Source organism: Emydura macquarii, unplaced genomic scaffold (assembly GCF_026122565.2).
Source record: "Emydura macquarii macquarii isolate MOO-44397 ecotype Brisbane River unplaced genomic scaffold, CSIRO-AGI_Emac_v2 contig_2680, whole genome shotgun sequence".
Lineage (NCBI taxonomy): Eukaryota > Metazoa > Chordata > Testudines > Chelidae > Emydura > Emydura macquarii.
The window spans coordinates 1,016,542-1,160,720 of NW_027132817.1; the positions used below are offsets into that span (position 1 = coordinate 1,016,542).

General features: G+C 39.4%; 1 protein-coding gene across 1 annotated transcript; it reads left to right on the forward strand.

The window, feature by feature from the left end:
• The first annotated feature begins 12,986 nt into the window (after positions 1-12,986).
• FAM83B (family with sequence similarity 83 member B) lies at positions 12,987-73,093 on the forward strand. The gene is made up of 6 exons (XM_067565532.1): positions 12,987-13,022; positions 23,692-24,195; positions 60,715-60,879; positions 67,648-67,772; positions 70,573-72,414; positions 72,454-73,093. Exons 2-6 carry the CDS (start codon positions 23,752-23,754, stop codon positions 72,935-72,937), a joined length of 3,060 nt encoding a protein of 1,019 aa, XP_067421633.1. The 5' UTR covers positions 12,987-13,022; positions 23,692-23,751; the 3' UTR covers positions 72,938-73,093.
• Positions 73,094-144,179: the final 71,086 nt, after the last annotated feature.

Below are 144,179 nucleotides of genomic sequence, written 5' to 3' on the forward strand. Positions count from 1 at the left end.
GAATCATAAAATGTTTGGAATTTAGAAACATGTCTGAGCCAGGAAGAAGAATGGTGCAAGGTAGTTAGGAGTGATCCAACCAACAGGTAATGCAACAGTTTTAAAATGATTCAGAGTTGTTGGATTTTTTTTTGTCAGTGCAGGCACTAGTCAGAACAGAACAAACTTGCAACCGAAATAGGCAGGATCTGAAAGTTGACTGTCCTGGAAGTTCCTGAAATGAAGTGAGAAGATTAAAGCTGCTATGCAGTCACCAGCCTGTATCAATTTTTGTACTCATATAACAATCAGAGTTCTAAACCTAATAATTTTGAATCCTAAATGAGTGCTTCATAATTCCACATTCTAAGCATGTCTGCAGTGCTGTTTGAGACTGCACAAGGGTATTGCCATGGATCCTACTCCCAGTTGGTATGACAGGGAGGATTCCATGAGATAGGATATGTTCCCAAATTCTTAATCCCAGTTGGTTGGGTGACAAACCACCATTCTTAATTAATCTATAATCCATTGGTGGGGAAGGGCTGATCTCACACATGCTGCCCAGACCAAGCCTTCAATTTTATTTGCATTTACCACCCTATTAGACCCCTATTAAGTTTTTAGGCCCATTAGTATGACAGTTTGGCCACTGGGATAAATATCTCAACTCAATTTAATCATATTTCATCTGGAGAGTTAATGTTCCATAACCAGGTCTTTGCCACCAAGATGTAATATCTTTGTAACCTGTACTGTTATGAGTCTGTGTGACTTAGCATAGAATGAACAATCCTCTTTAACAGCCAACATTAAAAACTATGGATGGCAGCAGCCTCCTTAATTGTATAACTGTATAAAAACAATATAATAAAAAAGAATTTGTTGCTCCAAGTAGTGTCTTTTTGCTTCAGTCCATTTAAATCCCAAATCTTTACAAATATGAATAGTAAATACAATATTCATGGATAATGGAAAAGAGCTAATCTGATTTCATGTTCTAAAACCCATGCCAGGTTAGCTAGATTCTGTCCGATGACAAGCCAAACTGGAAACCCTCGTGTCTGCCAGAAGCTCTCTTTCTATGTTGTAATTGATTTTACAAACTTTGTTCATTTACCAATCAATTAAATGATTTAAATTTCACATGTGGAATAAACTTGCTCCAGTATAAGTTAACAATACCCAAACATTATTTCAATTCTTTGCAAAACCTTTTTACCAAAAATAGAAATACCATTTTGTTATAATCACATTAAAAATGGAGAGGTTTTAGACAGCTCCTTTAGCACAGCATTGTATCCTGATGTGTCATGCTTTCATCTTCACTGTTCTTTTGTGATTTACTATATATGCACAATATATGACATCTGAGATTATATTAAGGTGACCATGAACTGTCCTTTTATCATGGTGCTTTTATCATCCCTTACAAAAACGTTTCAAGATCCTAAAAATCATCTGACTGCCTTTGTACCACGGTAGCAAGGTGCTGTGGCCTTCTTCAAAGCCTGGGCCCAAGGAAAAGCTGCAGCCCCCCTCCTGGGCAGATTGAAGCCCTACAAACCAAATACTGGGGTGGAGCCAGGACAGGAAGAGGAGGTATAAAAGGCCAGCCTAGCAGCTCAGTCAAGGGGAGAAAAGCTGTACCTGTGAAGAGCAACACAAGCATTGACTAGAGAATGCAACTGCTATGGAACTTCCAAAGGCTTCAATTGGATGCAAGAGATTCCTTGAATACCTGAAATTTGGGTAGCAATTCTACTCAGTAATGCTTCTACCGAATGACTAATCCATAGCCACTGAACTGAATTATCTCCATAGACCACACAATCCACCCACTAATATTGTATTAACATAATTCATGCTACAATCTCAACTTCACCCTAAACTGTTGCATTTTAATATAGGATATATTTAATTTTTGGTGTCCTGTGTCTTTTATCCAGGGTTTCTATGACAGAGTCAAGAACAGCCAGTGTGAGCTGCTATAGGCTTGTTAAGGAGTTACAACATTGTGGGATGATTCTTGCTCATGCTGGGATTTAGGAAGTACTTGGCCTGACTGCTGCTCCTTGAGACATGCTTCTCTCAGGTGATCCTCCCTTTTGAGCATCCACCATTTATTTTTCATCCCAGCAGTAGACAGCTTAACTTTCATTCCTATTGTATGGGTCCCCCTTTATAGGTGGCTGTTAGAAGCCATCCCAGTACAGCCAGGAGTGCAACATCAGTTTGAGAACAGCTGGGAAGCATCTAGTGACCTGCTTTTGATGCTCTGTACTGTGGCCAGTACTTCAGCATGTGTCTCACCATCTGTTACTGTCAGGGGTGTCTCAACATGACCATAGTTCCAGGAGCTACACATGGTACAATCCACAGCTCAATTCTGGCTGCAGTTATTTTGTACTTATCTTTGGAACCTGTGACTGCTTTTTAGCCAAATAAACTCCTTAATTTCAGGCATTCGTTCTGAAAATTGAGGGACCAAGAATTCCCCAGATGATTTTGGCCCCTGTGCAAGTTTGCACTTTGAAAATTTAGCCATAATGTCACTTTCAGTCTTTTTCTTTTTCTTTTAAATCAATTTCATGAGACTGAAATTCCAAGGAAAGAGTTCCAAAACTCTTTGTTGTTATATTTCTAAAGACAGAAGTGAAGAACCAGAAACCTGGAGGAAATGTTGAGTCTTTATTTAATAACACTTCTGCCAAATCACTTGTCAGGCCCCAATCACTTTCTCCTAATTTTACTGATTATTATGATTTCTGAAACTGATTTGTAAAACTTGAATGAAAATGTAAGGGTGCTATGACAAGTTAATTACCTTTACAGCTATCAAAGGACAAAGATAGTTGCAATATCTTTCTGCGATGAAGACAAAATGGAGAATGTTTGGGGGGAACTGTGAAACACAACTTCCTGCAAGTAGAAGTTAATTTGCTTTTCCCTGCTAAACTAGCAAAGATTTTTTGATTGGGTACGTAAACCCACACTGGCCAGGAAAGGATTAATGAGCTGCTGTGGGCTTAGTTAGCCCCACCCTGCTACACCTAAAGTAGGTGTCGGGCTTAGAGGGAGGGGTTAAGAAGGGAGAGCACAGCTCATTTGGGAGCTGGCTGAGAGGGAGACCAGACCTTCAGCTCTCACTCAGTGAGAGAATCCTAGCTGGGGCTAGGAACTGTTCAAGAGACTGCTGCCTACCACAGCCTCCCTGAGGGACGGTAGGTCTGACCTGGGATAACTGGGGTGACTTGTTACCAGTACCTTGTGTGTTGTTGCTGGGTGAAATTACTGCAAGTGATTTTCTGTCTTAAGGAAGTGACAGCCAAAGAAAGTCCTTTTTGTCTTGTGCACCCAACTGATACCCAAGCAGTGGCTGACTGTGAGCCCAGGAACAAGTCTGTCACAGGTTTCTATTAAAACTAAATTGTACATGCTAAATTGATAGTTGTTCGTAATAATCATGTCTCTACTGACGTGAATGCTACAACTTGGATGAGATTTTAAATTAAGACAGTAGATTGAAATCCTGGCTCCGTTGAAGTCAATGACATAACTCCTACTGACTTCCTTTTCCTCCTGAAATCTTGACCCCATTGAAGAATTGGCTAAGAAACTAAAACTGAAAACAATTCTTGCCTGCTGAATATTTTTATACTAATTGTTTTGTGGTAGTGCATAAGGTTCCAGTCAATGCCCTATTGTTCTAGGCACTGTACACTTATATAACAAAAAACTGTCTCCTTTCTCTTTTGTATTGACTATTGGGAAAAAATATTAAAGAAAAGCTGTCTCAAGGTTCATTTCATTTTCCACCAATTGTTAAAGTGATAGTGCCCAATCCTGAGAAGTACTGAGAACCCCATAAGTCCAACTAACTTCACTGGGAATTACAAGTGTTCAGTACTCCTCTCTCATAATGGACCCTATATGACTGTTGAGATTATTTGCATAAATAAGGCAAGCAGGATTTGGCTCTGTAGTTTGTAGAATAAGCTAATGTAGGGCCTGATCCATCACCCACTGAGGTCCATGGGAGTCTTCCACTGACTTCAGTGGAAGGTGGCTCAGGCCCCTAACAACTACAACATCTGGTCCACTAAAATAAAGTAAAAGAGGATAACTATAAAGTGTGTACAAATTTGGCTCCCAACTGCATGGAAGACTACTGCTCTATCGGGTTACTTAGTGTTCATTACTGTGCCATCTTGATCAGGTAGAACCAATACTGAAAACCCGTATGCTTGAGAATTACCCTTATTCATGAGAATTTCAGGTGAAGTTCATGAGGCTGCTACTCAGATTAAAATTTTGCAGTTTGGGACTTTGAAGTATGTAACACTGAATTTATTTCATTGCAGGAATAACTGAGTGGATAAGACTGTTCTGGTGTAAATCTACCTATCTATTTTAGGATTTAAATTAGCACCTGCCACTCAAGTAGCTGATCATCTCATATTGTAAAGTTATCAAGAATAAAATTTAAAATAAATGTAGAACAACATTTGTTATCCATTTGAAGCTTTTCAGAATAGCACCTCTGCTGGCTTAGCTTTACAGCAGCTATTGCTGAAAACAAAATGGCAAAGGCCCTTCTAACCTGAACAATGTCATATAGGACCCAGTCCTCTGGGAGGTAAGAAATGTTTATCATGAAATAAAAAAAAAAAAATTCAATTCAATAGCTTTATATTTGGTTGGGAATGGGTAGTAAACATGTAGAGCAACAAAGCTGGTCTGCTACCAAAAAAATCCTGAACCATCTAGGTTTTTGAGCCTCTGAGCAAAACAAGCCACACACATACTAAGGCAGTGATACCCAACCTTATTATACAGAAGGGCCACATAAATCTAAGCACAAACTTGTGTGGGCCAGATTCTACATATTTTAATAAGATTTAAAGTCACATGTATTGATTTATATTTTAAGTTCAGCTGGTTTCATATGTATTTGGTTGTTTCTTTGTAAGTATTGTCTATTTACACACTTGCGTAAACTAAAATGATGTAAACATGACAACAAAATGCTAATGAATTGTCCATTAGTGTATTGTGTTGAAACAGGCCACAGGCCTTATGAAATGATCTGGTGGGCTGTACAATAGTATAATCAGCAGAGGACCATTGTTGTCTTGGCCCAAAACCACCTCCTTCCTCCACCCAACTGAGAAGATCACTCTGGTTCACAAACAAACTCTGGCAGATGAAGCAAATGGGCAGAAAATGAGAACATCCATGGCATAAAACATTCCGGATTCATCCACAAGCAGCATAAACAACTTTTAGATGACTACACCACTGCGGTAAAAGAGGCAAAACAAGCCTGCTACTCCTACACAAGCAATCCTGCAGAATGACGACCAACAGAGCTAGGTCACATAGTAAACCAGATAATCAACCTACACTGCATTGCCCAGACACAAGCACTGAGCACTATAGAGAGCTGACAGTGTACTTTATTAAGATCAACCAAATATGTATGGCACTAACTAGGAAAGAAAACTACACCTCCCCCCCGATTGGGTTTGGCCCTGTCACACATGGTGAAACTCAAGAAACCCAGAGAAATATTAGTCACAGCCTGTGAAATGGATCCATGTTCCTGCTGGCTACAGAGAGACTATGTCCACTACTAATGGAAATAATCAATACCTCCTTCAAAAAAGTATACCTTTTGAAGAATAAAACAGTTCAACAATTCTCCAGAAGCCAACATTCAACCCTGAAGATCTCTTCAGCTACTGTCTTATCTCAACCTCCCATTCACCGGCAAAATAGTTTAGAAAGTAGTGACACCAAGTTCCACATGATATCAGCTAACATCCTGGATGCCTCACGATCGGCCCAGCTCTAGCATTGCTAAATGAGACCTTATGGGTATGGACACAAGCAAGATCTCTAAGCTCATACCTGGATGTGCATACAGTGTAGTCACAGACAAAACATTCCTCAGACTGCAGACCTTATTAATTTTCCTGAGACAAACACCATCATCAGAGGGCAGTCATTCAACAGGCAAGATCCTTCATGCATTTTCAACATGCCACAAGCAATAACTCAACTTCTGGTATGATGTTTCCTCTTCATGTACCCACTATGCAGTCTCGGATAGGCAGTAAGACAGGGCTGAAATGGAGTCACTAGGAAAAATCTTCAGCTGCTGTAAATCAGCAGAGACATTAGACAGCAACACAGGCCTGAGTATCAGCATACTGATGATATGACTGCTTCCTTATCAGTTCTAAGAGTGGCTTCACCTACACACAAAACAGCAGCAATGGTAAAAGCAATCCCTAAAGGACTCCATATAGGAGGACTCTGAAAGCTGATTACTCATAACTACCAAAGGTTATATTAATGACTCATTATAGTGATAGAGATAGAAGAAGGAATACCGGTACTGTGTTTGTGGATAAAGATTATCACAGCTTCCTTAAATTGCTCCAAATTCATGCTAAGGGGCTGCCCCATCTCTAATTCCACTATGAAGCATAGAGGAGACCTAAAGGGAGTGGGGGAAAGGTGGAGAAGAGGCTTCCTCCCATGTGCCGATCAGAGCCAGCTAACCATCCAAGAACAAATAAGCTGTATCTCAGGAGGCAGAATTACTCCTGCCGCTCTCCCTGAGGTGGTGTGCTTCTGTACTACCCCTTAGGGTTGGGAGTTACTTACAACACACAGCCTTGCCTATAGCACTTTGAGTATGGAGCAAGGAAGGGAGCATTACTCTTGCTTTTAGTAGGAGCACAGGTGTCATGGCTGCAAGAATAAAGGGAAAGGAAGTTCTGGAAACAGGAATCTTTGTTTTATTACATTAGAAATCTGGACCATAGTGAATTTGTAGAAGGTGAGAGTACAGACATTAAATCTTTACAAAGCAAATTTTGCACAAGCAACCTTAATTCTGGCTTTTCCTAACTTTTGAGTAATTGACTTTAACATCTTTAATGTATCTTTTTACTTATAATTTTAAAAATAATGAGACAGATCCTGCTCTCACCAACCTCAGTGTAAATCAAGAATAATTCCGTTGAAGTCAATGGTAGTTTAGTTTCTGAGCGCTTTTGAAAATTTGGCCACTTAGTTAGGTCCTGAAATATTGTATCTAATTATTGGCACCCATTTTTAAAAATCTTGGCCTATATCTAGGGTTAGTAAAATTTGCTTTCAGTTACAGAAGAGAGGCTCTTGTAAAGGTCAGTGGAAATTTTGTATATGCACCTTAGTGCAGAAACTGGTCCAATAAGTTTCTACACTTTTGGACCAAAAGAAAGCTCTACATTACTTAATTACATTAACAAGAGTATATGACCTTCAAATTGTGAATTCCTGGATGTAGGTAACAATGCATGTGAGAGTTTGAAAGTTCTGTTTTTGGGAAATGTGTTACTAAAATAATTTTTCAAAATTTTTCTTTTTAATCATATTCCTTTGACTTGAGTCTTTAGCCTGAAACTGATAAGAAGATCCATTAATTTCATTAGTTTACTGAAATGTTATTTAATCAGATAAGTTAAGAGTTGATTAAACTATTTTATGCATGGTGCTGGTAGAAATATTAAGAGTAAAGGAAAAAATAAACTCTCTTCCATCTTTAGAAGAGTATAGCAGACACACGGCAGTTTTGCACTGAAATAATTTCAAGCCAGTAAGAACCAATTTATGCAAATAGAGTTCTTAGTTATTCAAATTAGTAGCCCTGTGCTTTGTGTACAAATAATAGTACCAACCTCTCTATCATGAAGGTAAAGCTTGTTTGCAGGATATAGAATTTTCTCAAGAGGACTGGGCCATAGCTGTGAAATGAAATCTCACAGTGACTATGGAACGTCACAAATCTAACCACCATCTGTTCCAAGAGCAAGATTTACTGGACAAGGCTTGGTTGAAGAAGTACAATACATAGCAATGTGTACATTTAAAAAATATCCCAGCCCCCTGCAACACACACACATGCACACATAACAAACAAAACAAAAAACATCCTACTAAAACAAACCACTAAACACACAAATCTCCAGCTGGCGAGAGAATAAACTTCCTGTGAGAGAGAGTCAGTTAATGCACATATAGAAGGCAGCAGATCCGTCAGTGATGGGGGAGAGGAGATTATAAGAATCTTTATAAAATAGAACAGAATGTTTTTTATTTAATTTACAACTGATATGAACTATATGATACAATAAATTACTAGATTTGTAACAGATATAGGTTCAGATTCTTAAATCCCTACAACCCATTGACCTGACTCTTCAAAGTGTCCCATGACTTCAAATGGGACCATCTAGGAAGTAATGTGCTACCCAGTGTGAATAAGGGTATCAAAATATTTCATTACTGCCTTTGGTGGAAAATAATTCTCAAATCCTAATATTAATTTGAAAGAAATCATTTTCAAAAAACATTCTTAGATATTTTATCAGAGGTGGTAATCTAGCCTGTAGCAAGGGGCAGTGTATTATTGCATTACTTTGTAGCAGCCCTGGAAAGCAACTGTGATGGGCAATTTGCAATCTCCCCATTGCTCTGGAGAGGGATTAAACCATGACAGAACTATACCTGTCACCAAAGAGGGGAACATACTGACTCCGCAAAGTCTGCTTTCCCCAAGTACAGAAAATGTGGTACAGATTTACCCACTTGGGAACATTGATTGGTAAGAAAAGACCGAGGTGGGTTGGACATGTCAAGCGAATGCCGAATTACAGGATCTCGATGAGTGTTCTGTACTCTGAAGCTCATGAATGATCTAGAAAGAGAGGCAGACTGCTGAGCAGGTTTTGGGATGCTTGCCAAGACGATTTAGTATCCTTTGGAATCTCTCTCTGTGGATGATTGGGAAAGAGGTGCGGAATGCTGTTCTGGTTGGCGGAGACAGCTTGTATATGGAGCGAGGCGTTGTGAGACGGACTGGTTCAAGCTTCGTGATGTCCAGCGTCAGAGGAGAAAAGAATCTGCTGGTCAGATTGAGAGCATTGGCAGTGAATGGGTGTGCCCTTACTGTGGAGGGGATTGTCACTCACACATCAGCCCCAGCATCCATCAAATAACTCATTGGCGCATGCACCATGCTCTGTAAAGAGTGACAGTGCCATTAGATTAGATACTCTCCTACCAGTGCTGGTACACTACTACACAGATTATCCATATACACTAAAATCATTGTCGCTATTTATTTAAATTAAGCTACTACAGAATGTCCACATTTGAGTGCAACAGAATCCAGGGAATTTACTGCAAAATGAATGTATGGCTTGCCACCAAGTACACAGAGTTGCCTATACCTAGCATTCTCAATCCACTTTGTTCATCTATTGTACAGGTAGGGTTGTGGATTTACATGGCACAGAACTGTGAGATGCAACAACATTGTCCACATTTTCTACCCCATGATGTCTTATTTGTATCCACCTTTATTTTGTAGTTAACACAGAAACCTCATTTTGGAATTTTCAAAAGCTTGTACAGGTGCAGGTAGCCTCTTGCTTGTTCCAGTTAGGGCTTGGCATATGTGGATGTTGAGGGGATTTTCAGAGGAGCTTGTCAGTCATTCCAAAGTCACCTGAGTCCTTACTGAGTGGCTGGCCACTCAATGGGGATTTTCAAAGTATTTCAGAGAACTTCACATGATGAAGCTGCACGCTTTTCAAAGATAGGTCATCTCAAGGGCACGACTGTGCCAGCAAACAGATTAAGTGACTCACTGGTTCCTCTCTAAACTGCACATACAGGATCTCCACTTCAGATTGATTATAAAACCCCAATCGTACAGGAAGGAGTAGATAGAGCTCAAATTTAAACTCAGATGCCTGCATTGTAACACACTGTGCTGCCAGCAGGCCCAGAGACCATTCCTGCTTACAGATCATTTGTATGACTTGGACAACAATTGTAGCCTAGAGTTTTAACAACTCTTTGGGACTGTAATAGTCAATAACACTTTTTTCCACCTTGTACTTATAGTCTGGGATATAACTGCCTTGGCTGTGCATGAAAAATCTGTACATAAAACTATCAGCCTGTTGTTTCTTGCAACTGCATTCAGGTCAAGAACACTGTTGATATCATTGGGGATTAAAACATTTTTTCATGCTGCAGGTCTGTGTCTAAGATTTGATCATTTGAGATAGGTTTCTTCTTTATCTCGTAGATTTCAAAAAGGGTTCTTTACCCTTTTACTACTGCCAGTTAGCTTCAGCAGCCAGAGCAGCTCAAAAGCCTTTAGTTCAGTCCCAAATTTAAATGACAAAAATGAAGAATTTACATATACTATCCACAAAATAGGGTTTGTATCATTTGTATAATAAATTAGGGCAGTCTCCAAGTCCCCCTAACCAGTGCTGGGAGCAAAGTTCCCTCAGCCCTGAATCCTAATCACAACATTGAAGCAGATTTCATCCTTCTCCATGCATAGCCACTTTTCTAGAGTTTATGGGGATGCAAGGTGAGGGAGAGGTGAAATTTACCCAAAAAAGACAAGATAGTTTAGTTTTGTTGCAGGTGGGAGGATAACAACAAAACATAACAGGTAATGCCAATGACGAGAAACCTTGTCATAAATTAATCCTGCTGCAAGATCACTGAGGCATGTATATTTCCTAAGTAGGGCTCATAATCATATGTTAACATTCAATTATAATTACTTTATTTCTATTATACCAAACAGTAGATATACTGTAGCGGTAGTCATTTTGTCTGATGGATGATGGTAAAACAGTGACTTTGTTACATGACAATTAATTCTTTGGCAATGACTGTCATCCATTTTTAGACATTATTGGTAGATAGATATTAACAATCCAGGAATCAGTTTGCTTGTACTTACTTGACCAAATGCTCTGGTACAATTGGGCCACTTAGGCAGAAAATCATTGATTTGTTTTTATTTATTTATGTATATTTTTATAGGAACTGTTGAAAATTAGGCCACTCAATTAGGTGTCTAAATACTGGTTAGGAGCCACCCAGTTTTGAAAATCTTGATCTTAATTCTTTGTTTTAAGTAGCAGTGATTTGTTTTTATGGCAGTCCTACCAAAAGTATCAACAGGTTAATTGTAACTGATGTCATTGTTTGTATGTTTGCTTCCAAAGTGCTTCCATTTTAGGTGTCCACTACCAAATCTGTTTGAAATCCTTCTCTGACGTTATCCCTGGCCAAAAATACATTTTTAACCTGATTGGTGTTCAGTAAGGTACCCCAGATAGGGTAAACTATAACGATTTTGTTTTGTAAGAGTACGAACTGAAAATAGGACACTTGTTTTCCATACTGAGTTTTAATCTTCTGCATCAATTTTTCTTCCTACCTCTTCATAAAAGGTGGGTATCTTGTATCAATACTATTCAAAGCTTTACATAAATGAGATATGGCCCCTTTAAGATTAATATCTGTAACAACATAGTTTTCTCTTTAAAGATAGCTGGCTAAAGCCTCTTTACTCTTGACACATTCTTTGATTTGTAAATATTGTGAATTTGACAAATCTTGGGAATTGTATGGTTTTTTTTCATCTGTTCAAAATCTAATAACGTTCAGATCATGAATGTCATGAGCAGTACAAATACCTCATCTTTCTTGATCTTCAAAATTCACTTTTACTAATCTGTGATTGAAATCTTCATTTTCACACATGAGGCAGTGGAGATGGAAGTTGATTTAGTTTTATTATTATTTTATGTATTGCTGTAGTACGTTAGAACTCCAGTATTGGATCAGCATCCCATTTTGCTAGGAACTGTAAAAACATATAAGAAAAAGATACTTTTAACTAAGCATGGAAGAATTTAATTTTTATATTTTCTTATAATTTTGACAAATGTTTGTATATTTTTAACCTTTTTTATTTTTATTGATTTAAATTTTCAGTTGAGAAATTATGGAGCAGACAATAATTATTTACTGACAGTAGACATTGAAATCAAAATGTAAAGGTTTATAACCATTAAAACACAAATTATCAACATCACATCAAAGTATATAAAATAAATATTTTAAAATCAAGCTCCATTTCTGAAGCAGCACTTTTCTTTCTTTTATTACTCTCCCTATCTGTACATTTGGATTATTATCGATGGAAGTAAGTTTTTTGTAGATTTGTATGTGTAAAGTGAAATCAACATTTGCTGATAATTACTTACAAAGATCTAATCCTTTCAAACCTACTCTTAACTGATGCTTTAGTAATAGGCCAGTGGCATAAGAAACCTGGCCTTTTATTTTTCTTATCCAAATCCCTTCATCCAGAGAAGTTAATGGCCACACAGAATTGCTTCTTGTTAGGCTATGCCTGAACTCAATGATTAACATCTCTTAAGTGAAGTCTTAGTAATATTTACAAGTATAATGAAAGGGAAGTCCAACCAATTTAGTTGGTGTAGAAAGAGTGTTAATACTCTTCTTTTCCCCTTACTATATAAACTTGGAAAATATAGCTGGTGTTTCAAAAATTTGATTGGCACTATATTTCTATTGAAAGATTGTCCATAGAAAAGCATTCTCCTTCCTGACCACAAATTATCATAGGATAAAACTGCTGTGTAAGGACTAAATATTAAATAACTTCAATTGTTATCAAGAATGTATGGAACATTCACTCAGGTGTAACTGACAGCACAATTTGGTCCAAGTGGTCCTATGGCTATAGTAATAGTCCAAGACCTGAAAAAGAGCTCTGTGTAAACTCAAAATCTTGTCTCTCACCAACAGAAGTTGATCCATAAAATATATTATCTCACCCACCTTGTCTTTCTAATATCCTGGGACCAACACAGCTAAGCAACTCTGCATACTTAGCAAAATATATTGACGGTTAGCCACTTCTTTGGGACCCTGTCTTGGATGTTATTTGGATAAAAATTAAATTAATATCTTTATCACTTTTACCTCATTATCTTTTGTCTTTAGACATTGCCATCCAAGAAATGAATCAGTTGAACCTTGCTTTGCTGAGAAGATGTGGCAGCCTCACAGCTCATCATGATATGTCCTGTAGTCAATACTGGGTGTTACAAACTTGGAGGGAAACTTTGCACTTCAAGGTAGGCATGATGAAATACTGCCAATAAAATGTTCGTGTCAAAGTGACAAAATGTCAGTCAGCTTTATAGCCAAGGAATGGCCTGCTTGTAAATTGTCTACAAAGTATAATGAGGACAAAGGCTTATAATTACATTAAACTAAAAAAAAAAGAAAGTTGGTGTTCATAAACATGCATGCATGTAATTCACTAATGCTTAGGGATGTTTCTCTCAGACACGCATGCTGAGAATGAAGTAATATTTATTTTTGAAAAAGCATTTAAAACAAGGATCTCAAAATACATTAGAAACAATAATTAGCCTTGTAACCCATCCACCCCCAGCTGTGTAGGTATTGTGCATACACAGCTTATAGCTAGGGAAACACAAAGGGTGAGATTCACAAAGGGACTTAAACATTGCAATGCTGAGCATCACAGCACTTAACTTCTAGGTGCCTAGAAAAATCACAAGAATGGCATTGTGGATCACAGTGGTGTTTGAGTCAGGTGCCTATGCTGCCTATACAATGAATGTGGACAGATACAGACCTTAGATTGCAAAAGCAAGCATGCAAAGCAGAGAGCTGCCAAAGGCAACAGTCTACATTAGCTAATGGAATATGCAAATGAAAAGGGAGTGGGCTAAGCCCTGCCCCTCTTTCAGAGATAGATGCTTAGCAATCCCCAAATGAGAACCAGCTGCATATAGTATGTCTACAGAGCAACTAGACACCATCGGCTGGCCTGTGCCAGCTGACTCGTGCTCGCTGGGCTCAAGCTGTGGGGCTGTTTGTTTGCTGTGTAGACTTCTGGGCTCAGGCTGGAGCCTGAACTCTGAGATGGTTCCAGAGCTCGGGCTCCAGCCCCAGACGAGAAGCAGGGTGGATTGATTTAAATCAAGGCGATTTAAATCATGATTTAAATCACCAAGAAAATCATTGATTTAAATCAAGTTTCCCACTGATACTTCACATATTTCTTAAATAATGGTGAAATCTGATCACTAAAACTTGTTAATTTACAACTCGGTACAGCATTTTACAACATCTAGGAGGGTATACTTTATGTAATTTTTTAGATAACTTGATTTTTATTAATTTAGGAAATAGTACATAATACTCATTACCTGTGTCAAGATACAGATGCAGCAGCAGTACATTAGGAATGGTAAGAACTAAATCACAAACACAATAGCACTTATACTTATTAAACTAAATCTTAAATGTTACATAAACGTTTCACATTTGCAATTGCAGCAGTCTCCTGAGTTGCCGACTGACGGTTATCCTTAAACTCTTTTTTTTTTAATTTTCAAATTTTATTAACTCTAACAGACAAGTCATCACAACACTAAAAATACGCTGTCCTTAAAACTTCTACAGCTAGCTGTCATCTTCCCCATTCCCACTGTCATTTTTACTCATAGACTGAAACAGAAATACGAGATTTCCTGCTTTATCAACTCCCAGTCGATTTCTTAGCTTTGAGTGAATAATACCAAACAATGAAAATATTCTTTCTGTGCCTGCAGAGGAAGCTACTGCTGTGAAAAGTTGGCTTAGCAACTGAGGGAAATTTCAAGATGCCTGACTAATGATTTACACCAATTCAGGGGAGTGACTTTGTTCAAAACTTCATCAGTAAATATGTACTGTTTAAATGGTTCCACTCCGGCTCTGAAATTTATTATGACTGACATAACTGAGGAGTGATTTTGAGATGCCCATGCCATGGCAGCATCATCTTCTTCAGAAGTTAGGCATCTACCTTTCTATCTGGAGTTGAGAATGTTCGCAAGAAAATGAGGTGGAGTTAGTGCTTGATCCATTTGCTTCTTTATTGCCTGTTTAACTTGCCTGCAGTTTAACTTTCTGGTGAGGTATTTCTTTCTTCAATGTCTCTTGAAGTGCCTTCCAAATTTCGACAGCATCACCAATGCAGCAACAATTTCTCTGAAGTTTGTTTAAGGCTATGGATATAGGCTTCAATATACTGAGCATATCTTCTACATTCCTGTTTAATCCAATGTTAGATACTTTGGATAAGATACTTCCATTATCATGGTTTTCTTCACAAAGTTTTATGAGAATAGGCCAGTCCTTAATAAATTGTTCAAAACAATCTACCACAGAATTCCACTGAACATCTTGAATTAGTTTGGATCCTCCTGCTCTCTTCAGGGACCCTGAAGCAAAATGGTTGTTATGGAAGTATTTTACAACTTCATCATTTTCTTTTATTCCTGGAGAAGACGTACTTCAGTCTTTGGCTAAAAGATGCATTAAATGGCACTGCAGCCATATGTTATTAAGGAGCATCCTTCCATTTTTTCTTCTAAGTATCTTCTCATCTTTGCCACTTTTGCAGCATTGAGTGAATAATACCAAACGATTAAAATATTCTCTCTGTGCCTTTAAGACAGTATCTTAAATAACTCCACTGCTTTGCTTGGCCCAGCTACTCCACCACATAAGCACAGAACAACAACAATCCTATCCAGCCTGTGTCTTTCTTTGCACATGTGACTTTAGTCTACTGAGAAACTGAAACTGAAAGCCCAGAACTTTCAAGAAGCAAGAGCTCGTAGTTAGGCTGTACAGACTATAGGCATTAATTCATTTTTATGAGACTGTAAGTGTTGGTTTAGCATGTTTGTGATGAGATTTAATTGTAACTGTTATTTTTTAAATGAGAGATAAATTTAGTATTTTATTGATTTAAAAAAAAAATCCGATTTAAATCTGAATTTTTTTAATTAAAAAAAAAAATCATTGATTTTTATCCATCCTGCAGAGAAGTCTACACAGCAATGATGATACAACCCTGCACGCCGGAGTCAGCTGGCAGGAACCTGCCATGGGTTTTTCTTTGCTGTATAGACAAACCTTTAGATACAGCTGGCTTAGGTGTCTCTTGCAGGAATTAATTAGGTACCTACCTGCCTAGCTTCCCACAAAAGAGCTGATGATAGTTGCAGCAACACCCACCTTATAACTTTTAGCCAAGGGTTAGAGCACTCACCTGGAATGGGGGAGACCAAAGTTCAATTCCCCCCTTTGATAGCAGGGCAGAAAGGATTTGAATAAAGTCTTCCCACATCCCAGGTGAGTGCTCTAAACTACTAGCTCCCTTTCACTAAATCTTTCAGGAGACTGCTCTAACTACAGAGCTATGGGATATTCTGATGTGGGACTCCCTCAGTCTTTCCTGATGAAGCTGTTCCAGTGTGGATAAAGAATGAAAAGTGATTGGAGCAGGAGTGGAGCTGGGGTCTCCCACCTCCCAGATGGGTGCCCTAACCACTGGACCTCAGAGTCATTCCCACGCGTGCTCTCTCTCTCTCTCTCTCTCTCTCTCTCTCTTTCTGGCCCAATGATTGTTCCACTAAGGATAAATACTTAACTTAGTTATTGAGCCAGAGCCAGTGAGAATGACTCTATGAATTGGGAATTAGGTGCCTAAATACCATTTGAAGATCTGGCTCCAGATGACTTACTGGAGCATCAGTGGCACAGCTAGGAATAGAGGAGGACTACAGCTGACTACACTACAATAAAAGACTGGTGACATGGCAGCTGACCTGGGTCAGCTAACTGAGGATGGGGGACTAAAAATACCAGTGTAGATATCTGGACTGGGGCTGGAACCTGAGCTCTTGAAACCCTGCAAGGGTGGAGGGTCACAGAGCCCAGGATCCAGTCCCAGCCCAAGAGATCTACACTGCTATGTTTAACCCTCCAGCCCCAGCCTCCTGGCCCCCAATCAATGAACCTGGCCTCTGAGATGTAGTACTGCACATTTTTATGGCAGTGTAAATGAAGTCCATGTGTCCTGATTCCTATTCTCTTTCTCCAAACCATTAGCCAACACTGCCTCTTTCCCTCCCCTCCCCCCCCCCCAAAAAAGGAGCACGCTAGCATCAAAATTAACTTCAATGAAGCTGTATAAACAGTGTGATTTCGATGCAACTCTCCATCTAGGAATCAGTCTCCTACTGAAAGGCAGCATTTCATTTCGTCTTCTCGGAAACAGCTTAAAAACCTCTTCATCCAGAAACTGACTCGTTCTTTCGAAAGTCTGCAGCAAACGGCTAATGCTGGAAAAGTTTATTCGATTCCTTTTACCTTTGAGGGCGTGTTTTGTTTTTTCACCCCCGTGCACCTTTTCAGTTTCCTTATTGCAGGCGCCAGCTAAGGACTGCAATGTTACGTTTTCCACTTCTCTGCGTCCCTGCTATTAAAACAGGGCGGCGTGGGGGTGGGTTCCCTCGTGGGGGTCCCCGTCCCCGCGTTCCCCTAACTCACACCCGGGGTGGGTCCCCCTAACTCACACCCGCCTTGCAGGCAGTACGGCCCGGCAAGGTACCACCGCAGGGCGGCCCCCGTCCGGCCAGGAGCAGCCTTTCCATCCTCCGCGGAGCCGCTCTCGGGGCCCAGCCTTGTACTTTGCCCAGGGCAGGACAGGGCTCGGCAGTTCCCACAGGTGTGTGGCTGGGCTTGGGTGCGACACCCTCCCGGCATGTCCCAACGCGGTTCCCCGCCCAGCTCGCTCCGCGCCGGGGAACACCTGCCGGCAGCTGGCGGGCTGGGCTGGGCTGGGCTGGGCTCCGCTCCGACGTGAGTCTGACTCCGGCTCGGCGGGGCAGAGGAGGAGACGCTCCGGCTCAAGCTGGGGCCAGAGCTCCCCGGCAGCGGTTGATTGAGGCGCTTTCCTCTCGGGGCGGGGGCCGGCACCGTAAGTGGGGGGCTCGGCTCGCTTCTGCCCCTGCCGGCGGAGCGCTGGCTGCTGCTTGTCACTGCCCCTGCCCTTGCCGGACTCGGTCCGCTCCGGCGCTCGGCGCTGCGGAGGGGAGGCGGGGACCCTTCCCCACGGCTCGGCCCGCTCCGCTCCGCCCCCGGCCCCAACGCCCGCTCGCTCCTCGCTCGGGTTGGATGGAAAGCGGAGTCCGAGGCGTGGGTGTGGCTGAGCCCCGGGGACCAAAGGATCGGGGGGGGGAATGCGTCGCGAGCCCCGAGAGAGCCCCGGGTGGGTTGGCAGCGCCCGTGGAGAGAGGCTATGGCGGGGGGCGAGTTGCTGGATGGTCAGCGGGGTTGGGGTAGGAGAGTGGGAAATGGGCCATTAGGGGATGTGAAGGGGACAACTTTGGGAGTATAGCCGCGAGGGCTGGGGGCAGAGGCCAGGGATTTGCAGGGGGCTCTTTCCCCAGGGGAGGTTCCTCCTTCACTCTGGGCTGCCTGCAGGCTTGTTGGGATAAACGTGCCCAGGAGCTGGGCTTTGTTTCAGCAGAAGCAGGCAGGCCTGGTGGGATCCCGGGTGTGGTCTGGGCCCCTGGGGAGCAGGTTTGCGTGCCATAGGGGTCACAGCCCACTCTGGCCTGCTCTGAGCCTGTCCTCTCGGCGTCCACTTGCACTCAAGTGACCTGGCTGAATAGCTACTAAAAGGCTGGGTCAGGTGGGGTGGAGCCAGCTAGCCTGGCACACCACTGCGAACACCGCCCTGGTTTTGGTTATTTTCTCAATTTCATCACATCTGCTGCCAGGGAGTGTACTTAGCAGGTAACATGCCTGCAGCTGGCTCAGCCCACTGAAGGCAATGTTTGGAAGAGCTCCATGGTCACAATTGCTCTGCTGACCAGGGTAGGTGCCGTTGGGTCCTTTCCCCCAGTCTGACTGTGGAGGCCTGAAGCTTCATGGAAACTAATTGAAAGCAGAACTCACTGCAGCTTTTACCACTCATTTGCTTTGCACCTGAAGTGAATAGTGGCTTGTTCTGCACTTCTTTGCACTTAATGAGCACCTCTGCAAGTGCTGTTGATTGGGTCTTTCTCCTATTTGTTTTATAGAAACTTTTCCAGCTCTGACCCCAGCTGCTACAAGTTTAGTCTCCTAAAGGTCAATCAGCATTTGGTAGTTCTCATACTTTTGCCAACAAAGTTTAATTTTCTGCCCCTACAGAAGAAAAAGTAATGTACAACTGTTCCCTTTCTATGTTCTACTTTTCCTCTGACTTAATAGAGCATTTTGGATCCTTTGGTAGGAAAGGCACTACATATATAGGGAATGCTTTGTCATAAAACGTTTGTTTATTCTGTTAGCAACTGGTTGGGCAAGGCTCTTGTGTACTGCCAATAGTTCTGATAATAGGAATCATTGGTTAAAATGCAATGCTCCAATAATAGCCATAAAATCCACATACATCATATGTGATGGAGGTGAGGGGTACAGAAAGATGTTTGTGTGTGTTGTCTCATTGATATATACTTACAGGTGGGTCATTGCCTAGAGTAGTGTACAACGTATAGGGGCCTGAATATGGAGCAGGACTCATTGTTTATTTTATGTTTTCTGTGTCTGATTGTCATCCACCTGTCATCTTTGTGGAGGCTAAGATGTTGTGTAAATCCATCTTCACGAAGACACACATTTCCAATTCCCATCCAAAATACAAGCTTTTTCTTGCTGTGCCCATGGTAGCAACATTGGAGAGGGCAGGGTATGTTCTTAATGTAAGCAAAAATGAGCAAGCCTGTGCAGGATACATGCAGAGTTTACTTACTGTACCAACTGATTCAACTGGAGCACATGCTCTGCAATGCAAATTCCCTGTTCATTCAATGAAGCACATTTCAACTCTTTGTAGGAAAATTCTCCCTTGACCCACATTAAATATCTAATCCCTATGTCCACATATGGAAGATGGCTGATACAGTGGATGTCAGGTGCACTCAATTCAACATAGGGAAAGCACAGGAGTTGACAGTTGAGGGTACTTCTCATAAGGTGACTGACAACTTTCTCACAGCCAGTCAGTCTTAGAAGCATATATACAGATTCTGATTAATCAAAGTGCATTTGACATATACAAAGAGAGGAAGGTGGCTTTAGGCAGATTATTGAAACCTCAGACTGTGGGCCTGATCCTGCAAATCCTTAGCCAAGTTAGTAACATGGTTGTTGACATAAGGATTAATCCTGAGAATAGATCTTTAAAGACAAACCCAATGTACAGAAACAATATACATAGTGGAGGGGGCTTAACAAAATCCTTAAGAAGTCAGGACATTTTGTTTCTTATTTTAATTTCTGTGCTGATTGATATTATAAAGCTCAAGAAAACATAAACATATACTTTTTTTTTTAAAATATAGTGACACTTGAAGTAGCTGACACACCATAAGCAATGATATGAAGAGTTTAGTTTGCTTGACAGGCCAATTGTCTAAATCTCTCTTGTATAGTTTACCTTCCAAAAATTCTTAACCTTCCATCAATAACTGCACACTAACTATTACTTTCTGGGGAGGAAAAGACAATTTCAAGAGTTAGAGATGGTATTATGTCTACAGTCACTTCAGTTTGAGATTCTTCTTTTGTCTGTATTTATCCACGTACCAGACACTGATGGCCTTAATTCCAATACGTTCCATGTGTCTCACCTGCCTTGCCTTCCATTTTCTTGATGATAAACAGGCAATTTATTTAATTTCTTAAGAGGATGCTACTTTTGACACTTTTATAAACAACATTTGTTTTCTGAGACACATAATTATTCTTATGTGAGACAAAATTAATTAATGTAGAAGTCTGCAACTTTTTTGAGATAGAGAGCCATATTGTATTTATATCCTGCTGGCATATGTCTTAGCGCAGGTAATTGCATTTGACCTCTATGTCATATTTAATTAATACATTTTCTTCAGTAAAAAACACCAAGCAAAAACCAAAGAACCCTCTATCCTTATTAAAAAACAAACAAAGGAAAAATAGGAAAAATATCAATGTTGGGCCAGGTCCTTGGCTGGAATAAATCTGTATAGCTCCATTAACTTAAATTGAACACCTATATACACCAGCTGAGTTTCTAGCCATATAAGAATAAGAAAACCAAATCTCCTTTCCTTTAGTCATCACTGTGGAGACTTGCAGAGACTAGTTAGCAGGAAGGGAGAGTGGAACAAATGAAGCTTTGCCTCATTCAGTCCCCACGCCCAATATTTAAAATATATTAATTAGGGGTGGAGGTGCACTCAGCATAAACTGAATAGCAATGGGTAGTGAAGAGAATAAAGCAAGACAGTATCACGACAAAGGGTAGAGATAGAGGGAAAATACATACAGAAAGTAAAAATCCCAGTCTAACCACATTGTATAATACCACAATTGAAGATTACACATTGCAGTGAGAACTATATAATTTAAAATATAGTGTTTTTTCCCATTTGTTCTCAAAATGTCAATGTTTTATATTTGCATGATTCTGTTCCAATTATTGAAATCAATGGGAATTCTTATTCCCAACAGCACTGAGTTACCACAGTGTTAACTACCTTTAGAAATACATTGGTGAGAGTGACTTCAGTGGAATCAGGATCAGGCCCTTAATATCAAACTAATGATGCATTTCTTGTACTGTTTAGAGTGATATTAGCCCAGGGAAAGTCTTACAAAAGTGTTCTAGCTGTTCAGTTTAGTAGACTGCATTAGTGAATTGTATCCCCATGAATACTCAGTTGAATATTTTGTATTCAGTAATTTTTCAATCTTGGTCTTAAATAGCTTTAAAAAATCGTCATGTTATTCGCATTCATGAAACATTGATTTTAGAGTTATACTATCACAACTTCATGAGAGACCTAATTTTGTCTTTTTTTAAAGTTTTTTTGCTCCTTTATGCCTCACAGACTGATTCTCCACAGCCTTGCACGGTGTGTAATCATTTGCATCTGTGCAAAGTGTAAATATGCTACGATTCTTATTTTATACCCACTTTGCACCCACTGTGCAAGGCAGTAGATAATCAGCCAGTGCATATCTCCCACTTGTAAGTCATTATGATTCTCTGTCAGTGGACATGAACCAAGCCTCCTTTAGCTAGCTCCTTTACCAAGCTAACCACTGAAATCCGCGACTATAGTAGCAGCAAAAAACACTGCGTTCTCCTAGGCTCAAGAGCATAATATTTTGGGTAATCTCTCCTGCTGCCCCAGAGACAGGACTCAAATTGAATCCTTCATGTGCCTGGCTGATGCCAGCTTCAGATTGGCCTTTTCCCATTTCTTTTAATCTTCAGATTTAGCAATCATCTCATCAGTTGTCTTGGTTTAATTTTCACCCCCTATTTCATCCTTATTTATCCTTAAACTGATCTTTCCTCCTTTAGAAGGAATTCAGTTGTAAAACCAACAAATCTGCAGATACAAGTATTACTTTGATTACTGTCCAGAATTAAAAATAAAATAATATTTGAACACTGAATTGGATTTTACAGTTAAATTAGTACAAGGTGTTATAGGGAGCTTTTAAATTTTATTTCATTAGGCTTAATTTAAGTGGTAGTTGGAAGCCACTTTCAGTTGCATTTTCATATTATTTAGGCTGTTTTCAACAGATTGGTAAAGAAAATGCACATTGCACTGCTTGCAAAAACATTAGGAATATCTTTGTGCTCTGTAAATGAGTTTAGCATAATATGTACATGCATCATTTACATAAATAATACATTTCCTCAAAATACCATTAAAAAGGCTTCCAACAAGGGTTTTCATGTTAATTTTCTAGCAACATGTTGGGTATCTGTGTCCTAAGTTACTCTTCACTCTATTGCTGTTCTTCCAAGTCCCTCCACCCTCCTTGGTTATCTTTCTGTCAGTCATATTATGTTGTCACCATGCGGGTGTGGAAGGTTCTGCCATGTACCAGCTTTCTGTTCTACCTGGCCACTTGCATGCAGTTTTCATGGGTTTCCAAGTTATTGCTTACCTCCCTAGGCCATAGATTGTAGGTACATTGTGGAAGTTCAGTGGACTAAATGTGTCTAAATTAGAGGAAAACTTGGCCCTCTATTCTTCTTTACATACTTACTAACTATGAATCTTCATCTACGGCAGCAGCAGCAAACCCCCTTCCAATTTAATTGAAAAAGACCATATCTGTGAGCAACAAAAAAACTTCAGATTTATTATTATTATTTTAAATAAATAGTAAGATAAAAGCAGCTGCTCCAGAGGGTGAGCAGGTGGAACTGGAAATCAGATTGCTGATTCATAGTCTGATCCAAGATGTGGGAGGAGAAAACTCTGTTTAGAGTAGAGCTTCTCATAACTCATGAAAGTGGCTGTCGGCAGCAAGAGGATTAGACAACATGGGGAATAAAAAGGTAGATAAAGCTAAGGACATCCAAGGTTGTGGTTTCAGAGAAGCCTGAGAGAAGGTATGTGTACAAGGGAGAACTGGGAGAGACTAGAGCATAAAGAAGCAGGAGACATGTCTAGGCTTATGAAAAATGTTTCTTTTCAGTGTTTTCACAGTGGTCCAACAAGCATAGAGTATTGAAACATAATTGACTGGAGAAAATTTACATATTCATTTTCCATGCACAGAGTATGTGCTGTTTATACTACAGGACTAGGAATCAGGAAATCTGGGATGTATTGCCAGCCCTGCCGCAGACTTTACATATGAACCTCAGCAAATCATTTAAATCACATGTGCCTCAGTTTTCCCATCTGTAAAAGGAAAGGAGAGGATAATACCCACTTGGCTTGGGTTTGTGAAACTTAATGAATTATTCAAAGCATTTTGAACTCCTTAAATCGTGGAAGGGAAATTTAAAGTATTATCATTAAACTAATACATTGTTACATTTTAGTTTGCCAAAACATTAACTGTTTTCTTTCAATTTCCTCTCAGATACATTTCATCAGTGCATGAATGGAAATTTAAAAGGTTTGTCACTAAATATCAGTGAAAATGGAAACCTCATCTATGCTTTCATCTTTACATGATGAATGCAAATCAGACAACTACATTGAACCTCATTACAAGGAATGGTATCGTGTAGCTATTGATGTTTTAATTGAAGGAGGTTTAGAAGCCTACAAAGAATTTCTTTCCAAAGAGAGATGTTCAGAGTTCCTAGCAGAAGAAGAAATTAATTATATTTTGAACTCTGTTCAGAAACTTCCTCAAAACACAGTTTATTCCTCTGACAATGCTGTTGATGATACCTCTTCCTCGGGAACTTATTGGCCTATTGAATCTGATGTGGAAGCTCCAAACCTTGACTTGGGATGGCCGTATCTAATGCCTGGAATGTCTGGGTGCACAAATATTGATCTACTTTTTCATCCACCAAGAGTACAGCCTTACACAATAAAGGAGACTATTAGGAAGATGATAAGAGAAGCAAGAAAGGTAACCATTTAAATAATATTTATATTAAAAGAATATGGCAATAATGATCTGATATTTTATTGAGTCTTTTTGTTCATACTATCAATGGGAAAAATAATCTGTCTGAAAGAAAAATAAGAAAAGTGGATGCAAAGGAGACAGTAAAGAATTATTGGATTGAGGCCTTTGATAGGCACATAGGAAATGCATAGAGTATTGACAGACCTGTTTTGACCTAAGCTTTCCTTATGTTGAATATACACTGAATCTTCATGTTAATGCTATAAGAACAAACTTGTACGTTGGACTAAATCCTCAGCTGGTGTCATTCAGCCTAGCCCTAGCTCTAGAGTCAATCCAATTTGTTTTTTTTCTGTGGGTAGGTGTTTCTGCATGCATTTGAAGTTGTCTGTCCATGTCGTTCTTGTAAGTCAGCAAAATTTTCACATGTACAAGAGTCATGTTTTTTAGAGTACTCAGGAAGCACGATTTTTGTGACTTTGATACAGCTCCTGTTTACAGTAATAAAGCAGAAAAGCACAGAAGAGGAGTAAGGAGAATAAGTGTTATGTGAATGTAAATTTAGGACACAGAAAGATAGGATTTGAATGCCATCCCCCATACTGCACTTAACTTATTGTGGAATGTTGGACAGAGGGGAAAAAATCTTTCCTGACCCCTGCATAATGTATATCATTGCACTCATATGGCAAAACAAATAGAGGCATTATTTTAAATCTACCAGCCTTGACTTGTGATCTTTTAACTGTACCCTATTGTATTTAGCTTAGCCATTGATCACTGTGAAAACTGCAGGAAAGCCAGAGAGAAGTACTAGCACACTTTAAATTGCTTACAGTGTCAGAAAAGTCTCAATCTTAGATCAGTATTTCTTTAAAATGGAAGCAAAAACGTATTATGTTTACTAATTTAAGCTGTGATGTGTGAGGAGCCTATCAAAGCCTTTTGTAACAGAAAGCTGAATATGCAAATACATATCTGTCCATAAAAATATATGACTTAAAGCCCCATGCTTAACTAAGTTATGTGACATGGGAGGAGGAGGCACAGGAAGCGCGTAGGCTCGGATTCAGCAGTCCAGCCCTATTCAGCAAACCACTTATAAAAGAGTTGAACTTTTAAGCTCTGTTTCATGTACCATATTCTGGGTAAAAACATGAAAGGACTCTTTCTAAAATTAAATGGTCTCTTAAGAGAACTATTTACAGACATGCTGCAATTGCAGCTAGTATTCAGTCCGTGGGAACAGAGACTGGCTTTGTGGTGCCTCCTCCAAAACACTTGCCCTCCTGAAACCTATGCTTTTCCCTCCAAGTTCCATGCAAGTTTCTACAGGTCATGGCTTAGCTTATCTGTGGCCCATAAGTGCGTGCTCACCTTTAAGCTCATGATTAAGTGCTTTGCTGAACAGACACGGGTTTAATCATGTACTTAAATTATTTGGTGAATTGGGGTCATAAAGAGGAAGTGGGCTGGTAAGGGAATGGTGAGAAAAGGACTCTGTGTGGTCTTATTTTTCTACTACTGCAGTGCTGCCACCGGTCCCTCCATGCCATTTGCTTACTGGCACTGCTACATGTTCGGAAGAAAACAGTCCAGTTGCAAGCGAGGGAGGAGTTGGGAAGAGTTGCTCTTTATGACATATTCCTTTCTGAATTAGTCGGAATGTACATTAGGATTTTCTACTGAATTTATGTTAATGCCACTATTAGCAACATTAGAGTAAATTGACAGAATTAATCTCCTTTCCCCATTGGAGGGCTTTCCACTAGGGAATGCAATCAATGGCACAGTTAGCCATGCTGACAAGCCTAGCTTCCCTTGTGGAGGGGATTTGGAGTACCAACACCTCATATTGACTCCTCTCTTAAGGCCTGAGATTGTGAGTGTGGCATGTCTTTTCATAGATCTTCTGTGTTTCTTCCTAGCCTACAATCTGTGCTTCTTCCACTGGTTCTGCCGTACACAAGGGATGCTGCCACATGCATACTCAAAATTTTGGATGAATACTCCTCCTCTGTGTGTTGTAATGTGGGAAATATTGGATGTGGCCCTCATTCCTTTTTTAAGGAAGGATCAATTCATACTATTTAGCCCTCTAAATACTTGTATTTAAATGACTTCCATGTTAATTAAGAGAATGTTTTGTAATTGGTGATGTTACTGATGCATGAGCAATGATAAGACAGCACAAAGCCTTGATTGGTTGATCAGTTGCAATACCAAACAGTAAAAAATGAAATGTAATAGCAGACTTAAAACTGTTGATCCATGTGGTGATATGGATTAGGTTCTTCAAGAAGTTAACACTCAGTCTTGAAGGGGAAAATGGTGTTTGTCTGAGTCTTAAAACATTTCTTGTATCTGCAGGTATGTGATTCATGAATAATTAAGCTTAAAGAAGGGTGGACTGTAGGGGAGGTAATTGCAATCAGCTGTAATACAAATGTTTTAAGTCAGTTTGTAAACATTAGAAATCCAGAAAGGACCAAGGACCTAGCAGAAGTAAGTTATGTTGAAATCTTTTCATTAAATAGTGGGGGATTGTCAAATGAAACTGTCCTTAGGAAGGATAACTTTATTTATAGCTTGTTGATAAGATGTAAAACATTTGAGGCCTCATCTCGCCCCCGCTGAAGTCAATGGAAATTTCAGCTCATGTTAATAGGAATAAAAGCAGATCTTAAGTGTGCAAGGTAAACTAGCCTAAGACTGGTGATTATAATTGAACCAGTAGATCAGGGGTGTCAAACATACGGCCCGCGGATCCGGCCCACGTCCGGCCAGATTTTTTGAGATGTGCTGCTGCCCAAAGTGAGGGCATTGGCACTTAAAGAGATTTCTCTGCTTACGGCATTGCCGGTTTAAGAGTCCATGAAATGTCTTAAAGCGTCGATGCCGGACGCAGAGAAATCCCTTAAAGCGGCAATGTACTCAGTCTGGCAACACGGTCCCCCGTGAAATCCCGCCACAGAAAAGGGCTGATGCCACGCCGCCGAAAAGAGGAAGATGGCCCAAATTTTTCGGCAGAGAGTATTGCATGGCCCCTGTGAAGTGCAGTTTATGAGAATTTGGCCCATCACCATCAGCGAGTTTGACACCCCTGCAGTAGATAATCTAGATTTTCTTTAAATTTTGGGAGATTTACAGGAGAAAAATTATTTAAGGGTGAACTAATTTTTCTTGACTTCTTTCCTCAAGGCTGGATGCATCAACACATCATTCAGTAAAATGATTACATATGTTAATTTTGACCACTGCTTTCTTTATTGAAACATGTTTTGTAAATGTAATCACTGACTAATGATGAATCTACCCTGCCAGAGGAGGAATGTCAGATGTAAAGCCAAGCTGTGCTAGGAAATACCCAGCAAAAATGTTAGAAAAGAATTTTGCCAGTAATGTTTTCCTTAGCAACTAAGCCTATCGTGCAAGATACTAAAGATTAACACAGACATGAGAATAATATTACATTAATGTCTCAAGTGTGACTGTTGTTCAGAGATATCACAGAAGGGAGGGGAGAGGACAGAGAAGTGGGTTGTGAAGCAGGGAAGTGTACTTCCTGGCCATACCTCTTCCTCTCACTTTATGAGCTTGGTTTCTGTTTCCTCCCTAAATCACTCCTGTATTCCTACCAAGTCTAGTAGTGGACATCCAAATATTGATCAGTTCCTCATAGACTCCTAGACTCTAAAGTCAGAATGGACCAGTATGATCATCTAGTCTGACCTCCTGTACAATGCAGGCTACAGAATCTCACCCACCCACTCCTGTAATAAACCTCTAACCTATGACTGAGTTATTAAAGCCCTCAAATCATGGTTTAAAGACTTTAAGGTACAGAGAATCAACCAGCAAGTGAGCCATGCCCCATGCTACAGAAGAAGGCGAAAACTGCCTAGAGCCTTTGCCAATCTGCCCTGGGGGAAAATTCCTTCCCAACCCCAAATATGGCGATCAGTTAAACCTGGAGCATGTGGGCAAGACTCACCAGCCAGACACCCAAGAAAATGATTTTGGAGATCATTTTAGTTTCTACAAAATCATCTAGTTCAGACAACACCAAGAGGTTTGGTTTGCCCCACAAAAGGAGGATGTTTGGAAAACAACTCTCAGTGCTTCACTGCTTACTGCAGTAGTCTTAGAATTTTTGACATCATATAGTAAATAAGATACACACCAGACCTTGGAAACAATTCTTGAAAATGCCTAAGAATGTTTCTTTCTTTATTTCAAAAGATGTTTTAAAAACAAGTTACCAAAACCCTGAACATGTCCTCTTTACACCAAATTACATGTACTTATGTGAATAATCCTATAAGCCACCATTTTCAAACATGGGTTTCTAAAATCAATGGAAGTTGTGGCGCTCAGCCCTTTCAAAAGTAAGGCTATTTATTTAGGAGCCTAAAAATGAATTTAAGTGACTAAATTTATGTACCCAAATTTGAGAATTTTGGCCATCATTTTCAGTTGGACTACCAATTTGAGTAAAGATTGCAAAACTGGGACCTTAGAAAATATTTAAATTACATTGTAAAAAAGACTTTTACTAAATGTAGGGGAACTCATGATAGATAAAACCTTACTAACTGAAAAAGAAATACCAACTCTATTTGAATTTAAATTAAAAAAGATACAGTTCCACATAAAGTAACTGCTTATGCTATCTTCCAGCTCACTAGACTTAATTAACTGGATCCAGGCAACTGAATCAGTTTATGAACCTAGAAGGAGAATTGATATGCTTTTGTATGTTTTGTGTGTGTAATGAGAAACTAATTCTTCTTTGAGTGATTGCATGCGTCCATTATGGCAGGGAGGGAGAAGAGGGTGTGTCTGCATAATATTGTGCAGCAACACTGGAAAGTTTTCCCTAGCGGAACGCAGAGGAGTAGCCACACCTGTGCCTTGGTGTTCCTTGTGCTCCACGCTGAGGGTATAAAGGGCAGAACCACCATGCCCATCCAATACAGTTCCTTCTTGTTGGTGGTCAGAGCGTGCTCTTCGATAGTTCCTTTCGAGAACTTGCTGTTTTTAGTTAGTGCTACTGGTGGGCGCAAAGACAAAGGATGTCAGTGCTGGGCCACATTCCTGGGGGGTTGGGAATTGGGCCCAGGCTTTGGGCACAAATTGTCCTCCATGAGACCCCTGGCTTGGGCTAAAAAAGCCATGTACTACACAAGCAATAATCGTGCTCTGCTCACAGCAATTTCCTAGCCTTGGAGTTAGGGGAGGGATACCATGGTAATGGGGTTATAATGTCCCCCCCTTTCTGTTCCACCTCTCACCATCTGGACAAAGAAGGTGATAAGAAGTGCTTTCTCAGACAGCATTCCTGTTAGAGAAAGCTCAGGATATCTTCCCCCTTGTTCTTCCCTTGCAGTTGATTCGTTAAGGAGATTTATGGTCATTCCTGATGTCAAGATAGCCAAATTCATGGTGAAAATGCCTATGCTATGCAGGTTAAGTGGTAAATAACAAACAGGAGCGGATATAATTATATGCCTCCCCTAACCATTAATATTAATTTTATAACCATTTATATCACCAAATAGGGATTTTATGGGGCATTGTAGAAGTGTGTGTGTTTACATATTATTTTAGATAAAAAGTTGTAAAGTAGTGAGCTCGGGGCTCACTTTGTTGGTCGCGAAACAAAGGGGAACAAGCGGATTAGAAGCTGTAACCGAATAAACTCTCCTTATCACTCACCCGGCTCAATCTTTTCTCAATCAACCCTGCAACACTACTCATTTTGGGGTCCTTAGACCTGATTTTCTTTTGTTCTTTTTTTTTTTTAAAATCAATTGTCCACAATTAGTAGTCTGTGGACTCAGAGCTCTGCCTTGTACTGGAGGAACCTATGTTAAGGTCCTCCTGTCTTCAAACCATGTTCTGGGTTTCTGAGCAATGCTTGTGAGCATCCCTCACTCTCACTACCTGAAGTCCCTAAGTGAGGGTCAAGTCAGACAAGTGTCTGATTTTTCCGGGGCTTCAAGACAAGAAACACCCTAAAGTAGAGAGAAGAATGCCTGGCATCAATATCACCTCAATTGACTAGAGGGAGTTCCTCTCCATCCAGGAGTGCTCCCCTGGACTTACCTGCAGACAGAGAGAGGAGGAGATTCCCCTCACCAGAGCAGTCCTCAAAGAGGCACAAGCACTTGAAGCACTCTCACCCTCCAAAGCCAAAGAAGAGAATGGTTTCCACGTTGTCAAAGTCCTCAGTGCAGAACTCCTCAACTGCAGAAGCTGCTAGTCAGTCCAGTATTGAAGTTCCCTTTCAGCCCACCTGTCCCTGGTGCTGCACCCTGGTGGCTCGACCAAGTTACAGCTGTTGCCTCTGGTTCCCATGCCAGGTCTGATGAGGCTGGCTACTTCTTCAGTGCAGATGCTGGAGCTGTTTCCTTTGCTCAAAGAGGGGTAGTGACCCATTTTGCTACTGGCCATCCTGGAGCCTTATGCAGATATGAAGGATCTGCTGAGCTTCTCAATATCACTCTCACTGATTATTTATAGATTCGTAGGACTGGAAGTGACCTCAAGAGGTCATCTAGTTCACTCCCCTGCACTTATGGCAGAACTGAGTATTATCTAGACCATCCCTGACAGATGTTTGTCTAATCTGCTCTTAAAAATCTCCAGTGATGGAGATTCCACAACCTCCCCCTACGCAATGGAGAAGTTTTTCCTAATGTCCAACCTAAACAGCCCTTGCTGTAATTTAAGCCCATTGCTTCTTGCCCTATCCTCAGAGATTGAGAACAATTTTTCTCCCTCCTCCTTTTAGCACTCTTTTATATACTTGAAAACTGTTATCATATCCCCCCATTTTTCTCTTCTCCAGAATAAACAAACCTAATTTTTTCAATCTCCCCTTGTAGATCATGTTTTCTAGACCTTTAATCATTTTTGTTGCTCTCCTCTGGACTTTCTCCGATGTATCCATATCTTTCCTGAAATGTGACACCCACAACTGGACACAATACTGTAATTGAGGCCTTATCAGCATGGAGTAGAGCAGAAGAATTACTTCTCATGTCTTGCTTACAAGACTCCTGCTAATATATCCCACAGTGATGTTTGCTTTTTTTGCAACAGTATTACACTGAGTCATATTTAGCTTGTGATTCACTATGACCACCAGATCACTTTCCACAGTACTCTTTCCTAAGTCATTTCCCATTTTACATGTGTGCAACTGATTGTTCCTTCCTAAGTGGAGTACTTTGCATTTCTCTTTATTGAATTTCATTCTGTTTATTCCTTTTCTACAGTTTGTCCAGATCATTTTGAATAATTCTATATTCCAAAGCACTTCTAATGCCTCCCAGCTTGGTATCATCTGGAATCTTTATAAGTGTACTCTCTATGCCTTTATCTAAATCATTGATGAAGATATTGAACAGAACCAGGTCCAGAACTGACAGAATAATTGAATTAGTCTAAACAAAAAGGCCAAGTTGATATAATTCAAGGACTTTGTTGAAATCATGCTTATTAAAAGCAGGAAATGTGGAAATCTGAAATTAATGAGTCAAAATTGGTGTGTTGGATAATAGGCCTAGCTGGTTAACAAAATAATGACGGGATGGGCTATTCCACCCATCATTCTCTTTTTAGGTCCTTTTAAAAGAGATTTTTCCGGGAGAGTTTAAAAGAACAGACAGAGGCTGCTGGAATGAACTTCACCATCATGGCTGCCAACCCAACCGTTTTCTGGGACCCCAGGCATTCATCATTCTGATCTTGAGAGATGTCCTGACTAGAATGGGCCAGAAAGAGAGGGACCAGATGGCTTTGCCACCCATACTGTTCCAGTTTAATTTCAAACACCACCTGGGATGACAGTTATTACCAATTTTTAATACTGCCAAAGGGACCAAACAAGGGTGTTTTTCCTTCTAAAACTCTCTCCAACTAAAAGGAAAGGAAACAAAAAATGTTAAAATGAAAACCTTACTTTTTATGTTACATTTAAAATGTTTTAACTTTTTTCCTTCTGTTCTTTACCTTTAATAAAAAGATTAAAAGGACTTTTAATGGTGTGTTTGCCATGGTTCTAAGCAGGATGAGGTCTTTGTATACCAACCCTTGTTTAACACTGCTTAGACAGTGGCTGGGTTATATTAACAACTTTAGCCCATATAGTCCATCTAAATTAATACATCAAGCCCGTCACATTGGTTTCCACATCAGGATCTGCTATGGTGTCAGTAATTTCGGGTCTGGTTTGGCTTCCAGTAATCTCGATGCCATCTCCAAAACCAAAAGCAACCGCTCCACTGCAGTGTGCAGTGCCAATAACTAGGAAACTTCTGAAGTTATCACCAATACTTCAGACCCATCATAGATCACAGTACTGATCTCCTGTGATGCCAGCTGGTACTGTTCCACCCTAGCCTTGGGAGTACTCATATTCTTCCTCAGAGTCTGAAGTCTCCCACTTCATGGAATCCAGAGCTCCCTCCAGGGATCATCCCTGCTGTCATAAGAATAGTTCTGACAAGAGCAGACTGAGAGAATGGAGTGCCACAATTTGGCCTTTGGTACCATACCAACACCATTATTGGCCCTAGTGGGTAACATGCAGGATGCCTTTGGTCCTTTTCGGTAGAATGATTTATTCAAGTGTGAGGTAGAACTATGCGTAGCGAATCATCAAACCCTTTTGGCCTGTTCTGATTATTCTAGTTGCAATGAGTTGGCCAAATTCCTTTACAAGATGTTAGAGGACTCCCAAGGGTGATTTCCAGTCTCTTCTGGTGGAATGGTGGGTAGTTGCAAGGTCCACACTGCAGGCTTCCATGAATGTGACAGATTCAGCTGCCAGAGTCATGGTAACAGCAGTAACCATGCACTGATCATCCTGGCTTCAATGGTCGTGGATACCTTTGGAAGTACAACAGGTCACTTAAGATCTTTTTGAAAGTTGTGTCTTATTTTCCTCAAAGATGGATGAAGATGGATGTCTTTTAAGGCCCTACCCTGAACTTTGGTGAGGAATTGCCTCAGGTTTCTGGGGCATATGGTGTGACACTCTGTGTCTGAAAGCAACACTCCAGAACCCTATATTCACCACTATGATATAGTTATAAGTTCTGTACAAAATTTGCCGTGAGGTATCATTTTAAAAGTCTTGATCTGCTAAACGTTAAAATCCTGGTGAATTGTATGTGCTATCATTGTGTTGAAGTTATGAAATATTGTTGTATATGCTACTAGACCATGTTGTGAGGTAGAAATTCCCACAAAAAACTTTTCAGGCACAATAATAATGTGGCCAGACGGTGTTAATAGCTCATGAACACCCAGCAAGGAGAGAATCTGTTATCCCAGAGACGGTATACAATGAGTACTTCACAGAGGGAAGCACGTACGCAATGAACACTCCTTGACCAATGAGGGTGGCAACTCCAAGTCATGAGCATCTGTTGTTTCAGCAAGCTGGAACAGGCTGTAAAAGAAAGGGAGTGACATCATCACTTGGCTTCACTCCCCCACAGCTCAAAACTAAAGGAACGTCTGGAAGATAAAAGGACTTTGAAGGGGGAAAGAGAGCCCCGGGTAAGGAAGGCACTCCCCGCCTGCGTTTAAGGAACTGCTTGTACCAACTAACAAGGGCGAGACATTGCTAATTCCAGAATTTAGTCTGTGAACTTGTTTTTATTTCTTTGGTAACTACCTCTGGTCTCTTTACATTTACCACTTATAATTTCTTAAAATCTATTCTTCTGTAGTTAATAAATCTGTTTTATAATTTTACCTGAAACAGTGTGTCTTGAATTTGAAGTTTTTAGTATCTCTTAGTTCATTTAAAAAAAAAGCTGCTGTATGCCTTCCTCCACATTGAGGGGGGAGTGGACTAATTAATAAGTTTGCACTGTGCAGACATCTGGTCAGTTCAAGATGGTGTACTCCTGTAGGGTAAGGCTAGGATAAGTGGAGAGAATTGGATGATACTTATAGCCATGTTTGGTCAGGAAAGATGTTCCTGGTAACTCAGTTGGGTGTGTGGCTCCACCTTCTGTTATGTTGGGTGATAACAGGGTCCAGAGGGGCTGGCTGTTTGTCATCAGCAGAGCATGGTGGGGATCCCCCCTCCCACCACCACCATATTGGATAATTAAGAGTGCCCAGAGATTCCACAGCTTCCAGGCTGCACCCCAGGGGTTGCATTCCATGACAGTGTCATGTACTTATGTGAGTCCCATGCCAGTCTGCATCTCAGAGGGTTACAGACATGGCTCAAGTCAATATACTGCTCTCAAATTACCTGGAGACACTACTGTGTATCTCAGAGAATGGCCTATCTTCCCTGGATTGGTTGCTGAACCATAGACATAATTTAAACAGGGGTCTTCTTTTCCCCATCTCTTCCCTTTATGACTTTGGTAATGAATATTCTAGCCATGGCATCGAGAGCGCATCTGTGAGATCTGCAAGGTCAAGTCTTGTGGTCCATTCACAAAGCTGGACAACACATTTTAAAGTTATGGACAACTGCTGGCACCTGCCACTAAGTTCTGCCTCATGTACAGGGCTGGACTATTCATGTACATACTGATAACATGACAGTGGTGTTCTACATCAGCAAGTAGGAGGGAGCTTAATCAAACAGGAGACAGTCAAGCTCTGGAACTTCTGCATATGGAATTCCATGATTCTCGTAGCATCACATCTAACAGGAGTTCAGAATGGCTTAGTGGACTCATGAGCAGATTGTTCATCTTGGATCACGAATGATCTCTCAATGCAACCGTTCTAAGAGAAATATTTCAAATAGTAGGTGTAACCTGTCCATATCTAGGGTAGCTATCTGAAGATGCCAAGGTCAGGGCAGGCTGCAAAAGGAGAGCAGATTCTCTCAGCACTGATGGATGACACTGAAGTCAAACTTCCCAACCAGCCACAAACAGTGCTTCTGATTCCCCACACTGGTTATCAAGAAGCTAAAACAAAATTTACACAGCACTCTTTACTGCATTTCAGTCTCTGGCTTCCAATCAGCCACTAGATCCAGTAAAGAGATAAGTTATTTAAAACTCTATGCTCTTTACCAAAAAAGTTCTCCTGATCCCAAAGGGTCAGCCACAGTACCAGATCAATGTAAGTAAGTAAGATCAATGTATCCAAAATACAAAGCTGCCAGCCAATCCTTTAGTAACTTAAACTAAAGGTTTATTATAAAAGGAAAGAAACAAAACTATAAGAGAAATGTTAAATGATCAAAGCAATCAAATACATACAAATGATTTGAAAGTCCATATACATCAGGTTTCCAGTAGAATTGTGGCATTTGCAGGCTTGTATAGTCCCTCTGGTGTACATCCAGTATCTGGATGGATCTCAGTCCTTTGTTTCTCAGCTTCAGTTGTAGGTGAGTTGATCTAGAGGGAGGTGAAGACTAAAGACTGACTGAAGACAAAATGGATGTGGTGCAGCTGCCTTTTATGTCCCTTGGCCTTTGCCATGCTGCTTGTGAAAATTTACAGAAATAAGATGGAGTCCAGGGTCACATGAGTAAGTCCTGATGACTCATATGCAATTATTCAAAGCAATAAAAACAGTTACTCACCTTCTCATAGTATTTGTTCTTTGAGATGTGTTGCATATGTCCATTACAAAACTCAGCCTTCTTTCCCATCACATCAGAGTCTATCATATGAGTCCTGTAGGAAGGGTGGGGTGGCTATGCCCTTTATACCCTTGTCTCAGAAAAAAAGGAACATCAGGGCACAGATGTGGCTGCCCCTTTGGTTACTGCCAGGGAAACTCTCCAACACTGGTGCATATCACACACACACACCAACGTAATGGATGTATGCAACATTTCTCAAAGAGCAACAGTTACAAGTAGGTGAGTAACCACTTTTTATTCACTATTCCTTTTCGATTCAGTAACATATATAAATCCCAGAGAGGAGATGGACACCGCTGGGATAGAAGCAGTGCCCATTGAAACGTCATGGAATGATGCCCAAGTAATGGAGTCGCTCATAGGATACATCAACATAGACATAATCTGTTAGGGTATTCAAATAGTCATCTATCAGAGACTAATAAAATACTTTCTTGAATTAAACAAAATCAACTTCTGTACATCTTTATAAGAAAATAAATGTTCATGCCGAGAAAGAAATTTATCCCAGACTATGGGAGTGAGGGACTAGGTTGTGCAACCTTGTTCACCCTCTCATCAATACTCTGTGCCAACAGTTTTGAATATAATTTGACTAGAGACTGGAACAATGATAACCTGTGCTCGAGGCAGAGCTTGTCTTAGCTTATTAATTGCAGGTGAGAGAGATGTCATATTTAATGGTTCATAGAATTTAGAGAAACTTGCTCAGTTCAGTGAAGAACAATACATTGAAAAGGTCTACAAATGGTTTGAACCAGTATTTATTAGGTATTATAATCTGTACTATATTGATAGTAACAGAGACAAATTCTGCCATCCCTTACAACTGCCACTGATGACCAGTGCAATTGAAGGGGTGTAAGTGAAGGTAGAATTCAGGCCTGTTAAAATGTTTCACCAAGTATTGAGTTCTAGCAAGTGCTCTGTGGAGTCAGCTGCTTTGAAACAAGCATATTAAAAGTTGCATCCATCATTCCATTCACCTGTCCTCCTGTAAAATGATTTATGATTATTTAAAAACTGGCACAGCAGTCATGCCTGTAGCTTTCAGGCAAAATTTTGTATTGCCACCTTTTGATGAAAGGAAGGGAGGTTATGTCATAGCTCTTCTAGTCATTTAGTGTGTAATGCCCATTGTGCTGCACCATAGAACCTCTGCTCAGGTACAAGCAGTTGTGGGTCACTGGAGGTGCTGTGCTCAGATTTGCCATTGTGGAGGGAAACATTAGGGTGCTTGTCAAGAGAGGTGCTGGAATCCATGCTTAAGCAGTTGCAGTGTCAGGAAAGCCCCACTTAGGAGGTGGAGGAGTAGGCTGTACTCCAGTTGTTGTTTCATTGTTTCTTTGTGCTCCCCACCCCCCACAGCTGTGTGTTTTAGCCAGTGTTTTCTATAATCTTTCACTCTAGATTGTAAACTCTCTGGGGCAGATGTCATATTTTGGGGTTCAATCCGACCAGTGAGAGGTTGTGTCACCAGCTGCCCTTAGTGCCTTAAATGCTCCACTGCTGTGGCTTACATCCTTGACACCAACAGCCAGCGACAAGGATGCAGTTCCTTGAGTGTCTGTGTGCTGTGCAACCCTGGTTCAGCACCCTGACTCCAGGAGCCTTCCTGCAACACAACAGCCCTGCTGTGATCTCCACCAGCCTTGGTTACTATTTGCGGAGTGACCCTGGTCCAAAATTTCCCCAAAACCATCTGCCCTGAAGTGTAGAGTCCTCTCCTGAAACACTCAGAGAAATAATAAGGGTTGTTGCTCCTTTAGAGAGACAGAAGCACAGTTTATTACTATAACTGGGTTAACAATCACTTTTCTCCAAACACAGCACTGGGCTGGTTTAGATTAAAAGTACAAGAAGTTTTTTAAGTGACTTCAAGTACAAGAGATCAAGACAAAATTTACAAGCAAATAAAAGTAAAATATTAGAATATTATGCCACTAGAAAGCATAGTTAACTAGTTACAGCCTTGGTTCAAGGAAGATTTCTTATCAATCTTTTTTCTTTCCAGCCATGGCTGACTTTCTCTTGGTCAGGACCTTCCACTGAAGTAAAAGGTACTAGTCTACCCTGTCGTCTTAAGTGAAAAATCTTTGCCAAAGCAAGGTTTTTTACTTACATTCAGTTCCCAGAGACTTCAATCTCCTCTGCTGAAGGACCCATCTTTGTCACCTTGCAAGAGCTCTGGCCTGTGTACTTGTCCAGTAGTGGATGCTAAGATGGCTTCTTCTATCTCAGTATTTTCCTACACTCACTGTTTTGTCCCCAGACTATGAACCCATGCTATTTTTCCCTTCTGGTGAACTTCCCATCCCCCTGCTGATTTGTATGTAAATAGGGCTTCAATTGCTTTGCTTTTGGTCACACCTTGCTTAATTTCATTGGAGACAGGTAGATAGCTGCCTTCCCTCCTGTCTGGGAGAGCATCTGTTTCTCCCTTTGTTTGGTCACAGACTGCACAGCATAATATCAGTGAGTATTTATAATTCCGTATATTGTGTTAATACATTTTGCAATGATCTTAGTCACTAGTGTGTCATTAGTTTTCACAAAAGACCTTAATGGATACACCTTTATTATACAGTAATACAGTACAATACAGTACAATCAATTATTCAGTTATTTATCACTTGAGGTTCAGACCCCCTGTCTGTATAGTCCAGTAAACAATTTGAAATGTATTCCCAGAAGGAGAAAAGTCACTGTGTCTGAGAAGAGACATCATGCAGTCTGTGAAGATTTCGTGCTGGTTCTTCTCTGCTGGTATTAGTTGAGTCATTACCTCCTCCCCTTGTTAGCTTGACTTTGTTTACCCTTTTATGTAAATTAACTTTTATTGTCTCTGCCTGACAACCAGCCAAGCAAATACACTTTCCATTGTCTATGGCAGACTGAGCTTATTCATTGCTTACCAAACACATTTTAAGAACATAATTCTACCACAAATCCATAACTTTTTGTACACAATTCGTGCCAAATTCCTCAGGCCATATTGAGTTTTTGAGAATTCCTCTCATGGGGCATTAGCCTCTAGTTTTGTATCTGTTGTATGTTTAACCTTTTGGGGAAAGGTTTTCATTGCTACTCTGTTCCTCAGGTGTCAATTCAGTTTCATTGTACTGTGGAAAGAAAGTATTTTCAGACATTCAGTCTGCATTGATTTGTTTTGGAAATTTATATTATCTACCCACCCCACAAAAATACAAACAGCAATAATGAGAAAAATGCAGTGTATACAAAGCAAATACTGACAGAGACATTAAGTAGAATAACTACTCTTACAGATGACCATCCAAATGCTAGTAGGAATATCTGCCATTGTCTTATTTTTTAATGGCTTTTTTTCCCCAATGTGAAGTGTACGGGTTAATTGTATGGGTCATGCTCACTTGGCTGCAAATATAAGATTATCTCAAATATCAGCTGACTATCTATATTATGATTCTAAAATTATATGATCATATTGATCCAGCCAGTTTTGGGGAAACATTAATGAAGGAACCCATACTTTTAAGAGTCATATTTTTAGTTACCATGGAAAGATTGTGGTCTGGATCATCCTCATCTGCTGTGTTAGCGTCACAGGGTGGGCTGGTAATTCCTTCATTAAGGGGAGAGATTTGGGATTGCATACTGGAGAGAAACACTATGACTTTTCAGTTCCCTGCCTCCTGGGGATCTCTGGGAAAGGCCACCAGATATGCGGAGTCAAGAAGTGGCAAGATGGAAGGGACTGTTGGAATGAAGTGATTTAAATAATTAATTTACATAATTTAAATCACTTTTTTTTTTTTTTAAGTCTCTGATTTCATTCAGGTTGAGGCTTTGTAAAATCCATTTGAAATTTATGCTATAGCTACTTTAAATTAAATTTTTGAATGAACTAAATTATAAATGATGTTATTTTAACTGCCACTACTAGCAGGGTATCTTATTTAAATTTTACAAAACTATAAATAAAATATATTTGAAGGTAAGTGTAGACCAGGCCTCTGTGACATACAGTCTTTGCCATTTCAAGACAAAATTGATTCTGTGTTAACAATAAAAGTTTTATAGATTTCCAATACATTAACAAAGTTATTGTGAACATTTTTATACAAACAGGTCAAAATTATAAAAAAAATCTGATGTTAAATAAAATTTTGTTTTAATTAAAAAAAAAAAAAATCAGTGATTTAATCCATCTTGGATGCTGCCCTTGGCATCTGATCCTTGTGGTGCTCCCATTGTGGAGTTTCTTCAGGTGGGGAAAGGAGAATGATACTGCTGAAGTGTTACTTTTCTCCACTAAACATCCACCTTCTGTACTTTTTTCAAGTTTTCATCATAGTCTTCCAAAAATCTGGCCTAGAGATAGGCTTCTTCCTTCCACTCTCCCTACTGCTATAGACTTTTTTGATCTCTTGTAGCATCTGTCCAGTGAATAAAGTGATGCTTTGGGAAACTACACTTTGTATTTTAAACTCAATTGCCACTTATCGATATTTGTATACTGTTTTGATGCATTCTTTAGAAATACCTAAGATAGAATTTAAAAACAGTACTGCTCAGTATAATAGCTATGACATCGCAGTAACAATATTTGCATAACACAATACAATACATAGTACTTGGAAAATGGAGAACCACTGAAATGTAGTAAAACAGCCCTCAATTTCCCATCCTGTTTTGAAGGAGCAAAACTGATTTATTACATTTTCTCATATATAAAATTTGGCTACAGCGATGTTCTTTACTCTTAATTACTTAAAAAACAATTTGCTCAAAGCTTCATTCTTCTATGTAGAGAGCACTTCAACTACTCCAATGCAGGTGCTACATGAGTTGAAGACAAATTGTAGTTCAGGTCTTTCCTCTGTAAAAGAAAAATAGACTTTGCCATTGACTTCCAAAGGGCCAGGATTTCACCATCAGTATATTGCTGAAAATAAAATGTAATAATAATGATGAATATTAATAAGGAATGTTATTCTTAAGTAAAAACTTAAGGGCCATATATTAAAAAATACTCAGCACCTACCACTCTTAAAATCTTAACCTAAATTACTTACCTTAGAGGTGAAAGAAATGATAGCTTTCAGGTCAATCAGATATTGTAACAGGGCCTGATCCTGCAATTCTTAGTTGTGTGCCACCTTTGAACCTACATTTTATTGACAATTCTAAGTGCTGAAATTCCTTTTGAATATGAGATTTAGGCACCTAAATCAGTTAGCAAATTGCAAAGCTGGATTCAACAATGTCTAAGTACCTTCAAGACTCTGGGCCTTAGTCCTTACATAATGCTTTTCATCTTTGATCTCAAATTGCTTTACCAAAGTTGGTAAGAATTATTATCCCTTGACAGCTGTGGAAACTGAGCCACAAAGAGATTAACTGAATTCCTGTAGCTGTCTATAAGGGTGTGTCAACACTTTGAGCTCTGGGTGTGATTCCCAGTTTGAAAAATACCATTCTGGCTCCGATCAAGCTAGTATGCTAAAAATAGCATAGCTGCAGTGACATTAGCAGCTAGCTGCGCCAAGAACCTATCAATCTGAGACCTTAGCGTGTTCCTGAAGTGGCTAGCCCCTCCTGCTGCTTGCACTGCTGTGGCTACACTGTGGTTTTAAGTGCACTACCTCGATCAGAACTAGTGTGGGTATGTCTCCTCAAGCTGGAATTAACCTTCAGCTCGAAGTGTAGAATCAAAATGTAAACCAAAGGCATAGGACTAATTTTAATTACTCGGGGGGAGGTTAACAATCATAATAACAAGTACCTAAAGGCATATCTTTAGTTAATATAGCTTTTGACCCATGCAGCAAGTATTTACAGTTACAAAGCCTGAATTCTAGTGGGACATGCTTACTCCCGAAAAAGCATTTCCATTAGTACGTGACGATGACTTATGGTGCTCCCTTTTCAAAGGGTTGTAAAAACATAAAGTCCTATCATATCCCCAGATAAACAGTGCTTATCAGAGCATATCTGGAATGTTCTGGTCTTCTAAGTAAGAATGATGAGCTTAAGCGGTCAGTTGGTTTGTGTGGAATGTTTATAATAACTGCCCAAAAAGTGAAGTATGAGGGAGCCAGAGCAAAATTTTCAAAAACAGGCTCTCACCTCTGGTTCTCATAAAAAAGCTATCTAGGTACAAACCTGGCTGCATTTCAAAAACATCGTAAGCACATCTTGTGTCCTGAAGTTTTGCTAACTGCAGCCCCAGATCTCCTCAGACCATTTTCACCACTACAGGAGTAGACTATCAAGAAGAAGACTAAAGCACATTGATAGAATAACATATGACACTACTATAGATAAAATAGTATCTCTCTTGAAGATAAAAAGAGTTGGCCAGTTTGTCAGTATCAAGGATGAGTTTTTGGACACTGGATGCACAATATATTCCTTTATAGGAGCCAGTACCTGCCTTCCGTGAGATGTGGGGCTAATAATGTCTACCAGCAGTGGATCCAGTTATGTCTTGCAATACAGATTCATAGATTCCATGGCCAGAAGGGACTACAATGATCATCTAGGCTGACCTGTATAACACAGGGCATAGAACTTCACCAAAATAATTCCAAGAGCAGATTAGGTTTTTTTTCTAAATAAATAAATAAAATCTTTATTTAAAAATTGCTAATGATGGAGAATCTACCATGACCCTTGGTAAATTGTTCTAATGATTAATTACCCTCTTTGCTAAAAATGTACACATTATTTCCTGTCTGAACTTGTCTAGCTTCAATTTCCAGTCAGGAGATTGTGTTATACCTTTTCCTGCTAGATTGAAGAGCCTGTTATAAAATATTTGTTCCGCAGGTAGATACTTATAGGCTATAATCAAGTTACCTCTTAACCTTCTTTTTAAATGTATTTATTTATTTACGCTCAATTCATCTGATGATATTCAACCTGAAGAGTCAAGTGATTTGTTGAAATGATTTTTCAACTTTTTATCTAATGGAGTCAAACAGCGATTGTGCATCTATGCAAACTGAAAGAGGCTGCAGCTCAACTACATTTATGCATATCTAATAATAGCTAGTGGAAAAGTAACTAGTTAGATTAAACATAAAAATAGTAATTTTACCAAAAAAAGACATGCTGAAACAAACTAAAGCTCTATCTTCCAAAGAAGAATACATGTACTTAACTTTATGCACATGAGAAGTTCCACTGATTTCTCATGCATAAGTCTTGAGAGGATCAGGGCTGAAGGTCTAAGCATGTATCATTAGGGATCTGAGTTTAAATATCATTTAAATAATCTCTTTCTCTTAAATTATGTTCTGTACACGTGTATTGCTTGTCTGGAAAATGAGTAAGCATCTTGAGTTGATTACATCCAAGTGTGAAGGGGGGGAAAATAAGACTTTTCTTGAGACAAATTGCTCCTATTTTCTTTATCAGTTGTTTTGTCAATATCAGATGGGTAAGTTAAATCTTCAAAATTAGTCTGAATGTTTTTTTTCTGTCTCCTCCTATCAGTCTATGACTCATTACTAGGTAGAGGATTGGGACTCCCCATAGTGGCCAGGGCTCCCTGGGCAGCTCTTACTTCTGCCTGGCTCTGGCTTCTGGCCTGGCCAGGGGTGGAGCCTCAGGGGGGGGAGAGGAGGAGCAGGGGGCAGGGACTTGTGGTGAGAGGAGGGCTAAGGCCCACCTCAGCCCCCCTTGCCGGTAAGAGGCTGACCCTTCCCTGAGCCTCCGGCAGGCATGGAGCAGTGCTGCAGGAAATCCGGGACAAATGCTGTCCCAGAATCATTCAGCCCGGGACCAAGACTTGAACTCTGCATGTCGGGACTGTCCTGCCCAATTCTGGATGTTTGGTCACCCTACTCACTACCCATTTACTCACACACACACACACACACTTCTGTCATGCATAATCCAACTGTATAAATTTAAAGCACATATAAACATTGTAGAAAATATACCATTTCATTTTAGAAACCTCAACTCAACCTCAAAACTATAATTTCCCATTTTAATATCTTTGAGAAGGGGAAAGTCATACTAAAGAAATTGAACAAATATTCTGATGCCAAAAATATTGTTAAGAACATACAAACAATAACTGGCCTGAACCAAAACTGTGGATCTGGATTCCAGTCTAAGTTCACAACTTGAACAAATCAGTAGGCAACAAATCAAGGCCCATCTGTTTGCTTGGCTCAGACTCCTGTGGAGGTTGATTTGTCCAGGTAGATAGGGAGGTTTTTAGTGGAGGTCCCTGGGAGATGGTGATATATCTTAATTTTTTGTCAGGTTAGGTGTTCTTTATTGTAATAGGGTCTAGACGTTCTGCTGGAGTTACTAAACCTGATTCTTCCCTCACTTATGCTGATGTAAATCAGGCGTAACTCTATTGAAGTTAATGAGGCTACAGTGGTATGAAATTGGTATATATGCAAAAGAAATTCAGGCCATAATTTTTTTTGTATTAATTGTATTACTAAAAACTTTTTGAGCATCAGAACCTGACTAACTTTTATTTGTAGCAATTTTGTAACTTCAGTGCAGCTATGTTCAATTACACTAGGTAAGGATCTGATCTAGCACACTTAAATAAATAAATTCGGCTGTCTTGGGGTGTTTGGTGAACAGAAAAGTGGCCTTATTTTAGTAGTTCACTTTATGAATAGTAAATATTATTTTTAGGATAGCAGATTGAGTGGTTTAACAATGGTCTCTTATAACACGAGGAAATGTATAGAATTTACAAAAATATTACAAGAAGATTGGATTCTTGATGTTCCTTATGAAATGACTTTCAACCAAGTGTGGACATACAGTTTAGCAATGTGATATGGAAACTAGGAATTCTGTTCTCACAAATATCTGAACTCATTGTTTTATAATTAGGGTACAATTTGTTTTTAAAACAAAAGGGAAAAAAGTAAAAACTTAAAAAACTTTAGTACTTCTAGCAAAACTGGTCAGTTTTAGTGTTACTACAGCTTTACTGTGTAACAGGTAACTAACAAATATACAATACCAAAATATGAGTATAATATGCTGAGTGAGAATTACAGTGTTCTGTAATAAAATAGCATAAAAATAAGCTTTTTAAAAAGTAATGCTAATGACTAAAAGTGTAAGAAACAACCTGGTCTGGTTTATAGATATTTCAGCAACAACATTGTGCTTCAGTTCACGTGTTCACCCTGACTTTCACTTTGAGTTTCACATTTGAAAAACCAAACTAAAAATCAGTCAGTGTAGTGCATTTTCATGTGGTTTGTCTGAGAAGCCAGAAGAGAGGAATGGGGTTTGCTGAAAACTTGGTCTAGTTATATTCAGAATTCAGCCGGGGCTAGCTCAGAAGATCTGAAAACTTTAGCAACCTTTTTGGTAGAGCTGGTTTGCTCATGAAATCTGGCTATGGAGGGGAGACCAGGTTTCACAGAGCTGGGTAGCCGGAGAGCAGCAGCTGCTGGCCCGGAGCCTAGCTCTGAAGGCAGTATCATCTCCAGCAGCAGTGCAGAGGTGAGTGGCATGGTATGTGTGGGGGGGTCATCACTTTTGGGGGAGACAGGGTCAACCTTATGGGTGGGCAAATGGGTGACCGTCCAGGGCCCTGGGGTCGGGATGGTAAAGGTTACCCCCTCCACACATACACAGCCAGCCCAAGCCCTATAAATTCCCAAGTGCTGGGCCTGGAGCCAGGGAGAGGCAGGGCTGGGGGCGCCCCAGCCAGAGGTTCCTACTGTGCACTGGGCCCCAGCTACTAATCCTGGATGGGCTGGGGAGGGACAGGACTTCCTCTTCCCCTGAATGGGCTGCTCCTGGGGCCGGATCAGACCCACCTCCAGGAACTTCCCCCAGCTGCAGAAAGCTCACCAGCTGCTGGCTTGGAGCCCCGCTCTGAAGGCAGCGCCGCTGCCAGCAACAATGCCACAGAAGTGAGGGTGGCATGGTACGGTATTACCATCATTGCTTCTGCACTGCTGCTGGCAGAGCGCTGCCTTTAGGGCTGGGCACCCGCCAGCAGCTGCCCTCCAGCCACCCAGCTCTGAAGGCAGCAGCGCAGAAGTAAGTGTGGCAGTATCACGATCCCCCCTACAGTAGTCTTGTGACACCCCGCAACCCCAAATCCCTTTGCGCTGGGAGACCATTCCAGTTACACCACCATAAAATTTCACATTTAAATATCTAAAACCGTGAAATTTGATTTTTAAAATCCTGTGACCGTGACATTGACCAAAACGGACTGTGAATTTGGTAGGGCCTTAATGATGATCATCAGGTTTGATTTCCTACATAAGACCTTTTTTAAAGTCTTAGAAGTACTTTGTCTTCAGTGGGGTTACACCAGGAATGAATTTGTTCTCATAACATTTATATTATCACTGGTTGCAGAAGTCAAGTTTAAAAAACATGCCAGACAAACCCATCTAGTATGGTAAACTTTAGTTCAGTACTCTGAGTAGTTGGTTGCATATGCTTTGATATCCTGACACATGACAGGGTCAATATCAACTGGCACCAGGGGTTACTGATACCCTCAGCACCTCTGAGAATCAGATCTGTAATCACTCATGAATTTAGATTTTTGTGCACTGTTACTTGTATACAGAGTCTTGTGTTTAGATGTACAAATCTGATTTACATGCACAAGTCAAGCCTAAGTGGATTTTGTATTTGCACATCCTATCATTTGAAGTGATAGTGAGCAAAAAATGGCACAAGCAGGTGATTGTGAAAGCAAAAATGGAAGCTAGGTTTAGGACCTTGTTAGTACTTGGTTCTAAATTCATAACCTTTAACATTGCACGTACATGAATGGCAGTAAAATGGGTAGGGCACCAGGAAGGAAATCAGGGCACTCTTATTTTTTGCCTGATTCTGCCACTGACTTACTGTGTGACTTTGTGTGAGTCATTAGTAATCTGATTTTCAAAGGTGCTGAGTGCAGCTTCTGTTGCCTTTAATAGAAGTTGCGGGTGCTCAGCATTCTGAAAAATAAGGTCACTAATGTCTGTGCGTTTTCTGTTTCCCTGATACAAAATGGTTATAACAGTGCTTTAACTACATTTATAAAGTGGTTTGAGACCTACAGATGAAAATCTCTTTCTATACGTGTGTTATATTCTCTCTATACATGTGTAATATTATATATTACATAACTTAAATAAAGTAGGACAATCTGTACATAATTTCTTGTAGCTTTTCTGAGACTTTTATAACTGAACAGTAATGCACAAATCTAAACAGACTTTAATAGACTTTTTCTAGTTATTCTATTAATGATTTGAAAGACTATAAATAGCGTCAGTCTTTAAAATGTCGTTTCTGTGCTAATGTCTTTTAGAGGTAGCCAACCTCCTTTTTTGTGTGATTCAGATTGATGTTTTAGCTCCATACATTGATGTTAGATAGTGAACTTTTTTAAAAAAGGAAACCATTCTTTTATATTCCGTTCTTACCTCTGAATATAAAAACGAGAATGGTTCCACAGTTAGGGTGCTACCCCAGGATTTTGGAGCCTGGGATTCAAGTCACTATTCCACTACAGACTTCCTGTGTGACCTAGAGCAAGCATTCTGGGCCTAAAATCCCTATCTGTAAAATAGAGATAATGGTACTTCCATATCTCACAGGGGTGTTCTGAGGATAAATTCCTTAAAAGATTGTGAAGTGTTCAGATACTATGTTAACTGGCACCATGCAAGTACCTAATATTTGATAATAATCATTTTTATTTATAAAGCACACGCACCACCCAAAAAAGTTCTAGGGATTCCGAGCAGCAATCATAAAAACAATTTCTTATTACCTAAGGAAAAAAAATACCCCAGCCTCAACAAAATTACAAACAAGTGAGTAACAAACAAACAAAAAACAATTAGAAAACTACACAATGAAACAACAATAGTGGTAGTTATTCAAAAATACCTTTGAAAAAATGTTTGTCAGTGTTTTTTAAAAATGGGGAAAGGTTAATAAGCCGATTTCAGGTGAGAGCAAGTTCGGGGTTGCCACAGCAAAAGCTCAATTGCCTGTTGACTTCAGGCATGATGGCAGAACCCCTAAGCACAAGGTGGTCTAAGTGGAAAAAAAAACATCAGGTGGAGGCTCAAGAAGTAGGACTCAAATATAACTACTGCCAGTCCCATTCAGAGCTTTATAAATCAGTAAGGCTAATTTAAATTGAATATGCTATATCATATGCAGCCAATGTAAAGAATGTGAAGTGGGCTGAATATGGTCACGGTCGCTGAAACCCGTGAGCAATGGTGATGCGACATTCTGGACAAGCTGAATGCCGTGGCTCAGCCTCACTAATAACCCAGCAAAGAAGGAATTACGGTAATTGAGATTTGAGGTCCAAGGGCATGCACTGCTGTCTCCAGGTCATCAGGAGATAAATAAGGGCACAACCTATATAAATTGCTTAACTGAAAACCACATTTCTAAATCATATGTGACCTGTGGCTTTCCATGGATAGTGTGTAGTCAAAAATTATACCATGACTTTTAACCTAACTTACAACCTCTGAATGAGTCCCTTCAATCAGAGGAGACATGAAAGAGGAATGAGTTATCTTGTAAAAATGATCCCTGCCCAACAACTACAGTTTGTCTTCCTAGGACCGAGAATAATATTAACCTTAATCCAGAAATGAATATTGTTTTGTCCTGGACCTTTGGCCAGTATAATTTGTGGGGGGAGGGGGAGAAACCACACTGGAAGAAGGAAAGTAATATTTATCTGGCAGATTGTTTTTTTTTTTAAACACTGCTCAGGGTTTCACTGTGTGTCTGAACCTGGAGTAGAATCTAGATCTCCGGATTCCCTGTCTTCTGACTTGACCACAAAACTCTTCTTCCTTAGACTCACTTTAAAATTTGGACTCATTTATTCAATAGTCTGGGACTTGAATGGACATAAAAATTACAATTTATACATTTTATAACCTCTAAATATTACCTTTGTTTATTTTTAGATAATGTAGATTAATAGATTTTAAAGGAAGGACCATTATGAACATCTAGCCTGACCCCCTGCATAACACAGGCCAAGGAACATTATTTTGTGAGTTTGCATAATTATAGAAGCAAGTTGTAAATGATGAAACAATTCTATTCATCTTACTCCTGTGAGTAGCTGCAGGACATCAATGGCTTGGAATGAAATTCCCTGCCTAGTGCACATAAAAAATACAGCAATTGGTATAAGGATCATTGTCATGCTGTGCTGCTTCCTGTGTGTTAGACATGGGTAATCAAAATTCAGCTCATACTGAGACCAAAAGGTGCACTAAGATCAGAACACCAAAAACCTGGTAAAATCAGAAATGCATATCTAAGTTTCTTAAACTTATTTCTACTTTTTTTTTCCTTTTCTTCCTTCAACCTCCCATTCCAAACAAGACAACAATCTAGAGAAGCTGACCCTTTGGGAAGGAATGATAATCTTTCCCCACAAAATCCTTCAGGAGGCTTTAAAATTGAAAATAAGTTTTATTAAAAACTTTTATTAGATTTTATAAATAACATTATATATTGAGTTCCACAAGCTGATTGGAGCTTCAGGTGTTATATTTTAAATTTCCTTTCTCTTATTTTCAACTCTCTCATGCCTGTTTAAATTCCACTTTGAAAATGCTGCTTATTGACCTGTGAACTAGATTATGTTTAGTTTGGTGTTTAGCAACTGTAGGATCAAACTTTATTTTAGCTCCACTCTTATAGAAAAAAGATACCTTAAGAATTACAAAGAGTCTTGAATCATTTGTACATGTTATTTCAGTTATACATATGTATTTCAGACAGCATGGATTGATTTAAATCACCAATTTTAATCATGATTAAAATTAGCCAGCAGGAAATTTGTGTTATATTTGTGATTTTCCAAAAGACAGATTCATTCTCATTGGTTGGTATAACCATTAAAATAGTTGATTTGCAACTAAATATACTAATGTGTGTGTGTGTGTGTGTGTGTGTGTGTGTGTGTGTGTGTGGTACACACACACTATATATATACACACACTTTACATTATATTTGGTAATTCGTTTTGTTAACCATGAGGGTACGTTATATCTAGGCCTTGCCTCTACTAGCAGCATCGTACAGACACGTGTAGCAGCTGTATTCAGACTGTGGTGTATAGCTACACATGGCAGTGAAAGGCTCTGGTGGGGGGAAGCAGCGGAGAGCTACCGGAATCTTTTCCCGCTGCATCCTCCCTGCTGGCATCTTTCCCGTTGCCAGACTTTTTCCCTGCAGTGGGAAAGGCTCTGGCAGTTCCCCATTGCTGGAGCCTTTCATTGCTGCAGGGAAAGACTCCAGCAGCATGGAAAGACTCTGGCAGAGGGGAGGCAGTGGGGAAAGGCTCCGGTAGCTCCCCACTGCCGGAGCCTTTCCCTGCTGCCAAAGTCTTTCCCTGCTGTGGGTACACTGCCCTGCTAAAATCAGAAGTGTAGACAGAGCAAGCACTGTGTAGAGAGCCATGTAGGCTGTACATGCTAAGGTATTGGCATGTCTTTGCTTGCCTAAATAGTGCTTCCCCATCTACATTGTTATTTATACCCATTGTATGGGGTGTGCAGTGTATGTACTCTACATGCCCCCATAATGAGTGCGGTCTATTCATACCCTTATACACATTTATTTAAGTAACTATATAGCATAACATACATTTATTCATAGTTTTATTTTTACTGCTTTTATTATATTATGAAATGAATGACACATTTCTTATTAATTAGACTATTAACTTGTTCCTCATGATTTGTGTCAAACTGCATTTGCATGGAAATTGGAACTCAATTAAAATATATATAAAACCAGCATTTTAAAATTGTTTTTATTAGTTAAATGTACTGGATACATAAGAGGGGGAAATAAGTTTGTCAAAACATGTTATAAATGATTTATTAAACAAAGGGAATTAGAAATTCAAACTGATTGCTCCTGGTCACCCTATCCTTGAAGTTTTTAGAACTAGTAGATTTCATCTTTCCACACCTCATTTTTCTTCATAGAGTGGAAAAGGAAAACAAGCTTTTTTTCTATTTCGACTCCCAGTTAGTTTCTCAATTTGGAATGATCTAGTCCAAATTACGAACATATTCTCTCAACAGCTGCATCCAAAGCTGGTTTAGCACTTCAGCAAAATCTGGTTCCAGGTGCTAAGCCAGTTTGACTTTCTTTAAAACTTTGGCAATGGACATTTACTGCTTTAATGGTTTGCCTCCAGCCCCGAAATTGGTTGTGGTTGGCATGATTGACGAATGCATATTAGATATCCGTGTGCTAGCAGCATCTTTTTCTTCAGCAGCTAACATATCTTGGTATTTTGGCTTGAAAATACCATAATGAAAATGAGGCCGAGTAAGTGCTTTATCCACTCACTTCTTCACTGAGTGTAATTAAACTGTGTTGTTGGGTATTTCTTTCTGCACAGTTTATTGAAGTTCTTCCCAAATTTCAACAACATCAGCAATAGAACAGCTATCTTCTTTAAATATATCCTAAGCTATGGAAATAGATTTCATTATATTCAGCTTATGTTTTGTGTTTTCCTTAGTCTGATGTTGACTGATGCAGAATATTTTTTTATTTAAATAGTTATTTAAATAATAGTATTTAAATTATAGTAAGTTTAGACCTTAACATAGACTATTTCAAATTTAATTTTAAACAGGTTTATTTGTAAAAGAAAAATGCATTTAATTTAAATTTTAAAAAATTAATTTAAAAACTTGTATCCACCCTGATTCTAAAGGCTTGAGGGGTTTTTTTCCAGTTACTCAGAACTTCTTGCTCCATTTGATGATGTGCCTAAAGAAACTTAAATTTGAGTTTCCTTCTGAATGGCAGCATGTATTTATTTAATAACTTGATTTATCCTTTCTTATCTTTAGAATATTCTGAGGACACTTTCAGACTTGTCTGCAATTATTTTTCTTTTTCCAACTGATCTGTAATAAACGACCTGGCATTGCTGTTAATGCCTTTCATCAAAACTCAAGGTGATTTATGGACAGTAGTTAGTTAAGCTTCACAACCTGTCTTTGAGGTAGGTAAGACTATATAGAGACAGCCCATTCTGCAGTGCCACATAGCTGTTTAGCAGCATAAAGCTACACTAAGTAGCATCTTAGTAAGCATAGGGTCTGTTCCAGTAGCTATTGCAATCAGTGAGAGTTTTAGGATTGAAAAAATTGGGCTTCTTTGGTCTGGAGAACAGAAGACTGATGAAGGAGGACATGATAAGTCTTTAAATATGTAAAAGTTGTTATAAAGAAGAGGATGACAAATTGTTCTCCTTATACACTGAGGACAGGACAAGAAGTAATGGGCTTAAATTGCAGCAAGGGAAGTTTTAGGTTAGATATTGGGAAAAACTTCCTAACTGTAAGGGTAGGTAAGCACCGGAACAAATTACCTCTGGAAGTTGTGGAATCTCCATCATTGGCGGTTTTAAGAAGAGACTAGACAAACCTCAGGGACGGTCTAGCTAATACTTAGCTCTGATCAGTGCAGAGGACTGGACTAGTTAACCTATTGAGATCCCTTCCAGTCCTACATTTCTATGATTACCATGAGGAAGGTGGCCTTAATCATTCATCTAGTGTCCTGATATAAATGTGTGCAGCTCCTCTTGTGACTTGCAATTGTTCAGCACTTTTCAGGATGAGGCTCAAATTCCTTAAATCTTTTTGAGAACCTGAAACATAAAGGTCCTGATCCTGCCCCCCTCCTACACAGGTGGAGGCAAGTGAGCACAAAAGGGGGACCAACACCTCCAATGAAAGCTTCACTACGGATCTTTATTCAGTAGGTTTTTCTGCTTGAAGATATGAGATGGCCCAGAGTGCAGTATTTTACAAGATTTGTAGGTCAGTTTATTTATTGATTACTCGTTGATTTCTTAACTAAACTGAAAAACTGTAAAATGTGACTTTGAGGCTACATATGAAGCCAGTAGGAATTTTGCCCGAGTAAAGTTTGAGCAAAAAGTTAGGCAGCACCTCAGGATTATGTTTATACTGCAAAATGGTTTTAAAGTCCATTGCCTTCCCTATTTACTGATTTGTAACTGACAGAAAGTTACAATGCAATAATTTCAAACCTTGTAAATGAAAGTGCTTTTGGTCTTAAACTGATATTCTTGCTGCAAGTCAGCTCAATGGAACAGAAGTAGGTGTATCTACACGGTAGGGTGACTAGGGCCCAAGCAGAAGTTTTTCAGACTTTTTTTCAGACAAGTTACAAACTTGTAACACAGGCCCCCTCCCACACACGTACCACAATCCCTCATCCCATACATACAATCTCCTGAGCCATGAAAAAATTTTTCCTCATGATAATAGGGGTTGCAGCCTGCACTGGGCCCTCCCCGGGCCCTGGTAAAGTGTACCTTTTCCCCTCCCCCCATGTGGGGGCCCTGAAGGTGACCAGTTAGCAAGTGAAAAATCAGGACAGGAGATGGGGGGTAATAGGCGCTATATTAAAAAAGAAAAAAAATCCCTGAATATCAGGATTGTCCCTATAAAATCGGGACATCTGGTCACCCTACTACACGGGTTGAAATTAGTGACAGCACAGTTGGTAAGGCCCACAACAGTAAGTAAAAGACATGTTAGTAAGTACAAGAAGGATTGTGCCATAATGCTTCATATTAAAAATGGGCCATTTTTTAAAAGTTATAGCTTTTGTTAAGTGAAAAAGCTAGGTATTTCTAACACTAACTGTGTGGCATTCACTTAATTATGAACCTTAATGTAGGGATGGGAAAACTCATTTTCCCTGATTTTAAACCCACATAAACATCTAAGCATCATGATTTCAAAAATTTGACTTTAACTCAAATGTATTTGGATTGACACTCTGTTTAGGAGAGATTTCATGAGACAACGGAGATGGAAAGAAAAATAATCCAATGAAAAAATGATCAATAAACAGAAAGACTGAAAACCAAATACAGAGAGAGTCTGGAGGTAGAAAGGTTTGTTTGGGGGGAGGGATGGTTAACAAAATATAATAAAGATAAATACAGTATATTATAGAACGGCGCCTGACTTGTACCTAACTTTTGGGGTTGTTCTTTTATCTCTACTATAAGTACAAGCCTTTATTTAGCTAGAAGAACATTATATACAAATCTGAATCTTCCTTGAAGAAAAAACATGGATTTAAATTGGAGAAAAGAAGTTTTCAAACTCAAATAGTATTGCAAATCCTTTGAATTCTAAACTCGTTTGAGAGGTTTGACCTCTACAAGTTTCACTCATTCCTACTTTAATGTGGGAAACCATCACTGCTCTAAAGTGCTACTTATTTAAGTGCTTAAATTTTGCTGTAAAATGTGCAAAGCCAATAGATATAAAAAGAGGTAAAACAGCTAATCGTTTTAAAAGAGTTGAGTGCTTTACTGCTGCCTTCTGTACACCAAAGCACTGCAGGAAGTAAATTCTACACTTAGCTTAATTAAACAATCAAGAGTTTAGAAACTTTTAAGGACAGTTTGTGAGCCAGAGCTGCTACCGGTGTCATATTGCACTAGCATTTTTTGCAACCCAGATGGAAGGGATCAAAACTGGCCACTTAAGCACAGGACCAGCAGTGATGCAATAGAGGAAGACAAGGTAGAACTTGTAAAAGATGCAGAGGATTTGGCTTCACAAAATCAGGTTGCTCTTAGCATTAATAACTAAAATGTGTTTTTGGAATGGGAAATATGCTGTTCTTCCATCCATTCCTGTCCCCATTTTTCTCCTGAGGCTCTCAGCCACTCAGAGATTTTGAATTAGGACATTGTTGGCTTTGCAGAGGAAAAGAAAATTCTGATGTTCCCTCTCTTGGCTTTTTCTTGGAATCTTTCTCTATTTCCATAAAGTGGAGTGGAGATATGGGGGTTGTGTATATAGTAAAAACTCCAATCATGTAACAGTGGGATCTACTGCAGCTTTTTACAATTAAAAGATTTGTTTGTTTTTCTGTAAAAAGTTTTTATCACAAATAGTAACATAGTATCAGCACTGAACATGGAATATGAAACTTTTAAAATATACTGTTCACTGATAATATAAAAGTCGCATACTAGCTAGCTCCTGTATCATTTGAGATATTTTTATTTCCTGTAAACCTATTGTTATATCCTCAGAGATGACAAATATTATACAGTTTTTGCATGAGAAACCATGGGAGAAAGCAGTTTCCTGAATTTGGAAAACTGGTTCTGTGGCATCATTTCTTCCAGCAAAATCTGCTTTTGTACTAAACCAAAGGGAAGCTTGCAATTTATCATGAGTCTAATTAGCAAATACCTGCAGAGTTGACTGGTTTAATAGAGCGGTGCTTGGTCATAGTAGCTCACATCTACTAATGTTCTTTTATACTATGATTGTCTACACATCTTATTTTTCAATATGGAAATCCAGTGTGACAGGTGACAAACGCTGACCGTGTATTCAAACTGCATTCCTAAAGAAATAGAAAGGCATAACGGATAGATTCACTAAAAGCTCTGTCCAACTTCCACACTGTCGAAACCACACCAAAATCACTTTTCTTAGAAACCAAATAAAACTTGTACAGACCATTAATTCCAATTCTCTACCTTGACTCTCTGGTAAGCAGCAGGCATTTTTCTTTTAGATAAATAAATAATTGAAGAGCTTTGGCCCCACTCGCACGCACACAAAATAATCATTAGCAGAAACTTTGATGTTCATAGTTGTAGCACTTTTTATTCATTGTTTGTCAGTGGCTTTCAACCTTTCCAGACTATTGTACCCCTTTCAGGACTCTGATTTCTCTTGCATACGCCCAAATTACACCTCATTTAAAAACTACTTGCTTATAAAATCAGATATAAAAATACAAAAGTGTCACAGCACAGTATTACTCAGAATTGCTTATTTTCTCATTTTTACCATATAATTATAAAATAAATCAATTGGAATATAAATATTGCACTTACATTTCAGTATGTAGAGCAGCATAAACAAGTCATTGTCTATATGAAATTTTAGTTTGTACAGACTTCGCTAGTGCTTTTTATGTAGCCTGTTGTAAAACTAGGCAATAGCTAGATGAGTTTGATGTACCACCTGGAAGACCTCTGCATACCCCCAAGGGTACTCATACCCCTGGTTGAGAACCACTGGTTTATATTACCATGAGTTGACATAATGTTGTGGTGATGTTTTTTATATAGTTTGAAGGCTGCTGTTTCACACGCTGACTTTTCTTATACATTGCAAAGTGTATCAATGATTCAGTGTAAGGATATTGAAAAGGCGTTTAAAGCACATTAACAAAATACAGATTATTTTAAAAATTAAATTATAGGTTTTATAGGGAAAAAGTGAAATCTCTCCTCCCCCCCCCCATCAGATCTGTGTGAATCTGAGAGGATAACTTTGCATTTAGAGCCCCATTCTCCCCTACAAGGAATAAAATGACCAAATGGAGAAGTAGAAACTCCAGGAGTTTCAGCTCACTGAGTATCCTTTGAATTCTTCTGTTGGGATAAGGGCTTTGCTCCACTTGCCATTGCCCCATACTCACACACATACACGCACATGTTCTCAGATCGATCTCCTAGTGAGAATTGGTGAATTAAGGTTCTGGATATCTGCACTGCCAACCATCACCAGGCCCAGCCCCAACCAGCTCTTGAACAGCACAGCTCCAACAGGAGTTGTATTTATATTGGCTTTTATAATTACATCTACCTTTGGACCTCTCTCAACAGGAGTCCAAATTGCAGAAGGGAAAGTTATGCAAACTACTACAGAATCTGCATTAAGTTGTGCTGCTTCTTCTGTGGGTGGAGAGAATCTGGTGTAAAATATACTTACATATGATTAATATAAAACAATATTCAAGCTAGACCAGTAAAATAAGCCCTTATAAACAACTATACAAATTAAAATGAGGAACATTCTTTCAAAATAAATTATAATAAATGAAAATTCAAATATAAGCCCCTTTACTGCTCTTATCAGAAAATCATAGATATGTAGTGGTGGAAGAGACCTCAAAAGGTCATGAAGTCCGGCCCTCTGTGCTGAGGCAGGACCATGTAAATCTAGACCACAGGAGTTTGTCCAACTTGTTCTTAAAAAAACTCTAGTAATGAGGATTCCATGACCTCCTTTCAAGCACCAGATAGCTAGCAGAGATCACATGATAGTGCAGGTGAACAATACATATGGATCAAGTTTGTCAAGGATTACCTGCCAGGTGTTAAGTTTAATTTTGTATAGTTATTTTAATAAAAATTGTGGTTATTTTAACCTTCAAAACATGCACATACCTGTCTTCCTTTACAGTTGGCATTCGTCAAAGAGATTTTAAAATCTTAAAAAAGGCAGTGTATATTAAATAGGAAGACATCATTTCCTATATTCAAACCATTATCAAAGAAATGCATTTTGTTTATCGGAGAAAGCAGTGAATTATTTATTAACCCGTTCTGGTACTTTGAACGATACTGAGGCCTTGTCTACACTTATAGCACTGCACCAGCGTGGGGGAACTCCAGCAGTGAGCCCCATGCAGGAATGACAGTTTGGGCTGTCAGCTCCAGAGCTTGGGGGCTCCAGCTGTGAGCCTGGCACGGGGACGACAACCAACAGGTGATGTAAGTAACGCAGTCTCTACAAGGACACTGCGTCACCCTAACTACGTTGGCCTAAGCACTACATCTCTCGTGGAGGTGGAGTTATTAGGTCTTATGTCGACCTCACTGTGTTGTGTAGACCAGGACTTAGTTTTAAATATGTTCATTGACCAGATACTGTGTTGCTTTAAAGATACTTACTTTGCTTTAAGCTGATATGTTTCATTTCATTTTCTAAAACCAAAGCAAAAATGTTTTTTCCTATCATTCCAAACTTATCTAAATTTTAAGTAGCATGTGACATTTTATTATGTACTGTGAGCCTGATTCTGCTCTGTTTCTTTCACTGATGTAAATGCAGATTATATATGGGTCTGATAGTACCATGAGTAAGGTCAATGAAAACTGTTGAGTTAAATGGGAATAATTTTGAGCCTATTGACTTCAGTGAAGTGATATATTTGTAATGATGTAATTGAGAGCCAATTTGGCCTTTCGTATTGAAAATCTGTGCACTGTTTAGAAAATATAGAAGACAGTAGCATGTGTGTGGGAGTGGGTACATTTGTATAACTACTCGATGACAAATAAGGACTTTTTAAATTGAATACTAGGGGAGAAAATAAACATAAATGATATTAGTAGCTGAAAATGACTACCCCCATATAATCCTAAATCAATAGGAGCAGTTTCTGGTTTTGCTGTGAGCAGTTTTGCTTATCCAGCCAACTACCTCCCTCCTCTGACAGTGAAGAATGCTTAGTAGTTTTCAGTTCAAGGTCACTTTTTATTGCTGAGTGATGATAATTTTGAAAAGATGTGTAAAGATTTCTGCTGGAGTCATAGAATTCAGGCCGTGTTTGGCTGGAAAGTACCATTTAAATCATTCTATAGCTACTGTAAAATTTGAATTATCTTTGTACATTTTACAAAATAAACATAACCCTTTGTTTCAGAAGAGACTTCTGTTTTCAAGGAGTGTAAAGTGTTTCAGAAAGAACAAAGACAGTTTATAGGTAAATACTACAGTATGGTTATAAGTACTACTTAGATTATGGGGAATTCCTTGACGATAGGATATGTATGAATGAACCCAAAAGAATATTGTTCTGTACAGCATTTGTGCAACGGACAATTTTATAACTTGCTGTATATTTTTAATACATATCACTTCCTCCTCTGCCTGCTCCCTTACTAGGTGTCACTGTATTGTGGCTTCTTGCTACCACTACTAACTTAGAGATTAGTTCTGCAGATGAGCTTTTAAAAACAATTTAAAACACAACCATAAATTCAATACCTTGAAACTGATGCAGCATGAAAGTAGAGCTGCTAGGGCTATTTGTCTAAGCTTTAAACAAATGAACATACATAATTAATTGTGTAATCCTCAGTGTTTTTGCAAAATCTTGATCTCTAATTAAATAACCAAAACTGAGCCTTTTTCTTCCATTTTCTCAAGCCAGAGCTCCCTTCTACTGTATAGTGCGAGGGAGGAGGGTAGCACATGAGTGCAAGGAACCAGAAATGCAAGGAAGATAATAGATTTGAAGCCAGAAGAGATTATATAATGATCTCAAAATGTAATTGTGAACAGGGAATCATCATCACACCTGTGTGTTTCTAGTGGGTTCCTCAGGAATTGGTTCCTGGCCCTGTTCTGTTTAACATTTTTATCAGTGACCTGAAAGAAAACATAAAATCATCACTGATAAAGTTTTCAGATGACACAAAAATTGGGAGTGGTAAATCATGAACAAGCCAGGTCACTGATACAGAGAGATCTGGATCGCTTGGTAAGCTGGTGCAAGCAAACAATATGCATCTTTGTATACAGATGTAACAGCCAAATGTAAATGTGCTACTAGAAACAAAGTATGTAGGCCAGTGGTTCCCAACCTTTTTGGCTCGAAGGCCACAGATATCATTTTTACAACCCTGAAGGGTCACCAGTCTCCACCAGCAGCCCCTCCTCTCTGCCCCTGCAGCCAGACAGAAGGATTTCAGTGAGGAGGCTGCCTCCTCGCTGATCTTCCGTTCCTGGGCTGCAGCAGGCAAACTGCACACATCCTGTAGCCCCATGTGCTCCACCTGGGTACCTAGGCAGTGGCTCCCTTTTGCAGTCAGATCAGAGCTCCCTTCCCTCTGGCTCCAGCAAGGACTCCAGCGCCAGGGGACTCAATTGAAGTGCTTTGCTTTGCTCTCTGCTAGAGCCAGGGGAGGAGAGCGTTGATCTCCCGTCTCCTTGGCTGCAGCAAAGAGCCTACACCGGTCTTGTAGCCCCGCAGAAATGCACTTGGTCTGGGTCCTTAGGCAGCTGCTCCCTTCTGCAGGCAGCTGGAGAGGAGTGATGGACCACTTTGAAAGACCCTATGGGCCACGGATTGGGAGCCACTGAAGAGCCATACTTACAGGATGGGGGATTCTATCCAGGGAAGCAGTGGCTCTGAAAAAGATTTAGGGGTTGTGGTGGCTAATCAGCTGAACATGAGCTCCCAGTGTGAAGCTGTGGCCAAAAGGGCTAATGTGATCCTTAGATACATAAATATGGTAATCTCGAATAGGAGTAGAAAGGTTACCCAAGGTAGGCTAGGTATTGTACTTCCTTATTCAGAAGTATATGTTATTTTCCTGTATGTTAAGCCTAAGAAGGGTCTCTATTCAGCATTTCTTACTCAGCCAAACCCACGTGGACTTATGTGTGGGAGTTTTATCTGTTAAAAGTGCTGAATAGACCGTCTGATGAAATCTGGAATAAGCTTTATTGCCTCCCACAGTCTCTGGGGGCGCGTTCTTCCTATATTAGGTGGCCAAAACTGAGAACAGTATTTCAGATGAAGACTAATAAGAGCCTTGTACAGTAACAATGCCATTACTACAGTAGCCAAACTACAGTAATGGTTTCACTGGTTTTGGTTTTTTTTTTGTTTGTTTGTTTGTTTTGTTTGTTTGTTTTGTTTTTTTGCACAAGCACTGCATCAAGCTTTTGGCAAACTTTGACATATGTAAATAATGTATAATGCAAGTGACCACCTGGCCAGTTAAAACATAATCATGTAAGCATATAGCCCCTACTGTACTTTCCTAAAGATAAGATCAAATTGTCTTAAAAATTATACATTGTTAACTATCCTGGATTGAAAAAAAAACTTTTAAAGCCTTTTGGCATGGAGGGAGTACTAATTCATTAGATACACTGTGTACAATGCTATATATTTTGAGCTCATAAAGGAATATTATTTATACATTGATCAAATTTTTATTATAGTTTTTCTTCTCTTTTTAAAACAGGTCATTGCTATAGTTATGGATATGTTTACCGATGTGGATATCTTCAGAGAAATTGTAGAGGCATCTACCAGAGGGATTGCCTTGTATATTCTGCTTGATGAGTCCAACTTCAGTCACTTTCTTAAAATGACAGAAAAGCAAGGCTGTCAAGTTCAGAGACTAAGGGTAAGGCTTCATGTTTTACAATAAAACACATATTTACTACAATACTTAGCTCTTATGTTGTGCTTTTCAAGGACATTAATATTTTAGTAAGTAAATATCTAATACCGATTTATTTTATGTAATATTATATAATATGTAATTTATTTATGAAGAATTAATTGATATCAATAGACTCAAAGCACAATTTTATACTATTTTTGTTACCTTCAAAATTTTTTTGTCCTTCTCAGGACTTTGCAAAACAAATACATGCAGTGCATTCAATAAAACTACATATTTTTTCTGAGTACTGTTGTAATATTAGGAATATTATAGGATGGGGTGACTTAATCCATTTGTTTTATGTTTGTATATCAGCCTGCAAAATGTAAGCACAAAGAAAATATAAATTGATTAGGAAAACAAAATATTTGCTTTCTTTTTTTAAAAAAATCAGTGATTTCATTTCAAGAAATTTTATATTAAAATTATATCAAAAGGCTCAGGATTCCATTTTTTCATTGTTTTCCTTTAAATTTCTTTATCGTATATTTTCCTTGTGAATATTCAGTATGACTAGATTCACTTTTATTTATTAAATATGTTCCTTTCTCCAGTAAGAAAGATAATATGTAGAGGGATAGAATCTAAATATTCCAGAAGTCATAGTGTATGTCCTTCATGTTTCATTGGGAGCACAGTCCAATCCAGTAAGCTTCTACTGCTCTGACACAAATGTGTTGAATGTTCTTCTAGGTCTGTTGTGCCAAGGATAACACCAAAAAATATTGAAGCTGCTCAAAGAAAGCTTTCCACTTTTCCTCTGACCTATAAACAGCCTCCTTCGTTTAACTTTAACACATATTCATTGGCAATTCTTTGTACCTATACCAAATGTGCAGTTTTTTATGCTCTTGACTTTTATTTACAATGTTGTCGTATCATTCAAGGAATTAGTGCAGACATTTTGAGTCTTGTAGGAACTGTAATATCATAGCAAGCATCTTGGATTCAGTTCTTCTGAGGAATAAGTAGCTATAGTTACCTCTAAAACTTCAATTTTTGTAGGAAGTATTCAAATTTGCTTTTGCAATAGATACCAAACCTCATGTAATTGAATTTAAGACAGTGTTTGAAAATTAATGCATAAAACTAACTTAATCACAGACATTTAGCAATGTAATGGTTAGTGTTTGAAAAAAGTCTTCAACATATGTACTGTGCTAGTTAGCTAGTTAGCTTTCATAGCTTTTAAAATGTGCTAGTTAGCTTTCATAATGGCCTTCAGATGAAAAGGAACTTGTGACCACTATCATTAAGCCACTTCTACTGATGGAAGGAATGGCCAGAAGCTCTCTCCAAGCCATGTACGAAGAGCCTTTTGTAATAGTAATAGAAAATAAAGCTTTTAAAGTGGCTACAGGCACAGATGGTGTAAGTCCATGGTTGCTTTTGTAAAGTGGCATGAAGAGATTTCATGGATATAGCATAAGGTACAAGTTTGTACACCTTCAGACTGAGCACATTGCAATTCAGAGTATCCACGATGTCCTTTGCATGTGTGGAGTAGTGCGGTTCGGCTACTTCTTTTAATTTTTATGAAGTATTGTCTTTACTATTATTTTTCTAATTCAGGTGCTGTTACTGTTGTTTTAATGGGCTGTGAGCCTGTGTTTTGAGTGGGGCTGGGGTTTATTCCTATAAATCATTTGTATTGTGATTGTTGGAACAAATATAGTTAAATTAGAGTGGATTAATGCAGATTAATGTGTATTAGAAAGGTTTGCCATTTATAAAGAATTTGGGTAAGGACAGTGCAGTGCCATCACATTTTATGTTGGCCCAATTAACTTGAATGGCAGTAATGTTTGTGCATTCATTAAGGGGATAGTTAACTCCAAGGTTTACCTCAAAGGCACAAAACCTATGGTAAAGAGTAAGCAAATAATGGTCCACAGATGTCCTTGCCATTTAACATTTTTTAGTTTATTTTATAACAAGGGTTCTCAGTTCTGCTCCTCCCAGGTGCTCCTGCTGCAGGCTTTGTCTGTAGACCAGGCCTTATTGCTCCTATGGTAGTTAATTTATGGCCACCATAAAAGTGATAAGGAACTGCTAGCACTCTTGAAGGGATTGACTGGCCTGTAGAGAAGTCACCTCTCTGCTTCTCTTCTGTTCCAGGTTCTTAAGGTTGGTCCACTATCAATTCTATCAACTCTTTGTGCTTAGGTGTATGAGATGTCCCTCAGTTCCACCCCCTCCTGCTCATTGGAAGAGAAAAAGGAGAGAGTAGAGGTATATGGATATCCTCTCTTCTTTCAACATACAGAGCCAGCAGCAGCCATTGTTATTCTCTCACATAACTTGGCTCAACACTACAGGAGCATGGTAGAGTCTGTGTTCATCTTCCAAAAACAGGCATTAGGTAGCAAGGGACTGGGACAGCAGAGGTAGCCTTTACCCCATTCTAGGCCTCCTCTGACTCTTCTTCACTCCACTGAAATAAATTAAGTTAAACTGGTATAAAAAGGGAGTCATGCAGTGGTGAGAATCAGGCCCTATGTTTTGAGTTATGATGTTTACCATTCACTAGTCTATTTATGAAGAAACAAGGATTTATTCTAAAAAAACTGCATTTAATATCCATGCAGAGATTTGCACTTAGCTATATTCTGGCTTCATGTCAGTACTTGTTCATCTGCTTTTATTGAAAGACATCGAAATGATTATTGTGGTAACCTGTATATGGAAGAATGTACAAGTCAAAGGTTTAATTTAACACTTTTTCTGCAACTTTTTTTCAAATGAAGAAGGATTTAAAATTTTTAAGAGGTGAGTTTATTTGAAGCTAATTGAAAGTACCATCATTAATTGATTGGCAGCCACAAGAAAACACAATTTAAACACACTCTCTCCCTCCCTCCCTCCATCCCCCTTCCCCACATACACACTTTAGATTTCGTAAGTTTATCTTAAACTCTCTTCCCCTCTATCTCTTGCATCATTTTTCTCTTCCCTCTCCACACAACTTGTTAGCTTGTCTCTATAATTTCCCCACCCGTCTGTTTAAACCTCTCTGACTTTCTGTTGATCCCCAACTCCTTTATGGAGAGAGGAAGAAAGAGTCATGAAAAATCCTCTGAATTTTTTTTTTTTTTAAATATGATGAGGGCCATATGTCTAATGAAAACTGTAGAGGCAAATTATATTCAAAACTTATTAGAATCAAGTGTTAGGCCTCTTAGTTTCTTGGTGATTCACTGGTGCTGCAGTATCAAGATGAATTAGCAGGTTTGAACCAAGGTATCCAAGAAAACAACATTTAAGTATTACTGTGCTGCATCTCTTGGATGTGTCCACTTTTTAATTTGAGTACTTAATTCTGATTATAAAATAATGAATAAACATAACAGCTCCTGAACATGTTTTATAATAGCTGAGAAGTGATCCAACTTGTTCAGCTGATGTCAGATCATCTGTTTTATGTGATAATAGGTGGGGTATATGACAGACTTTGTAGTCTGCAAACACTTGTATTTACTTCTCATGTGAGAAACAAGAAACAGACTTGCTGCTGCATGATGAGAAAACAAATTTGGCAGGAAGCATTTATCTCCTGACACACCCTTTATATTTTCACTGAAATGGAAGGATGAGGAAATAATGACAGTTCTGTAATACAGTATAATAAAGAATTATCTTTATTCCCTTTGGGCAAATTCTGCCCTCTGATGCACACACCTAGGCTCACAATGAGAATTGCATATATGAACCTGAGAGCTGAATCCAAACCATTATACCTAGCCAATGCTGTATTTCAATAGAAGCTTTCTGATACTTCCAAAACATAGGACTACTTTTGCCATCAGGTAGGCATGCACAGTTCTCATTAACTTCATTGAGCATTACATCTGTACAAAGAACTGAGAATTAAGGACCTGATCCATTGTTCAGTGAAATCATTAAGAGTCTCTCCATTGACGTCAATTATATTGGGCCCTAAGACAGCAGAACAGAAACTAAATAAAAAACCATTGCACAGAAGATCATTATTCTGAAACACTAATGTTCATTTTTTGCAATGGCCTTATTAAAAGGAAAATTGACTTTAAATAAGAGCATTAGAAAATAGCCAAAAGAAATTAATCTAACTGTATGAATCTAGGGTACAATTTGACACCCATTATGGTTGTATGATGAAAATTTTGTTTGGAAATTGATAGCATCTCATTAATAAAGAAATTGATGCCTCTTCTAGAAAGTCATAGAGTTCCTGCCCTGAAAAGAAAAATATGAATTTGGCAGGACTTTTCACCAGGGAGAGATCTGTGAAAATAGTTTTAAAGGGAAGAAAATGTTATGCTTAGAAAATAAAGTCCACCTGTTTGTAGAGCTGGTACCAAATGCTCCTATGGAGCAGAAAAGGTTCAACTATTAAAAGTCTAAATATCAGTCCAAAACTTGGATCTTGGAGTAGCTAGGGGTTTTTTCCTCTTCAAAATCCATACTGTCCTTGAGTGGTGAAAGCTGACCTATATTGACTATGATGAAGATATTTATCAGATTCTAAATAACTCACCAAAAATCTCAGGTGAATATTTTCAAGTTTGGGTGCCTAAATCCATACTTTGCCCCTATGTCAATAGTGGCCTGATTTTCTGATGTACTAAGCACCCAGAGCTCTGATTGATTTCTGCCACCAAGATAGAAAACGTTAGCCTTAGTTGTCTAATTTTAGGCACCCAGGCCAAAAAGAACCTTCAAAACCTATCAAAGATGAGTTTACAGTAAAACCCCACTGGTGGGCTCAGTTCCATGGGAAATGCAGAGGAGGTTAAAGCAGCTGTTCTTAGAGCTGCTCTTGAAGAGTGTGACAGCAAGGCAGGAGAGAAAACCTTTCTAATGGGTTGCTCATTCAGTGCAAAGCTGATGCCAGTTTCTCTCCATGCCATACAAGTAGTGAGCTGGTTCCCTGCTGTAAATGTTAGCACTCTGGATGCAGAAAGCAGTGATTAGTGTTCCAAATAGCTTGGCCCCTCCCTATTGGCAGTAGCAGTGCCACATCTGGGAGAGCAGCTGGGAGAACAGCCCTTTCCTTAGAGTCTTCAAAATATCAGGTCCAGAGTAAGGTGGGAATACAGGAATCTTGTGGGAGTGTGATGTCACCTGCACTGGTCCTATCAGAGCAAGAGCAGAACTTCATTTTTTCTTTACTTCACTGGACAGCAACTTTCAATGACAAAATGCAGATTAACATTATTGTATTGTAATTGCAGTAACCTAAAACACTTAGAGGGATTGTGAGGATTATTTAATGTTTATAAAGATCTTTGAAGATGAAAAGTGTTATATGAGTGCTTATTACAGCATGACATTTACCCTATTGGATTTTCAGCCCTTCTTTCCATGGGCAGATAAATGAAGAACACACAGTGAGCCAATAAGCCATGATATGGTAACTTGCCAGCAGCAGGAGCTGGCAATTTAGCAGATCCCTGGCAATTGGCAGTTTTCTCTGAATATGTTTCCAGAGGGCATTAGGCTCTTTGAACTGTCTTTTCTTTTGAGATGGTTTTAAAAAAAATCAAGAGTAAAATGTGTAGGACTCTTCAAACTACCATTATTTGCTATTCATCCTTTACTTTATGGAGTTTTACTAAAACTTTTACTGAATTTCTGTTTCCCCCTAAATACTCTTCAGTGACTTACAACAGGCCATTATATCTTTTATAGCCATAATATACTAAAATTTGGGTACTTTATCTAAATATATATCAACTAAGAAAGCATTTACAGGATAAAAGTTTTTGGTAAATTTAAGGTTTAGAATATTGTAAATTTAGTGGCAGGTAAGGGAGATGAATCTTGTAGTGTTTTTTTTAAAGTGAAATGTTTATTTTGATTTCTCTGATTCTGTAGAGTGTACATAGTGTCTTGACCTAATGGTTCTCCTACACCCACCTTCAAGTTACATTTTTTACAGAGCTAAATTCTGCCCTGATTTCCAGTCTGTGCATTGAGTTATATGGTTTAAGTCAGAGTGGAATATAGCCCATTATTTATTTATGAACAGTTAAATTGGGCAAGCTATTAATCTTTATTAAAAATGTTTAGATTCCATGTTCACATATTGGTCACATGTAACAGTAATGCTATAAATAATAGTGCTGTAAATGTGCAAATTCTAGCTAGGTATATACAATAACAACTCATTGATTTCATTTTCATTCTACTATCTTGCAAGTTATCACATGTTAGTGTTTCATTTATTTTAAATAGTAATAAATAGCTTATCACACCACAAACTGTTGGGAAATCTGATAGAACAAAAGAAATAAACTCGGCACAACGAGAATGTATATTTAGCCATCTGCTCATTCCCTTTCTTGGGGTTTTTCATAGCTACCTTGTGTATATTCTGTAAAGCATCCTATATCACATTGATACTCAGCAGGCAACTTATTTGCACACAGCCTTCAGCTCAAAAGCCAGCTACAAAAGGGAAATCTACATTGTCCCTTGCTTGGAAGTCTTTGCAAAACTCTTCCCGAGTCAAAGATACAAAGAAACAACAAGCCATTTTAAAGTTTAGAATAGGCTCACAGTGAGAAGTTAGGTTAGGATTTACTATCGTACATAGGGTTTCTCTGTGCAGGAATAATCTTTTCTCTCTTCCTCCCTTTCCTCATCTCCCCACAGCCCTGATATTTAAAAGTGCAGTATCAAGCCTTAAGATCTTAAACTGCAACATTAATTTTAATTTTAAAGATCTTCTATAATCTTTTTCAGAACATGAGAGTGCGGACAGTAAAAGGACAAGATTATTATTCTAAATCAGGGGCAAAATTCCATGGCAAAATGGATCAGAGGTTTCTTTTAGTTGACTGTAAGAAAGTCATGTATGGTACTTACAGGTAAGTTCAATACACAAGGCTGTGAATAGAGTACATTTCCTTAAAGGTAATCTGAATATGGCTCTTTCATGATAAGTAATGTTGCTATTTCTGAAAATTGTCAGTATACTGTATGGTTTACTTTGATATTATTTATATTGTATATTATTTAGTAAATCTGACATAGATGTTTTGTGGATAATTAACATAATGTAGGGCAAAATTTTGAACTCCTCATTCAGTATCTAATGAATAAAGACTCAAGCAGACTCAATCTGGCTTCCGTTCAAAGAAGTCAGTAAAAATAGAATGAGGACCTCAGTACTTGTCCCATGCTGTTTAATTATTCTTATTTAATATTCACATTACAAAAGACCATCAAGATACATTTCATAAGCTCTCCTGTTAAACGTCTATTTGTACTAGTCCTCCAGAAACTTGCATAGTTAATTTGTTCTTTCCTGTTTTGTGTTCTACACTGTGGCCAAAATTCAGAGGTGATGATGTATAAGGTAAGATAAGGTAAGTTAGACTCTCTTACACTTGGTTAGATTCCCTTAGACCAACTTCACCTACTTAACAATATACAAATGTGTGCAAGGGAGTGTAAATTGGCATACCTACATGCTGTGGAGGTGGAAGAGACTGTAAAAAGGTAGTAAGATAAAAAGGGGATAGCCAACTTTGTCTTACACATTATTAGACATTTTTATTTGCTTTTCTTGCAACACTTCTCTCTTTTAGCCTTTCACAATCATTTGCAGCATCACAGAGATTATGGGCTACCTCCTCAGCTGGTGACTGATGGCGTTCACCAATTGGCCCTCTATACTTAGTGAGCTAACCAAATTCAGATGTGAAGTGTACAAGGTGGTGAGGGAAGCGACAGATTCATATGTCAGTATAAGAGGACGCAGAGGGAATCTGCCTGGTTTGACGTCTATCACAGATAATGCCTTTTAAATGTTAGTGTCAATGAGAATGTGACCAGGGCCCCCACATGGGGGGGGGGAGGGGAAGGGTACACTTTACCAAGACCCGGAGGCCCTGGGGGGCCCGGCCCAGGCTGCAGCCTCCATTGCCATGAGGAAAAAAAATTTCATGGCTCATGAGATTGTATGTATGGGATGAGGGATTGTGGTATGTGTGTGGGATGGGGCCTGTGTTACAAGTTTGTACGGGGCCTGAAAAAATTATGCTTGGACTCTGAATGTGACTTTGAAAATTACTATGTCTCAAAGAAAAGCAGTTTGGAAAATGGCACTCTTCATGACCTGGCACTTTAGGACCTAAATCATCCATTTCTGCTGAAATTAAGCTTCCATTAAAAAAAAATGTTGCTAGGCATTATGGCAGCAAAGATTACCATTTTTGAATTTGTCCTCTAAGAACCAATTAAAACTAATTGTTTATGTTCAAAAGTACAGTATGCTCATTTAATAACTTAATAGAAAACAAATGAGAAATAAAACAGTTTTTACATGACTCACTAAGTTAACTTTTTGGTTTAATTATATTTGATTTAATTATATTTTCATTTAACTAACTGAAGAAATAAAATAAAACAAGTAAGACATTTAAATTAACACAATAGTCTGTATTACTATCTTTAAGACAAACAAATGCTAACATATTGCTTTATTCTTTCATTATTTTGACACAAGGAAGACCAAGCATGGGATTATAAGATAAATGTGTATTTGTTACAAATGCAAACTACAAAATAGTGGTTTTAGTAGTGACATCATGGTGTGACCCTTGTTATATCACAATGGCATTGATGCATCCATGTGACACCACATTTTTAGTGTATTTTTTTAAAAAAATGTTGCTGATGTAAAGCTACCTTCTCCGTTAGTGCTGTGTTTGGCATGCCATTCAATCATTCTGAACACACTAGAGGAGAGTTATATTTCCATTATCTAAGTATTATGTACGTTATTAAGAGACTTCACTACCCAGTTCTTGCGGTTCACTGTGAGATTTAATTTATTTAACTATTTCAGTGTACATATTTTTGAGAGTTTATTTAGTTTGTGGCAATCTGGGGTGTGAATTTACCCCGTACTAACGGTTGGCATGGACCTCCCTGCCACGTATTAATGGTTTGTTAATGCACTTTGATCTAGTCCTCTTCGAAATTGGACTAGATCGAAGCACGTTAACTAACTGCTAATGCATGGCAGAAGGGACCACACAGACAGTTAGTCAATAGCAGGAAGCGTGGGGTAGATTCACAACCTAGCTTGCAGCAAACTGAATGTGTAGACAAGCTCTTAGTTTACTCAGAACTGAGGAAAGTCTTTTGTATACATTCCTAATTGACTATTTTCATAAAACAACCACAAATTACTTTTCTTACTTCAAATGTGAATACAGTGGGCCTAATTTTCAGATGTGGCCTCTGAATTGCAGGGCTAATTTTGCAGCCACAAGTAATTGTATCCACAGTATTACAACACTATTAACTGTTAGTGAAATTCTTTGCACGTGTGCACCTAACTACCCAGTTTGTGGATAGAAACTCTTTAAAATATACAGTGCTTGTAAGTACAATTTGGTAGTTATGAGCCTACTGAAGCTCCTACTGAAATCAATGGTAAGTCTCCCACTGAATTCAAATGGAGTTGAGTCAGGCCCTCCATATCTAAATGCCATGAATCATGCCCACAATTAACTGTATGAATAAGTATTTGTGCATGAAAAATTGTGACTGCTAAATCAGAGGCCGGGTGGAGGCCCTCATAATAATGAGGACCAGTATGATGCATTTGTCCAAAAGTTTTAGAGTATTGCTAATTGTAATTTCTTCTGCTTTCAGCTTTATGTGGTCATTTGAAAAAATCAACCTCAGCATGGTTCAAGTTATCACTGGACAACTGGTTGAATCCTTTGATGAAGAGTTTAGGACATTGTATGCCCGTTCCTCTGTTCCTAGTTCATTTGCCCCAGAATTAGTTAGGGTAAATAGTCATAGGATACTCTGGGAGAATGGCACATACCAACATTCACAGTCATCTTTAGCTTCAGTTTCCAGCCAACGAAACCTTTTTGGTAGGCAAGACAAGATTCACAAGCTAGATCCCATTTACTTGAAAACTCGAGGAAGATACACAGTAAATGAAATAGATAAATATGGTTTGAGAAATCAAACCTACAACAAACTACCCTTTCATCCATGTTTTAACATGCCAAATAAAATTCAGCAGTATCAACCCAGTGAAAAAAATGAGCACTGGAAAAGACATAGTTATGCTGGAGAAAACCCAGAAAGGACTCCTTACTTTTTGCTAAACAGGATTGTTAATCGAGCCAATAATCCATCAAATTCTTGGAAGATGCCATGTGATACCCTTAGTATTGTATCTTCATTACAAGGAAGCTATACAAACAACTGCAATGCACCCCAACAAAGTTTTGCTGGTCGGTTTGCACAGCCAAAGATAAATATTGCAGAAAGAAATTCAATTGTACGGAGGTCTTTCAATGGAACAGATAGTCATATCCGCTATGTGCAGCAGAGGATGCCAACCCTTGAACACACTACAAAATCATTTCTCCGTAACTGGCGAATTGAGTCATACTTAAATGATCAGTCAGATTCTGTTGCAGATTCCAATGGATCAGCAGTCGGTGACAGGTATGAGACCTTTGATACAGCTGAAAATATTAAAGCTCATGCCCTTTATTCTCATTCTCGCCTGAGGTCATCATTAGTGTTTAAGCCAACTTTGCCAGAACAACAGGAAGTAAGCAGCTGTACAAGTTCTTCAAATTCAACTATTGTTGGTTCAGAGGGAAGTGAAACACCGAGAGGGACACCCAATCATATCCCGAGTGTGAAAAATGTGACTGACAAAGAATCAGCAGAGGTCAGCACTAATGTTCTGCCTGACTCAGATGAACTGAAGAAGCCTGGAATGCAGGTTACAGAAGACAAAAAACCTAATTTATATCCAAATGCTACTAGGGACCCATCTGCCTACTTCTACACAACCTTCTGTGTAAATAGACAGGCAGAAAATGTGAAGAACCATCAAAATGAAAATATACTAAAAAGGCGAAGTTTCCCTATGTTTGACAAATCCAAGTCCACTTTGGATCATGGTGTCAACAAACAGACATCCAGCTATTTGTACAGCACACTGAATAGGCAGAGAATTAAACGGCCAGTAAATCTAAAGCCCCCAGAGGATACAATAAAAAGCTCTACAAGTTTTCACAGTGAGATCAACCACGTAGAACATGAGGATAAAAATCTCAAAGGGGAATCAAAGAACCCCACTACCACAAAGACAATCTCTGTGGTTCCTCTAGCTGAAGCTAGCAAAGAATGCACTTCAAAGAAAGAAAATAAGAATTCTCCAAGCTTCCTGAAAAAGGGATCTCAGAAACTGAGGTCATTGCTGAATCTCACGCCAGACAAGAAGGAAAACTTGTCAAAAAACAAAGCTCCTGCTTTTTACAGAATGTGTAGTAGTTCCGACACTTTGGTTTCTGAAGGTGAAGAGAACGAAAAACCAAAAATATCTGAGACTAAGGCTGATTCTTCTCCAAGAAAAAAGAGGACCACATCATCCAATTCACAAGGCAGCTTGCATAAAAGTAAAGAGGATGTCACTGTGAGCCCACCAAAGTCGCCCAAGCCACCAAAGTCGCCCAAGCCACAAAAGTCTCCAAAACTTCCATTTGATGAAAGCAGTAAAAAATGTCCTACTTTATGTCCCACTGAAAATAAGTTCTTAGAAACTGCAGGAGATGCATCTACTCCAAGATTTAATACTGAACAGATCCAGTACCAAGAGGTGAAAGAAGCTATAACTAATGCTACCCATGAAACTGCATCTGTTTCTAGTCCTCCACAAAGAGGAAGCAAAATGACACCCCAGCCTGGAAGCTCAACGCACAAAGAAGAGTTATTAAGATCTTGTTTGAGTGAACGACGTGTTTATAGTCGCTTTGAGCCATTCTTGAAGGTGGAAAGCGCTGGTCAGCCAACAGGAGCTACACCAAAGAGCAGTACACAACTCCCAGAAATGAAAAGCAAAACCTTAGGGAATAATTATGCAAGGGGCAATCAGGTGGTTCATTACAACTCGACAGTATATCATCCATTACAGCCAAATGAAAACAAGTTTAGAGGATTTATGCAAAAGTTTGGAAACTTTCTATACAAAAACAAATAAAACCTATATAGTCTGAGGACTGTATGAAAAATAGCAGAGGCAGCAGGGCTGTAAGTATTTAACTGGATTAGACTCATGGGCAGGCCTGTAAAGTTTACAAAGGTTTCTGGAGGGGTTAAAACTTTGGAATTAATAAATATGGTTTTATGTAATAAACCTAGAGTTATTACACTTCAGTCATTACACGAGTTCTGTTTCTAAAAAGATGTTTATAGTGTTTATACTGTAAAATTAATTTGAGACAGATACTTTTGAGACAGATACTCATACAGAAAGTATGTAATAATATCTTATAAGTGTGAAAAAGAGGGAGGATCCTTTTTTAAACTCCAACTAATAATGTTTTAAAAAACGTGTCGTTTAAAAATAGGATAATACTGGGATAAGTGGCCTGCTGTGTCTTTTCAGCATTTATGTCCTCTTGAAAGTGATGAAAGCATTATATGTTACTTAGCTATTTAAACTAATTTTTGACAGACTTTACCATGTTACTGATTGTCCCCACAGACTATATTGAATTGTGAGGGTAACAAATGGAGAATCACACTTACTGTACTTAATATTGTATATAATTACATATCTTTGTAAAGTATTTGACACCACAAACCTCAAAGTGACCCTCACACCAGGGTGTGGTGTACTTGTTTACAATGTGTAGTGGTTATGTAGGGTGACATGTTAAAAACTATTGATACATCAAGATTTATTGAAAGTAGGCTGCAATTGGAGTTAAACCTCAATTGTATAGTTAACTTTGTATAGTATATATGCCATTATTCCATAATGTGTCCTTAAATATGTGTTATGCTGTATTTTTAAATTGGGGTATCAAGGAAAAAATTAGTCTGTGGATTACCATTTCTCAGGTAAGTTTGTAAGTCTCTATACAGTACTTTGCTTTAAAGGTTAGCAGATGTATTTGCAATTCTAACTTCAGTAGTCTAGTTAAGAAAAGTTGTAGGCACTTATTTCACTCAAATGTCAAGTATTTCCAAAGACTAAAGTAATGGAAGCAACGAAAGAGCTTACTTTTTAACCATCTGGATGAAATCCTGGCTCCACTGAAGTTAATGGCAAAATACCCATTGACATCAATGGAGCCAAGATTTCAACTACCATGTTTATAAAATCTTTTTCCTAATTTCTTCCTAGTTACTATATGGACCAAAGGACTGTGCATAGGAATATTCATAGTTCACTTGAATAGCTTGCATTCAAGTAATTTTTTTCAGTATGGAAACATTCATAAACTCTTTTCATTTGTATCAGTCAGGGCTAATTTAAGGACTTGTCAAACTGAGAAAATGTCTTTGCAAAATTAGGGATTTTGCCACTGACTTCAATGGACATTGGATCAGGACCCAACCATTTTATTCAATTAAGACATGAGTAATTCCAATTAAAATGAATAAGAATTACTTGTTACAGACAGTAAGATAATCAGGATCCCATTATTGTGCATGGTAAATATAAGAACAAACAAGGTGGGTGAGGTAATATCTTTTATTGGACCAACTTCTGTTGCTGAGAGAGACACATTTTCGAGCTTACACAGAGCTCTTCAGGTCTGGGAAACCTTGTTTCTCTAATATCCTGAGACCAACACAGTTATAACAACATTTCATATAAGAAGAATATAAGACTGACAATTAATATTTAATGTTAATTCATTCACAAACATTATTTTTAATGTCCAAATCTGAACTGATTGTTGAGATGAAAGCACCAACAATTTCTGCATATTATTGCCTTTATTTTAATGGGGGAGGGATTTTGAACAAGAATATAGTACTATTGAGGAGACAACTCCCATTCAAAGAACAGTATTAATACCAACCACTTTTTCAATAGCAACCATATTTTCATGCAGGGATTGTTAATATTATGGAAAAAATTGTAGTGAATTAATCTCACATCACTGGATTGTCAGAAAAACCCTGATTATTATCTCACTCAATTTAGCTTTGTCTGTCTGACTTGGAACAAATATGGCCCCCAGCCCCATAGTATATCAATTCTTTACACTCCTGTAACCACACTGTTATTTCTGATTTATACTAACACAAATCATATCAGAATCAGGCCAATAAAATAAATTGATTGTTCAATTCATTGCATTAAAAAGTGACTCAAAACACAGATGCTGTCCCTTTGAGAGTCTGTAATTAGGAAATCCATGTCTTGTGCAGCTAAAATTTGCCCCCTTGATAAATTTCCATGTTTTCTGTTGTTCCTTCTCATAGAGCAGTCACCCCTACTACCATGTATGGTAATTAAGCCCTTGGGAATGGTGTGATAGGATGTCTTCATCGAAAATGCTCAGTAAGGGCCTGATCCAAAGCTCATTGAAATCCATGAAAGTTTTTCCATTGGTTTCAGTGGGCTTTGGTCCAGACTGTAACGCCTTTTACAACCTACCATGGAGATGCTGACTAAGCATTCCCTTTGAAATCTAAAGGAGATGTAACCCAAAATAATAGTCCCTTTCTGGCTGAACTCTGAATTTCCAGATGCAGTCAGGACAACAGATTGGGCTGTGAAATTTGAAAGATGAAGTAAAATCTGTGGTCAGTGGTTGATGTGAAAGGATTTCCCCCTCCTGACAGCACTCCTCAAAAATTCCATTCTTTTTAAAAAAACATGCCTGATTTATTCATCAGCTAGGTCAGAAGCCTGCTTGTTCCCTCCTCCAACATATGGCTGTGAGGGGAGGCCTTGAACTATATATAATGTACTTCATTTCAACTAGAACCCTCGCCTGCTCCCATTAAAATCAAAATGGTTATTGCCAGTGACTTCTGTGAGGCAGGATTAGGACATTTCCCAGATAATAGTTTTATGCAACATGATATGTAATAGCTATGACTGTGAGGATAGCATTTACAGTTAGTGGTGAGTAGATCTCTTGTGTCTCAGTTGTATGTTGGGTCGTTCTCTTTTCCTCTACCAAGAGTTTTCAGTTCCTCCTTAGCTTTGATATTAACAGAAAGTGTATGAATTGCTTCACTAATACATGTTAGTTTGCCTTTACCGTGCTGAACTGATGCAGCTGGAGTGTTCTGACATGGGGCAGACAGCAGTTTCAGATTCTAGCTCGTTACAGAAAATGCCTCCTAATCACTCTAAGGGGCTGCCCAGGATGGACTCTGTTGCTCTCTAGACTGCAGCATTTCTTATTAACATATTTTTTATGATCAGCAAATTTTCAGGATGGTGTCCCAATTAAGATAACTCTACTGGAACACACACCAACTACAGAGCTGCTGGTGTCCCTGAAAGTCAGGGTTTGTAGGCAACGGAAGCTCATTAATTAGCATTCTCCTGCCGTGGGCAGCTCTCCAGCATATCTCCATGGAATGTTCATGTTTTTCCTTTTGGGTCTTCCGTGGCAGGTGTTAAAAATGGCAGTTGGGGGGGGGGGGAAGGGAGGGCTACATGTAGTAAATCTTATGAGATATAGTTTGTTACAATTTTTGGGAAATTACTATTTTTTCTCTCAAAGGCAGATTGCTAAGTGGAGAGAGGAAAGTAGGATCCACAACAGAAAGCTGAATTGATTTAGCAGGTCTTGGATATTGTTTATATTTTTCTTGTACATCGGTTTTATATCTTGAATGTGAGATTTCCATTCAACTTGAGAGCCTGTTCGTAGTCCTCAAATAGTTTCAAAAAGGTTTCACAATAGACCTGGATTTTTTTCTTTTCAGATATGTTCCCCAAAGACCCTGCATCAGGATGTTGCTGCAGTAGAGCCTCATCCAACATCCACTGAAGCAAATGGAAGAGACCCTGTTGACTTCAGTGGAAGTTGGATCAGACCCTTAATGAGCTGGTGCCAGTGTTCTAGGACAGAAGGCACACGTGACAAGGAGATTCTCAGTCTGGAGAGCATGGGCTGTGATAGCAAGGACTCAGCACCCTGTAGCTGACCCTGGAACTCCCTCTTTTAAAGGGGGTTAACACGGGGTGCAGAGGACTTCATAGGAAAGTAAATATAACTGCTGACTTTACTAGCTTTCCTCCAGTTTCCCTGTGTGCATTGTGCACGGCCACCCCTATCTGACCTGCCCAATCCAATGTGTGAAAAACCCAACCACTACATGGGATACAGGTGGGAGAGGAAGAGGAGATGGTCCTATAAAGATTTCTCTTCCCCCAGATCTCTTTTTGAGTGGACAAGGAAATATCCGTGTTTACAGGATCCCCTCCACACGCAGATTTTGCGGGGAATGATGCACCCTGCAATACAGTATTTTCTTTTGACAAAGCTTTTCCCAATGCTCCCCTTTTCCTAAGGAGATACATTTTGTTTAATATTTCATAAACATTTTCCAATCCTGTAGCTTGCTAGTTGCACACCAGACACACTCTCAAACTCAGTGTTCTCCAAGCTTTTTAAGGCAGTGAAGTAGTAACTATCACTGTAAGCCCCAGTCACAAATGACTTGGGAATTGTGATACTCATTAAAAAAGTCATTTCCACATTAAATAAAGCTCTATTCAAATGCTAATGAATGTAAAGTGGCAGTTGTGTGAAAGAAGATCCAAGGTTTTAAATGTTAATAGTAGCCCTGGGGGAGAGCAAAGTGCAGGTGAGGTACACCAGTAAATCCAAACACTATATACAGTATACCCATAAATACAAACATTATATACAGTATACATGTAATACAAATCTTAAGTAAACACGTCGTAGCTATGAACACAGTGTCTATTGAATAAAATTGGTTCATCTCTTCAACCTTGTAGTAAACTCTTTTTTACCACCTCACAAGACCTCAGTTAAGAGTCTAAGCGTCATTGAAAGGCAATGTGACTTAGCAAGTCTACACCAGAAGCACTCGCTGTAGTGCACCTGGTGAAGACGCTGTATGTCAACAGGAGAGCACTCTTCTGTAGGCATAACTACTCCCCTTCCATGAGAAGCAGAAGCTATATCAGTGGGAGACACACCTATAGACACACATAGCACCGATGTGGACAGCGCTTGGGTCCCAGTAACTTGCGTCACTCGGGCGGGTCTTTTTCACACTCATGTGCGACATAAGTTAAATTGACTTAAGCGGTAGTGTAGACCTGTCCTAAGGGTCCTAAAGCCTACATCCTCAAAGGTGGGTAGCTGCCTAAACACCTTTGAGGAGTTGGGCCCAGAGAACCTAAGTCACTTTTAAAAATGAGATTCAGGCTCCTAAATCAGTTAGATGTTGCAACGCTGATCGGAGTAATGCCTAAATATCTTTAAAAATCTGGGCCTCAGATTCCTAAATCTCATTGTAAATGAATACAAATTAGCAACATTTTATTTTCTTTACTGACTTAAGTATACATTGGATACACCACGTCACACATTCACATGTGAACATAGTGCATTTAAGTGTCTCTTCTACAATGCCTGTTCTTGCAGTCTCACTTAGTAGTCAAAGAGCTCAAAAACCTGATTGTTTCCCTCTAACTTTAATGACCTTTGTATCAAGCTCTTAGAACCCAAACTAGCAAAGCAGTTAAGCAGGTGCTTATCTTTAAGCACACAGGTAGCCCTAGGATAAAGTTAAAGCATAAAGTTAAGCATGTGCTTAAGTGATGTCCTTTGTCATGGTCTAAAGACTCATCATACTACTTGGGCATCAGTTCACATATTCCAAAAAAGTGTTAATCTAAATACATGGTATTTTTATTTGCTTAGAGCAATGTCTGGATTTCACACACTCTGTGGCCAGATCTGGGTTTTACTGTCTCTTCCAAACCCCACTTAAATGGTAGCTATTGTTTCTGTTGCTTGTAATGTAGCTGATGCAAAGAAAATAGGCAGGATATTATACACATATACAAGCATCCAGAATTGGTATTCTTGACTGCACAGGAGAAAACTGAATTTACAAAAGTTTTGAAAGCACCAGGGGATTCCAGTAAGCTTATTTTTGGCCATTCTATTCAGAATTTAGTTTTACACTGTTACTCATTATGTAAACTCTGGTTTCTCAGTGGAAATACTTATCTTGCAAGGCAGTTATGCCATGCATATACTGTGTATGTACAAATGCAAAGCAAAATTTGTCATGAAATAATTTATTTTATTATTTTTTACCAAATAAAATGTTTCTTTTAAAGCTTAGTTTTTCTCACATCTTTATTTACATTGATTTCACGCTACTATTAATATTTCTAGTTTTAAATATCTTCATTGAATTTTTTTTTATTTTAAAAAATGTGCTGACATAAAATAAGTCAAGCAATAAATGTTGGTAATAAAAGCCCCAGCCCTGAAATTTAGGGCATGGTATGTCCTCATGGAACTTTACTGATTTCCATGGGACCTCTTACAGGATCAGCAATTCACTCCTGGATGGAGATTTGGAGGCTGAAATCTTAAATCATTTTCCTGTAAAATATCATACTAATAGGTAGCAATAAAGGAGATGATAAAGTAACCAGTGTCAGGTCAATTATGCCAACATTCTCTGCTTAATTTCAAGGGCTTATATCATTCAGCTTCTACATACATCTCCAACTTTGTTTTCTTTCATGTTACTTCTGCTTTGTTAATGAGGACAGCTTTGATATCCTCTTTCGTTCATGCTGTCCCTTAGGTGGAATACCCTTTAAATTCTATTTGCCTAGTATCTAGCCTCTCCCCATTTAAATACTTCCTAAAAACTCACTTTTATAAGATTGCTTACAAGAAGTGTTTTCACACACTACTCTGTGCATAACTGTAGACTCCCAACTTAATGTCTCATGAAGAACTGATTTTGAATATCCAAATATGTGTTAGGTACTTTAAAGAAATAAGTAGGGAAAAGGAGTCTTAAAAAGCTTATAGTCTAAATTTAGACTTACTAAGGAAATGAACAAGAGGAGAGGAAAGGAAAAGAGAGGATGAGTTATAGAAATAAGATTGGGTAGTTATTTGGTTATGGTATGTACACATCTTGTGAGCGGGTGTTCAGATAGGCATGCATATACATAAATTACAAAACGTCCCCATATACAGAAATGTAAATAAATAAGCATAAAGATTCAACCGACTGTGCTCATGCCATAGCTGAGTAACCACCTGATGTCAGGATTACACTCCTGGGTCCCACTTCTTCCCTTTCCCGGCTTTTGTTTATTTCCCTCACTTGTGCCAACTCTAAACTTAGACTGTAAGTTTCTCAGGGCGGAGGATTATTTTCAGCTTCTTTCTCTAAAGTGCCTACCATGGATTTGGGAGCTCAAAAATTAGTATAAATAATAATTACCCCTATTAAAATATCAACTGACTGGAAGAACAAGCTTGGCTTATATCGCTAAACAAAATCAAGATTTAATTTATGATCAAGATGATTGTTTTGTTTTAGACTAAGCATTAAGATACTATTTACCAGCAATAAGTGTAATGTGTCATTTTTTGATTTGGTATGTACTATTAAAAATAACAATACATAGGATGAAATCTGCTATAAAAGTGCTTAGATCTCATACAACTCTACGTTATTACCTCCATCTGACAAATGGTGAAATTGAGGCACCGAGGTATTACGTCACTCACCCAAGATCTCATAATGAGCTGATCGCACATCTGAGGATATAACTAAGGTCTCCTGACTACCAGTCCTCAGTCGCCTGTCAGTGGCCTATACTTTCAAAGATTACCAGTGAGATGGATTGCCTACATTTTTGGCTATGCAAGCTGGGGCCAAATTTTCAGAAATTGCTGAACCACCTGCCCTCCAAATAGATCCACCCAAAATCACTAGGTCAGTTTTGAAAAGGTTGGCCTCTGCATACGTATGTATCTAACCAACAGTGTTTCCATAAAAGGCTCAAAAAATCACTGACAGTTACCACACTGTATTTCAAAGAGCCACTTATTTTCCATTCTAAGTATAGTGCTATCATAGGTACTACATTGTGGTAATAGCCTGTGCATGTTGAATGTTCAAAAGCGATATAGGGTAATCTTTAGTATTTTTATATAGCAGTCTGTTGCAAGTTCATCAGAAACAGCAACTGTCTTCATTAATCATTCTTCATTGTCCTTTCCAAGGTCAGAATATCTCACTACTTGGAGATGGGCTGGTTTTCAGTTGGTGTAATTCAGGGTGGCTCCACTCAGACCAATAGAACTATGGTTCCAGCCCACATATGGTAATTTTGGTTCGTCATACTGTCAAAGCACCATCAGTTAGCACACATAGGAACTCACTCCTGACTGTCAGTTCTCCCTCAACTGGATAAACATAAGGTGACCAATAGTAGCCACGAGGATGTACAGGCTTGGCTGACTGCAGCAACACGTCAGGCAAGTGCTGTAAAAGAGCTTCAAAGATTCATGCCCCTTTTCTCCCTCTTCTTTACAGCATTGCAAGTGTTTTGGGTGAGACGGGTGGGTTGGGTCACAAAGAAGAGAAATGAAAAAATAAATCAGGAGGAGAAAAGTGTACTGACTGTCATCAATCTCTTTGTTCAGAACCACCAAGAAAAAGTTACACTAGCCCAGAGTGGGAATAAATTCCATTTGAGCTGCACATCCAAATAATTCATCAGGCAAACATAAATACATATACAAGCATGAAGAAATGGCATTATGCTGACAGCAAAAATTGAACACAGTCACTGAGCAGTACTTTAAAAAGAAAAAGAACACAATAGTCTAATTTTTCCCTCTTCTGTTTCAGAGAGTTCAAAACACTGGCCACTTGGCACTGAAGTCTCCAGTTCTCATCTGGATATTAAGCATAATTTTTTCTAGGGACTGAAATTCTTCAATAACATTCAGTCAAGTGGCATAAAATGGAGCTGTCTCTGTCCTTCAGTCCAACAGAATACATTGATGAATCAGTAGCATCAGCAAATACAGAAGCCAAGATGGAGTGGTCCCTTTGAAACCTGAGGTCACCAGGCAGGCCCAGCATAACAAATCTTGGATCTAAAGCAGTGTTCTGTTCAATTAGTTGGGACAGATTAAACTTTATCTGAGAGAAGTGTGCATTCCCATATAAAGTGCTACAGGGTAGATTCTGCAGTCTGACATTTTTTAACTTGATGGTAAAGATTTGTCACCCACAATTTACAAGTTCAGAGCAATAACACCACTTCAAGCAATGAAATATAAAGTCTGTATGGGATTACTGACAAACTTTCTGCTTTGCCTAGCCCCTTCTTTACCCGCAATTTCACAGACAAGGCAAGGGAGCAGAAGGTGAGGATGTGACAGAAAAAGTAATGAACAGTAAAGTAAAAGATAAGGTAGGAGGAAGTGCTTATCCCTACACACTCCTGCTCATTGCTTTTCCTGCTCTCTCTTTCCTATTTTACACACCCTTTTAGCCATCTGTTGTAAATTACACTACTCTACCACTTATGGGCTTCTTAGACCCATCTTCTAACCCACTTATAACAAACATATAGTTTGTATCAGAATTTACTTCACTATTGAATTTGGCCTTTGGCATTTTTTAAAACAAACTCTGCATCAGGACAGCCTTTTTCTGAGGAAAGTCAACCTTCTGTAGAGCCAATCTCTATCACATTGCCTGCATTTGGCCTGGCTTCATTGGTCCTAAAGACATCAATCACACTCAAAAGTAGTATAAAATTCCAAATGGAGGACTTTATTCTCAAAGAAAAATTTGCTGCCTTTAATCGTGAGGTTAACGGCCAATATTTCATTAACTACAGAAGGTAAAGCCAATAATATGGTTGAATTCTTTTCAGATCAATTGTTTATAATGATTTAGATCTAATGATCTTGAGAGTTTAGTAATAAATTAAGTTGGTCTTTGGCAGTATAAATCCAATCTAGTTGGCTGATTTACATTTACTTGGGCACATAATCACATCAAGAAAGATATGATCTTGCAAAATCCAAACATATGGAGCTTGCTTTATATTTTCATTAAGAGTGAGACAGTCCTAAAAATGTGTGGTATTGGTACAAAAAAAAAGGCCATAAGCAGCAGGAATTTCAAAACCCGCATTCACAGATCTGGGGTAAAAAGTTAAAAAGTGTCTAAGTGACTTAGAAGCCTAAATCCCATTTTCAAAGCAACTAAGATGCATAGGGCCAGAATGTTCACGTATTTAGGTGATTAAATATGCAGATAGATATCTTGTGGAATCTTTTGAATACCTATGCGCCTAACTCCCATTGAAATCAACAGGATATAGGCACCTAAGTACTTCTGAAATTCCTTCTAAGTTCCTATTTGCATTTTTAGGCATCTAAATACATGTAAAATACATGGCCCTCAACTACTTTTGAAAATTTTTCCACATTCCTTACACAAAGATTCTGGTAAACTATCCCAGAGATTCCAGTTATCCAAACTGGACTTCTCTCAGTCTGGTTACATGCAATATTTTGGTCACAAAGACAACTCTTGGGGCCAAATCCATTCACAGTTATATCAGGGATGTGTTTAATTCTTGGTTTCTGAGGAAGTATAAGTAATACATATTTAACAAATAAATAACTTAAATTAGGACAGGAGTCAAGGATTACACTTTTTAAAATATATCTCCAATCTCACCATGATTCTTTCCCCAAGATTGAACAGCCTTCTGTTAATTAATAAAACCCATTCTTTTGAATTTTAAATGGTAACTCCCTCCATCACCTCCACTACCATTCTTGGATTAAAAAATTATATGATGCACAAAAGATATGACCTAACAAACCTCATCTGCTTTAGTACTTCAAATGTTAAGAAGTGGCCTGTGGAGCATGCGTCATTACGTTCTTTTGTGAATTATTAAATACCTTTTCCCTGTCAATGGAGTGGTGAATACCACAAATCCCCTTGAAATCCTGAGAATATAATTTGAGGAAAATATATGGGTCAGACTATTTATCTCTCTGTACTTTAACACACTTCTGTAGATCTCTTAATTAAAAGGGAAAAATCACAGAGGAGAAAAATATTAGTCTCTCCAGCTGCCAGAAGCATTTTAATTTGCTGTGAGCAACGGACCAAATTTGCAGCACTTTGATGTAGCTAAATAAGATTACAGATGACAACATTGGAAATTATTTTGTATTGAACACTGCCTATTATTTATTGTTATTTTTAAAGGAAACAAGCTACAATCTCAGACATTTACAAAAGAGATCTATTTTGAGAAGATAGAAAACCCCAATCCTGCAAAATATAACATGCGGGTGAGCTAAGGTGTTCATCCATGCACAGCGCCATTCAAATCAATGGGACACATCGATCCACTTGTGTATTGTACTTTGCAAAATGGAGCCTTATGCAGCACCTTTAACATTTCACAACAGTTCCCAAGTTCTCTTACAGCCAGAAAGCTGTGTAAACATGTTAGCCCTTCAACAGATTAATCTGCTCCCTGCCCTGCCTCTATTTACAGTCTCTTATCTGCTTTTAAATGTTTCTTTTTTTTTAAATGTCTTTTAGCACAGAAGATCAAATAGAGCTTTGTGTGAGCTGGATTTTCTCCAGTCTCATGACTGATCAAGCAAAATAGTTAGACAATTCCAGTTCCAAAATCTTTGCTACTAGTGGTGATGCATGAACCTGAAAGAGCACAGCTTGACTTTCAGATTCAAGGATAGATATCTATTGTTGGCAGCTAGATAAACAGCTTCTTGTAAAGCGAGAAAGTTTGTTCTTGAAAGTCACAGAAAGAATCAATACAAATTCCTAGTTAATGATATTTTTAGTCACTTTTCAGAGTAGCAGACGCTTTAAGGAGGGAGAGTGATTAGGAATGTGTCCTATTGAAACTAGAGTGGAGTTTTATGTGGCCAGAATGTAATTTTTGAAACAGAATTTGGTCTTGACACCAAGGTTAATTAATATCCTTATTCCTTCAAAGAGCTCTATGGATGCTTTAACGATCATGCTCCATATTGGTGCCCTGTCCAATCAGAGTTCTACACACACAACCAGAATAGATTATGATCCCAAGAATAACCAAGAGTTCCATTTTACAGTTCCTAAAGAAATTCCTCACAGCACCACATTTCTAGCTGGGGCGCTAGTTCAGTAGCAACTCAGGCAAGATAACTCTACTGACCCTATGACCGTACCACTTCTTGCACACTTGTATTTGTGTTTTATCATGACAGCAGTTTCAAAGAAACCATGACAAAGTACTCTGTGCAATGATTAGCAATGAGATTTATATGTTTGAGCTTTATATAGACTGTTATTGATCCCACAGCTGTTTTAAGATCCAAACACAATTCATAATACATTCAAGAATATCTGGTTTTAAAAGACCTAGCAATGCAGTAGAATGCCCTGGGATTAAATACCCATCAATAAACAGTTCAATAAACCCATTAATAAACAGATGTCCCTTTTCCAGCCTCCAAAATTAAGTGTGCCAAGTTTGCTTTGAGGTTTAATCTAGCAAGCAATCAATTATATAAAATGGAACATTAAAAGCAAATTAATTATATGTTTTCTATGTGACTATGATGCGGGCATAAAAATGGCAAATATCATAGGCAAAGCTATGGAAAATAGGAACCTAATTATGTGCTCTTTCAAATCACTGTGTTTTTTCATAGAGCTGATGCATATTTCCTATGAAGATGGAGAAAATTATAGATGAAGGCTGAAGTAAAAGCAACACTCTGTGAAGGATCTTGATTCTACTTCCTGTGAAGTGCAATTAACAATATATTCACTAGTTTCAGGTAATATTAGAGCTGCCAGCTGCTACACTGATGTGAATTGAAATAGTTAGAGGATAAATTTCATCCTGAGTTACAGCCAGTAAAAGCCTAACCCTACTCCTCAGGAAGGATGATATTTTCATGAAGGATGGACACTCAGGAGATCTTGGTTCAGTTCCCAGTTCTGCCACAGGCTTCCTGTCTGGCCTTAGGCAAGGCACTTAGAACCAGATTCTTGAAGATATTTTAATACCTAAGGATACAAATAGGTGCCTAAGAGGATTTTCAAAAGCCTCTAAGTGCTTAGGTGCTATTGGAAATCCACTAGAAGCCTATCTGCACCTTTAGGCACTGAAATATTATTTTTATATATGGTTCATAAATCCTCTTTTTGCCTCAATTCCCCATCTGTAAAATGGGACTGATAATGCTTCATTTGTCCAGCTTGTGTGTTTAGACTGTAAACTGTTTGGGGCAGGGACTGTCTCTTTTCTGCATTTCACAGTGCTTAACATCCTGGGGTCCCAATCATGTTGGGGCCTTTCAGCACTACCGTAACACAAATAAAGAATAATGATAATTAATAATTAATAAATGCTCGCATTGAGATCATGGAAAAACTCGCATTAACGTCACTGGACAGAACACTGGGCTCATCTCATCAGGGGTGTAATTAATGGGTTACTTAGTTTTTTTCATGTATCTGTGAACTATAAACTATAGCCTTGGGTCTTGCTTGTTCCATGATGATTTTGTCTGTATTTCATAGAAAAATTGCTAAACTTTATTTCAAAGACCATCATTCTGCTCAGGAAACACATCTGCCATTTTGTAATGTGAGATCAATTTGTCACTTATGCTATTTTTAGAAACCTATTCTTTCCCACTGGGTTGCCTTGTCCAGAGAACAGAGATCATGTCAGAGTATTTAAAGCTTTATTAAACATCCACTTCCACTGCACAAGTTCAGCTGTGAGAAATCCCCATATATGCAATAAATGTTGTACTCAGAGAAGTGCTTTTTCCAGTGTATTTAGGGTACCCAATAATCACCAATATCTGGGGCCAACTTGTGGCTTAATCCACAAATATTGCTCAAATCACCTTAGTTTTATGTACCAATAACTGAGGTCCTGTGCACGTTCAAAAAGGAGTTGAGAGTACTCAATATCTCCTAGCATCAAGCTCTAGTAAACTGGGCCTTTTGGTTATTTGCCTACAGTTGAAGAATGCAACACAGTACCTTCTTTTGGAAGTGCCTGGCCCCATATAACCTTCCCCATAAGATGATAACCCTCGTATAGAACTTTTTCTCCACCTACCTTTCTGCAGCCTGGCCCTTTAAATTTTACAGAGCCGACCAGCAGCAGGCCTTAGGTGGCCATTTTGCAAGTAACTTCTGCATGCTGTATTCTCTTCCCTGCTAGCTGGTAAGCACTCTTCTACTTTTCCTTCATCTTCCGTAACTTAATCTGCAGAGGTGACATGTTCTCATGTCTATGCATTATGACTTTTAGGAAAGAGAAAAAAAGAACTACTTCCAGTTCAAGTAAAAATAAGTCAAATCCTCTTGCTTGGCCATTTAGTTGAACTACTTATAAAACCTGTAACCAGGTTCACTTGACTAGGTTGGGCCTAACTTCATGCACTCACCAGACAGAAGGAAACATTTGTGCTCTGCAAAATTAGTAATTGTAATTTATGGTACTTGTAGCACAAGGGGTGGGAATAACTTTGGATTTCAAGAATCTAGGCTAAGGAGGTTACTGCATGGTTCAGTGAGTGGAATACCAATTCATGTGTTAGCTTTTGAGCTTGCCCTTCATGGAGTGTGTTTAATTTTGTTGTACTGCTATTAAAAGCCTGCTATAGCCATGATTTTTTGTAAAGGTTACCTGGACTAGCTTGACTGGTGAAGGGTTAGTTCCAATCTGTAGAGTTATTTGATATTTTTCTTCCTTTATTTTCTTTTAAAAGGAAGAAATAGTAGAAATGTTTGGGGGGGTACAGGGCAGCCCCCTCCAAGCATCCCTGAGGGAGCGTGGCATGCCAAAGGGTACAGTCAGGAGGCAGACCCCTGGTCCCAGCCTAGCCAAGGGAGCTGATTTAGGAGTGCTAAGGGTTAGCAGGCTATACTATCCAAAGGGATGGTGCAGTACATGCACTCCTCTTCACACCTGGGAGCTAGGGAAGGGATTGTCTCTCATCCACTCCCGCCAGCGAGATGGTAAATTGCACAATATGTACTTGCTGTTAGCCCATTTCCCAGTGCAGAGGCTTCCAAATTACAAGTACCACTATAATGAGCCCTTTTTCAAGGCATCCTCATTGGCAACCTTAGCAAAGAGGCCAAGGAGTAAATGATTATAGAAACAGAATTACCCCGAGAGATGGAGTCACTCCCAAAGAGGCTCCTTTTGATTCTTCTGGCAGGGGGCTCCCTGTACTGTACCTGTAAGGAAGCTGGAGGAATTCCATCTCCAGGGCTGTGCAACTGGGATGTTTGCAAACACCAACATTTGCACAAAAATCTACAAACAAGCCTCCCCCACAAAAGAAAGAAACAAAGAAAACCCCGTCTGCATATTTGAATCAGCTTCCTGTTTTGCCCCACTGAGGGAGAGGTTGCTTTGAAAAAGCAATTAAAATACTTGTTCTAGGCCAGAGGCAAAGCTAGACTGCATAATCTACCATGCTTCTCTGATAAAGAGATGTCTACAGATAAATAGTGTATGCACTGGTGATTCCAGGTAAAGGAACTAAGAACTTGTTTCACTGAAGAAATAAAAGGAAACAAAAGTTTACATTGTTGAAATATTTCCTTCGGGTTGTAGTTTTGCCTGTTGTGGCCAAGGCTTTCAAAAGTGACTAGTGATTTAATATCCATAATTAAAGTATTGCCCAGCAAATATTTTCTCTGAATATCTGTCAAATGCGCTGGGGTGAGGTTTTTATATGAGTAGAAACTAAGCCAAAGAAGCCTGGAAGCTATGAACTGGTGAAACTAACTAGTGACGTCAAGGATTAGGGAGAGACAACGGACTAGATATTTAGCTCCAGTTCCATCCAGGTAATTAGGCTGGAAGTGACCAGGTGAGAATTCCCCCAGCAGCAGGGGATACGAAACATGCCAGCAGAACCCGCTCCTTTACCAGCTGGCCCACCTTTCTGGTCTGGGAATGCATTGACTGGAGCTTCTCTGTGCTGCTTCTCGGCTGACCTGTGATTCTTTTTTAGGGAATCAATCAGCTGTGGTAAATTAGAATAGCCATCTCCTCCACTGGCCATATCTTGGCACAAAAAGAGAATATGGCCTACTATATATTAAGAGTTATTTTATCACTATCTTTACATTGATTCAGTTCTTTTATGTAAGTGATACAGCGGTTCATGTAAAGTCAACCTATTGTTCCTTCTGAGGGACTGTGTACCTATCTCATCTCCAAAGACCACCAAATGGAAAGGCTTATCAAAATACTAAAAATCTGCAGGATAAATTATTAAACAAGTGTAAATTATGCTGAAGTATAGTGGATAAACTCTCTTTCAAAGCTAAACCAGATTTTATTCCCCCAGCCCCTCCAAAAAAAAAAAAAAAAAAACCCAGCAGATTTCTTTATAATGATGTTAGGTGGAAAGTAGACCTTTAGGTCTTCTCAGCATAAAACTATTTAGTTTTAAGAGGGGGGAAAAAAAATCAAGAATAATGAGTTCATAACATTGACACAGACATGACTAAAGCATCATTCTGCCTTCAGACAGAAAAGTAATATGTGAAAATGGCTTTTCATAGAACTACATTCTCACCAGTCTGTTCCAAGTTTTTTTAGATTCACTTGTAATACCACACCCAAGCTGGCTGAGACATCTGTGAATCAATCCTCTTGTTTACAGGTCTGATTGTACAGTTTAAGGATACTCCCTGCTGACTCATCTGAAACTATAGCTTACAAAATATCAAGAAATGCTTGTATTCATTTGAACGATGTTAGCGTGTAAAGCTTTTCTAGGCTAGCTGTCCTTCATGTCTCAGAGCTCCATGAAGAGAAAGCAGTGAAAAGTTATTCAGAGATGCGTGGGTTTAAAACACACATCTCCATGGAGATAGATTAGAATAGAACAAAGAACAGACCTTCCGTTAAGGTATGAGGCATGAAACCTGACCTCAGTTATACCTGTGCAACACTCTTAGGCTGCGTTCATCCTTGTAGGTGCTGGGAGTGCAATTTGTATGTACTCACCCATGCCAACAGCGTAACTACTGAAGAAGGGGCTTACCCCCATTGAAGGAAGACAGCTGTATATCCTCATGAGCTCCACTAGGGGAGAAAAGCTTTAAGTTCCAATCATTGCTGCACTGGGAGAGACCCTTTAAATTATCTTCAAAAGGACATTGCTTCCCTTGAGTAGGGTAACATGGGTTTACCCAAGGAAAGAACGGAGCCGAGGAAAATGAACATATCCAAAGCATACCAAACGTTTAAAAACTCAATTACTCAGGCATGCAGCTTTCTAAAAGGGCAAATACAGCTCAGCACAAGCTTTTCCCCTCTAAGGGAATCTGGGAGACTCCTGTGAATGTGATGGGAAGGGAGGATAATGAGCAAATTTCTAGCAATAACAGAACCAAGTGGAATACCAAGTACAGTACTTCATGTTTACTTTCTGTCAGATCTTTATTATATTCCCATGCAACTGGACCCAAGATGTGTCACAAGTACTGGACAGTGGTAAGAGATGAACTATTTCTTATGTTTGGGAGAATAGAAAAACAAATGATTTTTGGAGAGAGATCACTCAAATACTAAATACTTTACAGGAACAAAGATTCTTTGCAATTAGCTGTATTGCTTGTTCGTTAGGCAGTGTGCTGGATGACTGAGATAATCAGTGACTTGATGACATGACAGAATTGCTTCATGTGTTATTTTCCTGTGACAAACTTTGCATTACCCAGAACTGGAAATCCTAGAGGGCCACCAACAAGAGAATAGGGGAAGTATCATAATACAAACCTATGAGAGACTGGAGTACAAAATGAGATAGCTTGAAAACTTGAGGAAAATCCCTGTAAAAACCTTAGGTTGTAAACACAGAGCGGCAGCATGGTCCAGTGGTCTTGGTTCTGCCACTGACCTGCTCTATGACTTTGGCTACATCACTTCTCTTTCTCTTCCCACTCCTTATCTGGTTGGAGTGTAAACTCTTTGGGATAGAGATTATCTCTTTCTATGTGTTTGCATAATGTCTAGCAAAATGGGGCCCTTATCTCTGTTGGGACCTTGAGACATCTCCCTAATACTAATACATAATACTAAACTCTTTTACTATAGTAGATATAGTGTCATCCAAGGAATATCACTTCTGAGTGCAGTGAGTTTACATGAGAGATTAATTTTGCCCATTCTTTTTTGTTACAAATCTCCTTTGTTGTTGCTGCTATTGGAAAAATTGTTCAAAATATTTTTTTTAAAAAGCTTATAAACTAGAATTTAATTTTATTAGCATTTGAAGGCAGCTCACACTGATATAAAATAATATGTTAGACATGTTTAAGCAGCATGCAACCAACCTCTGGAAAATGATAGGTAAAATAAAGGAATGTTTTTAGTAAGCAGCTGTTATAAGATAGTTTAGGCCTTTATAGGTAGAAGAAAGCTCCTAGTATTATTGGGGCCTATATTTAAAACATAGAAGCGCATTTGCAGGCTGGAGAAATGTGTTTGCACTTTTCATAGCAAATCATTTGCAAAAAGGCAAACTTTAGGGGCAAAAGTTACAGAAGAAGTTCTCAAAACAATGCAGGGATCTCATGTAAATTTCAGGCACAAATGTTCAGGCTTAATGTGTTATCTGAGGCCAGTCTGAGTTAGAAATGATGTGTTTAAAAGGGGATGTGCAGGCATGACCATGGACAAGATGTTAATTAAACTCTTTTTCACTATTCCAACATTAAACAGTGAAGTGTAGTCCAGGTTTTCATGTCAAGTTATTGTTGGTGACTCCCATTGTGACAACTTCCATTAAAAATATTTTAACCTTTATAGTACAGATAATTACTTTTCCTTCTTTTTCTTTAAAACTTTTGAAATATAAAGTAAAATAAGGATTTCTATGTAATAACATCACTTATTCCCTTTCTCTTTAATGGTAGAGAGTTTTTGTAAAGGGGGATAAGAAAAACCCTGTTTGACGGTCTTTTAGATGGTATTAAAGATGGCAAAAACTGTCCTTTTGGGGGAAAACAGAAGTAGTTAGTTGAGATGGGCTGGAGCTACTGTTACTGAAGTCCAGTCCTTTAAGGACAAAACAAAACAAATACACGCACAAGGAAACATAAAAGAAAAACAAAGATAGCACCAGAGACAGAAGCTGCATTTTCTCTCTCTCACTTGCACCCTCATTGCTGGAGAAGCACAGGCACAGCACACAGTTCTATCAGCTGCTCTGAGACTTGGCAAACTTGTACCACTATTGGGCTGTTTAGGTCATGGCTTTTAGCGGCCTTACTGGTCATGGGCTCACAGCAATGTTGCAAAAGATGCAATCTTGGCCTACTAAGCCAAACCCTTATTAAGCAGAGGGCAAAAAAGAAGAAAGAGAGAGAGTAAAAAGAGAAATAAGGTGGGAAAGGAAAAGGACACATGAAGGAAGGCATGGCAGCAGGAACCCAAGTCTCACATGCCAGATGGTGTTCAAGGTTTAGGCAAAGTTGGTATAGGTGGTGATGTCATCAGTTTCCTCTCTCTGGACTGATATGGTCAGGATGCCTTTTAGGATCAGGACAATGCAGGCCCAATGGTGTCATGGTGGATCCCAGGGATCCAGGAGACAGTAGGGGTGAAAGTCATGGTGATAAAAACTTATTCCTCCCCCACACTACCTTTCAGTGACCCCATAGATAAACAATGTCCAAGAAGGGGTGTCAATCTCATCTTATTAGCATTAACCAATTGAAAGATGTTTTGGTGAATTCAACTGAAAACGTTTCCTCCCATTACTGGAATCTTTCAGCTTGTTGTCATATGACTCCAAGACTTTATCAGAAACCTTAAAATCCCTTTGTCACAGTTCATTTTACTTAAACATTCCAGTTTGTACCAGTCTGTTTATCGCCAACTTTTGCTGATTTTCATAAACCATTTTATGGAACAGCCTGAGTTGGACTTCGTCTGCCTTGGACAAAGTAGAGTACAACATTTGCACGATAACCCATAATATCAAAAATGATGAGACATGAAAAATATGGAACACAAACAGGTATAGCTGGCAAGGAGGAAAAGGCCCCCAAATGTCAGCTAAGAGGACATCAACATTTTGACATGCTTAATTCTACAACATGAGAGTTTGCTGCACCAACTAACATGAAGTATGTTTCAACAAGCCCAGTTTCATGGCTGAGATAAAAAAAAAAAAAGTAAGATACCCACTATACCGTTCAATGGTACCCAGAATGGGTGTGTGTGTGTGTGTATGTGTGTATATATATATATATATATATATATATATATATATATATATTAGTACATGGTTATCCATATATGACACATGATCACTTACAGACTGCCTGATAAGCTACGTACCAATGTTTGGAACACTCAGGCACCTAGCAATATGTTAAAAAAAAGTCCACATTATCATGAAGTGTCTAGATAAAATGTTGGTGGATCCTATACTAGAGGTCACAATCTCCAGTACACATGCAGGAAACATCATGACAACAGAGTAACCATTGGATAGTTGTATATCTATGCACTCTTAAAGGCGCAGAGCCATAAACATATCAATCTGGGCCTGAAACCACTATACTTTGGCAAAGCGATATTCTGGAGGAGCAGGAAAAGGGAACAGTTTTGACATGTTTGAGGACATGGGTTGTAGAAAGACGCATGCTCAGGGGGACAGAAGAGCACAAGTCCTTCTGAATAAGGGGCTGTGTCTGAGGCTTGAATTAGCAAACCACAGGCTGCTACATACACCAGTGAAACATTTGGTGGAGGTTCCTTTTGGTCCCTGTTTCTCAAGAGTCACCAGCAGCAACTATGGTGCATTAAGTGACTGGATGGAGAGGTAACTCTGAAGACACCTCTATGCCATAACCAAGAAGGAGGAGAGTAGGAAGGGATGATTTTTTTAATGTAAATGTCTAGGGTTTGGGATATATCTGCCACGTGTGACATCTTTTTTGCTCTGTGCCATTTGTTAATGGGTTTGTGGTGGAAAAAATCTGTCATTAGATTTCTTATTTCATAACATACTTCTCTTGTGACATATATGTTACATTCATTTTTCTTCATGAAATTTGCAAGACAATGTGTTATCTGTATGATGCCATGCTTTGCTGTCCTACAAATTGAAACCATCTAGTAACAAAGGCCTTTTATTGTTGTTTTTTACCTGTGTAGTTCTCACTTTGAAAATTCTGTTCAGTTAGTCTCATGCTGAATTTGTTTCTCCTGAGTTTTAGGATTTGAGTCAGTCTGCAAGTGCCTCTCCAGACTGTAATCTCTGTGATCATTTTAGGCTGCTATTTCCCTCCTCCATTAAAGATATTCCAAGTCTGATAGCTAGGTTGTGAAATATGCTAAAAATCAGGCTGAGCTGTAGCAATATAATAGGAGGCTACTGCATCTTTCTAATCTAGATATTGGAATTGCATTTTCAGAATGTCAAATAGTCTTTCTATGGTGGAACTGATAGCTATCTGATGCCTAGCATCGGTAGTTCTTTCTTAGGAGTTTAGTGACAAGAAAAAGGGCGTCATGGGTTTTCCATTGTCATCTGTAAGAAAGGACAATATAACTGTTATGTGGGTTTTGCATTATTATGGCTTTCAGTATTTGTATAGAAAATGAGAACATCCATAATTATATTAGAGAGGATTTGTTTTAAACCCTGAATTAAGAAAGGATATTGTAAATCTTCATGTGTCACTGAAAATGTTTCAGTCAAGAATTTCATCTAGCACTACTATAAAAACCATGTAAATATGATATAAAGTGGGTGTATCTGTTTGAAGACCGTGGTTTGAAAGTAAACACAAAGAAAACTGACGTTCTCTAGTAGAGAAGCTGGAAGAAGAGCAGTTGATTAAAGTTTCAGGAGAGAAGCTGAATCAGAAGAAATAATGTGTGTACTTGGGAAGTACATTTAGTGCCAGTGGAGAAAGATCTGGGCAACTGAAAATAAAACTTAGTGTGCATGGGGCATCAATAAAAAAGGTGGCAGGAATACTGTGGGGCCAGCAATCAAGTAACAAACTGAAAGAAAAAGTATATGCTATGTGTTTGTTCCTGCATATTTGGAAATGGTGGGCCTTGTGGAGATGGAAGAGGAAGATACAGGTAGTAGAAAATAATCTACCGAGGAAAATGGCAGGCAAGCAGAGGGTAGACAAAGGTGCACATGGAAGAAATTATGAAGAAGGTGAACTTGAGACTCTCTGTGATAGATAGGCTGGACAGCTCATGCTTGAGGTGGCTGGACATAAGAATGGGAGAAGAATGACCAGCAAAAAAAGCATGTCCGGAAGAGGACAGCAACCAAGGATGTGATGAAAAAACTCTGCCAAAAGAAGTTTGAAGAGAAGTAAACTGGAACTCCAACAGCTATGTACCTATGCCATGGACTGGAAAGAGTGGCAAAGAATCGTGGGCACCTCTTTACCCTGTGTAAATGGAAAAAAGGAGTCGAGAAGTGAAGTACGTCCACAGCTATTGACTTTGTCCTTGTCCTATATTGTCTATCTCTTAGGTAAAATTTTCAAAAGTACCTAAGTAACTAAGGAGCCTAAGTCTCATTTGCAAAAGGGAATAAGGCACTTAGGAGCTGATAAGTACCTAAATCACTTTTGAAAATGGGGCTTAGGTTTCTAAGTCACTAATGAACTCTTTAAAATGTTCTCCTTTGAGAATAGTGTCAAGGAAAAGATTAATGTAGCTGGATGCAGTAGACAGGCTAATACCTGTGAGTGTCCCCAGTAATTCATTGGAAAGACATTGTGGCTAGTAATCCTAAGGCAGTGATCACATTGACTATTGTGGGTACTATATGACAAGAGTCTCCTGCTTCAGATCCTGGCTTAATTCCCTATGATGATTTGTCTCTTATCTACAACTCAGGCGCCATTGCTCTCTCTCATACTGAAGAAGTTGACCCTTTGTCCATATAAAACCTGTTTATCTGGTTATGGGTGTGATCTGTGTGCTCTTTGGACTACCTATCCTGTTCTCGGCATCTCTTGTTAGCAGCATGATTCCTGTACTGCAGGCTGGGTAATAACATGAAAGGACTCCATGCTTGTAAAACCAAACTGGCTCTTCATGATGATAATTAATTACAGAGATGTTGCAATTGCAGCTAGCATTCAAGCCACATGCACACGCATTAACTTCCTGGTGAATCCTCCAAATTCTTCCCTCCTACATCCTACGCTGTTCCCTCTAAATTCCATGCAGGCTGCTACAGCTCCCACAGTCAATTGGTTCTGCATCTATTTGCAAAAGTTATGGGTTTGTTTTGACTGGTTGTTTACAATAATACAGGTCATCAGCTGTGTGTTTGTCTCCAGCAGCCATCAGCTGACATCCAATTGCTATTATGAAGCAATTGCATTTCAACTGAAACTTATTTTCAGCTATTCTCAGCTACAGATTTGACTCTGGGCCATGCCTCTAGCCTGCCCATATTTCTTGGTGCACACTTTTGCAGACACAATTTGGTTGCATTGCTGCTGTACCAAAGTTTGAAAATACAGGGCCAAATCCTCTGCTGGTATAAATTGTTGCAGCTTTGTTCAAATCAATAGACCAATTTACACCAGCAGAGAATTTAACCCTGATCAGCTGTGGGCATAACTTTCTCTTTCACCTCTCTTCTTCTTGTGTTTAAATCCTTCAGATCACATCCCTGTGAAAAATCTAGCCCTACAAAGCTAATTAAAAGAGCATAAAGGATAAAGTATGAACACATGTAAACCAAAACATTTTGAATGATGGCTTGCACAAATATTATGGCTGGGTAACTTCGAAATGCTTTCTCTGGTACAACTTTGCCATTGATCGGATTCTCAGCTGGTATAAATTGGTGTAGTTCCACTGATGTCAAGGGACCAGAGTGAGACAGCAGGATATGACCCTTGTAGATAAACTTCACAGGTTTAGGCATTGTAGCATATTCTGGCCACACAATCGTGGGAAATATTCCATGCCCCAAGATGTTTAGTGAGTTATTCCAAAGCAGCAAAAGGTTTCCTAGAGGGGATGAAATATTCCAATTTGGGGTAAAATAAAATAAAATTCTGGGGACTCTACAGTGTGAAAGCTAGGGAATTATTATTGAATTTGGCCCATAGAGCAGCCCATATGTTCTACAATATTTAGGCATTCCAGGAAGAAGTTACGTAAAGCAGCTGTAGGAGACTGAATTTGGAATTTTCTTGCTTTTGTGGTTTAAAACATTAACCAAGTGTGACGTTCCCCTAGTGCAATCTGGACTGGTGAATTGCTGTGTCACCCCAATCCCTCACTCTTGGAGCCTATCTTACTCTGCTCTGCTGTGAGAACCCCCATGCCCGCGCAGTCCATGCACAGCTTTCAGCACGTAAGTGGCTCTTAACCGAGTGAGTGAGCAAGTGCTTCTAGCCAGCCACTCTTTTGATTATATAACAGAATGACCCCAGATGCAACCTAGGAACTTCCGTCTTACAATGTTCAGTGCTGCCCACTGCACAATGTAAACTCACATAAGTTTGTCAATTTAACAAAGAAATTGATATGCACCGGCCTTGTTATTCCCAGTGAAGTCTCCCACATACTTCAAACCAAATGCATTGCTTTAGATCAAACAAACAAACAAATGTATTAACTACAGAAAGATGTTAAGTGATTATCAGTCAAAGGATAGCAAGTCAGATCTGGTCAAGAAAAAACAAAGCAAAACGCATTCTAAACTAAGCTTAACACTTTCAGCAAACTTACAAAATTAAGTGTTTCTCACCACAGACTAGCTGATTTCCCTTTAGCCAGGCTCTCCCCTTTGGTCAGCACTTCAGTTGCTTGGTGGTCTTTGTAGATGGAGGTGGAAGAGAGAGAGCATGGCAAATGTCTCCCCTTTTAAAAATGTTCTTTCTCCACTTTTGGGCTTTGCTTCCCTCCCCACCACAGGGTCAGGTGCATGGGCGCTGGGTGAACTGCCTGTTAGGGGAGGCTAGCCTATGGCTCCTCCCCTTCTGCCTGAGGCCATGCCCCTCTCCCTCACTGGTGCCTGAAGATGCCCTCTGAAGGAGCCCCGCCCCACTCCAGAGTCAGGCTTGGGCCGTCCTGATAGGGCAGCCCCAGTGCCAGGTAGCCCCAGCTGCCCCAAATCTGGCCAGCAGTCCTAGCCATGCATGGCCCCTGCCATCCTGGAGCACCAGTTGAGCCACACATGGCCATGGAGCACCCGCCGGGCAGCCTGAGCTGCACATGGCTCCAGCCACCCTGGAGCACCCGCCGGGTGGCCCCAGCACCCAGTGGCTCCAGCTGCCCCAATTCCCCACTGGGTAGCTTGAGCCACACATGGCCCTGGCTGCCCTGGAGCACAGGCCGGGCGGCCCTGGCCGCACCTGCCACCTCCCTCCAGCACTGGCCAGGCAGCTCCAGCACCCGGTGGCTTCAGCCTCTCGATTGCTTCTGTGCAGCCCCAGCTGCCCCTAGAGCACCAGCTGGGCAGTCCAAGTAGGTGGCCCAGACCAATGGCTCACTCGCCCCTCTCCAGCCACCACAGTCAGAGGTGTCTTAGGGCTGGAAGCTGGTGCAGCAGTGCAGCGCCGGTGATGCAGCAGGAGAGGTGAGGCCAAGCCTGGCTGTTTGGGAAGGCTAAGCCTTTCCCAGCCTATGCTACCTGGCACCCATGGTCAAGTGACAAACAATATCCTTGTATGGTTTCATCCATGTCCTGAGTCAGTGAGCATTACCTCATCATGGTTCTAGATGCTTTTGCAAATCCCACTAGGTGTCTCACTAACTGCTGCTTTTGACACCTAAAGACCTTTAAAAATCTGACCCAAAGTGCATTCTACCCCACAACACCTCCATGGATGAGCCAGCTGTAGTCCTCACATTCAGGAAAGTGCAGAAAATCCTCCTTCAGTGGATTAAGTGTTGGAACAATTCACCTAGTGATGTGGTGGATTCTTCAACACTTGAAGTCTTTAAATCATGACTGGATGGATGATGTCTAAGCTGTAGTTCAACCAGAAGATTTGGGTTTGGTTGATGCAGGAGCCATCTGGCAAAATTCTACAGCCTATGTTATAGAATGATAGAAGATTAGGGTTAGAAGGGACCTCAGGAGGTCATCTAGTCCAACCCCTTGCTCAAAGAAGGATCAAGACCAAATAAATCATCCCAGCTGGGTCTTCATCAAGCTGGGCCTTAAAAATCTCTAAGGATGGAGATTCCATTACCTCCTTAGGTAACCCATTCCAGTGCTTCACCACCCTCCTAGTGAAAAAGTTTTTTTCCTAAGATCCAACCAAGACTTTCCCCACTGCAATGTGAGGCCATTGCTCCTTGTTTGGTCATCTGCCACCACTGAGAACAGCCTAGCTCCATCCTCCCTGGAACCCTCCTTCAGGTAGGTGAAGGCTGCTATCTAATCCCTCCTCACTCTTCTCTTCTGCAGACTAAACATGTCTAGTTCCCTCATTCTCTCCTCATAAATCACATGCTCCAGCCCCCTAATCCAGGGGTGTCAAACTTATTTGCTATGGTGGGCCAGGTTTGAATTAAATGTACTTCAAGTGGGCCATACATACCATCAATCGAAATACTAGGCACAACCATTTTTGTGTAGTACTATATTGTATTTGCTAGATATCAGTGATATAAAAACTGCAGTAAATTCACTTCTACAACCACTACTATTTTACGATTCAAAGAATTGATCAATGATTAAGAATTATAGTACTGCGCGATGCCCCAAGACCACACTGTCCCTCGCCTGCCTTTTGGAGTGTGTGTCTCATGCACACAGCGCTCCACGCACTGCTGCCAGAGTACACAGCTCTCGTGGCAGCGCGTGACACCGCAACATCTCGCGATGTTGTACTCTCTGGCGGCAGCGTGTGACGCCACCAGAGAGTACAATGCCTTGAGATGCCGCAGCTGTGCGTGCTGCCGCCAGGGGCCGGACCAAAAAGGTTGGTGGGCTGGGTGTTTGACACCCCTGCCCTAATAATTTTTGTTGTCCTCTGCTGGATTCTCTCCAATTTGTCTACATTCTTTCTGTAGTGGGGGGCCCAAAACTAGACACAATACTCCAGATGTGGCCTTACCAGTGCAAAACAATCAATCAATCAGTCCCTCAATCTGCTGGCAATGTTCTTACTAATGCAGTCCAATATGCTGTTAGCCTTCTTGGCAATAAGGGCCCACTGCTGACTCATCTCCAGCTTTTGTCCACTGTAACCCTCATGTTCTTTTCTGCAGAACTGCTGCCTAGCCAACTGATTCCTAGGCTGTAGCAGTGCATGGGATTCTTCCATCCTAAGTACAGGACTCTGAAGGATTTATGCAGCAGATCAGACTAGGTGACCATATTGTTTCCTTCTGGATTTAAAATCTGTTAATCTTTGAAAACTACTGTGAGGAGTAGTTTTCCCAAAGGGGAAGGAATGAGATGAGACTATGCATCCTTGCACCTGCCTGTGTTTGAGAGTAAACTATACCCTATAAAAGGGAAAGTGCAGCATGTATGCTCCCACTTCACACAAGACTGTCCAAGGAGGGATTATTACTTCTGAGCCAAAATCCTGCTGCAAAGTGCCATCAGGATGGGCCAAAAGCTCAATGCTACAATCTGGCCTCAGATAAACTGACTACTTTAATTGTCCAAGGTCAGAGTAATGCACAAAATAAACAATGAAAAGTAAATTAGAGCCCAGAGTGTCAGAACTACATGCATAGTTATAGTCATGGCCTATGCAAGCGACCAGGCGAATTGTGTGGGTGTATGTTGCATTTCTAAAAATCTGCACGTAGTTTTCTTTTTTTTTTTAAATCTGTTTTAATATTCCAAGGTACGAGCTGTAGCATAGAACTTGTGGTTTTTAAAAATGTAATTTTTAAAGAGAATCTGACACAAACTTTAAGTGAAATAAGACCCCTTTTTTGGCAAATAACAAAACACATCACCACTCTCAAACAAAACTGAATCCTGGAACTTTAAGGTGAAGGAGCTTCCTTTACTGAACCAGAAAGTGAGATGATGTAAACACAGATGGGCTGAGTCTTACATATTCATTTGTAGATTGCCAGTGTTTAATACATACTCTTTAGTATATTATTATTTTGTTACCTTGCTAGATTTACACTGAAAAATTTGTTGTTGTTATCTTCTGTATTAATCTGCTTTCCAGGGATTACATGGAAAAATCTTTCTATTCTGTTATTTTTGTCACAGAGTTCTGTAGTCTCCATAGACTTGAATTAAGATATTTTGCAAAATATAAAATGCAGACTTGTATTAATTTTTGTTTTATTGTATTCATTTTTTAATTGAGCTTCCGAAGAATTTCATTAAACAGCCATTTACAATTGCAAAGCAATAACAGGTTGTCATCTTCCCAGTCTGGCATTAACATTTTCTCTGCTTTAATTTGATATCATAATAGAACAGGATTGAGAAGTATTTGCATATTTTAGTTGTTAATCCTATAGTCAGGTCCATCTGGGATTCTCCCAACAATTTTTTTAGTGGCCTCAGAATGCAGCTACCAACTCTTGCTGGTGACTGTCCCCAGGAAGGTGGGTTGGGAACTCACCAGCTGCCTGTGTAGTCCCAGGTTCCTCAGGTGCCCCACACATCAGCCCCACGTCTCCAGCAGTGCTGCCCAGAGCCCCAAGAAGGCTATGTGGTGCAGGATGCTGATCCCTGGTGGTGGCACCGGCAAACACCAAGGTGGCGCATCTTGGAGCAACAACTAGGTGCTGTAGGGAGGGTCTGCTCTGCTCTGCCCCCCCCCCCCCCCGTCTCCACCCAGGCAAAATAATGAAACCAGGGCTACTCACAGAAGTAAATGCTTGGTAGATCTAGTCTCTGGTTCTCCATCTTGACCTCCCTTCCATCATAAAGACTATTTATTACTTCATTCCTCCTAGTTTTTAATTTAATTTGTTCTGGAATATCTGCAATGACTATGCTTTGAGCAACTCCCATGGTAGTCTGTTCTATTCTGTTCTGAACTTCTTATACTACACTTATCACCATAGCTCACTACCTGATTTCTCTCTCAACCTCAAAGTTTTCCTAGTATCTAGTCTACATTTTTCCTTATGTAGTTTCAGACCATTACTCCTGCCATCTTTTGGGACTGTGAAAAATTCTCTCCATTTATACTGTAACCTTTTACATATTTATAGACTCTGATCAAAAAGACTCCCTCCTTAGTCTTTCCCTTTTCTAGAGAATATAAATTTACTTCTCTCTCCTCATATATCTTGTCTTCTGTCCTTTTTACTGTATTTTGCTATTTTAACTACTATTTTAGTATTCCCAAACTCCTGAGACAAAGACTGCAGCAAGTACTGATTTTCACCAGTGAAGATTAAATAGTTAATTTGTGAGCAGCAGTTTAGATATACAGATTGTTATACATGTTAGTGTTTCCCAGCTGTGGTTTCCACAAAACTCCATAGTCTGGCATTATTCCCTCCCTATATGTGACATTCCTAGAAAAAGAGTGCATCTGTTAGTATTACAATAGATTTTTCCAAGGAAGTCAAACTACAGGATCAGCTTTCTTTCTATTGCCACCCTTACAGTTGTGTGTTGTTTGTTTACTTGTTTTGCAAACTCACTGCTTTCAAGCTAGTGGCATGCCCATCTTCATAATTTTTTAAGCAGTCTTCATCTAGAGAACATAGTGAACTTCCATCTTGAGGCCTTAACATTATTTATCTATTCTTCAGGGGGATGGGAGTAGAGAGGAAGAAGAAGATGATGCATTAAAGACAGCTAATTTCCAAGCAGCCTGATGGTTTGAATGGAGGAACCATGCATCTCACTTGAGTGAGGGTTGACTGCATTCAGAGAACAGCATTATATGCTTTCACAGAAGAAAAATATAGTCTGTGCCATATTTTGCACTGACTTACTTCTCATCTCTTTGGCATAGTTAAGGGTGTAAGTCAGTGCAGAATATGACCCATCATCTTCTGTCTATTCCTTATTCTTCTGGAGAATATTTTTTTAAGAAAAGGTAGAAGTGTGTGACGTCAATGGTGAATTATATAGGGAAAAGCACAACGAGGGTGGTAGTTGTGTTACTCATAATGCTGTCTCTCTTCCCATCCCACAAGCCAAGGTTCTGTGCAGCAAGCCTGTTAACTAGGAGAAGGCAAAAGGATTATCAGACCGTGTAGAGAGAACCACCCTCCACAGCCTTTTCTCTCATCTAGAAAGCATTTTATAGGCTCTGATGCACTCATCCACAATGTGTCTCTCTGAGACAGATTAGTATTTTTATTGCCATTTTTCCAGATGGGAAGCTGAGGCATAGATAGAGAGCTATCACTCTGCATGAGTAGTACTTTACCTTACCCTCTGAGTAGTCCAGTGAAAATGACTGAGACTACATAAGAAGTAAATTACTAATCAACTTGAGTGAAGTTGGCAAAATCTGGCCCAGAGAGATGAAGGGCAAGATTGTGATCACCCTATTTGTGGCATTGATCCCATTTTATTGTAATAGGAAGTGTAAGTAAAGTGATCATAATTTAGCCTTAAGAGCCTTGTCCAAAGTCAGTGGAGGAAACCGCTCCGGAATCAGATTGCTATGCTATAACCAGCAGACAGTGTGTTTTTTCTCAGCTAATGGGGCCTGTCACATTGATCAGATTTCATTCTGTGGCGGGATTAGGCTTTCCATTTTTATTAAGTTTGTTGAACAGTCTCCATACTTCAAGGTCCCAAAATATAAAAACATATCCTTGTCCTTTGAAATTTGACTTTGTTTTGCAGGTGACTGGAGTGATGCCTCTGCATTTGCTGCTGTTCAAATAATCTTATATTAAGAAACATAGCTCTTTGCCCATCTCTAGGAGCCCACATCTAGGAACATCGGGATCTCCTGCCCCATCAACATTCTGTTTTTTCTTTTAGCAAAGACAAGAAGCTCTTTATCACTCAAGTCAGCTAGTCACAAGATCCTGGTCTGCTTTCTTCCACATCTGGGTTAGGCTTCCTGTTTGCTATGCTGTATGCATATAGGTATCATCCTCCCTGCCTAGTGCTTCTCACAATCACTTCTCAGATAAATAAATATGATGATGGTTTTGCCCTTAGCTCTATCTGGAACCTGAACAGTCTAAGTATCGTGTCTCTTTCTACTCCTTAAATGTTCGGAGAATGTCTTCAACTTGTCCCATATATCAATGAACTGATCTAAACTACAGTGTCCTTCACAAACCTAACAGCTTTTCTACACTTCTCCAGTCTTTAAACAAAACAATAATTTCAGGCTTTTGAAATGAAATTCCTTTGGGAGATTGAACTGGACTGTTGCCGCTTATTGTAAATTCCTGCTATCTCAGCAGTGTCTTTTTTTCTTTCTTACAAGATGTAATCTTTCAACTGCCCTGGTCTCATTTTATTTTCTTCCTTTACACTTTTATTTCTCAAGTTTTTCTGTGAGAACAGATCAGTTACTATAGCATAGATCTCAAATAAGCAAGGTATTATAAGCACATGCTTTACTTTAAGCACAAGAGTTAGGTCGGTGTAGTTAGTTCGAAGCAATGTCAGTGTAGACACTGCATTGACTGTTCCCGCTGTCATCCCCTGGTGGCCAACAGCCAGAGTCCTGCTGCTCGGGGCCAAAAGGTTCTGGCTGTCAGTTCCACGTGGTGGAGCTCTAGCTGTCAGTGCCCCACAGTGCCCCTCAATGCCCCACACTGACAGCTGGTGCAAGCGCTCCTGGTGAGGATGCGTACTGCCAACAGAAGGAGCTAATGTGGATGTATAAAAATGATTTAATTACTGCAGTGGCTGTACATCAGCGTAACGTATCGACTTAATTTTCTAGTGTAGACATACCCTGAAACTGTCCTTTTGGGGAAAAGAGAAGTTGTTAGTTGAGATGGGCTGGAGTTGTCGTGGTGGTGTTGGTTGTTTTTAGAAGGAAGAGCCTCCTTGTTTGACGGTCTCTTAGATGGTATAAAAGATGGTAATTACTGTCATCCCAGGTGGTGGTTGAGATTCAGCTGGAGCCAGTAGTGGTAGTGACGGCATTTGGGCCCCCTCTCTGGCCTGGTCTGGTCAGATCACCTCTAAGAGTTAGGATGAAGGTCCGAGGTTCCAGCAGATAATAGGAGAGGCCGCCATGAGGGTGAAGCTCACTCTAGTAGCCTCTTTCTTTTTTTGTCTCTTATTTTCAAAGTTGTTTTTTTTTTTTTTTTAAAGGATCCACAAAGGGAATGGGGGCGGGGAAGGAGGGGAATGCTCCATTATCTTGTTCTTTTTCATTAATTAGGCCTAGTTTCTGTTACGTTAATTTTGGTTTATTAATTTTTGGTTTTATATTTTTTGTTTTTAATAAGCATGATTTTAATAAAGTCCTTAAATAATCTTAACGTGTCCTTTTTGTTTAGACTAATTTAGTCATTTTTGTTTGTTTTTGCACCTGTTTATAACATTTATAGAAACAACTTGAGTTACTATTTATAATTAGTTTTTATTATTTTTTGTTATAAGTTATTGTGACATTTTATAAACTTTTCAATACTATTCACAGTTGTGCTTCCAAGTAGGGTAAATTTGTAAGTCTAATTATTAAAACAGGTCCCTTATGACTCAGCATTGTACTTATCAACATTAAATATAGATATGTATAGAAACAGCTCTGAAAATTTTGATAACTGCATTTATATACTTGTGGCCCAATCAGCACACAACTGCTGTCCATGTGACATCCTCAGAGCCATACAGATAGCATATATATTGTGTGGATGCGGCCCATATAACATATAGTGAGCTGCATATGTGGCCCACAATGCTAAATAGGTTGAGAACCACTGAGATAGACAGTTTGGAAGTTTAAAAAAAACAAAACACTGGCTTTAAATCAAGCCTCTTTTCCAAATACTTTATATGGGACTTGTCAATACATTTTGTCCCTGGTTTAAATACGCCAACATCAAATATCTACATCAGCAGTATTTTTTTTCAATAGCAAACCAATGTCTCACTAGCATGAAAGTGTAATATTGAGCTAAAAATCAACATCTTTGTTTTCAGTCATAACCATAGTCAAAAACATAATAAAATGTATACTGGGGCACTGTCTTCTCATTGCTGTACTTCAGATTCTGTCAATAATTTCACTAAGAACCTCTGCTCTTGGGTGTTTCTAACTGGATTTGCAAATTCTGCTACAAAGTATTATTTATTACAAAATGTACTATTATTTGTATTCTTGCAAAGTTTGTAATATGTATCTGCTTGGCTCATCTTGACAACAATTTTCTTTAGGAAAATGAATAAGTGGGTCCCCTTTTTAAAAAAACATCTGCAGCTAAAAATATAACTGAAAAAAATTAAAATTGAAAAATAATGAATGAAAAATAACCACAGAACTTTTGGTAACCTCCCTTTTTTTTCCTCCTCCGTCCTTTGCCTCTGCCCCCCTAGATACTAGAGGTTTTTGTTTTGTATTTTTAATCAGCTGCTGCATATCCACAGGCATTTTTACAACAGATTGCACTATGAATTTTTAATACTGATAAAGCAAGCATTCTATAAATGAGAATACACAAGAGACTAAAATGGTCTATTTATTTGACAAATATATATTATCCCCCTCTCCCCAAAAAACCTGCATCCTTATGTATCTGTTCAAGAGATCAAAAAAACTACATCTTTCAGTACAGAGTTCTCTCTATATTAGCTATGTTCCTGAGAATGACAATTCAGAGTTATGAAAAACTTATTGAGGCTTAATCAAGGACTACTCATGCAGGTAAAAGTTTGCTGGATTGGTCCCATAATTAACTGTGCCCACACATCATGAAATAGGAATTCCTAGAAAAATATTTGGAAAACAGCAGAAGTTAGCAACCAGCAATTTGAATGACAATGTAAAGCATATCAAAAGTTTTCCCAGTAGATAGGCAGACTTCTAAACCCCATTAGAGGATTATATAATCTTACATATAACTTTCCTTCTGTCTATCTAATCTAGCAATCTACAAAAAGAATCTCTTTGAAATTTGTTAGTTTGCCAAATATATGTGGGTATGGATAGGGAGAAGATGAGAGAAAGCACGGACTACACAAGACAGTCACCTCACATAATGCACTGCTGGAAGGTGCTAAGACATGATGATGCGGGCAGTATACAATTCTATACAGAAGAGAATAGAAGATGGGAAGATAACATCCTTCTCCTCTTTGCAACAACTTTCTTGCACCAGCTGAAAGTAATGGGCTAATGCTAGGAAGATGGCAAATTGCCCTCTTTTACGTGGTATAATAATTTCTGCTTCTGCACTAGCTGTGTCTTGTGATTATTTCAAAGCAATTCCTGTGGACTGCAGTTATTCCTTACAGCTTGTTATGATCAAAGTTTCATATCACTTCCTGATTGCTGTAAAGATGAAAATAAAACTCACTGGTCTGAGACTGTACAATAACATTCTTCCAACTAGAAATTTTCAGTCATTAATGCTAATTAACACTCTAAACAATAGTAATTATTCCATAGTGATTTGCAGATATGTAACCTCCTTTATAAGTACTAATGTTGGTATTAATGTTTTCAAAATGTTTTGCATTAATTTAAAGACATATAAGATATCTATAGCTACAGAAGAAATTTATCTTTCTTCTCAGTATGGCCACTAACTTAGTATTTGTCTAGGGGTATTAAAGCTTCTCAATCATTTTAAAGAGAGAACCCTATACATAGAAGGTTTTATGGCAGAAGAGGAAATAAGGAATGTTGGCGTAGATTCTCTTCTTTGCTGTTTGGCCTTTGAATACTGATATGAATGAGGATGATGTGATCATGCTCCTATGAGTCTGTGAAAGGGGACAGTGTCCTTCTGCATAGGCTGGCGCCTGGAGAGCTGTGAGTTAAAGTAAAGGGTTGCCATAGTCCACAGCACAGAATGGTAGAAGCAACTTTGTATATGTGCTCTCACAGAGGAATCATAGGTATCAGACCTATGTTAAAAAGAAATAATGCCAATGACTGCTGAGACTTGCCAGTTTCTTTATTTTTCTATAGAAATTCCATTTCATAATGGCAATGGAAGGTGCCAAAAGAAGTACACTTCTCGAAATGATGGATTCCTTCAGTGGTTAAAACCTCACACCACCAGATGTAGCCAATAATTACCCAGAAAAATATCCTGCCTACTATATTGTGTCTGGCTTACAGTTTCTAGGATGTCTAGTTCTATGTACTCTGCACAAATTAATGTCTATTTCTACATCTATTAATGTCTATTTCTACTTCAGTGATTCTGTAAATGTGAACCAGTTAAAAGAAGACATACAAAGTGAAACAGTCACCTCGGGAGATCAAATGTGTTGAACACCAAATGTGTTGAACAGCAGTAGACAACAAGTATTGCCTGTGAATATAGTGTTAGGCACACAAAAGACATAAACCAGGAATTCTGTAGCACCCTGACAGTTTTTATAAAAGATATTATCACCTGGTCTCTCTAATATCCTGGGACTGACACAGCTACAACTACACTGCATACAATAGTTTTTCCTTTTGGCAGTTCGCATTTTTATACCTGAAAGGGGGAGAATGATTTCCTATGTACTACTGTCTGTTATATCTATGACAGATGAACTTGCAGTGACATAGTATGTGTGTCCTAATTATCTTATAGCACCAGAACATTTGAGATTTTTTTTTCCTTTTTACTTACTGGATTGTTTTAGTTCTTTTATAAAGGGCCACTGTGAAGAGGAGAGAAAATAATGATAATGAGTGAACGAATGCAAGAGTTCAGGATTGAGTTTGTTTTAAAAAAAATAGGTAGTGATTTTCAATTTCCTCTCTATCAGTCTTCTAATCCCATATTAATATTCCGCATGTCTCGGAGTTGGGTTTCCTAGACTGGCTGAATTGGACTCAGTGCCCATTGGAAGTGGGGCAAAAATGCATCTCTGCAGTGTGCACTGTTTGGTATATACAACCTGTTTTGTTTTAAAGGAATGTTCTTATTTGCAGCCCAGGAGGAATGCCGTAGGCCCAGTCTGAGCCTCTTACTAATGAACCTGCATCACTAAGATCAATTTACTTCAAAATTCTTGAATTACTGAACATTTCCACCAGGCATGGATACGTTTTATTCAGTCCTTCCCTTTCTCCCATGAATGCAGACTCTCCGTCCGTCAGCTGGATGTTGCAGTTTGCGCCTCCTGTAGTAAAAGGGGAGTTGACATGTTCAGTGGAGTAGTGTAAGCATGAGGTTTGAGGGCTAGATTCACAAAGGGACTAAGTGACCCTTTAGGCACTAAAATCCACTGTGTGGGCACCCCTGGCATTGACAAAACCCTTTCTGAGTGCCTGCCTAACCCTGTAAGTGTCTGCAGGCCCTAGGTGCCCACATTTTCACGGTTGAAGTCGCTGGGACACCTACATTTTTGCCGGTGGTCATTACTGACACCAAAGAGCCACTTGGCTCTGGGGTCCTGTGGGGTGGGTCTCTCTCAATCTTTCCCATTCAAGCCATTCCACTTTTTATAAAAAATACTTAAATAAACTTTGAGCCAGCAAGAGAGTCACAGTGTTTCTGTAGCCCATGGTGAGGGCACACACACAGGGAGGTCTGGGTTCAAATCCCTGCTCTGAATTAGGCTTATTCTTAGCTAGTCATTTATTGCTCCTGCTGTAAAGATGGAAGATGGGTAATAATGTTCCTAACAGAATTCTCTTGATGATGATAAAATCAAATTTTTTATCTCTAATGGCAGAGCCTTCATTAACTCCAGTAGTATGATTTTTAAAAATGTAATAGCATTAGCAAGCTTCTTACCGCCTACATTGTTCTACTTGCAACATTTTCTTTTATCATATTATGGAACCAGTTTTAATTTATTTATAAGGCTTTAATTTTGGCCCTGGTCACATCAAATATTTCATATGCTTTTAGTTCTCATCCTTTTTGTGTATGTGTGTTCATTTCTAAACTGGCTACTTCTCCAAGACAGAAATTTTTCCTAGCTTCCAACTTTCATGACACAAAACAAAGGACTATAACTTTACCCTTCAATACTGGTTTGATTACAACTGATAGAATCAGAGGGTTCTCTTAATTTTCTAGGTAATTCACTAAGCAGGAAATCTTGGCAAGGGTAGCACATAGCCATTGATTTGTTAATTTTGGAATGATGTCTCCATCAGGGAGATAAAGTTCCATATGTAATGAATGCTGATCAGATATGCTCTCACAGTAAATATCTACTAGCAGCGCTGAGGACTCAAACAAGTAATTTAATACAGCTTTCAGGAAATGTGGTGATTGCAAAAGAAGGTGAAATCTCTTTCAACAAACACCTTCTGATTGAGTTTGGATAACATCATTTTAATATTTTTGGAGGCATTGTTCAGGGTTTCCATTCTATTCCTAAAGTCCAGATCTATTCCAGAATTTTTCCTGCCTTAGTACTACAGTCACCAAACATAAAGATTGGGAGTCCTGAGGAAAATTCTAGTTGGCAGGTGGTCAAAATGTAGATATTATATATCTATGCCCCTCCCCCCCCCCCAATTAGTGTAATATCTGAGTGCCTTGCAATCTTCCTAAGGCCTTTATTCACACAGTACTTCTGTGAGTAGGGAAATGCTATTATCTCCATTTTACAGGTGAAGAACTGAGGCACAGACAAGCTAAGTGATTTGCCAAGGTCACACAGGAAGTCTGTGGTGAAGCAGGAACTCCCAAGTCTTGGGGTAGTGCTTTAACCAGTGGACCATGCTTCCTGTGTTATGAGGGTCATATCTACAGAACAATACTCTTGCGTTCCTAAATATCTATCCCTTTACATTTACAATGTGACCTTGTGGGTCAGAATCACATTTTAACATCTTAAAAGGTATATTTTGATTGCTCAGGGTTACTTGCCTCTACTTTTGTGTGTCAGTCTGTATCCCTTTGTTCACCCTTTTTACAAGACTATGATACATTTTGTACCAAGTATGCCCTGTGAGCTATCATTTGAAAATTCATAATTTGATGATCGGTATCGACCCAGTAAAATGTGTGCAACATTGCATGTAAAGTTATCAAATTCTGCTGTATGACATTGCTGAAACATTTTCCAAGTTTAGAAAAGCAGGCACAAACCTTCTGAAGTGCTTGGGAAATTCCATTTGAGATAACAGAATTTGTGTGTATCATTTTCTATTAATAAAATGATGGACTTTATATGAGCTTTTGTTGCCCAGAAGATGGCTGGGCAGTACAAGACTTATTTTTCTGGTGGAAAGTCTGGGAGTTTGCTGGTATTTCTCAGCAGTGTAATTCAAGAGTGACTGGCCAGAGCACTCATACAGTATAGCTGGGAGTAATTTACATGCTGGAGGCTGCCTACGAGCAGACCGGGAGTGGTTACTCTCACAGAAAAGCAGTGTAAAAAGCATCTTAAATTGGAGAACGAGGGAACATAGCTGTTCGACAATCCAGATTGCACCCTGGGGAATGTCACATGTGACTGTTAGAAGGAGACAAAAAAGTCTTCTCCTACTCAGTGTTTTGATCAATTTTTGATGTTCTTCCTCTTTCATGTGCATTTCTTGGAAAGACGTCACCAGTGTTGAGAAAATTCAGAATTCTTTTTCATTTTATAGGACTCTATCAAGCCCTCTGCCATCTAACGTAATACATTTTACATTCAGGGAAATATGGGAAATAATCTCATTTTGGTAAATATCTATTTGTGTAAACAATTCTCTGAATCAGTTGACCATATACCTTTTTGTCTGAACACTACTTTGCTCAGTACTTTTTGTTTCTATTATCAGCAACTAGTAATTCCTCCCCCCATTTCACCCAATCACGTGCCCCAGAAAGACTTTCCTGATTTCAGAGTGACTTAATTGCTCAAAATTTAACCACACAAATTTGGTCAAAGTTTGACTAAGGTATAGTAAGTTTGATTGCCATCAAGTGGACCATTCATGGATTTAATGGCAATCAGACTTCTTATCTCTTGATCTGCAGGGTAGTCAACTCTGAGTCACACAATGCTCTGCCTCTCACCTGCTCTGATTGTGATTGAGTTAGAGAACAATCTGTGGAGTACAAAGCTTGGATCTGTCAGATGCTTCTCTGTGGTTCTGCAGAAAAGTGATTGGCCAGGTTTTCTGATTGGTGGTGTGAATGGACCTTTTGGTGACCTCAAACATCTCCTTATGGACAAAACTCCATCTCTAGCCAGACTAGAGCCTAAAAAAATACCAGCATAGACTGGTCTTTTACCTTTCAGCTTTCTCCTTCTTCCCCCCCACCCCCGATGTTTTTTCTGGTTTATATGAATGTTGTATTCTCTAGCATGGACTATCTCTTTCCCAGTCTTCACCCAACTACCTGTTACAGCAGAAATAGTAATAACTGAACAATAATATATATGACAATTGCTACTAAAGGTCATTCACAGGAGTCCTTCACACGTCTAATCATGCCTTTGCTGTCCAGATAACTACAGACGTAATCAATAGAACAAAATCTTACCAATCACAGCACAATGTGAAATCCTTCTATTTATTTGCAAAAGCAGTATGAATCCATTATGTATTGGCAGTGTCCTGGAATTACCCTATTGAGTCCCCCAATCTACTTTTAGTAGCTAACCAAGCCAGTCTGCAAATTCTTTCTCACTGTCTGCAAACTCAGTCCGACAATATATTTTTAGCATTTAAGAAAGCTGCTTGACCTTTTTTTTGTACTTGGTAAAAAATAGTCTTGGAATCTGTAGATTTCTTAGTTTATTCATTTTCCATTCAGTGTTTTCTATGAATCATGTCAAGCACTTTATCAATTTATATTGTCAAACAATAACTGGACATGGTCTAATTAATTCTTCTGATAACCTCTAGGACTGAGGTGCCTTGTCTACCTTAATGTCATTGTTCTTGGTTTCCACACTTAAAACCTGGAGTTGTGAACCATGTTTCAGAGGATCCTAGGGTTTCTTCCTCTTGTACATTTAGATAACCCTGATATTCTTATGTTTCTTGGACAGCTTCAGTTTACTGCATCTTTTTAATGGTACCACTTCTCTACTGAAACTGGTTAGCTAGCAACTTATCTCCCAAGCCACCACCTCTGGTGCCATAAGCCTTTGCTCAGCTGCATTATTTTAACTAAATCTCTTCTTCTTTCTCTACTGATTTAGGGATGGCAGTTAATATTGGAGATCATAGTGTAGACCGTGAAATTTCAGATAAGATGGGCCTACTTATAAAATTAAACTACCAAATTAATAAGTGCATATTGCAGAGTATGTGAAATGGTGACTGGAGTCCATTTTGAAAAGGGGTGATTGTTTCTCATTGCAACATAACCATGCTGTCTTTCTATTCTCAAAGTATGTCTGGTATTTCATTAAGATAACTGTTTATTAATTGCCTCTCTATCTGGACCATTTTCCCTAATGAATTTATCCTCTGGGAGTAACTCCTCTATGCAGTAAACAGAAATGTGTTAAATGCAGGGCGTGCTAGACCTCCACGGCTCCAGACCTCTCAAAATACCTTAGGATCAAAGCTAATGGCTGGATGCCACCCCAGGTATTGCTCAATTTAATCACAACAACCCCAATACCCCTTTGTTTGAAGGGTGGAACACTGAAACTAAAGAACAAATCTAGGTGGCTAGCACCTTTTCACTAATTAAAGCACATAGGTCTCTCCCTCTTGTATTGTTTTCTGGAATTCCTGTGTTTACTCATGTAAATTACCAAAATGCTTTGAAAAACATTGGATTTAAGAATATAAAAGAGAAGCAATGGAAATAAGCAAGCAGGCAAGCTTCAAGAGAAGAAAAATCACTCTTGACAAGAAACTAAGACCAGCTGCCTTCTGAGACCAAGGATCCAGGCTCTCGGCGGAAGCTGCTAAGAAACCATCACTGCCTCTTGCCTGCATTGGTGAGGATAATTGCTTTTGCAGCTAAAATATACTGGACTTTTGGTTTGGGGGCTCATTTTATATGTTTATAAGTATAGTAATTAAAGCCTCTGTCATTATTGAACGAGAGTCGTGTCAATTCCTGAGCACACTAATAGCAGATCCCAGTCTGTGGGTTAACATAGCCCCTCTGCTACCTCTACTGTCGTTTTTTCTTTTAAACCAGCTGTATTGAAGTGGTGGTCCTCCATTTGTCTTAGAGAAAGGTGGGAGGGGGGGGGGGGAAGAAAGTAATAGAAAAACAAACCTTTCTGCATTGATGAGAAAACATCAGGTGGGAAAAAAAACAGTAAAAGTGTGATGTTCCTGTGTTAGTACTGTTCAAAAATGGTAGGGTCAAGGGAAGAATGACAACAGTGAGCTATCAGCCAGTGGAAATGGAGTCACTATTAATGTCTCCATAATGAAGACAACATACCTCAAGTACTTACATATTCATTTGCTTTAACACTGTAGAGAAAAGAAAAATGTTTCAGCTGCTCACAGCACTCCTCAGTTTGTATTTCCAAACCTTGGCCGAAAACCCTGGTCTATAATGTTTTTTTTTCTTTTGTTCTCCCTGTCTGTATTCCAGTTTTTAGAGCAGGGGGCTAGGTGTCAGAACTAAGATTTAGTGAAGATTTTGTGTGTATGGAAAAGCTGCAGACTAATCCCATATGGACCCAAGCGGAAGTATACAGACGATGGCCTTATGATTATAGCCCAGGACTGGGAGTCAAGAGATTTTCCTGCTCTGCCACAGACTTATTGTTGTGACTTCAGACACATTTCAAAAGTGCTGTCTAAATGTGGTTGCCTGAATGTATACACCTGTAGCTGGATTTTAAGGGTGCTGATCACCTGCCACTTCTATTTACTTGACTTAAAATTGTAAGCATTCAGGATTTCATAAGGCCTTAATTGTCTCAAGTTGGAAACCCAAAATTCAATGGCTGCTCTGGAGAATTTTGATCTTAGTCCCTTTTTGCCTTAGTTAACCAGTCTATAAAATGATTATGATATTGCTGTAGAACTGGCATATTCCGTATCCAAGGAGTTACTCTGGTATAATTGAAAGCAGAATTTATATCCTTAAGGAAGCTCTCAGGGGCATGTTTGAAGCTCTTCCTGTTTACATACTTAGATGGCCTTCATCACCATCGTAAAAGATGGCCTAGGGCAGGGGTTCTCACAACAATTTTTTTGCTGGCCTCAGAGGACAGCCAGCAACTCTTGCTGGCGGCTGCACTGACACTTTTTTCCTAAAATACTTAATACACTTTAGGAAAAACAAATACATAATCACATAAACACATCCAAATCATTGTAATGTATTTAGCTAGGGTTTGTTTTTTTGCAGACTCAATAATAAAAATAATGTACATTTGTCTTTATTCTTTACTGGATCTAAAGAGAATAGAAACACGAATAAGGTGCAATGCATGTTCTTGTCTGTTTGGGGTTTTTTTTGGTTGTTTTCTTTTGCTTTTTTTGTTGCTTTTTTGGTTTAGACGTGCTAGCTAGTAAGTCTGCTGTTGTGAAAAGTGACATTTGTATGTTTGTTAATATCACTTTTCACAGAAGACTCACTAATTAGCTGGGATACTGTTAAAAGTGCTATTAAACATGTAAATATCACTTTTCACAGCAAACCCTGAACAGATTGAGCCCTAGATGGGGGGTGGAGTGGAGGCAACTATAAGGGGTGGTGCCAGCTGCCCTGTGGCCAGAGTCCGGGTCAGCAGCTGGAAGCCAGAGCCTGAAAACCCATCGTCCGATCTCAGGGCCAGAGCCCTGTGACTGGAGCATGAACCCCTGTGGCTGGAGCCCGGGACTAGAGCATGAACCCCCGCGGCCCTAGCCCATGGCGGTGCAGCCAGAGCCTAACGCCCAAAGTCCTGCTGCATGCCATTCCACCACACCAACGCTGAAGCCTGCCCCCAGGAAGGTGGAGGGAACTCAACTTGTTTCTCCAGCATTTTGTCTCTCTTCAGCAGCCACGCAGGGCGTCAACCCCTGTTGGCAGCCCCAGCCACCAACACCAACGTGGCACATTCAGGAGCAACCGGGAGGGGCTGCTGCTTTGCCCTCCCCCCATCACCGCTCAGGAGGCTGTCATGATCACACGAAGAGCCATTGGTAGTCGCATGCAGCCATGGTGGCCACATTTGAGAAACAGTGGCCTAGGGCATTAACTAAGTTTACCTTCTCCCATCCCCAACAGTGGGTTTTGGGATGTATGTAGGTGTGGTCTGTTAAATACTGAGGAACTGAGAAAGTTATTTCTCTGACACCAAACTGGAAGCTGATCAATGAATAGAACAGTATGTGGAAGTCCATGTGTATTCTACCTGATCATTTATTACAGCAAAATATTAAGAACCAGAATCAACAGTGAGTCAACTTTATAAACCTCAGAAAGTATTGCATATTATTTTTCCTATTATATTTTGGTGATGACTTCTTATAGTCATAACTGTGAAAAAAACTGCATTGCAGAATGAATATCTACATTTGATTAAACAGGAGCATGAAAATTTCAAACCCACCTAATCTTAATTAAAAGTTGATATTTCCATTTTCTATAAAGACCTTTTCATAATTAAATCTATTCTGGAAAGAATTGCTTTCTCTTTTTTATACAATGGCTCATTTTTATTTTTTGTTTTTTTTCTTTAAAAAAAAAAAAAAATCAAGGAGACTCATGCTCCCTGGGTCAATGAAAGACCTTGCTCCAAATATGATTTTGAATATTTTGCATGCATGTAGTACAGTGCTTTTCATTCACAGATCTCAAAACACTTCACAATGGTTGGTCAATATCTTTTTTGTACATACACAAATTTCACATATTGGCCCTTTCATAGAGTATTATGAAGAATTGCTAGCCTCTAGTATTTTGTTATCTTCCCCACCTCTTGTCCAGCCTAAATTCATCAGAAGTTCACCAATTTGCCTGAAATTTCTCAAAATGTATTCTTCTGCCAGAGGATATTTTTTTTGTTATTAGTTAGGAAAGGGATATGATAAGGTATCTGTGAGGTGACATTATTTCCTTCATTATTTGACAGGGTCACTGGCCTAGTGGATTGGGGGCAGGCAGCATTAGATGTGAAATATGTTGATTTTAGTAAGGCTTTGTTTAGACAGAGTACCACATGACATTTTCATAAGCCACTCTAGGGAAAAGTGGTCTAAATGAAGTTACTAGAAGGTGGGTGGACAACTGTTGATAGACTGTACTCAAAGGCTATGTGTACACTAATAACGGTGTGTGGAGTGCAGACGTGGCATGTGTAGCTACATGCTGCAGTAAAAGGCAACTGCATCCTCACTTGTCACTGTGGACACCATGACTTTAACAGATCTCCGTGACTACTTCGGCTCAGGTTTCAGCCCCACATGGTGGGGCTCAGCCTGGGGCTTCAACCGCCTGCCATGATCATACCCTGATTTTGTACATTTTTACCATGTTTTGTCTGTGAATTTTGCCTAGTTTCACCATGACAAAATCATCATCATAATAATCAAACTGAGAAGAGGGTCCAGTGGGGTCCCACAGCGGTCTTTCGTGGCTCTGGAACTATTCTCTATTTTCATTAGTGACTTGGATAATGGAGTGGAAAAGTTTACTTGGTCCTGCTTGAGCAAGGGGCTGACCTTGGTGACCACTTTAGGTCCATTCTAAACCTACATTTCTATTATTCTGATTACTATAAAAAATCTTTTTCCTATTGAAAATTATTCTTGATTTCCAAATGCTGTACCTCAAGATTAGTTGGCCACAATTACGACTGATGCCTTTCGGCTATTTTGGGTATTATTGGGGTTATTTCTTCAAGGATATTCAGTTCAGATTTAGTAACTATAACACATGCCACATGGTCCACTCTGGGCATTACAATCCTTTTTGGGTCATGGATCTGTGCCTTCAAACCTTATAAGCTCTGCCACAGATTCCAACAAGCTTCCCCTTCCTGGCTCCCCAGTAGGTCCCCTCTCTATATCATCGACTTTGTGTTTTGCACAGTCAGAGATGCTCATGTTTTCATTTGATGTCTTTTGAAGCAGTTGCAGATCATGTGTCACCCTGAATTGGGTTTCTTCAGATTTAACTTTGACTCTATTCTGATTACTCTGAAATATTAACTCTGTCAGTTTCCGGGCTTTCTAAATTTGTCTTTTTGGTGATATGCTTTCTCAAAGTTTTTCCAATAATTTTGCTAGAGTTAAATCAGTTTATTTGTTTTGTTGTGTTGCTAATCTCTATGTAGTCCAGTCCCAATGAGAGTTGAGCAGTACAAAACCCACCCTTTGGTTATGCTTCTTTCCCTTTATTTTCTTCTTTGTTTGATTATAAATAAAAAAACAAACAACAAAAAACAGACAAACAACAAATTAACTGCATCATAGAGTACAGGGTGGCAATAAATGTAATGATTCTAATAAATCAACATCCTAAATATTTATAATCTAATAGGTTGCCTTTATACTAATTGTTTTAAATAAATTAATCTCTCTTTATTGCTGATCAACTTGCAGCATTAGACTAATGCACCAAGCTTCAGATCTTAACATTTTTTTCAGTCATATCTTCCTTTAATATGATTTCAATTTTTTCTGCTGTAGTGGTCCACTTGCTTTATATCCTTTAAAATAACAATCAAATTTATTCTCAAGCATATTATTATAATTTCAGCTTTCATAACCACTAAAATTAACATGTATTTATACGAATGATTTTCTGGTCATTTTAGTTTCTGTTTCACTAATTAGTTTCCCTTCCTCTCAACACTCTGGCTGAAGCAGCACTAATATAATATTCACTCACTAGAAACAATCCAGTTTAGATGTCTTTTGATTCAAAGCTCTGGTTTCCCCAAAACTTACTGGGTAGGAAACTTTTTTTTTCCCCCCAGCTCATAGATCCATTCTATAAAACTTATTCAAGCAAAATGGCTGCTCCATCTGTCGACTTCCCTTGCCCCACCCCCATCATCCTGTTTGCATGAGTATCCATAAACCTCAAATGGCCTGCTTAGGAATTATCTTTAAAGAAAGAAATGCTTTCAAGAGTTACATATGGAAATCAGGAGTATACTAACTACAATCCAAACTACTTAAATTATAACCTTCTAGCCCCAAGAAGATTCTGTAGTAGAAGGTCAGAGCCTGAGAGAGGGGGCCTAGTATGTCAGGCCAGGTATGAGGCCTGAGCTAACGTAGCAGTTGAGCCCCCCCATTAAAAGGCAAAGTTAACAGGAGTCAGGCTGTGAGCCTGCCAGTAAGTTCACAGAAACTGGCACACACACACATTCCTAAAGAAGCACTAGGTACAGAGCACTCATGCAAGCACATTCCAGAAAGGTACCAGAACATCCTAATACCCCAATGATAACGAGGGCTTACTGACCCCCTCAGAATGATAATATGATAGATAGAGATGTTTTGACCAAACCATCCAGTACAAGGTAAAGGGTGGTATCTTACCACATCAGAAGTAATATCTTATCATGTCAGAAGGTGGCAACTACACACATCAGAGGGGCAATACGCAACTTGTATCAGTGTATAAAAGAGCATCTCAAAGGGAGTGTCTTTGTCTGGCTGAGTGAGGAACGGAAACTCCCACCGTTTACTAAGCTGGTCCACTGTCATGGGCATACGTGTATTAAGTGAACTTGTAGCACATATAGGGTGATTTTTACCATGCTTCATCAGCAATAAACCTGGCCTGGTGCCTTCATTACCGAAACGGATCTCTGGTCTTATTGGGTAATCCAATCATGGTTTGCTGTATTGGTTATTTGCAGAGCTAGGACAGCATACACATTGGAAGAACATACAGCCAACAACTGACAACAGATTCCACCCCAGAATTGAGACAAACCTGCACACCAAATTTTGTCAACATATGCAACACACTTCCACTATGCCATGCTACTTTTAACATGTGAATGTATGATATTACCTATACAGCTAGACTTTGTTAGAAAAAGCACCAATATCTCTTGCACTTCATATTCATTATGCACAAAGATATATCCAGCTCTCATTCTCCTTTTCCTAAAACACTTTCCTTACACTGAGCATTACATTTTTCACTATCATTTTTACCTGTTATTGACCACAGTAATCTGTTTCCTTAAGACTGTAAAGATCTGAAACGTTGTACATCCTTGGAGTTAGAGCCCTATGCAGGACTAGTGTATAGCCCTGCAGTGGGACCAAGATCCCATGGATCCTACAGGACTAGCTGCCATAATAGTGGGAAGGGGTGGAAATCAGAGTGGGTATTGCAGAGCAGGATGGGAGTGGAATTAAAAATAGTCCCACGGAGGGCTCTTCTTGGGGTTATGCTACAAATAGTGATTCCCAAGAAAAAGTCAGCCTTAAGCAAGTGTTACATGCTTTTGTAACTGCAATATCACAGTTTTCTTCATGTTATAGCTAAATAAGGTAGCATTTCACAGGAGCCAGACATGGGGACAAAATTTTCAACAGGACAGCTTTCCTTTGCACAGGCACCAATGTGCTTGCCCCCACAAATTGATTTGCTCACAGTTCAGTTGTAGGTGTTGAGTCCTGGAGTCTCAGTTATGCATCAGCAATTCATTTTTAAAGTCACAAACTGTCACCCCTCCCAATACCTTGACTCAGACTCAGCCCTTTAGAAACTCAATCAATTGAAAGTACCCCAAGCCTGCATTACTCATCTTTCCCACTTCGGTGTTGTTTTTTCCCTTTTCAATGGTATAACTTCTAATTTTAATTTCCTGACTTTTGTTGATTCTGTTTAACCATAACATTCTATTAAGGTTTATTTCCTTATACATAGCTGCAATCTTAAATCCTGTGTAATATTTTCTATGCATATCTGTATAATTTCTTCTGTTGCATTTTATAAAAAATTACAATAATATTGTGTGAAAAAACCACGTATTTGTTCGTGGCAAATCTTTAGGCCTATTCACACATCATAACACATTGGTTGTTTCCTACCATCGGCAAAACTGTGCTTTCAGTTCATCCAAAGGGATTTTAAATGAGGCTAGAATTTGTCTATGAATTAAAAATTTTGAATAGTAAATGTGTTCCTTTATTGCTGGTTCTTCTTAAAATCTGAGTAGACAGAGGCATCTAATATAGGGACAAAATGACAAACTCACTTCATGCTCCTAATGTAACTTCTATAAATTAGCCCAACCCTACTACAATTTGCATATTAACGACAATTATTTAATGAAGCAAAATTGAGGGTGACGTGTTCAATTGCTATGAAATGGCTGCTCTCAGGATTATTAGCTCACATGCAGTAATTATTAAAAACTGTACTCTAGTGAGAAGAAAAGACCCAAACTATTAACCTGTTGGCATGGTTTCAAACACCATTATTCAAAGACCATAATTATGAATGTTACTTAATTATATAGGTGCCATACCATTAAATCATTTAAAAAGATGTCTGAAAAGCTACAATATTAAAAGAAGGGGAAAAGTGCATAGGTCAAATATCCCTGAAAGCTAAACTAAATTGATCTAAAACAATTGGCCAATAATCATTGGTGATTAGATAGTAATATGTAGAATAAAACAGGTGGAGCCAGTTAATCTGGTGTGGTTTAGTGGGGAAAAGACACAGAAGAGAGAGATGAAAAACGTGACCTATAGAATCTGACAGTGCATGTGCTAAAGATGAGCTTGAGGACCCAGTGATATGCTGTATGATTGAAATATGACCATGCATATTATTATTGCTACCACTGTTAAACAGTTGCAAGAAATCTTGTGCAAAGTATGCCATGTAAGGTATCAATGGAAAAGTTACAATCTATCAAATATGATTATCCTGTTAATATGCATATATCATCTTTGTAGATAAAGAAATGAATATTGACTATAAAACTGTATTTCAAATGTGTTTGTTCCTGTGGTAACACCCACCAGAAAAAATCTACACTGAGGCCAGACAGCTTTGTGTTGTTGGTCCATTAAAGGCAATTAACTCTCACAATAGGCCATATGAGAAACTCATTCTGCCCAGATGGCTGTTGTGCTGGGCACAGCTAATCACAGCTGCTTGCAGGTTCTGGATACCAGGTAAGGAATAAAAACACACCCACACCAATTAGGTACACTTATCTTTAATCACATCTTACACTCCAAACAGCAGAGGGAGACCCTAACACTCTGTGAAGCGGCTGCAAGGGAGTGCCAAGCAATCCAAGTGGGTTCATGGCGGAGTCTCATTGTGTATCTTGCAATTTAAGCTTTTATATACAGCATAACATAACAATAAGCATTGGCTAAATTACAACACATGACCTTCTCCCCTCTTGTCCTCTTCCTTGGCACAAAAGCAAGTTACATAACGGGTTGCGAAACCAGTCATATAACCTGTTTACTGTGCACTCCTCTTGACCAAACTGCTCCTGATTAGACCCACCACGTCACTATCTCCAGCGCGTCACAACATCTTCCGTGGCCTACTGCTACAATGGCTCTTCCAGAAGATGCCTTAACATCCAAGTGGCTAATGGCTTGCCCCTGTAAGTCAGCAAGCCATCTAAGGGCATGTGACTTGCTCATTTAACCCTGGACTCCATCTTGTGACTGCACCTTTCCACAAACTTTGCTGTGAGCTTTGTTTTGGACAATGAAATTCCATCCACATGGCAGAAGGGTAAAAAAGACCCTTGAGACATCTCCATTTTGTCTTAATTTCCTGCTTCATTTCTCTGGACTGGATTTCTAACAAGGAAACTCTAAACAAGGACTGATGACCCCCAAGGTGTTTCTAGTCATGAGATCCTGCACCATTCTCTTGTCATTAAAGATTATTGTTCGTTACAAATAATATTGCATTTTTTTATTGATGCAAGACCAAATAATAGCTATGAATGATGGGAAACCCCTTGTACAACGATTTACCAGAGGGCACGCTTTTTATTGTAACTGAATGTATGTCTGCTCTGCTTTGCTTGACTGTTCTACTGTACATGTATTGAATTTGCATTAAAAGATTGAGACTGGCTGGACTGATTATTGGCTGCTAACTGGTCCCATTGGTGTCATCTGTCTGAAGGTAGGAATGTCTCTGATAAACCCTGGCTGAGAGAACACCACTGGTGGGATCCAGAAAGTACATTGTTTTGTTATTTTTTTCTATCTCATCTCTGTAGCCAAATTGTGGCTGGAGCAATAGTAATAAAATGTCTGGGGTTGGTCAGAGAAAAAAGCAATAAAAATGTGTTTAGTTGTTTGGGTTGCATTAGGCACCCCAGAAAGGCAAGGAGAAGGGAGGACCAAGGCCAATCCTGCCCCTGCTAGCAGAGTGGCTGCAGAGATGTGTGAATTCTGTACACCCACAAAGAATGTAGTAGTAGCATGTCCCTCCTCTGTGCCAAAGAGCTCAGGGAGGTGCTGTGATTGACAATGTCTTCTAATGCAGAGGGTCAACTGCTCACCATCCTCAGTATGGTTAACCCTCAGTGTGCACTATAAGTGCGATGTGGCCATGCGGCTGCTGCTCTGCTCTCCGGCAGTAGGAATAGACACTCCCTTTGTATTGCCGCTTTGTGTGATTTGATCTTAATTTGGCACCTCCCTTGGACCAGTGGGTGCAGTGAAAGTATATATAGAGAAAGGGAAAATGAATAAGGATGCCCATAAGTGGCTCAAGGGACCCTCTTCAGATTGCAGAGGTCATGTCAGGAGTTCCCAGCATGGTTCAGGGGCTGTGCCAGGAGCCCCTGGGCAGAGGAGTTCATGGGCCCCACCCCTGGTCCCAGGGTTTTGCTAGGGATATTAAAGAGAACGTAAATAAACATCTGCTAGGGATAAACATTTTTAAATCAACAGGCCCAATAACTTGCACTCAAGACTCATAAAAGAGTTGACTGAGGAGATTTCTGACCCCACTATTAATTTTAAATAAATCATGGAATACCAGGGAAATACCAGAAGACTGGAAGAGTACAGTATTGTGCCAATCTTCAAAAAGGGCAAGTGGGGTAACTTAGGTAGCTATAGGCCAGTTGGCCTGACTTCAGTCCTGGGTATAATAATGGAAAAGGTTATATGGGATTCAAATAATAAAGTATTCAGGGATAATTAATGCCAGTCAACATTACTTTTTCAAAAATAGACCTTGTCAAACACAGTGATTTCATTCTTTGATAGGATCACAAGATTGGTTGATAAAGGGAACTGTGTAAATGTAATATACTTAGATTTTTGTAAGGTGTTTGACTTAGTATTGCATGGCATGCTGATTAAAAAATAAGCACTATACAGTATCAGTAGAGCATGTGTTAAATGGACTAAGAATTGGCTAACTGACAGATCTCTGAAAGTAGTTTTCAGTAGGGGGGAGTCATTGCATGAAGGTGTTTCTCGTCTGCAGTGACTGTTTTTCTAGACACAATGTTCTTCAACAATTTTATTAATGATCTGGGAGTACATATAAAATCACCACTGATAAAATTTGTGGATGACACAGATTTGCAAAGTGGTAAATAGTAGGGTAATGTTACCAAGTGATCTGGATTGTTTGGTATGATGGCCATTTCAACAACTTGTGTTTAATACAACCAAATGCAAAGTCACACATTGTTGTATGATGGAAGCATAACCATTTATAACATTGATATTACCACGGTTATACAATTGCAACAAATCTTATACAAAGTAGGCCAAAAGGTGTCAATGAAAGTTATAATTTGCTAAGTATGATTATCCTATTTACATGCATGTATTATCTTTGTATCTGAAGTTATGAATATTGGCTGTGTATTTGATCCCAAATGTGTTTGTCCTGAGTGGCACCTACAAGATAAGATTTACATTACAGCCAGACAGCTATGTGTTGATGGCTTATTGAGGCCACTTCACTCTAATAATAGATCACCAAAGAAATTCATCCCTCCCAAAAAGCCTTTCCTGTGGATGCTTTAGGAAGTATATGGGTAATGGTGGCCCTGTGAATCAAAGCATGTAAGGACATGTGATATGCTCATGTGACCCTGGACTCCATCTGAGGCCAGGAACTTTCCACAGACAGAGGCTGTGAGCTGTGTTTGAGCCAGTAAACCTGACTTTTGGGGACTTTTCAATTATTTAAATGTCTATGATCTATTAACCAATAGTAATTCTCCTTTTCTTTTCTTAATAAACCTTTAGATTTTAGTTACTACAGGATTGGGAGCAGCGTGATTATTGGGTAAGATATATTGACCTGGCTAAGTGGCTGATCTCTTGAGATTAGAAGGACCCTTTAACTTCCTGTTAACTAGTGTGGTAAGACAGAAGTTTTACTTTTGTTACTGGCTGGGTGTAATCTAATGAGAGAATAACCACCAGTTTGGGATGAATCTGCTTATTTCTTAGCAGTTTGTCTCGAATTTGGTACTTTTAGCTATGACCCACTGAGAAGTGGTGACAGTTGGTGTATTCAGAAGGATCCAAAGAACCAAGTAAATTAAGCTTTGAATCAGAACCTCACACTATTCAAAATTTAATTTTGATATTGAGAGTTAAGGGTTAAAGATTTAAAAGCTTAAAGATTAAAGGTTAAAGAGTGAGCAGTGATCATATGAGGGTCTTGCCAGAAAAGCCCTTGAAGATTTGGGCTTACAAAAGGGGTTATCCTTTAAGAAGAAAGCCCCAAAGCAAGAACTGAAAAATCTGCTAATGGCCAGTGACCAGAAAGAAGGGGCTCCACTTTCACCTGCCCCAGAGGCAACTGCAGCAGAGACAGTCAAATTGCATTTGGTAGCAAACAAATAGCAGCTTGAGCATGAAAAATGCTGGCAGAACTTTAATTGAAGGAGAAACAAAAGATGGCTGAGCTGGAAAAAGAAGCTGAGAAAAGGGAAAAAGTTGCTCACCTGAGGCAAATGGAACGGCTGCAAGCTGAGAGCACATCAAAAACAAACGGAAGCTGCCAACCTTTGGCTCCAAATCCTGGAAGAGCAAGAGAATTTGCAACAGCCTGAAACTCCATCTTCTCTCCGCAATAGCAAATTGGGAAAGGATTTGTCTTATTTATAAGGATACTGAAGACAGAGGAAATGTTGTCTACCTTTGAACATCTGTGTAGTCTTCACGGCTCCAAATGAACCGTGAATGCCAGTCTTACTAACCAGATTAACTTTTTCAGTTAGTGGTTTTTAATGAATTGGGGGAATCAAGAGGCTTTAGATTGTGACATTTAAAGATTCTGTTGTAAAGCGATTCAATCTGTACTTAAATGGGATGTGTTAAAAGTACTGGGTTTGGTCAAAAAGTGGGTTGTGGGAGCAAAAGCTTATGGGGATTTTGATAAACTTCTGGACTTAATTACTTTGGAACAATTCTTAAAAATTGATCCTGAAGCTATTAAAGCAGCAATCTCTCTAATAGAGAACCTGATTCAGTCTTAAGGGCTGCAGAAATTGTGCCTGCTTATATACAAAATAGGGTTTGATAAGTCCCATGGGAAGAATAATCAGTGTTCACTCCAGTTTAAAAGGAGTGAAGGGTATAAAAATAAACCTAACCCCAACTTTGATAAGAAAGCTCATGGGAGCCCAGAACAAAACAAACACTATCTTACCTTAAAAGGAAACAAATTATGTGCCACCTCTGTGGTACGCCTGGCCATATAAAGCCAGATTGTCCGTATCTGAACAACACCCCAAAACCAGTACCCCCAAATACCACAATAAACGCTAATCCAATTACCATGAAACAGGTTGACCAAATAAACCCCAACTCTGCCATCTTGAGTCCAAAAGCAGTCACTGCAGTTGTTAATGCAACCTCATTGATCTCGAACGATATGGGGGAAACGATTGAATTTTCAAATTGTGTTAGGACTGAGGCATGGAAGGGAAGTGAGAAATTCATAGAGTACAAAGCTCAATGGAATTGAATGCAAGGAGAGATATGGACTCTGACATTACTTGAGTCAAAGGACATCCTTGTGAGTCCAGAAGATGTGCTGCCAGGTAAAAGTGTAACTATAATAGCTCTCTGAGTATTCTATAAAGCTGCCTGTGGCCAAAATCCACACTGAATGGGAAGGATTTAGAGGTGATATTTTGGCTGGTGTCCAGGATTTAATTCCTGCTGATATTTTGGTTGGAAATGACATAATAAATATGCTTATTCAAGGTAATAAGCAAGTCACAAGGGAGGTATGGTTATGAGGCAGATACTCTGACTGGTGACAGTAAGGGAGGCTTTGAACAGGCAGATGTCTCTCTCAGCCTATGCCAGTTGAGAATTTGTCTGAAGTGTCAGAGGTGGTTCTGAATTTGAATCAAACACAGAGGGAATTCATTATGGTGCAGAGAAATTATGTTTCATTAGAGAGGACTAGAGAATGATGCTCAGAATCAAGTCCCAGCTGGGGAAGGGAGAAGCAGGTTTTTCATGCAAGATGGTTTGTTGGATAGAGAATCTCCAGGAGGGAGAAAGCAGCCTCATGGTGGGCTAGTGATCCCTGACGGGTATCGAAGTAACTTGCTGAAGTTAGCTCATGATGGTCCATTTGCAGGACATCTGGGTGTAGGCATAACGTAAGACAGGCTGAAGAAAAATTTCTACTGGCCTCATCTTTTTGAAACAATGAGAGATTATTGCATAAGATGTAACTTGTGCCAGGAGCACAAAGAGTTAAAGGGACCTAGTAAGGTACACTTTCAGCCTGTACCCATTATTGGGTAGGCATTTGCCAGAGTGTCTGTGGATATTGTGGGATCACTCCCTAAACCTTCCAGGAATGGAAAGTATATTGTGTTCATAGACTTTGCTACCAGGTACCCTCAGGCTGCAGCATTGTCTAATATTGAAGCAGAGACACAGCCAATAGCATTGTTCACTATTTTTAGCAGAGTGGGTTTTTTCCCAGTGAAATATTATCAGACCATGGATCTAAATTTTATGTCTGTTGTTTTTAAGCAGTTATGGGAAATGTGTCAGGAGTAAAGTACCTGAAAGCTGCTCCCTGCAGCCCACAAACCAATGATCTGGGTGAAAGGTTCAATGGGACCTTGAAATCTATGCTGAAAATGTATGTGGACAGACACCAAGACAACTGGGACTTTCTGCTGCCATATTTGTTGTAGGCGTACAAGAGCATACTCCAAGAATCTACTGGGTTTGTTCAATTTGAACTGCTCTGTGAAAGGCAGATTAAGGGAGTGCTAGATCTGATTCATGATTTTTGGGAAGGCAATGTTGAGAAGACAGAGCAGCCAGTGATGGAGCATACAGTCTCAATTCAAGGGAAGTTTGCAAGGCATGATGAATTTACTTTAGCAAAATCTGAAGGAAAGCCAGGAAGCTCAGAAGGCATGGTGTAACGGGCATGCTGAGGAAAGAGCATTTGAAATAGGGATATGGTGCTTGTGCTGGATCCTGAGAGAGAGACTAAAATGCAAGACATTTGAAATGGATGCTCTGAAGTAATGGGAAGAGTTAACGAGGTTATCTATGATGTGAGGAAACCCCATGGCAAAGGAGTTGTACAAAAAGTGCATGTCAACAGAATGCATGCTTCCATGAAAGGGAGATAGTCTCTTCATCAGTGTAACACACCATATTGAGATCTATGTCTGTCCCTTTAATGGACATGGTTCCAGAAAGCAGAGAGACACAACTTGAGAGCATTGAAATGGGGAAGGGTTTAGCTCTAACTCCCAAAAAGGAAATGTTAGTGCTTATTAAAGCATCAGAGACAGACATTCTCAAACAAACCAGAATTAGTAAAATGATATACTCCATTCAAACTATAGGTCCCCGCCCAGCTCCTAGCAGAGCTTCCAGAGCCAAGGGAGAAATGCAGAAACAGATTCAGGAAGAGGTCGAGTGCATGTCAGTAATGGGAATAATTACCAAATCCAAAAGCCCCTGGGCATTTCCTATTGCGATGGTGCCCAAAAAGGACAAAACCACGAGGTCGTGTGTGAATTCTAGGAAGCTCAGTGTTACCACACAGCCATAGAGGATCTGCTGGATACATGGGTAAGGGCAAAATTTACAAGCACACTTGATCTAACTCTGGAGTATTAGCAAATGGCCCTAGATGCTGATGCCCAAGAAAAATCCGCTTTCATAATGGACTTTGGCCTATATGAATTCACAATTTTACCATTTGGATTGTGGAATTCAGGAGCCCCATTTATGAGGTTCATAAGTGAAGTCCTAAAGGGATTGGAATCTTTTGCAAGGGCCTACATAGATGATCTAGCCATCTTCAGCAATTCTTGGCAAGATGACATAAGTCACACAGGAATTGTATTACATTGGCTCAAGGCAGACAACCTAACTGTTAAAGTTTCTAAGTACAAAATGGGAACCACAGAAGTATCTTACCTGGGACACAGAGTGGGCAATGAGCTAATTTGCCCTGAACCTTTGAAAGTGGAGGCCATTAAGAGCTGGCCTGCCCCTAAAATAAAGAAGCAGGTCCAATCCTTGTTTGATCTGGCCACCTATTACAGGAGGTTTGTAAAGGGGCTCAGTGATATTGTTGCTCCCATTACAGACCTTACAAAGAACAGAAAGCCAGATGAGGTGATGCAGACAGAGGCCTGTGAACAGGGCTTCCAGAACATTAAAGCTTTATCTAAGAACCTGTTTTAGCCAGCCCTGATTTTTGAAGACTATTTCTGCGGTGTACAGATGCTTCCAATATTAGATTAGGGGCAGTATTAATGCAAGAAGGGGGAGGGTGGCAAGAGACATCCCATTGCATACTTAAGCAAGAAGCTGTCACCCACTGAACAGAATTACACTACTATTGAAAAGAAGTGTTATGCAGTCGTGTGGGCTGTCAAGCAACTTAAACCCTATTTGTACAACAGAAAGTTGCCTGTATTAAGAGATTATGCCCTTCTGACATGGCTGCATAAAGCCAAGAGAACCAACTCCAGGTTACTTTGTTGGATTTTAACCTTACAAGAATATGAGTTGGACATAATTCATATTAAAGGGAAGGAGAATATAGTGGCAGATGCATTGTCAAGAATGGGAAGTTCCTAGGGTGCATTCAGCAGTGTCTAGGACACCCCTTTCTGCATCAATTTAGCATGGGGGTGTGATGCTGTGTGATGGAAGTATGATCATTTCTAACATTTATATTGCCACTGTTATACAGTTCCAACAAATCTTGTACAAAGTGCATCATGTAAGGTGTAATGAAAAAGTCATGATTTATGAAGTATGATTATTCTGTTTATATTAATGAATCATTTCTATATCTGAGGTTATGAATATTGGCTATGTATTTGATCTCAAATGTGTTTGTTTTGGGTAGCACCCAACAGATAAGATTGACATTAGCACCAGACAGCTCATTAAGGACACTTCACACTAAGAAATTCATTTGGCCCCGCAAGCCTCTCCTGTGGACGCCTTAGCAAGTGTATGGGTAAGCCAGCTATGTGCTGATGGCTCACTAGGGACATTTGACTATAACAATAGGCCATCAAAAAAATTCATCCCTCCCAAAAAGCCTTTCCTGTGGATACTTTAGCAAATATATTGGTAATAGTGGCCCTGTGAGCATGTAAGGATGTGTGATGTGATCATGTGACCATGGACTCCATCTTTGGCCAGTAATTTTCCACAAACAGCGGCTGTGAGCTGTGTTTGAGCCAGTAAATTTCCAGCACGTGGCAAAGGATATAAAAGACCCTTGAGACATAGCCTTTTTGCTTCTCTCCTGCCCTGATTCTCTGGGCTGTGGATTTACAATTAAAAGGAGAATATTAAATTATGGATTGAGGACCTTCCAATCTTTTTGAAGTTACCAGAGAGACTTTACAAGCCAACAGTCTATATCAGTACTGCTACAAACCTGACTTTTGGGGACTTTTCAATTATTTGAATGTATATGATCTATTAACCACTAGTAATTCTCCTTTTCTTTTATTAATAAACCTTTAGATTTTAGTTACTACAGGATTGGGAGCAGCGTGATTATTGGGTAAGATATATAGACCTGGCTAAGTGGCTGATCTCTTGAGATCAGAAGGACACTTTATTTGATTAAATTGGTTTTCAGTAACCACTCGTCATGGAGTCCAGTGTCTGGGTGCTGAAACAAAAGCTGGAATGCCGAAGGAGACTGCATTTGTGACTTTCTGGTAACCAGTGTGGTGAGACAGAAGTTCATTTTTATTACTGGCTGGGTATAATCTAATGAGAGAACAGCCACCAATTTGGGGTGTCTGTCCTATTTCTCAGCAGTTTTCCTGAATCTGGTATTCTCAGGCACAGTGACACACCCTCTGAGGCACAGTGACACACATCTAGGAACAAGGAATGCAGGCCATCTGTACAGAATGGGGAACTGTATCGTGAAATGCAGTGATTTTGAAGAGGATTTCATGGTGGACAAACAACTGAACAGGAGCAATGCTGAGGCAAAAAGGTCCTATGCAATTCTTGGATGCATAAACAGAGCAGTAGTGAGTAAAATTAGGGAGGTGATTTTCTCTTTGTATATGGCATTGCTGAGACCCATACTGTACAGTTCTGGTGTCCTCATTTTTAAAAGGATGTTGAAAAACTGTACAGGATGCAGCAAATATCCACATACCTGACTGAAGGGCTTTAGAAAATGCCTTACAGTAGGAGACATAAAGAGCTCAATCTGTTTAGTTTAATCAAAAAAAATTTTAGAGGATGAGGATAAAATTTTAGAGGATGAGGATAAAATACCAGGTCTTAAAGGGCTCTTTAACCTAGCAAAGAAAGACGTAACAAGAACCAGGGGCTGGAAACTGTAGTCAGAGAAATTCAAACTAGAAATTAGGCACATATTTTCAACAGTGAGTGTAGGTGTGTGTGACTGTACCTTCTTGTCAGTCTGTGAGGGAGGCTTTGACCCTTTGCTGTCACACCTGTGTAGGCAGGCTCAACGCAGGGAATTAGCTATCTCTGGTGTCTATGCCTTGAGGCAGGGCAGGGCAATTAGCTATCTGGGGCTCACAAGCAGGGGTGAGCCCCCCCCCCCCCAAAAAAAAGGCCACCTGGCCTAGTGGGAGCAAGGATGGGGAAGTAGGGGATGGGGACCCAGGTCCCAGCCCAGGGACCTAACTGTGATGGAGTGTTCCATCACTGGGTCAGCAGGACTCCAGCTGAAACACACCGACTGGTGCTCAGGCAGAAGCAGAGCTCGACTGTAGTCAGCTATCCCTGGGCTACTTCCTACTGTCCCCTTGGGGTGCACCTTCATGCAGGGGTCATTATCTGCCTCCCTGGGATAAGTCACCAGTGGTAATCCCAGTAGCTCCTCAGCTTCTGGGTTGTTGGGTGCGTCAGATGAGTCCTCGGTGCAGCCAGAGGCCTTTCCAGATTCCCACTCCAGCAGCGGGCAAAAAACATCCTTCTCCATCAACAATTCTGTCCCAACTGAGCTGGAGGGCCCACCCTTTATACTTCCTGTTCCTGTCCCACCCTTCTGCTTCCAGTATGGTGGTTGTGGCCTTCCTGTCTCCACCCACCAGGGGGTGGATGATGGCCCCTCTTTGACAGTCTCTGAAGGAGGCTGCACCCCCACTACAGGGTGATTAACCATTGGAACAAACAACCAAGGGAAATGGTGGATTCCCCATCTCTTTCTGTCTTCGTACATACAAGGGTGGATGCCTTTTGGAAAAGTATATATTAGTCAAACACAGTTATTGGGTTCAATATGGGGTAACTAGGTGAAATTTAATGACCTGTGATATATTCAGATAGATCAGACAAAAAGATCTAATGGTCCCTTCTGGTCTTAAACTCTGTGACTAGCTCTGGACTGAGAGAAACTCTGTCCTGTGGTCTTCTCTTGTGAGAAGCTATTTGTTGTTACTGGATTCTGCTACTGTCTTCTTTCTAACTTTTCTCCAAGTAACCCAAAATGTAAACAAAGGTAGTAACAGTGAATAATTGGCTTACTGCAAGCAGTACACCTACTGAAGCATGATAATTGTCATGGCACCAAATGTAAATGGTGAATGAGAGAAAAGGCATGGTTGGGGCAGGGAAGGAAGCCAGGCCAGATTTACACACAGCAGAAATACATGGCAGTCTTTCCAGACATCATACAAACCTAATGGCTCTGTACACACAGGACAGACTTTGGGAGAAAGCATTTCTGCAACCATCAGTGCTGCTGAAACTGAAATTACGATCCCTTTCTCTTTCCTTCATTTCAAGCAGACAACGGTATTGCTAATTAGTAGAGCTGTACGAATAATGGATTTTTTTTTTATTTGCTGGCTGTTCCGAAAAAAAAAAATTTAGCTCACACCAGCAAATGGAAAAGTTTGGGGAGGGGGAACAAAACAAACAAATGTCATTTGCGATCAAAGAATGTTTTTTGTTTTGACAAAAGCAAAACAAACTTTTTTTTTTGTTTTGAAGCGTCAATTTTTTACCATTTGAAAATGTTGATGGTTTTTTAATGCAATTAAAGGAAATTTAGAACCAAAAAATCATTTTAGAACTGAAACATCTATACATTTCATTCTGAGGTGGAAAAGCAGATTGTCCTGCTGCTTTCTGTCCCTGCTTGCACTCCTTCATTTCACACAGTCTTCCTGTGCAGGTCCTATCAGCTCTCTCAACCCTCTCCTTCCGTAGGCTAACATAATTGAGATTTTAGCATCTCTTTTGATTCTAGCTTTAGGTCTGGAAAGAGTAAACCTTGCCAAATTAGCTGGAGCCAGTCTGGGGGTTTTCCCCAATCAATAGCGTCCCCATTGTTTCCTTGAGGACCCTTGGTATTCTCTCTAGCAGTACCTTATTTTGGTGATTCTTCTGTTTCCCCCTTCCAGCTTTCCTTGATTTAATTCTGTGCAGTCAGGCAGGTTAATATCACAAGGTAAACTGAGATGTATATACTATTTATGGAAAAAAAAACAACCCAGATGTCTCTCTTGTTCTCCACAGGGAGAATAGCCTGATTCTATACTCAGAGATTGCATAGCTGGAGTCCTGAGAGGGCATGTACTCTGGAGAAGTCAAAAGTGCAGTTAGTTTAGGAACCATGACAGTAGTATGCTGTGTTGTTTGAAAAATAACATATCCAGGTCCTAATGTGTAAGCAGAAGAGAGTGGAATCAATGGAAAAAATGTACTATTCAACAGGAGGAAGGGTGGCTGAATCTGGCCCTTAATACATGCCTACCTTAGTATGTAAGGCTCAATTAATTATCATCTCCATTTCACACACTGGTAAACTGAGGCACAGAGTTAAATTGACTTATTAGCCTTAACCAGTTCCCCTCTGATCTTTGTATTTAGTAGTGATGGCTCTTTCCTACTGACCCATATACTGTTATTATGATTACCTGATGTAAATCAATACATTTAATATCAATAAAATGTCTATTAGAAAAAAAATGTGACCTGTGAGTTTAGATAAAGTGGACAACATTTAAAAAACCAAAACAATAGGAAGTAAGGAATATATTGTGGAGTATATGCAGACTGTGAACTGCAGTGAGGAATAAGCACTGTATCATCGTAAGTGCTTTTAGGTCTGTTGCCCTATAGCTAGCAAATGCTATATGTTGTATACCTGCCAATTTGGAGGCCATGTGAAAAGAAGTTTAGTGCAGTATAGAGCATGATGGCCAGACCCTGTGAATAAGTGCAGCACCTGGTGTTTGTGAAAATGACCTTGCTTCTGTTGAATTTCAAACACCATATGTAAGTAAAAGCTGCTCGAGCAAGACACCATTGTCACAAGATGTGGGACGGATAAAACCCATTTAATTTATCTTCTGTGTTTTTCCAATCAGTTCAGTGGCCCAAAAACTGGGCTCATCTTGCATGTACAATCTGCATTGCAAATGTGCGTTTCTCACATCCTCCAGTTAACCAGCCTAAAATTAAAAAAAGAATCACATCCCATTTATTCTTTCTTATTTTCCTGGATTTTATGTTTATTGTAAAGCTTTCCATCTCTGCAAATATTATTTGCCAGAAAGGTAGTAATGTGGAACAGTGTTTTTAAGGCACACACCAGAATTTTCAGAGATTTGGAGTGGCAGCACCTGAGTGGGAGTATCAGGAAACGTGATGAATGTCCGTTGGTAGAATAAATTTCCTGGCAGCTAGTTGAAGGCCTTTAAATTGACAAAATTATCCTGCCACATGTGTCCATTGTCATTGCTAGGGAATGAACAATAGACCTAATTTTTCAGTGTATATGCTTTAAAGATCTCCCTGTTCCAGGCACTGAAGTTAAACCCATAAATATTTTACATTCAAGGATAATCAGTGGTACATATTCTAAAGAATGACTGATTGAATGGCAGTGAATGAACATGCCTTCAAAAAGGGTCTGGATGAATGAATGAACCGCACAACCTACTGTGTATTTTCTAGATGTTCCAAATCTATTACTGTGCCTTAATAGAAAACATTTACAATTCACTCACTTGGCCTTGAACTCTGTCATTTATGTAAAATGCAATAGACAAGCACCAGGCCAAAAGAAAATCATTCATGTTTTCTTGGCTACATGCCATTTTCTAAATGGAGTCAATAAATACATTAGCCAAAAAATTGTCAAAACAGATAAAGGAGCTTCTGGTATAATGGTCATAATTAATAAAATCAACATTTTACCACAAGGCAGTGTAATACCTTTTTTTTTTTTTTAATAGATAAATAGAAATGTCAGTTATTCATTTAGATGTTGTGGTAACTGACTTTTTATTGGCAACCACTGAACTTCCGAAAATGGGGTTTCCATCCACCTGTAAGGCCGGATATAGGATAAGTAAGGGTTTGAAGACTAGATAGGGAGGCAAGATGGTGGATTGGGCAAACAAACAGCTGAACGTTCTCCACAACAAAGCCCAGTAGCAACAGGAAATTATCTTTGATCTTTTTCTTTGAATGTCCTGCCCTGGGATAGCAAGTATATTCTTCTTTTCCTGGTTTTGATTTCTTGCTGACCAGTTGTCATCTCAAGGCAGAAAGCAAATGGTATTGGTGAGAGCCCAGGTGAAACTGTCTATAACTGACTTTCAGGAAGACCTAATTTAGTGATTCTGCCCTCCATCATTGGTTCTCCTTCAGAAGCTGCTGGAACTGGGATCAACTAGACTAGTGTCTACACAAGCTGAGCTACTAAAAGTAGAATTTTAAATAGTCAGTAATTTGAAAAGAAGGTGATTCAAGGTCATCATGCAAAATTTTGGCACAAATATGTGATGTCTAAAGATGGGCAATGTGTGATTATCCAAGCTATTTCCACCACAAAACAAGAGGCAGCTTCTCCAGAAATTGAGACATGAAGACAAATGATAAGAAAATGCCTGTGTCCTTGATATTCTAAGATTCCAAAACCAAAAGGGACCACTCTGATGATCTAGTCTGAAAAGGAAGCAGGCAGGGCATAGCAGAAGATGATGCTGGCTTTGGCCATACAAAATGACATTCACCAGCTCCAACAAAAGTTTTCTTTTCCTTCCTTAAAACAAACAGGACACCTTTTGCTAACCAGCATCCACCAAATTAACTGCAATGTTCCTTGAACAGCTTTCTGTAAAAAGAGAACTAGTTTTCTATTCATGATACTTCTTGGTTCCCAGGAAAACTGGGGACCATTGCCTGAATCTCATCATATGTCAATGAAACAAGTATATTCAGAAGACCATGTTTAAATCTGATGTAAAGGGACAGTTTATATTTTCCCAGGATTCCTCATAAATTAGACAAAAAGTCCCTCTCCGTGAATTTAGGAGCATGTAAAAATGCTTAACTTCAGTACCCGGAAAGTGATGGAGGAAATAATTAAGCACTCCATTTGCAGACACCTAGAAAATAATAAGGTGATAAGTAACAGTCAGGATTTTGCAAGAACAAATTGTGTCAAACAAACCTGACAGCTTTCTTTGACAGGGTAACAAGTCTTGTGGATGGGGAAAGTGATAGATGTGGTATATCTTGACTTTAGTAAGGCTTTTGATGTCTCTTATGACCTTCTAATAAACAAACTAGGGAAATACAACCTAGAAGGAGCTACTGTAAGGTGGGTGCATAATTGGTTGGAAAACCATTCCCAGAGAGTAGTTATCAGTGGTTCACAGTCAAGCTGGAGGGAATATCAAGTGGGGTCCTGCAGGGATCAGTTCTGGGTCTGGTTCTGTTCAACATCTTCTTCAATGATTTAGATAATGGCACAGAGAGTTCACTTATAAAGTCTCCAGATGACACCAAGCTGGGAGGGGTTGCAAGTGCTTTGGAGGGCAGAATTACAATTCAAAATGCTCTGGACAAAATGGAGAAATGGTCTGAAGAAAATAAGGACAAATGCAAAGTACTCCATTTAGGAAGGAACAATCAGTGGCAAACATACAAAGTGAGAAATGACTGCCTAGGAAGGAGTACTGTTGGAAGGGATATGGGGGTCATAGTAGATCACAAACTAAATATGAGTCAACAGAGTAACACTGTTGCAAACATCATTCTGGGATATATTAGCAGGAGTGTTGTAAGCCAGACACGAGAAGTAATTCTTCCACTCTACTCCACACTGATTAGGCCTCAGCTGGAATATTGTGTCCAGTTCTAGGTGCCACATTTCAGGAAAGATGTGAACAAATTGGAAAAAGTCCTGAGAAGAACAACAAAAATAATTAAAGGTCTTGAAAACATGACCTATGAGGGAAGATTGAAAAAAAATGGATTTAGTCTGGAGAAGAGAAGAAGGAGGGGGGACATAGCAGTTTTCAAACACATAAAAAGTTGTTATAAGGAGGAGGGGAAAATTATTGTCCTGTCCTCAGAGGTTAAGAAAAGAGGCAATGGGCTTAAATTGCAGCATTAGTTTAGGTTGGACATTTGGAAAAACTTTCTAACTGTCAGGGAGTTAAGCACTGGAATACATTACCTTGGGAGGTTGTGGAATCTCTGTCATTGGAGATTTTTAAGAACAGATTGGGCCAGGGATGATGTAGATAATACTTAGTCCTCCTTTGAGTGCAGGAGACTGATGATCAGAATCAGTCCCATGATTCTGTGTATAACCATTAAAATACAATAGCTACAACTCATTTTATAGGGATTTAATTCTTCTGGGATATATACATTCACTGTCAAACTTCATTCAAATTATATATTTTACCCACACGGTTTAAGAATAGTTTAATACCTTTGTAAACTGGTGAAGTGACTTAGTATAAGTAAGACAGTAGTAGGAGCTCTCTTATTTAAAGTATTTTTATGAGGTACTCAAACTATCAGAAGTCACTCCCAGGGCCGGATTAACTCTCCTGTGAGCCTAGGGCTATTAATTTTGTGGGGACCCTTATGGCAGTGCTCCGGGGGCTGGGAGCACTCAGGCCGGCCTGGGGCAGACCAGCCAGCCTGGGGGTGAGGTGGGCCAACGCTGTGGTGTGGTGCAGGCCAGTGGGGCTCCAGGGGCTAGGAGCACTCGGGCTGGAGGCGTGCCGGGCGGGGCAGGTTGGTACTGTGGCATGGCGCAGACCAGCAGTGCTCCGGGGGCTGAAAGGAGCGCTCGGGCCAGGCCTGGGTCAGACCAGCCATCCTGGGGGCGAGGCAGGCTGGTGCTGTGGTGTGGCGTGGCTGAAGGCGCCCTAGGGTCTCGGAGTGCTTGGGCTGGAGGCGCTCCAGGACCTGGGGCAAACTGGCCAGCCTGGGGGTGGGGCAGGGCAGCAATGTGGTGCAGCATGGGCTGGTGGGCTGGTGGGTGGCAGTGCTCCGGGGGCTAGGGCGGACTGGCCAGCCTAGGGCCAGGTTGGGTCTGTGCCTGGTGCTGGGGCACTCTGGCAGTGGGGGAGGGGGCCACTGGTGCGCAGGACAGCCAGGGTGGATTGGGGCGGGACAGCGCTGGTGCGCGAGCTCTGTGGGCCCTTGTGGCACTCTGGCACTGGGGCCACCCGGCCAGCCTGGTTGGTGCTCGGGTTGCCCAGGGCGGGGCTCTGATGGGAGAGGGGTGGAAGGGACGTGGCTTCGGGTAGAAGTGGCAGGGCTGGGGGCTAACCTCCTCGAACGAGCGATTCGCCAGCAGCCTGCATTTATTTTTGTGGGGGCCCCTGTTAGCCTGAGGCCCTGGGCTGCAGCCCCTAATGCCCCTGAATTAATCTGGCCCTGGTCACTCCTCAGCCTAGAGTCCAACCTAGTGCTCTTTAGTACTCAGAATTGGACATGTACCCTTGCCTTTCTACAACATCCTCCCTACTCTAGCTTCCCAGCAGCCAATCTTATTGCTTCTCCACTGAGCATCTGTGCAAGGGTGGGGTAAGAGAAGCCAGACTTAACTCCTAATTTACTGGGTACGTCAGATTACTTCTGTAGCTTGTCACAGGACATTGCTGGAGGGATTGAACAGCTAATGGTGATTGTAATTATGTGGTGGGATTACATCCTGGTAAAAATATATTTTGCATCTATCATGTGTGCAGATTCACAAAACATGACCTTAAATTATTTGATTTTTTAACCTATATCTTCAGAAAGCAGAAAGGTCAGACCTTCTTAAGACAGAATTTGAGTGAATGAGTTAAGTAACAGAAATGCCTGAGCTAAAAGCCTTGGAGACCAATAGTGCAGGCGTGGGCTGTTCAAAACCTAGATCTGGAAGAGAATTCTGTGACTTGGGCCCAAATTTAATTGAAATTTTTATCAATGAGGAGTCAAGAGGGAAAGGGGCAGCAAGGACCAGGGTGACTAATTAAAAGTAAAGAGGAATAAGATCAGTAAGCAGAAAATGCTCATATACCAAAAACTACTCAGTAAGAAAGGGAGATAGTATGAACTCTACAAACACAGAATTAATTTTAAAGTATGGTTAGAGGAGTAAATAGAATCTCTTACACACACACACTATGAATCTATATTTCAAAGCTTTAAAAAATGTTGGTTTTGATTTATATCCCCTGGGGCAATGGTTCACAGCCTGTGCTCTTTGCATCACTGGTAAGTCACAGAGCTGTCTCTGTCACACTGCTTAAAATCTCTCAGCATTGCTTTCTGACAATTAAAGCCTAGTCTTGGACTGATTTAGGGTTTTCCATGGATTTTTGATATATTAAATCCAGAAAATCAAAATTCCCTCTGTTCTGACGAAGTGGGTTACAGCCCATAAAAGCTTATGCCTGCAGAAATTAAATTTGTTAGTCTTTAAAGTGCTACAGAACTCTTGTTGTTTTTGCTGTATACAGACTAACACAGCTACCCCTCTGGAAAAATTCCCTCTGTATCCTGTGAATCTGCTTCATGTCTTTCTTTCTTGGGTATTTATTTGATATACATTTAACCATGATTATGTTTTTGGGTAATGCCAAAATTGGAGCAGATAACAAAAATAAAAGAAGAATGAACTGCTGTTACCTGGAGTGATTAGACAAGTAGGGGGCTAAGGGCAAAAAAGAGAGATTTGGTACCAGTTAATGTAATTACACACGGAGAACAAATAAAAGACAGACACAAAATGGGAACATAATGAAGCAACTTCACCCATTGCATTCAAATGAATTCATTTTTATCTTTTAACTTGTTTCATAGATTCATAGATTCCAAGGCTACAAAGCACCATTTTGATCATCCAGTCTGACCTCCTGTAATACACAGGCCATAGAACTTCCCCAAAATAACTCCTCTTTGAACTATAATAGATGGTTTAGGAAAAATATCCAATCATGATTTTAAAATTTCCAGTGATGGAGAATTCACCATGACCCTTGGTAAATTGTTCTAATGGTTAGTTACCCTCCCTATTAAAGATTTAGCTTATTGCCAGACTGAATTTGTCAAGTTTCAACTTCTAGCCCATTGGTTCTTATACTTTTGTTAGATTAAAGAGCCCATTATCAAATATTTATTTTCCTTGTAGTTACTTACAGACTGTGATCAAATCAACCGTTAGTCTTCTCTTTGTTAAATTAAATAGATTGAGCTCCCTGAGTATCTGACTATAAATCATGTGTTCAAATCCTTTATGCATTCTTGTTGCTCTTCTCTGAATCCAGGTCAAGATCACACAGGAAGATTATCCAATGCCAGGAATTATACTCTGTTCTCCTGTAGCCCAGTCCAGAACCTAAACCACAAGACCATTTTAATCTTTCTATAATCTAGAGGAAAAAGATATGGAAACAACAAAGAACAATGTTGTCCAAAATGTTTTGGGAATATGAGATTGATGTCAAAGAACCGGTGACCATACTTAGGCCATAATTTGCATATATTATTGGAAAAAAATAGATTGACTAATCTATTGAAGTGTGAATGATGTGGAACCATTTCTTCATATGTTCCAAAGGAATGTACGGTAATGCCATTCCAAAAGAGTTTCTAAATATGCTTCTGTGTATGTGAATTCTCAGTTCTTGTAAGAGTAACTTTTTCAGAATTTGCTATTGCCAGTTGAGACTTATCAATGGTATGTGCTAGATGTACATGTTGATGCTATTTATTTATTTATTTATATGTCTATGTAACTAGAAATATTTCTTTCTAATGGAAGAGATGTCAGTGTACTACCAATTCCTCATGCTGTTGGGAAGGGATCTTAATCAAAGCCTAGGGGGAAAAGTTCTGTGAGAGCCCTTACTATAGTCTGTGTATATGGAAGAGTTGCATTCATAGTAGCCACAGAATGTGATGAGAATGTAGATGAGAATGCAGCTGTCTTTTTCTCCTCTTTCTGAGCATAGTTTTCTCAACAAAGAAGAGGAGGATTGTAGTTTTGCAGTGATTCCAATTTCTGAGTCCCTGAAAATAGGATCAGAAAATTGGCACTAAAAACTTAGAGAAGGGGCTTCTTTTCACTTCTTTTCAGAATAATAGAGTTAATAATTTAGATGTGTTAATTCCCATTTGGTGTCTGAAGAACTATATCCAAGTTCAGTGCATCTAGACTTAATTGAATGTGTATCCTTGAGTCAAATATTTGTTGGAATTCCTATAAGGACTAAGGAACAGTGAAATAGTGCTTGGAGAGGATGAGTTTGAGTCCAGTCCCCTGAACTCAAGGTAGACTAAATATTATCTAGACCGTGATTCCAGGGGCTATTTAGGAACCTGAAAACTCTAGTTTTTGTGCAGATAATAATTTGGAAATTAGCTGACAGGACCACTGTATCTAATTCATATTTAAAGAAAGAAAATTAAATAAATATTAGACCCTTAAAGGACACTGGTTAGCTTTAACATTTTAATGTATATTCTTCCTCTTGAATACAACAATTGAAAAAATTGTAGAGAAATCTAGATTATTTTCTATGATTTATGCTACTTACTTTTTGCAGTTCACCAAGCTTGGAATAGATCATTTAACTTTTGGAAACTTCCTTCTAGGGTATGGCCCAGTGAGTTTATATTGCACCTGCCTGGGAATCTAGGGGTATTACCGTACTACAAATAATAGATCAGAAACTGACTTTAAACAGAAGTGAAACTGTCAAATTTCAAGTCATTTTACCAGCCCCAGATGTTCAAGAATCCTGACTCAGGCTTACCCAAAATCATGAGAGTGGCTTAAAAATCATGAGATTATGTAAAAATAATAGATTTGGTGTTCTTTATATTTTCCTTCTGCTTTTTGAGCCTTTACGTACCCTGGGGTCACATTTTGAAGCTTTCTCTACTGCCACGAGGGCAAGAAACTTACTTTTTCTTTAAGGATGAAGATTGAAATCATCACATATCCACTTGACTCCAGGAGCTGGGGCTTTAAGGAAAACAATAATTATCATAAGACATAATAAAATCATGAGAGTTGGCAACACAGCTTTCACTTCTGTTTAAAGGCTAGTTACTTTCCAGAAAGATCTTAAACACAACACTACAGTGATTGAGTTGCCGTTCTCACAGGAAAATATTTAAAACCAAACACCAAGAAAATTCCACATTTTAAAGTTGAGGGGAAAAAAAGAGTCTTCTGAGGTATATCGGGGCCCATGCAAGCAAGAAAGGAAAAATAAACAGGCACAGCAGCTCTTCCTCTTGAAAAAAGTTGGAGGGTCAAATCTTCCAGTCCTTCATCTGGTAAAACTTCTATTGCTTTCAGCACTTCTAAGTGCTCAATAACATTTGCTCAATAACTATACACTTAATACTTAAATATTTGAGCCATCTTATCCAGAACTACACATTTTATTTGCATTGGCTCAGGGCTACATTTTCTGGCATATTCTGAACAGTGCTGAGCACACAGATCAGATGGTGTCCAGTGAATAATACAAACCATGACAATAATCATCGACTTTATGGACTCTCTGGATGCAATTTCTCTTCTTTGTTCTGGAATTGGCCTGAATACAGCTGAAACCCTAAGCATCTGAGGCATAAACACATCTGATACTCGCATGACAGTTTCTCATTCCTTCCTTTTCTCAAACTCAGAACAAAAAATGACAAAACAAAATGGTTTTCAGTTAAAATGTAAGATTGCACAGCAGCTAATGCTCTACAATCCAGCATTTTGGGGGTTAGGTGATCTCCTCTCATCTGACTCTCATTCTCTCTCTCTTTCTTCATCCTTCCTGACCACTGTGCTGCTTTTCATGCTGTCAACCATGATATCCTTCCCAATCACTTGGGACCATTTGCTGGTTCCAAATGGGTTGAGGGTTCCAAAAGGGGGCTGGTTATCTGGTTTTGCTCTCTCTATCAGACTCCCCTCTCCTTTTTTTTTTTTTTTTACAGCATGCAGAAGAGAGATAGGCTACTCTAGTGGATAGAGAGATAGCCCTTGGTTCTACTCCCCCCCTGTGCTTCTTAGAATCATAGAAGATTAGGCTTGGAAGGGACCTCAGGAGGTCATCTAGTCCAACCACCTGCTCAAAGCAGGACCAACCTCAGCTATATCATCCCAACCAGGTCTTTGTCAAGCCAGGCTTTAAAATCCTCTAAGGATGGAGATTCCACCACCTCCCTAGGTAACCCATTCCGCTACTTCACCTCCTTCCCACTGAAAAAGATTTTCCTAATATCCAACCTAGACCTACCCCACTGCAACTTGAGACCATTCCTCCTTGTTCTGTCATCTACTACCACTGAGAATAGCCTAGCTCCATCCTCCCTGGAACCCCCTTTTAGGTAGTTAAGGCAGCTATCAACACCACCCTCAGTCTTCTCTCTGCGGACTAAACAAGCCAAGTTCCCTCAGCATCTCCTCATAAGTCATGTGCTCCAGCCCCCTAACCATTTTTGTTGCCTTCTGCTGGACTCTTTTCAATTTGTCCACATCCTTTCTGTAGTGGAAGGCCCAAAACTGGACACAATACTCCAAATGTGCCTCACCAATGCCGAATAGAGAAGAAAAATCAATTCCCTTGATCTGCTGGATATGTTCCTACTATTGCAGCCCAATATGTCGTTAGCCTTCTTGGCAATAAGGGCACACTGTTGACTTGTAGCCAGCTTCTTGCCCACTGTAACCCCCAGGTCCTTTTCTGCAGAACTCCTGCCTAGCCAGTTGG

Coding starts and splice junctions, on each gene's coding strand:
- FAM83B (XM_067565532.1), top strand. CDS start 23,752: ATGGAAACCTCATCTATGCTTTCATCTTTACATGATGAATGCAAATCA. Junction 24,196..60,714: donor TGATAAGAGAAGCAAGAAAG/GTAACCATTTAA, acceptor TTTTTAAAACAG/GTCATTGCTATAGTTATGGA. Junction 67,773..70,572: donor GTCATGTATGGTACTTACAG/GTAAGTTCAATA, acceptor TTCTGCTTTCAG/CTTTATGTGGTCATTTGAAA.